Source organism: Calypte anna, chromosome Z (genome assembly GCF_003957555.1).
Source record: "Calypte anna isolate BGI_N300 chromosome Z, bCalAnn1_v1.p, whole genome shotgun sequence".
NCBI classification, from domain to species: domain Eukaryota; kingdom Metazoa; phylum Chordata; class Aves; order Apodiformes; family Trochilidae; genus Calypte; species Calypte anna.
The window spans coordinates 19,452,230-19,596,408 of NC_044274.1; the positions used below are offsets into that span (position 1 = coordinate 19,452,230).

The 144,179-nt window shown below is 40.1% G+C and overlaps 3 protein-coding genes across 4 annotated transcripts; 2 read left to right on the forward strand and 1 right to left on the reverse strand.

Annotated features, from left to right (window-relative positions):
* The first annotated feature begins 4,649 nt into the window (after positions 1-4,649).
* Positions 4,650-12,701, forward strand: SETD9 (SET domain containing 9). 2 transcript variants are annotated; one of them, XM_030467989.1, is made up of 6 exons: positions 4,650-4,744; positions 5,761-6,125; positions 7,742-7,865; positions 9,027-9,142; positions 10,306-10,411; positions 12,324-12,701. In XM_030467989.1, the coding sequence occupies exons 1-6, from the start codon at positions 4,659-4,661 to the stop codon at positions 12,409-12,411; spliced, it is 885 nt and encodes a 294-aa protein (XP_030323849.1). In that variant the 5' UTR covers positions 4,650-4,658; the 3' UTR covers positions 12,412-12,701. The 2 variants fall into 2 exon arrangements, with proteins under 2 accessions (XP_030323849.1, XP_030323850.1); XM_030467990.1 differs by having other exon boundaries at positions 4,656-4,702.
* Positions 12,702-16,085: 3,384 nt separating this feature from the next.
* MIER3 (MIER family member 3) lies at positions 16,086-36,266 on the reverse strand. Its single transcript, XM_030467813.1, has 13 exons — positions 36,033-36,266; positions 35,214-35,238; positions 33,177-33,322; positions 31,156-31,290; positions 29,652-29,772; positions 28,129-28,214; positions 27,869-27,941; positions 27,290-27,441; positions 26,732-26,813; positions 22,355-22,449; positions 20,408-20,535; positions 20,081-20,226; positions 16,086-19,997 (listed from the first exon to the last, which is right to left on the reverse strand). The coding sequence occupies exons 1-13, from the start codon at positions 36,039-36,041 to the stop codon at positions 19,540-19,542; spliced, it is 1,656 nt and encodes a 551-aa protein (XP_030323673.1). The 5' UTR covers positions 36,042-36,266; the 3' UTR covers positions 16,086-19,539.
* Positions 36,267-48,032: 11,766 nt separating this feature from the next.
* On the forward strand, positions 48,033-84,805 carry GPBP1 (GC-rich promoter binding protein 1). Its single transcript, XM_008500152.2, has 12 exons — positions 48,033-48,422; positions 49,164-49,231; positions 57,376-57,495; positions 64,816-64,939; positions 65,931-66,151; positions 66,332-66,398; positions 68,782-68,966; positions 69,676-69,816; positions 70,043-70,201; positions 73,584-73,768; positions 83,306-83,408; positions 84,352-84,805. The coding sequence occupies exons 3-12, from the start codon at positions 57,433-57,435 to the stop codon at positions 84,508-84,510; spliced, it is 1,407 nt and encodes a 468-aa protein (XP_008498374.1). The 5' UTR covers positions 48,033-48,422; positions 49,164-49,231; positions 57,376-57,432; the 3' UTR covers positions 84,511-84,805.
* The last annotated feature ends 59,374 nt before the right edge of the window (positions 84,806-144,179 follow it).

Sequence of the window (144,179 nt, forward strand, 5' to 3'; positions counted from 1 at the left end):
GTAGTGTTGAAGGCTCTGATAGTATAGATTATTTTAAAAACAAAACAAGATTGTTCTGCATAAAACAGCTTAGTCTGAATCATGCTAAATGTTGTTGAGCCTTTTTTCATATAGCTGTTTCCTCTGGTAAGTCAGGTAGAGAAGTTTCTTGTCAAAGGCCCAAACTTGGCCCCTATCAAAGTTTATGGGAGACTTTGTCCTGTATTTCAGAGGGAGCAGGTGCCAACTTTGAGCAAATCTCATTCTTTGTGTAACAAAAGTGAGGTTACATTCTCTACTGATAAGTTTTATCTGCTGTTTTCCTTCTGCAGTACATCATCTATTTACTGTAGCCATTAGTGATAATTTAATTTGCAAATGTTAAAAGTATTACCATATGAAAGGTATTTATTTTAACAAGGAAAAAAGTTGGTCTTGAAGAGCAAGACAAAGTAAAATGTGAAGTAAAGCTTCACCTGTAGTGCAAAACTTATGCTTTTAGCAGGTGCGTTTTTTTTTTAAACAAGTTTTTGAAATTATTTTAAAGGCAGGTTTTTAGATTCTGATGCATGTAATTCTGAAGGAAAATGGCAGCTTTTCTTTTGCTTTTTTTAAGATATGGGGATCTTTTTTTAATCAAATATTGATTGTGTTTAATGCATTTGGAAAAAATACTGTTCATGTTTTAACTCTTCAGAAGCCAGTCGTATTGTTGGACTGAAATAGAATTGGTTATTTTCAAAGACTCAGGACAAACTGAATAAGCTATAGTACATTCAAAATGTACAATACAAATTGGAAGTAAAACATCGTAGATAAGTTTACAGGAATGATAGTGCCTATATGAATTAAAAGAAAAAGCAGTGTCATTAGTTGTGAATATACTTCTTTTGGAAATTTTACATTCCTTTGTTTTGGAAGATTGGCAGACTTTGAAGAGTTAAAATGATAATACTGAAATGTGAAGTTTGGTAGCTCTTAACTGTTTTGTACTTGACTTTTTTTTTTTGACCACTTTATATAGAGTTTCTCATTCTAATAAGATTGTTTCTAAGTCTTTCTCATGTGCAAGCTTTAAAGGATGCACTCTTGCCAATTCATGTACTGGGAGATGGGTTGTCAGATTGTAATACTGTTTCTGGCAGAAATGTAAACTGTATAAACTGATGAACCTCAGCTAATCAGTATTACTTTGTAGATCACCATGCCTACCACATTTCAAACTCAAACTGCCTCTAGGTGTCCAAATGCATTTGAGTTTGTTTGCGTTTCCCTCAGCTTGCTGGTAATTGTGGTGTTTTTAAAATGCAGATGTGATGTAATATTCTTATTTTCTTTGGATCAAAGCTGGACTGAAAATTGTATTGTGTAATTATTTTTTGTGTTCTTAATGTTATTTGGTACTTAAGTTGTAAATAACGTCTACTGCTGTTTATTCCAATTTCTACTACCTCAGGTGTCCTATAGAGTTTCTTCTACCAAAGTTCACTTCACAATGAAATTATATTTGCTGTGTGACTGATTCCTAAGACTTCCAGGGCTTAAGGGCTAACTTCTATTAGCACCTTACTGTGCAAGCAAATTTTACAGAAATCTCTGGGTTAATAAATTTGGCTTCATTGTATCCTTTATTATTTTAAATATATCAAGATATTTTAATTAAAAGTTTTTACCCCATCAAACCGATTTTATATAGTATAATTTGTACCTATTTTGGTGGTTTTTGTCTTTATAGTAAATAAAAGTTTTTGAAAAAAATGCTGTCCTTTGCTTATTGTAATGTAAACACAATAAATTACTGATGTGAAAAAAAAATATTCCTTGCACTCTTCACATAAAATTTCATAAAGTTTAATTTGATATATCAAGACCTATTTTGTAGTACTAAATGACACAAAACCATCTTATTAGCCAATACTGATTTATACCATAGATGGATCAGAAAAAAATAAAGGGCAGCAACAGACAGTATTTTTTCTGATCAGTAATAAAGGTAGGAACTTCTTATAGCAATACTTTGTCTATGAACCTTCACTCTTAGATGAAACATTGTGCAAATTTCACAATACTGCATATGTAACTATTAATTACCAAATCAGGTTGGCAGATTTGGTTAGGTCAGCTCTGGAGATGCTCATGTACATTGGAAGTTAATCTGTGATTTTATTTTTTTCAGATAAATTATTCTGTTGCTTGTGATTTAAGATACAAACATAAGCTTTTCTTTCTGTGCTCAATCTGAATACATATTCCAAAGCCGGGGCTTGTTTCAGTTGCTTGTCTTTTTCCTGTTTATTAATACTTTTAAAATCAGGATTTTTTTTTATGGTTATGTTGAAGTGTTCTATAGCCTTTTGTGACTACTAGATTCTAAATTTTGAAAGGTCACTCTCTGTGTAGTTTCCTTTAGTTCTGTGACTTTCTGAAAACAGATGAGCATACCAAGTTATAAGCAAAAACTTGCAGCAGTAATCTTCAGGTAAATTATATGGGGTATAAAATCAGAAAAATGTACTAAATGTCAAGAAGGAAAATATATGACAAGGATTAAATAAAAGGTAACTTGAGTGTAATCTGTATTCCATTATTTGACTTACTGTAAAACTCTCCTTTTTAGGACCAAGGTATGGCAGATATCACCTGTACCCAGCAGTTGGCAGTAAATATCAGACCGAATGTGTTAATCAACAAAGGGCACATTCAGTTTTCTACAAGCAATAAAAGCTATGTATAGTAAAAGCTATGCCCATGGTGATTTCTCTGGTGGGAATAACATTACATTCTGTGTTTTATGTGGTGTTGAGTCTTTGCAAGTCCTCACTGAAAGGTATCAGTTGCTTCCAGAATATGTGGGAGTGTCCCCGAAGATCACATATTTGCTTTTCATCATCTGAGTGGGCAACTTGTATGTGTGGCTGTTCTGTCCTCCCAAGACACCGAATTTCCCTCATAGCTGGGTCATCCTTGCTAAGCTGCATCAGGAATGTGTCAATCCTGCTTTGCGAACACTGGATGCAGCATACAACGTAGTTTCTCAGTACGTCGCACAGCTGCTGAAATCCAGAACTTCCAAGTTGGTAATTAGAGCCTTTCTTCCTTGACATTTCTGAGGAACCCCAGCAGATGGCAGGGAAGCATTTTGAGACTGCCACTGCATTTGTTCCTTTTACTTCCCTCCATTATTACATCTTGCAGTGCGAGTTCCTGTTCGGGGAAAAGATATGCAAGGCCAACATTGGTTGAATTAAAGTGAATATGGAGTAAATTGACTGGCGATTTATAAATATTTGTAGGGTTTTGAGAGGGGAAGTTAGTTCTGCTTGTTTCATTGCTCTGGTGGGCCTGCTGCCCAAACTCGTCAATTTCCACATCAGACACAGGAGTATAAGCCTTGACAGGGATTGGAGGTTTGTTTTCTCTGATCGCTCCAAACCCAATTCTTACACAATAGCTTCATGCAATATTTTATGAACTATTCTTCTTAGAAAATAAGATATGTGCTGTCCTGTTTCATTTGCCCAATAACTTTTCACGGGGGCAGGTTTTAACTAGTGCTGGAGATAACAAACAGCATCTAAAGCAGAAGTTTTGTGAAAGTGGGTACCTCAGCAAAGAAAAGAGAACAACAACCAAGAGATGGTAACATTACTCTTGAGAAGAGACCTCAACTTTTAGAATCCCAATTGCTGATCAGTTGTTTTCTCCACAACACTTGTTTCTTTTACAGATAACATTAGAATGTGCTACCAAACGAGTTTATGCCCCCACCCCACATCCACTCAGGTGGTAAATGCTCATGATCTGTAATATATCCCTTCTGTCTGACTTCATTACACCAATAAGTAGGCTGCAGTTTTTAAGCTGCAGTTGCGTATGGTGCTGCAAAGCAGAACACCCATCTCCTTGTCACCAGGGACAAATACTAGACAAAAAGTGTGACTTGGTCTCAGAGGTCTTCTCCAACCTTAATGATTCTGCGACAGAAATGCCACCAGGTTTAGCTCTGCGCTGTTGATCCAACACCACTTACGATGTGGATCATCTAGGAGCCTAACCAGACTAACCATTACACCACCACTGGAGGCAGGCCTAGGGCAGATGTGAAAAGGCAGTCTCATGGTGCAGGAACTGCTCCTGAGTGCAGGACCGTCAAGGGGTGACGTTCAGCTGCTGCTTCAAGCTGCTGTCAAATTCTGGGTTTTTGGGTTGTTTAATAAACATGGGAGGGCACTGTTAATATACATCATCATGCAACACTATTGAGATGCAGAGGGGGGGTGTGCAACTACATGTAGCAGCATGGGATGTGAGTTTTCTTTTACCAGCGTCTGCAGCTGTCCCTTATTTTGCCTTCACAGCCATGCCTTGGTACTACCTGCGCTTAACCAGCTTTGCACCTGGTGCCACATGTGGAAAAACAGGGCATCTGCTACCTCAAAATGTGCATTATTTATGCTCCTAAGCGACACCCGAGCCCTCTGTCCCGCAGTTACGGGACCGCTACCGCACCCCCGGCGCCGCCGATAGCCCCGTGACAGCTCACCGTGCGCCAGCCAATGGCAGCTCCGTATTCAAATAAGGTCTTTTCCGAAGTGAGGATTGGCTGAGCCCGCTGCGCGGGCGCGTTTGGCGTCGAGAGGGGGCGTTGGTGCTGGGGGGCGGTTAGAGCGGGGGCCGCCATGTTGCGAAGGCTGAGGAGGCGTTGGGACGCCTACAAGTACCGGTTCGTGCCTTGGTTGGCCCTTAACCTCCGCCGCAAGCGTAGGTGAGGCGGAGACTCAGGCCCTGGGCGCCAGCGGCGAGGTTGCTGAGGGGAATGATCCTGATCCGCCCCGCCGCCCTTTCTGCCCTCCGGCGGGGTGAGGCGGCGGCGGCTGGCGGTGCAGGAAACCTGCTGGGTTTTCCGGCCTGGAGCAGCTGCTGAAGCTGAGGGAGAGCTTCGCTCCCCTCAGGGGGCGAGGAGCTGCCGTGACCGGGACTGTTCATCCCTTTGCTCGGGGATGACCCGGGGCGCGGCCGTAGCTACTCGCGATCTGTCCGTGGGGGGGCCTTGCCTCAGTGGGTCTGCCGCTTGTGTCCCTTCGCTGCCATGAAACTGATGCTTGGATAGGCTGAAGCGCTATTTAGCGTTAAAAGTAGATAGGTTGTTTGTGGTTTTTTCGGCAAGACGTGTTTGCTCTTCTCAAGCTGTAAGTCGTGACTGAATTTAAATGACTACGGCAGTGTTAAAAGTAGCATAAAGTAAAATCTTCCTAGTCAGTATAATGCTCGTCTTCGCTGGTTTCAAGTTTAATGAACTACTGACGTGGTTTTAACCCGGCAGGCAGCTAAGGACCACGCAGTCGCTCCCTCAGTTTCTCCCCTCCTCCTCTGGGGTCGGGGGGAGAGAGTAGGAAAGCTAAAGAGAATGAAGGGTTGAGAGAAAAAAAAATTTATGTTTGAAATAAAAGAAAATAATAGAATATAGAAGCAAGTGATGCACAGGAAATAAAATGCTGTTCTAGCTACTAAGAATAAAATCAGGTCTATCCTAAACAAAACAAATATCAAAAAGATATTTGATCTTTCGCATGCTTTTCACTAAGAGCTCAGTGGGTTTAACCTACTTGTCCTCCTGTAAATAAACCAGGTGATGGTTTTATAACATCACAGGTTTGAAAAAATATCTTCAGAGTTCAGATTTGTTTGAAACAATGGTGTGTATACGTTGCTGCTGTAAAATGGCACTTCTGTATTTTATTTAGGAAAAACGTAACCTTAAAATACTTCTATTCTTTACAGGACCCTCCGTTATGTTCCTGAGGGCTCCGAAGACAAAATTATCTCTGACAAAGATGTCTTTGAAACACTACTGAAAATATTTAAAGCTCTGTTCATAAACGACTACAGCAGACAAGCACATATTTTGGCCTTACTTCCAGCAATCAAGTGTAAATATTTAGAATTACAAGCTGTTGAGAAGAAACAATCAAAATTTAATTCACGTAACCATCAGAATCAACATGTGTTTAGTCCAGAAGAAGTTCTCTTTAATACATTGGGGTTCACTGTTACCCGAGACAGAAGTTCCCTGGTATCTGCTGGAACTGGAGTCTTTATTTCCAAAGGTTTTGTACCAAAAGGGACGCTTGTATCTATGTATCCTGGTAATGAAGTCTTCCTTTTTCTGATTAACTTACAGAATGCCAAAATTTGACACTAATTTTTACTTCATGGGTTTTATTTCTGTCATTCCTTAATACCACAAGTTAAAGTGGATGAGAATGTTTCTGTATGAACTGACTAAAGTTATTTTGGGGGAAAAAACTAAACAAACACTATTTTGGGGGTAATTTGTACGATCAAATCTTTCAGTACTGAAGGTCCTGATTTTTCAGTTTCTAGAAAAATTGTTCCACAGTCTTTAAACACAAATGGATGGGAACAAATTCAAGTAGATGATGAACAGTTGGAGTTTCTCCTCTAGATAAGGATTCGGAAAAGAGGCTTTGGGATCTCCACACAGATTAGCTGACAAGACTATGAACTTTTCCAGAGCATGAAAAAAAATAAATTGGAAAATGAAAAGAAAACCCTTGCTTAGCAGAACTCTTCCATAAAGTGTGTTTGGAAAATCAGCACTTCTCTGTTGCTCAGTTCTTGGAACTTTATTTGTCCACCTTTCTTAAAAACGTTTGTAATACTTTCAGTATGGCCAAGCTAGAACAGCTCTGCTGAAATGCTTTGGATTTTTTCTGTATCATCTCTCAATAGAACTGTTTCCTGCCTGAAGTCTCTAGCTTCTTCCAGCATTGTAGGACTGGGACCAGGCCAAGCACTGGGCAGCAGAGCGTATTTTGCCATGCCAGAGCAGACATCTCACTGTCAGGGTACAATCAGAGAATGAGCCTGCAATCTTGCAGCTTGCTTCACATTCCAGACACATGCTAAGTGGGAGTGTAGACTCAATGAGAGTCTCCCTAGCTAGCAAAACAAAATGATGAGCCACTGAAATAATTCCTTTTTCAGGGGTATAAAGGAAACTGCAGGGCTGCCAGCTGCGGCAGGGACCCTGTGGAGAGAACAGGTCAGTTCTCTCCTGCCTGTTGTTTGGCAGTGAGTGCAGCCTGTTGGGGGAGCGTTTGTGTAGCTCCTGAGATGCCAACAAAAGATTTCTTCAGAGGGTTGCTGAAGAAGTAGTGAGTGTGAAGGATGTGGGACTGAAAAATTGGAATCTAGTCTGCTACCACTTTTCTGTGCTTGGAACTCAGAGCAGTTTGAGTCCTGTCCACAGATCTAGGAAATGGTCTGCTGAAAAGATTCGTCTGTTTTGGTTTCGCATTTTGCCTCTCCTGTACCAAACAAAATCCGATCAAGGTGGTGGTGGTGGGGAACATGACATTTCAGGTTCTTTGCAGTCTGTACTTGTGCTTTTCAGATGGTAACAAAACAGGTGGCGATCTTCAGATGCACTTCACTGAGCAAACATAACCTTTTCTTCTCTGAAGCAGGCCAATTGACAGTAATGCCTCATCTTCCTGTCACATAATAGTTTCCTTCAGTGGTTTCTCACTTTGCAATATCTCAGCTCATGTCCATGTTTCTTCCATCCCACAAAAATGAATCTGAGAGCTTCTATATTTACAAGTGTTAATGTTATTAACTGAGTGAGGAGTTCTACCCACCCTGTCCTTTAAAGTTTATGTGAAGAGGACTGAATGATACTTTAAGCACATTCTGACACTTCCTTTCATCTGAAATAATCATGTCTGTCTTGCAACAGGTACAGTATACAGAAAGCATGAGCCCATCTTTTTCCAGTCCCTTGGCAATCCCTTTATTTTTAGGTGCATAGATGGCATCCTTATTGATGGGAATGATAAAGGACTATCAAGATCAGTGTACAGGTAAGCAGTCAAAAAGAAACAGGGATTTTTCACTCAGCTTACTTAAAGCTGTGCTACTCATCATCTCAGTCCCTTCTTTTACCCTAAGCTGTATATTTGAATGTCATCCACCTATGTGTACTTCATAATGCAAGCAACACAAGGGTGAGAACTGCTGGATGTGACAGTCTGTTACGTACTGGTGTCATCTGTAAGACCAATGAGATGCGTTTTGATGTGCAGTAACTGTTTCCTATAAAGAAAATAGTTTTAATAGGAGCAGGATGTAGCACAATATTTTTTAAATTCTGAGCTGTTACTCAAATCTGCTTAGTGGATGTTGTTAAAAAAAAAATAAATCTTCCAATTGACTTTATCCTATGAAAAGGGTGAATTTGGTGACTTTTGCTGGGGTGACCAGCACTTAAGAAGGGAGCAGTAACCATTATTAGTATTGATACCTTACACTGGAAAGGACCCATAAGGATCAAGTTCAACTCTGTGCTCCTCACAGGACTACCTAAAAAAAACATATGACTAAGAGCATTGTTCAGATGCTCCGTGAACTCTTGACAGGCTTGGTGCAAGTCCTTGAGGGAGGCTGTTTCAATGACCAGCCACCCTCTGTGAAGAACCTTATCCTAATGATCAGGCTGAGCTTCCTCTGACACAGCTAGCTTTAACAGGTTTCGCTTACCTTAAAATATGCAGTAATTCGTATTTAAGTATGAGGTGAAAGTAACAGGCAAACTGACCTAAAATACCACCTAATTTGAATACTAATACCTACCAGTAGCAGATTTTTATTCTGAGAGTGAGTCTGAAGTTGATACTGTGATGAGCCTTCATGTCTTCAGAGGTGAAAAGATACGTTGACACTTCTGTTACGTTAACATTTGATGCCAATTTGTGGAGTTGTAAGTGGTGGTTTTATGTGGGTTCTTCCAGCAGAGTCTGAAAGACACCACATTCAAGTGGGAGGCTTAAATGTACCGTCTGAAGTACCATCAAGGTGCTGGTCTGTGTGCACACATCCCCTACCCCAGTGTTGTCCTGTCTCCTGTGTGGGTTGGACAGCTGTTACTTTTACCCAGTAACAGTGGCCATATCTACAAGAGGAAGTGTTGGTAACCTGTTGAGTGAGGGAGCAGTGATTGATGTTAATGCTGTTGGGCATTTCAGGTCCTGCAGCAGGAGAGATCAACTTGGCCCATTTCAAATGAGTGATGAGAGCTGGCTTACAGCTGCCCTGCAAAACCCACTGGCAGTGGGGCAGTATGTCAACAATTGCTCACATGGTAAGTTGCCAGGTAACTATTCCACGCTTGAGTTTGTCTTTATGGATATGAATTACCTTGGAGGACACAAAGAATTAGATACTGATCTCGGGGAACAATAGTGCTGTTTAAAACAAGAAGTTATGCCATGAAGAGTTTATGAGGCCTTTCGTAGCAGGTGGGTGTTAGAATCCTTCAGAGCAGCAATTAATTAAATATCCTTGTGCTTTTCCCTCACTCTCCTTCCTCATATGTAGAATGAAAGGCAGAAATCCCAAAATGTGAGGTGGGAAAGGATATCTGGCAAAGGTCTGCTGACTGAACCAGTGCAGAGTTGCAGATTAAGTTCCCCAGTGTGGTTCCAGCAAACTTCTTGAGAGAAAACCACGCACACTGTGACACAGTAAGAGTCCATCAGTGCTCAGTTTGGACTATAACACATTTTTAGACTCGTTTACATCCATGCACAAAATCTAGGAAACTGTTGTTATGGTATAGCTGTTGGACATGGAGACGGGAACTATTAATTCTGTTTCACATGGTATGTGTTGGTCTTAATATCCTAGGGCAGTAACTCCTGGGAAGAGTGACATACAGAAAGTCAGTTGCTACCATACCTAGCTTCTGAGTGGCTTTCAGAACCTGGATTACACTAGAGATACCCTGCCTCCAACTAGCATCCAGAAAGGTTGCTGGAGTAGTGAACTAGGTATTGATTGGTATGCAGACAAGGTCTGTCCCATAAAAACCCATGTAAAGAAAATTGCTTTCTGTCTGCTGGACAAATGGTAATTCTCTCCCTGGCTCTATTTTGCCAACAGAAAAATTTTTACGAGTTTTATTTTTTTAACTAAAAGCAACTTGTATATTAACAACATCAGCAATGCTGTAGGCTACCCCTGGTGTCATGCAAGTTGTGCCCTTTCATGCACATGCTGATGATCTGGTCATTCTGTTTAATGCAGTAAGTATGAATTAAGGCTCCTAGAGTGGGCTGTGTATCTCTTGCGTAAATAAATTAAAAGTTCAGCTTTAGAGAAGTGTAATAGCTGCCAACAGAGGCATGGTTTTAATACTTGCTGTAACATTTGGTACTTTCGCAGCAGTACATTTGATATTTTTACATGTGTCTAACCCTATCTAAGATTTTCTCAGAATAACAGAATTTTTTTTTTTTCTTCTAGAAAAAGCAGCTAATGTGTGTTACCAGGAGTTTGATGTGCCAGGATGTTTTCCAGTAGAATTGAAACAGTATCTTCCAAACATCCTCTACAGCCATGACATAGAAAGGTTAGCAGCAAATCAAAGAATTGATAGATTTGATGATACAAAGCATACTGTTTGTGTAAAAAAGGCAAACATGGTTTAAGAATAATATTCCATATGAAGATGAGTTACACAAAACTGTGTACCTGTATGGCAGAGTTAGCTTTTTAATAGACTAAGTTTAGGTGATTTTTTTGTTCTTTTCCCCACATCTTCGCAAATGAGATCAGCATTGCTGTGAAGACATGGTTTTACAAGTAGCAGTGACATTATAGTGTGTCTCCATAAATCACAAGTGATATTTTCCTTGTATTGCAGTACTGAGTATTTTCCGTGTGTATTTCAAATATAGGTAGTAATCCATGGCCCTTCTAAGGTAGATGAGATATAAACTTCTTCAAAGCAGATGAATTTGCAAGGAGAAATGTAAAATGAGTTTGTATTGACACAAGTGAAATACCATGCAGTATAAAGACATGTTACATTTTGTAAACTGCACAATTGCAACATTCTCACTATGAGCTGAAAATCCACCTCTTTTAGAAATCCAAACATGTGGGATCCTTTCTCAAATTTTTGATTGGAAATCTGAGAAAATGGACTGATGAGTATGTCCAAGGAAAAATGGGGACAGCAAGGACAGACAGTTTGACAGGGCATGAGCGTGCTGTACTGGGATGTAGTCAAGAACAACTCTGAAGCTGTGAGAAAGTAAGTTGCAATGTTGATTCTGAATTTAACACATTTAAAAAATCGTAAATAATCATCTAGAGGATCTATAAGGATTTTAGAATGGATCATCTAGACTTGAAATGTGATTCTGGAGCTATTTTAAAACTCCGCGATTTGGTGGAGAAAGTTATCATGCCCATTGGAGAAATGGCTTTTCTGATTAAACTAAAAATTGTTTAGGCTCGGTTTAAAATACACTTGTAATCTGCAGAAAAACAAATGTGAATAAAAGAAGAGGTAAGACTAAATTTCAAGGCAGCCTAGATGCTCTGCTGGAAGTGTGAAGGTGCAGTGAGCAGAGCTGAACTATGCAACTGTTTCAGGAAGGGGAAACTTGGCTCTCTTCCTTCCTTGGAGATTTGTCCAAGAAAATGCAGTCTTTCAGTCATGAGTTCTCCCAGTGTACAGCCACTAGGCAGAATATCCCATCTGCTTCTAACTGTTTTTGTTGATACTGATATTTGCAGTCCTGACAGCATAGGTTTATACATCTTTTTCTGTCTTGTAAAACAGTTCGCAGCACTTTTTATCTTGTTGTTTGATTTATTTCAAAATGGCCTCTTACTAATATGTTTCTCGGTAGTGGGTTTAGGTTTAGGTTAATGCTGTTCTTTCGTGTACACCAGTATCAGAAGAAAGTGTTCTCCTTCCTAGAACAGCTTTAAGGGATGGTCATTTACTTAAAGGCAGTTTTGGGGAGTGGGTTCCTAAATCTGTCTGTAAGAAAACTGTTTGCCAGCCACTGATTTCAGCATGGCGTTTATGGAGAATTTGCAGCAGGTCTCTGGTGCAGTTCAGATCTGTCTTTCTGTACACTGTTTGGCTGTGAGTGAGTTTAGCCAAGTAGCACCTGTGGGTATGTGTCTCTGGAGGAATGATTCTGCTTTATGAACTTTGCTGTAGCTTCTCTTCCTGTGTGTATAAGTGTCATTTTTTCTGACTTGACTAATTCTTCTCCTTTAAGAAGAACTGTATGAGTGGAAACATTATTTGCATACCCACGCAGCTATTATATTTGGTTTCATTATTTTTGCTATCTGTATTCCAGTGCTGTTTTTCCAGCCTCCCTGGCCTGCATTATGCATATTACTCCCAAAAGTAATCTAGACAAAGCCATTGTTTTAGCTCTTTGCGATGAAGATTTAAAACAAAAGGGAAATATAGTTGATCACTTCCACATGTTTTGCTTTTCCTTTTCTTACAGCCACCTGAGATGTGTCGTGCTTGTCACTCTCAGAGACATCAAACAAGGAGAAGAACTTTTTTCTAATTACTACACTGTCGTCAACTGAATTAACAGATTGCAGACTGAAGAAATCTATGTCATTAAAATACTTACTGTATGTGTACATCAAGCTTCCTGAATATTATTACATAATGGAAGGCTGTAGCTTTACCATTTAGAAAGCTGCAGTATTTCCATGAAGATACTTCACACTGGATGCCGAGATGAAGTTTTTAAAAAACAGCTATTTACATAATTAGGTTCTGTCTTGGCTCTCCTGTTACTATTATTGCTTACTGCTGTTTAGCTCTCCATACAGTAGGTCATAAAATAAAACTCTAAGCTCTGGACGTGTCATTTAATCTTCTGGTTTGTTGCACACTTGTCTGTAGCTGTGGCTCAGTTTTAACAATTTGCCATTTCATTTCTTGTGCTTACAATGGATGCAGATTGCAAATACTACTTTCCTCTTGTGAACTATTCCTCTAAAAATCCGCACAGTTCACAGTAATTCCTAGTTCCCATTCTGGTTTTCTTGGAGTTGGTTTCTTTGATATCTGCTTCCTTTTATAAATTATTTCAGTGGAGCAAGTTGTATGAATCTTTCTGTGAAACACTTAGGACCAGTGCCAATACGTGCTTCAGATGTGCACATAGAGTATGCTGTCATCAAGAGGCCAACCTCAGCCACTGTCTGTAATTATGCCTGTCTTGGGGTACCAGAAGAAGAAGTACCTTGAAGCCCTGTCCAATCCTAATTTCAGTGGTTCTGTTAAAGTGTCCTGACACATGGCAACTTTTATAGCTTTTATTCTAAAAAAGGGAGAACTTCATGTTGCAGCATGTCTGGAGGAAATAATGCCAACCAAGGGTTCTTTGTATTTTTTTTAATGAGTTACCGGCAGAAACAAAGCTAGCCATTCCCCAATGTATCCATGCTGCTGTCTGGCCCTGCAAACTGCCTTCTGAAAGTAAACACAAGACAGCTTGTCAGCGTTTGGTCTGGCTAAACCGCTTGTGAAAGAAAAATCATCCCATGATTTACTCTAAAGGTCCAAGCAAGCCTTTCAATGCATTTGTGGTTGGCATAAGCTCATGAGAATGGAGGAGCTGGGAAAGGTGTGCTCTAACGATTCTGTTAGTGGCTGGGCAGCCAAGGTGCCTTGCTTAGCTGCAGAAGCATCTAGTCTGCTTTTCAGAATGCAAAGCTTTTCAGTGTCTGTGTTACTTGGTCTCCTTCCAAGCCTGAACCTTGTCCTTCACTTTTTTCATACTCATCTGGAAGTCCTTCCCAGACAAAGAAGGATAGCTTTTTCAGGAAGATTTACACAGCAGAGCTATTGGGATCATGGCCTGTGGCTCAGCATGGATTGTACAAATTCTATGAAGGTGATGGGAACAACTTCTACCAACAGTCTTTGTGTCTTCACTGCATCGTAACAGATCAGAGCAGGCAGAGATCTCCAGCCTGCTGAAGAGAACTCCCGTCCTCCATCACAGAGGATCCTTTCTCTCCTAGGCTGAGCCCCAGTTTTCTCTAGGGTGAGGTTATTGGGCATCTCTCCATCTCTGAGGAGGCAGCTAGCTGCCAGCACCCTTGCAGCAGTGCTTCGCTCAGGAGGTCAGGGTGCATGGGTGGGGGGGGGTCTACCAGTCTCAGCGTGCTAGAAAAGGCAAGTGCTGCCCATGTTCTCTGTCTGAACACTCTCATGCAAAGGCACAGATTACTTTGGTTGCCTCATTACACACTTGTTAAAACCATATAAATTACTGGATTTGAAATTACATTCCTGATGTAATTTCCACTGTCTGTGGAACTCAAGATGCACAACTCGGTATTTCCTGAGAATGATTTGCTTTACTGCCCTTGAAATACTGAAACCAGACAGCTTGGTTCAGGGACTGTTAGTATAAGAGGGAAAGGAAGACCTGGCCAGCAGCTAGCAGCAGCAATTGATTTCTGTCTGCTGGTGGCTATAGAAAGCCAAAAAATGCAGCAGGAGGTGCAGTCGGGTGGTACTTCTGAGCAAGAGGCAACACAACATAGGGACTGAGCAGGAAAAAGGAAAATGGAAGAGTATAATATACATCTACACATTCATACATATATACAGGTGTTTCTGTACAGGCATACATACATCTAAGCAGGATTGGCATAGGGGCTACAAGAGGAAAGGTGTGAGTGTGCACAAATGCTGCTGCTCACCTGTCCCTCTCCTCCCCTGCTCTCAAAGCCACCATCCCTTTCTAGCCACTGCTCATCAGATCCTACCATGAGCTGATCTGACTTGCTTAAACATGGTAACACCACCACCACAAACACCCGGCTGTCTTGCTCTTTGTTTTCTGCCATTGCAGTGAGCTGAAGCAGCTCACTGAGGAGGAGCCAGGGAGCAAGACAGCAGCTGATCTATGGGTGGTGGCTCTGAGTAATTAAACTCTGGTTCTTAAACTCTTTGATTCTTATGAACCCTGCTTTACTTTGCATATAAAGGTGGTGCTGTACTTACCTGACATCTCCCTGATGCCTGACAGACTGCTCTACTCCCTGGCTGGGTGTTCCTCCCAGTGTTCTAGACACAGAAATCCAAGTTAGAACTGCAGCAAAAGGGAGCAGTGTTATTCTGCTAAGTTCATGAAATTCAGATCTGTGTGTGCAACAGGCAGGAGCAGGTGGGGACAAGCACCCACGCTGCAGGGCAGGAAGAGGCTCATAGGTTCAGCACAGCACTAAGGATCCAGGAGTGTGTTTCTGCTGAGGCATCCTGGCCTGCTCTATAAGAGGGACAAGATTTTCTGGGAGCCCATAAATTACTTCCCCTGACAGAAAGGGAAGGGAAACCCAAGACCTAGTAAAGTGTTTTAGCAGACTGACTGCTGGGGTTTATGCTTCTAGTCTTTGCTGCCTTGCATTTTATGGACAAAAGACATAAGCACCAAATAACCATGTACTCTTAAGACCTTTAGGGACTGCTTTTTAGTGGCACAAGTCAGTATGTCCCAAAATTCACTACTTCTATTTCTCTTCATCAGAAGAAAAGCTTATTACATTACTTGGTAAAATACAACTTCTACTGTTCAGGATTTTATCAGCTTCCACTTCTAATGAAAAAATAATTTACTTACCTGAAGCTTTATTGTGCCAGCCATTATGAAAACGAACACATGGGCCTAGGAAAGCACAACACTAACCCTGCCCTTTGACAGAATTGGTATGTAAGTTCTTAATACAGTGTTTTTCGTGACCCAAGATTAGCATTAATCCCATTGAAAGAAAGGAAAATCAAGACAAAAAAGTATTTAGAGTATTTGAGCTTCAGCAATAAGGCCTAAGCTGAGGAAAATTTTTTGTATTCACACCTGTAATGTAGCTTGACACGGACTTATGGATTTGGGCAATTTTTCTTAGACGAGAGAAGAGCAATGTGTTCCCCCCAGTCTACAATGCAGTCAGAATACCGGGTTATACTGCTGCGATGTGTTACCCTAAATATATGTTTAAACCCCACCTAAGATTTTGCTATACTTAAGCTGTGCCATTTTAATTTCCGAGGGAGATCACTACTTACTCTTTCACCTGCATCACCGCATGCTCCATTTTTCACTCATCACAATGTAACTGTAGGTAGCAGTAGTGCACGTTACTGGTAACGGGAGTTCATAAAATGTGTTCGGAGTTACTGGTAAGTAGTCCTGAAAATGAAGTAGTGCAGATGCATAAAAAGCTTTACAAGGGAAGAAAGGTTTCCAGACATTTATTTCTGGAACTGTACACCAGGTATTAAAGTACAACAAATACAAAATAATGCTCAAAAAAAATCAGTGTTTATGTACAAATATTAAAACCAATATAACAATATAACCAATAGCGACTTCCTCTTGAACATCTGATATTAAAACATGTTCCGATTGTCACTAAATCTGTTGTTACGCACAGGATACTTACTTTGGACTGAGAATAACTGGAATCTCTGTTCTATTATGAGCACTATAACCATTCCTAATGTAATTTACAACTGATAGTATCTTCCTTATTCTTTTGGTGAAAAATAGGAATAATAAAAATAGTAACCTTGTTGTTATTTTATAAATTACTGTATTTAGTTTCCCTATCTGAAGACAATGTGCTTGTAATGCTGGGCAAATAGTGTCCCTGTTGGTCAGTTTATCCATTAATTTACATTCAAAGTTGAAATATTCACTAGAGACTTTGGTTAAATTAAGTAATATCACTATGTTCTACTTTATCTGAAGTTTTCCTACATGCTTGACCCTTGGTTTTAAAAATTAGAAAAAGAAACAATTGCACAATTCATTGACCTAATTGTACACAATTTAGTATTCTTCAAACAGTATTGTACATCCTTCAAGTAAATTCAGCCTTTTGACCATGACAAGAGGAAAACTAAACATTAAAAACCTAGCATGAGAAGATGATGCATGACTAACCAACGTAAAAGTATTGCTATAATCACAGCACCAGTTACAATTCTAAATGCATCAGCTACCCTCTTCAGATCCCCTGTACATAAAAAGAATACATTTACCAACAATGCAATTGCCCATTACGGATTTTTTGGTTTGTTTGTATAAAGAAGGGTGGTAAAAGACAAAGAATTCATCACAGTTTGTTATAAGAATTGTGCTTCACCATCTAAAAACCAAGGAAATGTGGTTTCTTCACATGGCTGCAACTTAGTTATCTTCATAATGACTTTCAAAACGCAATTCTTTTAATAAACAGTAACAACTTCTCCATTTAAATGTTTAAACTGAGAGAAAAATAAGTCAGTCCTGCTCTTAAAAGAAAAGTTCAATAAATAACTATTTTACATGGATAAAGTCATAGTGGTACAAATTTATGAATGTCACATCAAGCATGCACAAAAATGTTACTATACACAGAAGCAGTCAGAAAATATTGAAATAGATATCTAGAAAGATATGAAGAATTTACATATTTACAAAATCTTGCAAATTATTGCCTCATTTTAACAAGGAATTAAAAGTAAACGATACCAGCTAGCTAGCCAACAGGCTAAATAAGATCAGCATCTAAAAATCTATCAGACTAGCCGGAATTCATTTTTCTCTCATATAATTTTCTGTATTTTGGTCAAAAGTCTTCATTAAATAACTAAAGTGTCCATTCAACTTGCTGACAACCCAAACCTTAGACAACTCTCCGTCTACATTAAGAGCCCAGCAATGCATAGATAAACCGAATATATTACTGCATCAGCTAATGAGAATGGGCATGTTCATTTAAGTGCAACTGGGATATGAACTGTCACCTTTGTATAATGATTTTTATATGGACCAGACGCTTACTGTAAACCCATAGAGTGTATAACAATTGAGAATTATGGCCAGTATTCTACCAAATTACATAAAATATGTTGATTCATAAAAGAAACAAGGTACAAATTTCAGCACAAAACATAGCTACAAGCAGCTGACAGCTTGGCTAAAAATGTCAAGAGTATAACACAGGGCCAAGGCTACCTGCTTTTACTGTGTACTTACTAGATTTATGTATTGCAGATGTGTAAGTTAAGAAAGGATTACAAAATTACCTCTACTTTTTTCCACTGTGCTAAACTGATTTGTTTTTAATATGGTACATGTGCTACTGCGGAAACACTTCAAAGCAATCTTCATTACAATGCTGTAAAGAAAACTCTATATGCTGCATCCAGAACTCAGGATGTCAATGCAGTTCACAGTATGCATAATAAATACCCTTTTCCCTTTCAAATATTAAAGTAACTACTTTCTAATTACTCAGCATAACCTTGAAGCAACTATTACAAACATCAACAATGCAAACTTAATCACTTGAATAATGAAAAAAAAAATTAGTGGCAATTAAATTTGTAGAACAGTGCAAAGAAAAAGTACAGAGGGAAAGGGGTAATCCTACTTAAGTAAGGTTCGGACTCTCGTTAGAAAACCCTGCGAGCTGTTTACTACAACATGATACAAGCCAACACTATGTTAGGTTGGACTCTCCTGCAAAAGTTAGAATAAATGTCTGCAAGACAAACTCCCTGGATGGTTAAATTGCACTCAATGTTCAAAATAAAAATAATAATTAAAAAAAATACTGACTTTAAATAGTTGCTTTTATGGGAAACATTTTTACCCATCTTTTCCTATTTCACCAATGTAGTGAAGTGCCGTTTTTGAGCCATGACTTCCCAAAACAAATAAATGCGAGCGCACTAAAGTAAAAACTTTCAAATATGTAGTTCAAGGTTCTACTAGTCCTATATAAACTAGGTAGTCCCTCAAAATTGTAACACTTTGAACTGCAGTGCTCCAAGCAATTTAAGGTGTCTTGCAAATGTAGACTGCTTAGTGGTAAATCCTAAGTGTGCAGACTGTGGCTTTATATAACACCAACTATGTTAGGAAAGTTAATGTACACGATTATATTGCTCTTCAAAGTTGTGGACAAAGCCCATCCAACTACAGCATAGCCTAATTAAGTAAGTTTAAAGTACACAGACACCAACTGCAGCATAATAACTTCTTCATAAGGTAGCCAGGGCCTACAATTTTTCAACAGCATTGAAGTGTAGGTGTTCCCACTTTACTCATGGTAAGTCCCTTGTGCTAACCTCCACCAGGATGAACTCGCTGTTTTGTAAACTGAAGTGCTCTACTTTAGCATCACATGAAAGAAGATTCAATTAAAAACTCCTTGTAGGTTTGTGCAGTTTAAATTAAAGAAACCCATCCCTGCCTTTGTATGAAAAGAAACAAAAAATAAAATGCTACATTGAGCAGGGATCAGGATCAGTACCTGTAAACATTGTTATTCCACTGCATCTGTTACAGCAAAAGTAACTTAGCCTAAAAAGCCACTCCAATACCTTCAAAACTTCCTTGCTGGTTTGGAAATGGTGGCCTCTGTCTACAGGCTTTACAAAAATTTGAAGCAGAGCTTAAAGCTGCACCACAGAGTTCTCTTAGTCCCAAACTCCATCAATCATCCTATGACATTTCCACATTTACGGACTTAAAAAAAAAAAAATACTCTTGATAAATCAAGATATAGTTCTATACATATGAAGACATCACTGATGTCATAAAGTTCAAACTTCCAGTGAAAGACTAAGCAAACCTGATAGCTCTCATCAAGTTTACTACTACTGCATAAAGTACCCACTGTTTGTTCAGTTTTCCACAGTCATTCTGAGTGAAGGGCAGCATGTTGGTGAAGAGTGTGGGCACTGATAAAACCATTTGTCTCATTTGCAGACAGACTACTGAAGTCAGCCACGGAAACAGCCATTTTGGCACTGGTAATATGGTGTGTGTGGTTCTCAAAGTCCACACCAAGGTTGTTCACAGAAACATCATTCATAAAAGATTCTGGGACAGCAATTCCCATTTTCAATCTCTTTGCAGGTCTTTCTGTGTCCTCACTGCATATGTTCATTTGATTTAGCTCTGAATGATAAAAGCCAGTCTCAAATAAGTTAAAACAATCACTTTCACCATTGCTAGGCAAGTTAAGCAATTCTTCTGTTCCAACAGGCACATGATTCACTGGTGCTCGGGGTAAGCTGTCCATAGGAGGAAAGGCATCATCCAGGCAGTTCACATCTGGAGTGTGACAGACCGTAGCTACACTATTTGTCAGTGCTGGAAAAAAGATGAACACAAATGCAAATGATATAGGTATTTGCATAGATACAAGAAAAAGATTTTTTTTTTTCTTGATTTACCTGTCAACTCATTGGCAGTGATAGAGTTCAGAATGCTGAGCTGTTGATCAGGAATGGTTTCTGTTCGACTATTAGATGTTAAGGCTGAAGAATGCATTGCTCCACCAAGGGCTTCTGCTTCATCTACCAAACGATCCATGTAGTCCCTAAATGAATATTGTATCCATAATTACTTACTTAACAGGAAACCAAGGCCTAAAAACTAAGATGAATTTAATTTTAATTGCCATTGTTGTATTACACTGCAATGGCAGAAGGTAAAAAACAAAAAAGCTTCTACATTTATGATTTGCAACATAAAACATATTCTAAGAATATTTTACTTACGTAACTCCTGGATGATGGTTATATCTCTTTTTTCCAAATCTTGTCTGCTGAGCAAAGTAATCATAACGTTCTGACTTCTTCCACATGTAATAGAAAGCCACACATTCAGCAACTGTTCTGGTTCCTACCTAAAAGCCAAGAACAATTGACAAGATTAATGCAAAGACTTGTATTTGTTATCTCACTAATTCCTGCTCATGCAGTGCTCTTGGTTTCATTACTTCAGTATCTGGAAAAAATTAGTAAAATTAGGAGAGCTCAAACAAATCTACAGTTTCAAGTAATTATTACATTTGTTCTACTCTATGTACTACTGGCATTTTTAAAATTATAACTGTACCTACATCTGAAGCATTCATATCTAAATATAATATTTTTTTAAATGTAAGATACACTCTCTCTTCAGATGGAAAAAGCTGAGCAAGTCAGTGACCTAAGAGAAGTGAATTAGAAAAGATTTTGGATACTTACTCGTTTCCGGAAAGTCCAGAGCTGTAGAGGTTTTAAACAGCAAAAGAAAACTACAGAGTATTCAAAAGACTTATTTTTATCTATGTTAACTGTTTGTTTCTTTCCCTGAAATTGAGGCTGCTTTGTGAAATTAGACTCCTGGAGAATAAGTCATTACTTTTACCTCTGTTCTTATAAATGATGCAGAAACATTTCACATAATCATCAACACACGGTTCTGGTTTAAGTTTTACAACTAGAATATACAATTCCAGCAGTAAACAACACTTGAGCTCACAGAAACAACAGTCAAATAGAAAAATGCCTTGGCTGTAGTAATAAGCCTTGCTAGTTTAGAGTCACGTACACCAAGCAGTCACGTACACTAGCATATGACCATCTCTTCATACACAAAATTTCAGCACTTAGCAGAAAAGTGATAAAGAAACACCTTGTTGAATTTCTCCCCAGCTGCCTAGCTGTTAAGTTCCCAATACATGTGACACCAGCTATGCTGTGCCCTATAAGTTCCACTTAACTTTCTGGCAATTTACCTAGCTGGAAAAAACCCCAACAGTTTAGAGTTGTTTTTTTTTAAAAAAAAAAAACATCTTAGGACAAAGTCTGGTCCACAGTGACAGAAATGCTAACTTACTTACTTTGTTGCATGCTGTAAAAATATTTCTTTGCATTTCTGATGAATTACTGCTTGTTGGTAAGGCCCATTTAGAATCTGAACCACCCGAACATTATTTAGGACAAATTAAACCAGGTATTAAGCAGGACTGTGTTGTTGAACAGCAAACACAACCCTATAAAGTTTACCTGAATTAAAACAAAACAGATGCCTAAAGAAAAAAAAAAACCAACAAACTTCAGGGTGTTATCAAAGCATAAACAAGACACACTGAAAAATCTGAAAAAAACAGGAACTGTCAACTGTTGCTTTTTTATATTAAAAAAACAAGATGAAAATTCCTGTTCTTTAGGCACACAGGAGTAAAACAGAAGCACTGGTACAGTGCTTCATACAAACAGATGAAGATTAGAACTCTACTACTGGCCAGAAAACATACTATAAGATGACTACACTTTCTGAAAACACAAAGAGCTTAGCCTGTTTCTGTAACATTACACCTTTCTGGTGTAACAAAAGCAAGATCCATTTTCCCTTCCTGTATAGAAATGATGTACTTTTAGGAGACACACATTGAAACTAAATTATGATGTAAATGCATAGATGGAAGTAATATGAACATAAGTTGGAAGTAATATGAACATACGTTGATTTCAGAGATTGACTCATCTTCCAGAGCCAAGCTTTTTCAATAACCTCTATGAATAAATTAACACAAAAAGATGCCAAGCTGGTGGTCTTAATACTCTGGTTCTTATTTCACCCTTTTGAGTGGCCTATGACAAATGCATTGCTTTCAGAGGTTTTCAGCATTGTATCTATCATCTACCAGTTCTTCCATATAACTGTAAAATACTAACCTTGTTTTTCTGTATGAGATGGAAGTCTTTTCCATAAAGCAGAAGTGCATGTTCAAAGCTTCTGCATTCTTCTTCTGTCCATGCTGTCATCTCTTCTAGACAGTCACAGAAGTAGCATGATTAACTTGATTTCACTCACTAACCTTTTACAAGTAAAGTGTTTGTTGCCAATGGATTAATATAAAATTAATTCTAAAACAACCAACAGTTCAGTTATTTAGATCCCTATTCTTACCTCAACTATACAGATAACCCACATGCATCACACATCCTTCTTTATAAAGACTCATAAAGGATTCTGACTTAGGAAATCTTTTTGTAAGTGTGTCATCAAAAAACAAGGTTCGATAACATAACCAAAGTATAAGTGAGATTGCTTCTTTACTGTTTTGCAACAATCACTGTTCTTTGTATCCTGTATGAGAAGGCATTCAGAAAAAAAATCTGTTGTGATAGATGCCACTACTCTCAGCAAAAAGAAAGCTTGACTGAGATCAGCCCTGCTGTGCAAATTGTGAGAACTTTGCTAGGCTGTACCTTCTCAGGAGCCAAGGAGCCTAGGCTGTGTCTTATCAGGAGCCAGCAGTATCAGTCTGAGTTGGAACTAGACAAAACTAAAACTGCTGCAGCTGCATGCCTGCATAAACAAAGAGGGAGGCTGACTATGTGTCAGTCACTTCGCACTATAAGTACCTGGCAGGCCCTCCAGAACCCACTCTACTCTGCAGCAGCAGCACACTGCTCAGGGGTGGTCTCCCCTTCAGAAGAGAAAGCACACCTCTCAAGGTTACCCTTTGGGGTTGAAACGCTCCCTACCAAGCACCTGATTCCTGCAAAAATGTAAGTGGTATTTTACATTAAACCTAAAAGTATACTGTATACTAGTGACATGTATGTATATATCAAAGCATAGCTTAATTTTCAGAGATGCAGTTAAGTACTAGTGTTTTGACCATTGCCTAGATATTATTTATTATTAAATCATTATTAAATCACTGTTTAATTACTTTTCAAATGCTGCTCAATTACAATTTGGTCACCAATCATCAATTATCATTTGATCATTTAATCACTAACAAAACTGTCTAGTTAACCCCATAACAATGACTTTTCTTAATAATTCACCTGTCATAATAAGTTAGGTTTCACCACTGACTACTTAAGGAGTTAACCTTTCACTGAAATTTTCAGATGATATGGTGTGTGAAAAACAGGGTAAATGGAGTAAGACAAAAGAAGAGTTGAACCTTTTAAGAGGGGAATGTGAAAGATTGTAAAGAGAAGAAAATAATTATATACAAGAGACTGAGCAAGTTTTTAAGAGTTGCATTATCCCTACAAGGAATGTGAAGATAATGAGACTGTTACAAGGCTGAAAGCAGAAAGCAACAAAAAAAAGCTGTTGTCTCTCTGAATTGAGGAATTGCTTAAACAAGTGGGGGAGAAAAATGAACAATGCAGAAAGTAAGGGGATAAACTACAATTCATGAAAAATTGGGCTCCGAATTTCCCCAAATCCTATGAAAATTTGTAAGATAATAATTCCTCCGGGAGACTGGGACAGAAGTATTTTGGAGAAGCCCAGTGAAGTACTTAGCAGTAACAGCGAATTAGATCAATCAGAATTTAAGGTAGCCCCTATCCTTAAAACTGAGGTACATGCCAGACCTTAAGGGCATAGCCAGAGAATTACTATATTTTAGCATTATATATATATTATTTAAATACCTCCTTCAACTGGCCAATATCCACAAAAAATATGCGGAATTGAGGCTTCATGAAAGAAGACTGAGTATCTCTGGCTTGTCTCCTTAACTGAAGAAGACTGTATTGTGCAACACCAGAATGGCTTTTGGGGATCAGAAGCACTCTTGAACAAGTGTCCTGTTTTTGGCTGAATCGTGCATCAGTTTTTTGCTTAATCTGTTGTTATTACTACCAGTATTTTGTTTTCTTTTATTTAAATTATTATATTGTTTTTATCTCACCTCATGAGTCTTTTCATACTTCTGATTCTCTCCCCCCATTCCTCTGAGGGTGAGGAGAGAGAGAGCAAGCAGCTGCATGGTACTTCACTGCCTGATGTGTTTAAAACTGCAGCAAGTAGGGACTGTCCCCTATCACTGAACCCCATGACCAGCACATTCAGCAGTTGGCATAGATGCTTGGGACAGAGGGAAACCCTTTGCTACAGCAGGAAGATCATTAAGTCAGCTTTCTACAGCTGTTACAAAAGCAGCCTATCTTCAGGATAGGAATGACAGAGATGCATGTGGTGATGACTATCTCTGCCCCTGCAGACCCCAAAGCCATAAAAAGACTAGTAAGAAGACCCTGATGTTTTAAAAGGGTACCTCATTGAAGAAAAGGTACAAATATAAGAGAAAACATGTAACAGCCAGGAGGGTCAGGATGGCCAGTCCCACCTTGGGCCCATCCCAACCTAGGCAGATGGATGCATGGTGTGGTAAATCAGTCAAGATATGGGAGTGGGAAAAACTGACACCAGCTGGGGGAGCCCAAGCTCACGCAGACAATTCCAGCAGGAATCCCCAGTACCCTCAAAAACATCCTGAGGTCCTCCTGAGTGGAGCCTGAAGAAGGCATAATAAACCATAGGAAAAAGCCTTAGTGGTAGGCATACATCAGGAAGCCTTAAAGGGCCACCCGACCTCTCCAGGCTTTTGATAAGCAAGGGCAATCTGGAACAAAACAAGTGTCTGCTTTAAATAACCCATGAACAACCCTTTCAGGCTTAAGGAGGAACTGCAAATATAATTTATTTATATATGTAAGATTAAAACTGGATTTTACTCTTACAAACAACAGAATCACTAAAAAGAAGACTTTTCAAACAAAGTAGCTCAAACTACTTTGAATATGTCAGTTCTGTCTCAAGTATTTTGCTTTCCTATCTTTGGGTCTATATATAATTAAGAAGGGATATTTCCAGGCATTTTACATTCATAATGATGGCCCAAAAATTTTACATTAAGATGGCATTTTAAACAAAAAAAACAAACCACATTTCAAAACATTTCTGGAAGCAATGCTGGCACCAAGACCTTTCTGCTCCCAGATGAAGGTGATAATCCCACTGCAATGCCACTTTTACTCCCATCCCATTGACTTTGCACTCCTTACTACAGAGTTCTCAAAGCTTCAAAGAGAAGATCCCCATATGTAAAATTTGTTAATAATTATTATAATTAATTTGTTAATAAATTATCTTGGGAATGGTGCATTTTAATTCTCTTCTTGAGGAGAGCAGTCAACTTCAGTGGGTAGAGTAAATCATAGCATAATGTTTACTTTAAGAGACAGGCACTGACAGTACTAACATCCTTTACCCTTTTTTACTAGGTTAGAGTATGTCCCATCTGGCTTGGGTAGAGGAAGGGGAAAGGAGTGCTAGTACTAGCCCTGAAGACAGAATTTTGGGCACTAAATCACAAGAGGGCATGTATTATACAATCCTGAAGCAGAAATCTAAATCCTACAGAGGTGTGGGATTTAGGGTGCAGCCCTGCAACTGATACTTCATTATTGTTAATGTCTACACCATCTCTTCCTGAAGAAGAGCCTTCTGAAGCACTGATCTGATAGTCCTTATTGTCCCCTTCAGCTTTACCTCACTTAGCTTTCAGAGCAACTTACTTGTGAACATTCAAGTTCTCTTTGGATAGTTCTGAGTAGGGAATACCTGCCAGGAAATACTTATACCAGGATTTGTACTGTTTCTGCTTTATGTAACACGTATGTTAGGAAGGATGCTAGAATGTTAGTGAGGAACTGTCTTTGATAAATTATAAAGTCTGATTCTCATTTAAGGGAGTAATAATTAGGTACAAACAAGATGGAAGCTTGTCTTTCACTATAAACTCAAACAAAATTCTCCATCTTCTGCCAAAGACCCATGGAACTATATGGTAGAGTAATGCCATATGTTAGAGCACAATGTTAGCATTTATATAGACAGCTATGTTCTCCTAATTTTGGTACAAATGTCATCAGATTATAATCGGCCATAATCTCAAAAAAATATCGTAATGTGGGTGAAAACTGCCTTATGGGAATAAAATAACCACTCCCTCTGCTTCCCATTCCATGCCACTGTTAAAAGAGCAATGGAGGAAAGAAGGAAAGGAGAAAGGCCAATTCTCAACTTTTTACAACTTCCAAACATCCCTAGTTAGAATTTCCAGATGGCCAGCAGTCAGATTACAAATACTCTGAGCTAAAGCCAGTGAGGAAAGGGATGTACTCAATGATTCTTACTCAAGGTTTTTCTACATAACTTTTTAAATTCTTTTTCTTTTCCAAATACATTTTCTGAAAAAAAATTAAAACAAAACCAAAACAGGTACTCTCTCTTACCCTGAGATGTCTTTCCATTTGAGCAGTATCTCTCAATTGCTTCTTTAATATTATGGTTGCTTTTAAGAAGTTCATACAGTGCCTATGAAATGGAAAAAATGATTTAAAAAGAACCAAAGTTTGCAAATATCCAATCTGGACCTCTAAAACTAGCGTTCCAGCAAGCACATCTAATGTAAGAAGAGGATTTATCTTTATAAATGATGAAAATTTTAAAACAGCAAACAAAAGCAAAATTCTCCAGAAGCTGGGGCAGGGTTTGATTAAAAGGTAAAACTTTTCTTAAAAGGAAAAAAGAAAAAGCAATTATTTTAAAAGCTGTATTTCTCAACAGTATGGCAGTCAGCACCATCACAGATCACAACACTGCCAACATTCAAATACTTGTTACTTTAAGCATATGCATAAAACTACAAAAAAAAGACCCTGCCCAAAATGATATCTAATTAGAAAAAATAAAGAAATTAAGTACTGCTCCCTTTATAATACAAGGTAGAGAAAGAGAGCACATTAATTACAAAGCAACGTGTCACAAATAAAACAGGACATAAAATGTACCTGTTCATTGTCCCGTGTATGCAGACTGTCAGGAATCCTGCCAATAATTTTTTCATTTCCTGTTCTTAAGGAGGTTTCAAAAAGGTATTCTTTAACTTTAGTTTCTGAGATCACACCAGGTTTCCAAAGTAAATGGTCTTCGTTTTCATAGGCTGTCAAAACAGAAATACATTATTGTCAGGTGTGAAATTTTTTAAGTCTGTAAAAGCTACTTCCCAAAGACAAAACCAGGAACACAGAAGTAACCAAATCAAACACCATCATGCCACTTTTAAATTGCAGCTCACTATTCCCCTGAAAGACAGATTCCGTAGGGGACGCTGTGAAGAGATTCAGGTTCCATAAGGTTGAAACAAGGAACTGAACTCTTTAGAAGAGAGGAGTCTGTTGACAGCGTGATGATTTGAGTCTAATTACAAATAAGTATTCAACACTTCAAAAACAGCTAGCAAAACTTTTTTTTCTTTTAAGGTCTCTGAGACTTTAACTAAGCCATTGAAATTATATGATAAATTTAAATAACCTTTTTCCATTAACTGCTATGTATAATAAACACAAAACAAAGTCAAAAGAACTCACCCTTTTCATCACTACTGTATCTGCCAAGGTAAGGTGGAATTTCAGCCTGGTACTGTGAACCAACCATTATTTCCTTGAGATGTTAGGAAAAATGAAAAAAGTTATTAACTTAGTATTTTGCATATGGAAGTGTTAAAAATGCCACTAACCTGGCAGTTGGTAGAGAACTCCAGAATTTATGTACTATTTTAGATATGTATTACAAAACTTAATGAATTTTTCTTAATGGCAAAGGTTTTCAATCTTTTTAAAATAATTACCTTTCTCAAATCTTCAGATGAATTACCATTCTCTGCTTCTACATCTTCACCATCTGATTCCTTATCTTCATCACACATAGTGTTTGCTTCAGACAAAAAGAAATTTGGTTTTAGTAAGGAAGAATTATCAGTTCAAACAGAAAGTATTCTTTACTTTTGAAATAAGTATTTGTTTTTAGTCTGAGAGACACTTCTCTTGAGTCTATACTTCTGTCAGAAATCTTTTAATCTACATTTCTATCAAACAATCATTAAGTTTGATACTTAGTACCAGGCACTCCTGGTATATTGCAGAACAGAAACATCATCACAACTGAGACATCTGAGACAATCTACTATATTTCTAAGAAAATGAGATAGATTTGCTTTAATATTCTGTATTCTCAGACTTTTGAAACATGCTCATTCATAGGTTTGGAATCCTAGCTTCTCATCACAAAGGGATGAATCAAAATCAAAAATTAAAGAAATTATCATCAAAAAACCCCCAAAACAGATGGAACTGCCTACAACATAGACCTCAGATCTCCTTGCCTGAAATGGTGGATATTTGCTTTTAGTAAGTCCAGACAAAACTTTTTATAGAGAAAGTAACATTCTGACAGAAAAATAGTTGGAAAAAAAAATACTGTTTATCTTAATCTCAATTAAATGAAGGGTTAATAATCTTTTCTACAAACCTGCCACACCTGAAGTGTCATATTCATTAATGGCTCACAAGCAACGTTTAAGCGCCAGCAAGTCAGGGGTTTGCTTAACTGAGAAAAGGGATGATGGCTGAGGCAGCACATTACCGTTATCATCCCCTTCTCCAGAGTGATGGAATTTCCAAGGGGTAATTTAAGATACTTGCAGAATTTAATCCGTGATAAAAATTCTACACATTGCTCTAACTCTATTGCACCAGTGAACAAGTTAGCTGCAAGAGACAATGAGGTCTGACTCATCCAGGCTGGGTGACTGAAGAACTGGTTCTCAGGTGTATCCCATAATAAGTCTATGGGTAGTGAAATTCAAAGGTTTAGAGGTCCCATCGCATGGACAACCACTTTGGCTCACTTCATCAAGTCTATGGAAAAGTGCTGAATGTGCGACAGGAAACAATCACATAGAAACTCTGTCCTAGTTCGCATCCACAGGCCACACACAGGAGTCACTAGCTTAAAAGCAGCAGCAAAAATTTTAGTAGAGAAACACTGATTTAACAGCATGAGTTACATATTCATGTTATTCCCTAACGTACTGAAAATCATGAAGCATGTTCCTCAGTACCACATAAACTATCAGTTGTGAAGTTTTTGTATTTGTAAAGAAATGAATTTTACCTTTGCGTTGTGCAGAGAACCAAATTCAAGTCTTTTAAGTCATTAGTAATATCAACCAAAGAGAATACTTAGGTTCAGCATCCTGCAAATCACTGCTGCTCAATTCCTGGTAATGTCTGCAATTTTGGTATTTTAAGACAGGAAGCTATTCATAATGCTATGAATTTTTGAGTACTATTATAAAATCAGGTTTCCTACATCTTAATGGCCGAGGAAAGAAGTCAGTAGCCTCATGTGAAGTAACTGATGGTGTCAAGTCATCAGCAGAGGACTGTGTTTCTTCATCATCACCTGACAAGAGGTCTTTAGCAATTTCCTCCTGTATCATTAAAATAAAAAAGTTAAACCTCAGACTGACTATTAAGTATAGAGTGGTGAGCATTTAGATAGAGCAAATTGTAAGCCACATCGATTAAAATTAATTACTTTACCGTAAATCAATTTAGCAGACCATACTCCCTTAACTAAAAAAACTTGTATGCTCCTGCTAAATCTAAGAACAAACGTAACTCATCATTTCAGTAAAAAAATGTAGGTTCATTTCCCTTTTGTCTTCTATTAAAATAAATGCACAAGAAGTAAATTCTGTACGCATCAATCTCAGATGTTCCTCCAACTGCTTCCAATAAAAAATACCAGAAATTGCCTCAAATCTTTTTTGCACCACAAATACACCGAAGCTTTAAAAAGCTGTTACCCCTTTAAGTCTGGGTAAAAATAAATAAATTCAAGAGCCAGGCACTTTTGTAGGCTTTTCTTGAGAGGACTATTACAGATAGTAAACAACCTATATTCTTCCCAAAACATAAAGAATTGCCATTTCTGCAGGTTAAAAAAAAATTAATAAAGAGAAAGCACATTACCTCCAGTATCAGAGAGGTTTAAACGCCTCTGTACAGCAGTAATGAAGGGAAAGAACTGTACTAGACAACAAGCCGACTACATTTTTGTAGCCTCAACACAATTGTGAATCCTAATGAGAATCAGATGTGCAGAGCCATCATTATACCCTACTTTTTGTGGAGTTTACCATTACATCATACTTATAGAAAGTAAAAAAAAAAAACAAAAAACAAACAACTTATAGCCTACCTACATACTTTATGATCTAAACTACTAGCTGCATATGCCTTACAGTCAAAAATCAAATCAAAATTTCAGAATTCAGAGTTTGTTTGCAAATCACAAAAAATGAATGTTCAGGTTTTTGCTCTAGCAATCCATATGTATGATCACTGCACAAAAAAATCTCTCTCATTCCTCAAAGCTAAGACCTTTTAAAATTACATGCTTTTGGAAACAACATTCTAAAGCATTCAGGTGTGTATTTTCAAACTTTCACATACTTGACAGGTGTGCTGGAAGCCAGAATTATTATTTCTGGACATTACATACATTATTAAAAAAAAATTACAATCCCATTTATATTATAAAGGCTCATCTACTTAAAGTTCTGCAGATGTGTTTTAAAAGAACTGCTATGTTTGAAGTAACAGTGCAACTGAAGTTGCTACAGATTTGCATTGGTGATAATCATAATTAGAATCAGATCCTCAATATGCCTGAAAAATAATTAATGTAGAGTAATATTTTATATTTAAATTAACAAAGATTTGTACTTCGTAACTTCAGGAGATAATGAAATATACTTTAGGGTCATCTAGATTTCTGCATTTAAACCATAATATTGGGGAAAACTTACCTTATCTAGAGTCATATCTGGAAGCTCATCTGCAAGTTCACTTGGAGAGCTATCTGCACTGGAACCTGCCATAACTGGAATCGTGGGTTCATAGCCATAGAAAGCCAGCAAATCTTCCAATGGCATGTTTCCTTCCTAATACAAAAGGATTTATAAACATTTCAACATATTGCCAAATACAGTCCAGATTTAAAAGACTAAGACATATTTTGAAAAAACAATAGTTAAAACAAAGAAAAGCTTAACTGGAAGTAGGGATCTTGATTAAAGATTTTAAATATTTTCAGGCATGAGACTGAAATAATTCCTAAGAATTTATTTTGGCATATAGTGAAGCTATTGAAGAAAACTGTTCGCTGGATGAAACTAAAAAGCAATTATGAAAAATTTGCTCTTCATCTGACTCATACAGTAGAGCAAGATTTTTGCCTGCATTAGTTTGAGACAAGGTATCCTGGAAACACTAACAACTATCCTACAGGACACACATGCAGAGAAACTTGAAGGCTCTTCCATAGTCAGATGCAAGTGTACAAAAAAACCCACAAAAATAAACCAATACAGCAACTTTTATGCCCTCCTTTCCATCTCTTGCAGAATATATTTTACAGTGCCTGTTGAGAAGGTTACAGAAGGAAACTACTGATATAGAAGGCAAAAACCAAGAGCAAGACTAGATTTTTAACTTGTTTTTTCCAATAGCTTTTTATTAAGTGATTTTAGTAAACATCATCATACTTACATTCCAATAGAACCAATGAAACAGTGGATCTTTTTTAGTTACCTGATTCAAACCCTCAAAATATTAATAATATTTCCCAATATTTATGCCTTTACAAGTTATATTACTGTTAAAGATTTCTTGCTGAACTCATAGTCTGATTAAATTAATTGTTTTCTTTAGTCAGCTCAGGTCTTACTCCTGTAAAGACTTTTCAAAATGAGTAAATGTAAACCTATGTCAAATCTTTCCATACTTTATTTCCAAAGTAATAAAGTGTTTAAGATGAGTGGCTCTCAGCTTGGCCTTCTGCTACAGAAGAAACAAAGTCATTTTATGGAGTAACAACTCCATTTTAACCACCATACTTGGTTAGCTTATTTTCTATTACAATTGCCAAGTTCAAAATCAGCAAAAATGTAATTGTGCGGGTAGCAAAAAAAATTTTAAAAGCCCTAAAACCAACCAACCAAAAAAACCACGGTAATATAAATACTGTCAGCACCACATTTAGAAAATTTCTTTTTACATGGACAACAAAAACAGTCTCATATTTGTTGCTAAAAATTACACTTTTCTGAGACTCCTTTGACCAATATCTGCACTTACGCTGAGTGGTGTAAGTGGGTCACTGAACAGTAATACAAGCAGCCATCAGTTTGTTCGTGTTCAGCATTCAGCAGGCATTTAAAATGGGTGATGTACTGTCACATATGAACCAAAGGTATAAAGAGGAAAAACATGTAATTAAAGAGTATAAAATGCAATAGGAAAAGCCAAAGACCATGCTGGTCATTTTTTGCACCTACTGAATGCCAAACTGATGAAAATAAGACATTTACCTAGCAAATGAATACAATCCATCACACCTAAAACAGGACTGTGTCCATACTGGAAAAGCAAAGCCTGACCAACAGAATGAAATATAGCTACCTGTCACTTAATTGTATGCAAAACATGCAGTTTCAACTTCTGTCCAACTTGTAAAACTTAAAAGTGACAAATGATACTAGATGACAGGATTCTAAAACCTGCTTCAGTTAATTTCTCTACTAAAGTGAAAGGACTACTGAATGAAAAAGAATATTAACATATCACAAGTACCTTTGAAAAGCTAAGTTCAGCCTTTTTGTGAGGATGCACTGTTGTATCCTAGCCAAACATTATCTTCTACTTTTAAACAAACAGCACAAGCATGTTTCAGGAAACTGCACTATACAATACAAGCACAATGAGTGTTCCTCTCACTAGAAGAGTAACTACATGTGTGAATTTCTAAGAGAGAGTAAGTTAGTCCTACCTTTTCTAAATCCTCAATTTCAGAGCTGAAATTTTTGCTTTCTTCCATCATTTCCTCCTCTTCAAGAGTTCTTTCATCATCATAATCATGTACCAACATTTCAGCAGATGGGTCGAAGTCATGATCCTCAGATGATAAAGAGCCAACTATCAAAAAAATCTGATTTGAGTAATTCTTCCATACCAACACATCACAAAAAAACCCCAAAAACAGTTCCATAAATTCTTTCACATGCAGGGTCAGAATTCTCTATGAAGTAAGCAGAACAAATTTGTAACTACTTTACAAACTCATCTGTTTTAGCCCACCTTCTCTTTTCATATTTGTACGTAATAGATTTAGCTTTCCCTCTTGCAGTAGAGTATTTGGGAGAAACACCTAAACTACTGAAAAAAGTTTCAGAAAGTTTAATCTGTATTTTCCTGAATAAAAGACACTTCAAAACATCCTTTGAATCATCATTAAGATTCAAAGGACACGTCACAAGATTTCAGATGCTTGCAAGACACTCACACTGTATGTATGCGCTTTGGTAACTTGCATAATTTTTCAGTAGTGAACAGCTAACTTACACGATGCATCAGCTTCCTACAAGCAGCAAAATAAACAGTGAGACTTGCTTCAGATTACTTTAGCCTCACAGAGAGATCTTATATTAAAACAAATTTAATTCTTAGCACTTGATCTAGAAAGACAGAATAAACACAGCAGAGCTTCAAGAAATATTGAAGAAAATACGCTGGAAATAACAAAATGCTACTAATGGATTTGATGGAGAAAAGGAACAGAGTAGAATATTTCTCTTTCACTTCTGATTTACTATTCTGATTCATATATATTAGTACTCTGTTCCAATCCTTGGCTTAGAAGCAGCAAAGAAAAGGTTTATTAAAAACTACATCAATGATTTCCAGTTCTTTCCATGCAAGAACTTTGCTACAAACTATCAATCCTCTTCAAATCCAGCTTCCAGCTTTGAAAAACAGTTGTATATACTAACACTTCTGAGCTTTGAAAGACAGTTGTATATACTAACACTTCAGAGTCTTAAAACATTTAATTAAGTTTTCAGCAGTTTTGCTGTGTTCATTCCTCATATGCAGGTAATTGAACTATGTAAATTAAAGTCTGTTTAGCTCTTTTAGGACAATGAGCTCATAATATCACACTGTAGAGAAGCATTCAGGAAAAAAAACGTTTTTTATTCACATGGCAGTCATATTATGGTCTGGTGGTACTTTCAGTATAGCTGATAACACTACTCCAATAACAATAATGACATTATGTGTTGAATTTTCTTGCTGCTAGCCATTACAGCCTCATTCAGTTTTAAAGAAATGTAAACTGTCTTAACCTAACATATATTTATATATTTGTGTGCTCTAGATTATTGCTTACAATTGTTGTTCTACCCCACTTCGGAGTAACTCAAATATACAAGTTCTCTTCCACTCACAGGCTTCAGATAGAAGTCCCAATTCTTCAGTAGGTTTGAATGCTCAACATCACATTTCAAATATTTAAAACCATACTAAAAAAATATAAGCTCAACAAATTTCCGAAAAGCAGTTTAAAAAAAATGACAGCCACTGCAGAAATCACTTATAGAGAAGCAAATCCATTCCCCACTTATTTGAAAGTAGCCCTGCTGATGTTAACTATACTTCCAAAGAACCCTGACAAAAGCTACATCCCTAAAAATCACTTATCATTATAGTTTTAAACATCTTCTGGGATTAACAAGAAGTCAAAAATTTACATGAGCCTGTAGTTATCAGCAACAAGAGATGTAGTCCCTCTCCAGGCTATATGGCTTTAGTCAGATGAAAACTTTGGTTCCAAGTAGCCAATTACTATTTGCAACCAGAGTTAAGATAAAGACTCCAGAGCGCACACCTCCTTTGCTTAAAATCTAGCAGGTGGTTAATAACGTGCACAAGAAGCGTTAGAAAAGCAACGAGGGGATAAATTTGGGAACAAGCAGGGAAGAGAAAGCGGAGGGCGGGTGCCGGAGCAGGAGGTGGGGCGAGGACGAACCTGGGCTCGAACTCCCAAATGAAGCCTGTGGGGAGAAGAGAAAGGGACGTGAGGGAGGGCTCACTCGGGCCCGGAAGCAGGCAGGGGTCTTCATTTCGTGCTCCCTCCCCTCACACACCATGACCCCCCGTCGCTGCTCCCTTGCCCCGCCGCCTCCCTCCCTTTCTGCCGCTCCCTGCCGGCCTCGGCCCCTGTGTCCCTCCCTGCTGGCCCTTCCATCCCCTTCACCCGCTCTCATCGCTCCTTCCGTCGCTCACTCGCCGCCTACCACTCTCCGTCCTTCCTCCGCTGGCAGAAGCCCACCAGCAGCTGCGCTCGGCCCGGCCAAAGCTCCCGCTCCCTCCGGCCCCGGCCGGGACGGACATAACAGGGAGAGGCATCAGCGGAGGCAGGCGGACCGACCACCGCCTCGTCCCCGCTACTAGCCCGGGACTCGCTCCTCCTCCCTCCCGCCGGGCGTTTCTCTATCGCCTCCGCCGCAGTAGTTGTGCCGCCAGCCTGTCCTGCGTCCCCCGGGCCTGGCGCGGCAGCCGCGCCCCCCTCGGTGCCTGGCCATGGCCTGTCGGCCGCCCGCGGGTTGCGAACCCGGCACCCGCGCTGCGCGTCGCCCGCCGTGCGGCCTAGTCGCGCAGGCTCCCGCTGCCCCAGCGCCGGCGGCTCCGCCGGTGGACCCCCCGCCTCGCCGGTCCCCTCGCTTCGCCGGGCCGTCCCGGAGGCGCTTTACGGGGATGACAAGGTGTGCCCGGCGGGCCTGCCAGCGGTGAGGCCCCGTGGGAAGCCGGCCGAACCCCAGCGCCCCAGCCCGCTTTCCCCGCTCACCTCCGCCATATTGGAACGGTCGGGCTGAGGAACAGCGCTGCGCCGAGTGCCCGGATGGGGCCGCTAAGCCAATGGCAGCCGCGGAGTCCCAGCCGGAGCCGGCCGGGGAGGGAGCCGAGGGGCCGGCGGGACCGGGCTGGGCCGGAGAAGGCGGCGCCGGGGCAGGGGCAGCGGCGGGACCCCACCTCCGGCGGTACCGCGGCCTCCTCCCCAGCCAGCGAGGGCGTTCTGACTGTTCGGACCCACAGCCCCCCGACCTCGCCTCGCCCGGAGAGGGCGCTCGGCGCCCGCCGCCGAGCGCAGACCAGGGACTCGCGGAGCCGGCCGCCGACATCCACCCGCCCCGCCCGTGGGTGCTCGGGGAGGTAGAGGCTGCTCGTCCCGGGATGAGGCGAGTGGGCGCTTGCCAAGATGGCTCGAGGATCCCGGGGCAGGCTGGAGCCTCGAGGACTGGGACACCTCCCGCCTGGCTCGGCAGCGTGTTTGTGGCTGCCGGGACTTGCAGTGCGGGACCGAGGATGCCGTGCGGGAACGGTACCCGGCTGTCACCTGCGCTTGCCCCGGTGTGCTGGCATGGAAGAGGACTGGCAGTACCCTGACGCCCGGCATCCTACCTCTCTGGAGCAGGAAACAAAATATCAAAGCCTTCAAACCCTCCTGCTGGTCTTGTTCTGAGACTTAAACACAGAAAGTTACATTTACTTTGCAGTCGTTTTTGCTATGTAAAAGCTGACGTATTTTACATGCAAGTAACATCTATTCCTTCTTTAATTTTTTTTTTTTTGGTTGGTTGGGTTTTTTTGTCCCCGTAAACATGACGTGTGAATAGGACTGTTTTCGGTTTTATTCTTTCATCCATGGCTATAAAGACTCGTGCTTTTAATTTTGGAGTTATATGGTTTGATTTCTGGCCAAAGTAGCATCTGCCATACTCACTGTACCTAGCTGTGCTCTGCAGGAGGGGTGGTGTGCGTCTCTCAGCGGCACTGCGCTTCCATGGTACCCAGGCTGTGCCCCGCCAGGCAAATATGGGGGGCTGAAGGCTGTATTCCAAAGTGAGCTGCTTCTTTGGATACATCTTGTGTTTGCAGACAGTGTAGAGATCCCAAGCTAGTTTAGCTCCTTACACAGTACTGTTTAATTTATTCTGCTGGGACCTGTTGCTGTGAGAAAAAGTACATTGGCTTAAGTGACATGCTGCACAGATGAGGACAATTCCAGTACATAAACTGTTCGTGTACCTCCAAACCACACAGCAGCATAAGATGTAGACACACTGCTCTTAATGTATCTCGGGTAAGACATTGACACCATAAAAACCCCAATATTATGGAGAAATGCATTTTTTAGAAGAGCTGTTAAGAGTGGTAAGCAGCTCTAGCAGTACCTCACTCTCTGATCCCTGATTAGTCTCTGCCTTTTTACAAAGTTGTATACACATTTTAGGGAGTTATCTGGTAAAAATTATCAGTGATAGAGAGGTATGCTATGTCAGAGACACTGCATGTACTCAAAAATTAAGAAGGAAGATGTCATCTTTTCCACCTCTGTCTAGTCTGGAATGCCATTACAATCCACTAATGCTCCTTAGCCTTTTTTCAGCTTCTTTCCCTCTGGATACACCAAACCCAGTTTCCTTGAAACTTTAACTCAGTAAGGCAAAATAGCTTCTCAAGAATACAGAATGTGTAAGAAGTATACACAGATGTTCAACTTATGAACAAAAGAGCACAGAATGTGCTGCAGGAAAAATTCCCAGTTCAAGGAACTACACATCTGTTCCTATCTGATTTTAAAAAAGGAACTCTCTCAGTTTGGGTACAAGGAGCGATTTCCTAGCTTCTAATGCAGTTTACTTCGCAGTCTTTCAATGTTTAACATGATTAAGTTTTTCACTTGTGTGCAGCAGAAAAATCTTCTGTTGTTAATTTGACACTTAAACTTTTATTAGATTTAGATTTGTTTTTTTCTTTTTAATTAAAATTTAGATCACTTTGATAAAATAGGAGGAACTCATAACTCTACCACAGTGGTGTCATGATGTTCCAGAGCTGTCCTATAGGTTGCAGAAAGGATTCTGGAAAAAGCAGTGCTCGGAGTTGTAGACAGCAGGCTGCAAGACAAGAACTTACTGGATTGTAATGTATAATAGTGAAAAAACCTAAGCATTTTCTTTTCCTGTCTTTTCCAGAGATTTGGTTTTGCATTTTGAAATTGTACCTGTGCAGAAAAATTTATAAATAATTGCAGATTGCAATGCCTAAAAAACATAACAGCGAAAATTTGGATACCAAAGATTTGGAAAGGGCTGCTTTGATCCTGTATCTGAGTGGTGGCTGGATTTTTTATAGCAATACCCATAGTGCAGTTATGTTCTATGGTGCTACAACATGTTTCACCTCCCAATGGTTTTAAATGAACACAAATCAAGATAAAGAGTGAGGATAGTGAAATTACTGGGCTAAGCTCACTTGAAGGGCATTAAAAGGAACAAGGATGCGATTGATGTGATTCTCAATTACCACTTTTTCTCTAGAACCAGAAGTGAAAGTGTGTTATGCTCTTTAAGTGTAAGCTTGGAAACCAAACTACCTTATGATTATGTGAAGCCTGGTATGGTGGTGGTGTGGAGCTTCCATCCGAGGCCAATCCTTTTGTGGGTGTGCTGGTGCTCTCTGCCTTGCCTCCCTAAGCAGAAAGGAAGGATGAGATTGCTCTTTCTGGGAATCAGGACATAAAAACAGGGACTCAGAATTCAACATGGCAGGACAAAAGATGTGTATGCCTATATGTGGTGAGTCAAATAGTTACATCAATACAAAGGAAATTTTTCATTCCTCCTGGGCATAGAAGACTCTATGGAGTCCTGTATTTCAAGGTGGTTTTCTCTTGAATTGGAATCAAGAGATGAAACAAAAATCTGCCTATGCTGTTCATTCTGAAGTAATGGAGGAAGATGTATTTTGTGTTTGTATTTTGACTATATTTTATCACCCAGGTTAATCTCAGGGGGGAAAAAAAGGGAAAAAATGCTTTTTTTCCCCCCTTTTTTTTCTTTTTTTTTCTTTGTTTTTCTTGTGTGTGTGTGTTCATTGACTGAAACAGTAAAAAAAGTGGAGATAACTCAAATGAACTAGTAGAGAAGAATCCAGCCTTTAAAACAAAACAAAACAAAAAACCCCCACCAAATGGATAATTCAGTGAATCTGAACAACATAAATGAGGAGTTGTAAGATAAAGAGTTCTCTTTCTTCTAAGAAAATCTCTAAATCTATAGTATTTTTTTCTTCTTTACCCTTGAAGAATGACAAAATTAAGTATTAAGTCCTTTACTTTCTGCACTCATAAGTGTATGCTATCGTGTATACACCCCATAGATCTATTGTGAACAGAGAATACCATAACCACATTTGACTGATCTGTATTTCTGTGACACAAATACTGTGATACTTTTTCACTTCAGTCCACACTCTTTCACCAAGTCACCCGAATAATGGCCTCAAATAGTCCTGTGTGTAGGCATAATACCAAAAAGTAATGCCTGCTTGTTCAGGAAATTTTCCTGAAGGTTCTCTTAGACCCTTTGGCTTTATCTCTACTAGTTAAATGTACCTCTACTAAAGAAATATGCTCAGGGATGTTTCCTAGACACTAAAACCACCAAAAAGGACAGAACAGCCTGCACCTCTGCTAGAAAAACCTGTAATTCCTTCAAAGAGCAGCTGTTGCAAGATGGACCAGTGAACACAGTAACCCCTGCAGGGTGCTGAGGAGGGTGGAAGCTGCTGGAAAGCAGGGCAAAAAGCATACAAGGACCATCCAAACAGTTTTATGTTATAGATAACCATGTGCCAGTGCTGTTTAACTTACTGGAAAAGATAAAATTATAAAGATAACACTGTAAAAATACAGGTCACCAGCTCCCACACACCAATATCCTTTGAGCTTTGAGATGGGAGGAAAGAAGGGACCCCAACTGTGTACTAGAACCATAATTTACTACTCTTAATCACATTGTGCATTGTCAAGATACCATGCCTTTCAGGATTGTATTTGCAATAGAGAATGAACATGCAAAATATGTTTTTTATTTCTCTAGTTGCATCTGTCTCCCAGTGCTTTGATTTTAATGAGTGCAAGTAACGCAGTTTTCTGGAGCACAGACTGGGGTCTCCTGTATAAGGTTTGGCTTTTTACAGTAGTGCTGCTCACTTACCTTTCGTGCCATATTTTCGAAGGGAATAGCTTCTTTTACTTCCTTCCCAAGCTTTTAGTATTTTGCTGTTTTTATAATGTCTCATTTCTCCCAAAAGAACATGGAAAAAAAACTATTTACTTTCATGGTAGTAATGATAACAATAATAATTAATTTATTTTAGTAAAAGGCAAAGCCAGCTTATTTTTGATGATGCTGAGCAGCAGCCATCAGCTTTACAGCAAGGACATAGTTTACCCAGCCTTACAGACAGGTACAATGAATGCATGTAATGACATCACTGGTAATTACATAAGAAATGGTGTAATGAGAGCATTAAAAGTAACATAGGGGATTTCTTATGACTTATTTTGTGAATGTAAACAATTTAATTTGTGTATACTAATAAACAGTTGTAAACATAAGGTTAGTTATTGTAGAAGGAACTTAGGTAGCCTGACTGTTCTGGCCAAGTTGCTCTCTCAGTTCCTCTCTATCAAGAGAAGCAGCTTTTTACCAAGTGCTTTATTCCAAATCATTCTTCATTGGAATCATAATTTTTGTTTGGTTTTATTTGTCATACTTAGAGAGTTTAGAGAGACACATTGACAATGGGCAAAACTTGCAGAAGATCTATACAAAAATTAGTTTTCTTCACTTTAGTTGGATATGAAAAATTTCTAAATTAATCTAGTCATTACAAATAAGGAAATAAAATGCTAAGTTGTCAATACATATTTTTAAAAAGAAAACAGGATAAAGCAAATCAATTTGTCTATGAAATTAATGTACATTAAAATGAGATTCGCTTAGATTTAAGCATGTGAAAGATTCTACCATCAAGCTGACTATCTGGTCTTCTTATTTCAAAACTAGCACGCTCTAAGTTAACAAGGTAGCCATGGTCATTTTAGGGAAAATACAGGATTCTCATTTTTCTTGGAAAAATGGTAGGGTAAAGACAAGCATATTATGAAAAATTAGAAATTGTTACTCTCTATTCAGTTCATAATTCTTTTTGCTTGTTCCTTTTCACCTGAATTGTTTGTTGTAATTTATAGTTATTCCTTTGAAGAGTGGGTATTCAATTGCTGTTATTCCTGGGTGGAACAGGGTAGAAGTTTGAGTACACTTAGGATTTTCCTGCTTATTATTTTAGAGAAGGTGTACAGTATGATGTCCTTCAACAGGATAAATAGTATATAGACATTATTCACCCAGAATATATTTGAAGAAAGGTTGCACCCTTTTAACTGTCAATTAATTAGATTTAACTGTCAATTAACTTAGATAAAAGAATACCACTTAATGGAGATAAACCATTAAAGTAGTTTTACATAACCCCTGGTTTAACACTGCTCAATGCTTCTGAAATGCATACTGGGAGCTAAATGCTTTTACTGTTGACAAGAAAAAAGCTACTAGCCAGGTTATTTTCAGTTTCTATACAGGTGAAAAACTTGAAATTGAGATGCTGCCTTTTAAAAAGCTTGATTATTAATTATCTTTTTAGCTACAATTAGTATAACAGAAGGTTGGTCTCTGAGTTACTATATTGGCTTTTCAGTTGTGTCAATAAGATTTTGATTTTTCAGGTAGAAAGAGTCAGTATCTTGAGAGACATAAAATGATCCATTAATTTCAATAGTATAGGTCAAATTTAGATTTATGTGCTATTCAAAATTAATACCTAGTTTTTTTCCTCAAAATATGTACCTTTACCTGCAGCTCTATTCAAGACTTGGGTCATAATACTGCTCCTGTCAAAGTCAGTGGAAATTTCATAATAAAGTTCTTCAGGAAATAATGATTCAACAAGTACTTAGGTTTCAATTTTCAGACCTGTTTCGCAGTTACATTAAAGTGCACTGGTCATGGAGATGCTCAAACTCTTGAAAAGTCTAATAACTAGAGGTTACACATACTACAATGTAAATAATAATTGTCTATTCTTTCGCACAGTCAAATTTCATTGTCTTGTCTAGGCAGACCCACTGAAATCATGAAACAATTGGAAAAGTCATCATATGTTCCTTTCCTGGAAGGGATAATAGAAATAGGCAAGCACAGATACTTTATAGGAGTGTTCATCATGTTACTGCAAATGGTAATGACTAGATGTTGCTACACACTCGTTTAATTTTGTTACTTAGTGTTTCATATTGTGAACATTCAGCTGAAACATAACTGAAACTTTGCAACAAAGACTGCTTATTAGAAATGTGTTGGTACTAATTATTATTGTTTGGGATTTTATGTTAAAAATACTCCTTCTGTTGAGAAGAATTAACATTAGAATTTAGTTTTTCTTACTAATAGTAGGTGGCCATTTTCTTTCTAGTTTTTAAATGCATCCTTTCTGGCTCAAAGTGAATTAATAAAAATTTTAAACCTGTTATATTAAATTTTTTATTTTGCTTTCTGTCTCATTGTTTGGCTCCAATTAATTGTATATTTGTCACACTGGATTTCTATTTTAATAGTGTTCAAGTGTTTTCTACGTCTTCATAAAGTGGCACAAAAATATAAGTAAAGGCCTGAAATCATTAAAAATAGTAAGGAATTAAGTACATTCCCATATTTTACTCCCAGAAGTATTTTGTATTCCATTCCTAGAACAAATGAAAGCTAGCACATTTCAAGTGTGTGCCAAAACACTTTTAAGTTTTGGTCTTGTATTTAATCCAATCATTCAAGTTTTTGCAGTAAATAATTTAATCTTAACTTCATTATACATTTTTCATATTAAAATGAGTCCTAAGACTTGTGTCTAAACGTAGATGATTAATATTTGGTGGGAGTTAAAATGTTTCTGGTTTAATTCCTTATGCCTCAGCATTTCCCATACATTTTTTTTTCATTGTATTCATTCAATGGTTTCATACACTGTTGTAGATAGTTCTGAATATGCAATAAGCCATCCCATTTCAATATTTTCAGTATGTAAGCTGATCTACACCAAAAAGAACCTCAAATTACATATGATATTCAGCCTAGTCAATTTGCTGAAAGTGCTAAGTGTGGCTTTCTTCTGTCTTCATCAAACTATTAGAGGTATCTCAGTCATTTAAATGGAGTCATTCTTAGCCTTTGTTCTTAAATCTCAGATGTAGTCTAAGTTCTGCATGAGCTACCTTTTCTTATACTATGATTTGTTGAAAGGACTTTTGAGAACATGGAAGTATCTATCTAAAAAAATCTTGTACTTCTTCAAGTTAGCTTAACAATGGAGAACTGTTCACATGTCTTCCCCATAGGAAATTCCAGTGTAAATGTCATCATAACCTCTATGGCAGTTTCCCAAAACAGACATGTTCTGCTTAGCCTACCTTGTTTCTGTTAAATTTTTATCATTTATCATAAATTTTATGCCCTCTTCTCTGCACTGTATGCTTCTGAAGATTCAAGTACAGGTTGGGTTCAGAAGACCAAATAACATGTTCTACAGCCAAAAAAGTGCTAGAAATATTGCTTCAAAAGTTCCCCTTTCTGGCAGTTTTCTGTCTTTTCTCTAGTTCTTCATGACAGACAACGATTATGCTAGGATTTCTTCATCAGTAATGGAGTCCATATTGTTGTATCAGTGTAGTTTAATTATTTCCCACAGAACTGAAGAAACCTGTATTAGTAGAAGCATCCTCTTGCTGGCATACACACTATATGCCAGGAGAACCAGCTGGTATAGCTAGGCTGTGCATCACAGGAACATCTCCAAAGTCCAAATTCACGTGCCAGCAGACTTGCATACTGTTAACTCTCTGGGAACTGCTTGAGTGCTTGTGACACGTTAACTGAAGTATGCTGTAGAAGGGGAGCTCTTGATATGAGTTGTGTGAAGTTTGCCACTGGTTTTGATAAGGTAAGGACATCACCTTAGCCATCTGCCAGGTCAAAGCCTTGTTCTTCAAGAACTGTAAAAGGCATTACACCTTCTTGTAAGAAACAATTGGAGAGATATAAATCAAACACATTTTCCATATACTGCTTTAAAATATTTTCCTTAATGACTACCACAGCTTTTCCTGGGGTTACTAAAACTGGTGTGGTTATTGCCACTGGAAATAGAAGGTTTCTATATGGAGCAACATAAACAGAAACCTATCAGAAGGATTGATATGGATGAATTGATAATCTCCTATTTCCAGTAAATTTCTTGTGTACTGTAGTTGCTCTTTTGATACCCACAGTATATGATGTATTGCAAAGTCAGAACATTCTCAGAACAGCTGTGCAGCATGGATGCTTTAGTCATAACTCAAATGAATTGAAAGGTCATTTCAGATCATTAATTTTAGCCTTATGTGAGTGTTGTCAAGGCATAGAGATGTGTTACTGACTCTATCGAGTTTTATTTTCACATTGGTTTGGGTTCACCATTTACCTTGTCTTCCTAGATGCCACTACCCATCATAATTTAGGATTGTGTATGTTGCTTTGGGACTTGAACATGCTTCCTTTGGTCAGGGCTTTCTTGGTAATACTTGTGTCTGAAGCAGGCAGCATACTGGATCACGGAGACCTGAGATGTTTGTGGTGACCTTTCGTAATGGAACAAACCTATGAGCTTGTAGCTACTGCTGCAGCATTTGTCTGATACAGGTTACACTGATCAGTGTGTAACTCCTAAATTACTATTTTCAGTAAGGCCTTTAATAATGAAGCTGGAGAGTATGGACAGTTTTGCTGCTGTGGTCCTAGTGGCTGCACAGAGATGCATCAGACTAGATTCAGACTTGGCTCCTTGGCTGTTGTCGTGGTTCACAGTGGGACCAGGTGGCAGCCCAGTCTATCCCGACTTTCCCATCTGCAGTTTCAGGCTTGGCAACAGCCTGAAAAGCAAGCGAGGGGCACGGCCTGGAGAGTCTCCCTGCTGCAGCACGGGTCAATGTAAGTAAAAGGACAAGCGATTTCACGGGTGAGAGAGGTGAGGGAGATTGCAATACAGTCAGGATTCTGATGAGAACTGGCTGCTCAGAGTGGAGCTGAAGGTAAATGTGACCAAAGCAGTTTTGGAGGCTCTGCCAGTTTTTTAAAGATTAAACTCTCATGGATTTTTCTACTTTCTAAATTTCTCAGTTGTAAATTTTTAGTATATTTTTTAGTAATCATTGCTTTCTAGTAATTTTATCAGATTCTGAAAAGGGCCTTTATGTACCACATACATATGGCTACATAATACATTTAAAAATCCTACTCTTTGTCAGGACTTCGAGACATTTTTGTAAAAAAGCGCACAGTTTCATTTCCTGCAGTAATTGAAATCTCGATGAGGAAACTGCCACTGAAAGAAAACACAGAATCAAATACAGGCACTAATAACAGTTGCTCATGCCTGTTCTGATAACATTTAAACACAATTACGTGCATTTATTTTTTTTCACCTAATTGCGAAATAATTTGACTTTTGCTGGAAAAGGGATTTTGTAATTGCAAAACATGAATTGAGACACGTCGTTCCCGGGCTGAAAAACGCCATGACGTTGCTTTCAAAAAGCCGGCGGCCGCGGAGATGAGCTCATTCCCGGTCGCCTGCTGGCGTATGGAAGCTACCGGTGCTGTCGGTGCGATGAAGATGCTAACTCTGGACCGTGCATGTAAATGGCGGCGCGATGCTCTCGCACCCGCCACAGGCCCCGCCGGGGCCGCAATTTAACCCCCCCCGCCCCGACGAGTGGTGTTCCGCTCGCAGGGGTGCGGCGGGACCCAGGGCTCCTCCGCGGCCGCAGCGGCGACGACCTGCGCTTCCAGCGGTTATCCCGACACCGACCAGGCTGTCGGCGGGGCCGGGGCCCCCCTGGCCGACCGTTCACCACCAAAGTACGCGGCGCAAGAACTTCCAGCGGCCAGCCGGGGCTCCGCGGCGCCCGCCCGGGCTGCTTGCCCCGGCCTGAGTCCTGCGTCTGGGTTTCGGTGACCGGTCTCGGGCCCTCCGCGCTGCACCACCAGTGCCGGCAAGGATGGCGCCCCGCTGATTGCGCCGCTGCACGGTAAATTACGGCGGCACCGGGGACACCCCCGGGCAGGCGGGGCGGGGGCGGGGCGCGCGCTGGGGGTTCCCCGGCGGAACGTTCGGGACTGCTCCGTAACGTCACGGCAGTGGCGGCGAGGGGGCGGGGCGGGGTCGCCTCTTCGGCGGCGGGCGGAAAACCCCGCCCCGGGCTCCCGCGGGGCCGTGGTGCGGTTCTCGCGAGAATGCTCTCGCGACTTTTGTGCCGGCGGCAGCGGCGCGCTGCGCGGCTGCGCCATTTTGAGAGCGAGGCGAGTGGGGGCGGGGTGCGCGCGCGCGGTGGCGGTGCCGGAGCGTGAGGGGAGGGGGTGCGGCTGGGGGGGGGGGGGGAGCGGGGGTGGAAGGTGGGGGCGGCCTCGGCCTCCGGGCTCCACCCGCTGCTCCCCCAATCCTCCTCCCCCAATCCTCCCCCCACCCATCCCTTCGGAGGCGGCTGCCAGCGGCGGGACGGGGGCGCCGAGCAGAGCGGAGCAGAGGCAGCAGCAGCGGCAGCAGCGGCGGGTGTTGCGAGTTCGGGTTATGCCCGTGTCCAACGGGGAGCCGGGCCGCCCCCTGCCCTGCCCTGCCCTGCCCCTGCCCCTGCCCCGCCCCTGCCCCGCCCCTGCCCCTCCCCTGCCCCTCCCCTGCCCCTCCTTTCCCTTGCCGTGCGGCCGGGCCCGCCCCCAGGGAGGGCAGGGAGAGCCGAACCCGGTACGCTCGGCGGGACGGCCGTCGGCGGCGCGGCACCCCGGCGCGGGCTGCGGGGCGGAACGGCGTTTCTCTGGGCCGCCGTGGCGCCGCAGCGGCAGGCCGGCGATGGCCAGGGAGCGGAGGCTCTGCCCGAGGCGGCGAGGCTTCCCGAGGCAGCTGCCGCCGCTACCTGGCTCCTTCGGTGGTCCCGCTCCCTGGCCCCTCCTGCCGGCTGCGTTCTGCAGACCTGCTCACCTTTCCCAATAAAATGAGAAATGTCCCCCCGCCCCCTTCTTTTTTATTTAATTTTATTTTTATTTTACTTCATTTTTGTTTTATTTTTATTTTCTTCCTCGGGGCAGTGAGGGGCAGGCGAATGTTTTCGCCTTCGGGCTGCGTTATCCGAGAAGCAACCCTGCAGCGGAGATGGAGGTTTCAAAAGACGAAACTGATTTTTTGATTGTTTTTACCGTAGGCAGTTTGGATTACAGCGAGAGTCCTGGGTGGTTGCAGCCTTTTTGCTTCAGCTAGTAGGGAGGAAAAAAGGTGGAAATCGGCCTGCAGCGGTTGCTTCTTGTGAAAGGCGAGAGATAGCTGACACTCTTCTGGCATTATTTGACTTAACTGCTTCGTCCTGAAAAGTCTTCTGAAACAACCAGTAGGCATTTGACAACTGAACTAAAAGTTTGAAGTCCAGACCTTTTTCTTTCAAGCTATCTTGAGCACTGTACCCTTCAACACTTTTGTTCTCATGGCATGGATTCAAGGCTAAATTTATCGAGTTTCCAATTCTTCACCAGCCAAAATAAAGTGCTTTCTTGCCTTTAAATATTTTTTTTTCTGCTAGGCAACACTCTCGAGTCATTGGCATAACCAGTTTTTTAACTGGCTTCAGGTTAAAGTGCAGCCTGAGTCACTGTGTATACACTGTTGAACAGTTTCACATCTGATAGTTTTCATCTTATGTTACTCTTTTAGATTTTTTGACATACGCTTTTGTTATTTTGAAGTGTTTTCCAAATGCAAAATTTCATAGATGTTTGTTTATAATTTTTTCTTTTATATTTTATGTAATGCTTTTGTTCAAAAATGTTGTTGTCAGTAAGCAGTATGGTGGTATCCAGATAGCTGTTTACAAATGCTTCTGTTATCCAAAGCTAGGAAATGTGCCACAGTTCAGATGAAAAATTTGGATTCCCAGTTTCCCAGTTTGTGATGTAAAAAGTGTATTTATTTCTCCTGGAGCCGATGCTTATTATACTGGTAGATACATGGAATAGACAAGAGAAGCTGTCAGAAAGAAAGAACATTTCTTAAGACGGAGCTGGCACATTTTGGACATAACCTTGTGGAATCTATAAGCAAGAGGGATGGGTAGCTGATTTCTGTGAGGTCAAATCTATGTCAAACAACTATAAATGTAGTTTCAGCAAGAACTTGAGATATTATCTCAAGGAAAGCAACCTGGAAAAATACAAATTCTGGAGTACTAACACCCTGTGTGATCCTCTTGGAGTAGGTAAGTATTGTAGTGTTCATAAATCAATTTACAGTTGAGTGTTTTATCACAATGGTTGAATCTGTAATGCTGACTACATAGAGATTATTCGGTTTTTTTTAGAATGTTTAAGTGAGCTTGTGGAGTCTAATATTCACCTCCTGGTATAAGAATGCTTCAATTCTTAAAGAAATTGTAGAATACAAGAAGTGTGTAGCTAGAAGCATGGTTATTTCTGGGAGATTAAAAAGTAGGTGCATGTAGACTGAACCTCTAGCTAATTTAGCTTTGGTGTTAATGCTGCAGTCTCGGCAATGAACTGTTTTACTTACTGAATAAGTTAGCAGTTAATTTACACATTTCAGCCTTTGTATTATATGCATTTGTAGCATGAAGGAAGTAATAATGTAAATATGGTTATTTTATTTCTTTCTACAGTTATTTGTCACTAATGGAAGGCAGATATTTTAAAATAAAAATTATTTTACTTCCTATGCAAACTAGCTTTTTAATGTGTTTATATTTTAAGATTGGGTTCAAAGTAATTTCCTACTCGGTAATGGGAATGAATGACTTTATCAGTATGCAAGTTTTTGTACAAAAAACCTTCACCTGTTTGGAAGGACTCAAAATCTAGTGGTGAACTAGCTAATTTAGATGTTGGGTATATTGCTTTTCACTCCCTCCCATAGTGGCTGCATGTTTATGAAAATAGATGAAGTTTAAATGTTGAAATTAATATGTTTACAATAATATTTTTAGATTTTCGTTCAACTGAATAGCTACTGCCTGAAAGAAAATGAAGATGGACAGAACAACTTAGTTCAAAAGTCAGTGGTAATTTTACTTATGTTCTCCCCTCTATATCCCATCTTGATTTTTTTATAAAGCTTCAAATAATTAAAGTATTATTGAGTAGATTGTGAACTGAGTGTCTGGTAAAGGTGACACATTTACCTTAGTTGCCAACTTTTGAATTTTTTTTTTCAGAGCTTCTGCAATACTGATCTGTTAGCAGTGCTGAGCTAATGAAAAAAAAAATGTTTTCTTTAAGGGCAATGTAAAGATGTTTGGGAAGATGGCTTTTGTTAAAGCCTTATAGAAAAAGTAAAGTTTAAGTATGTGAAGCTGTATTTAAAGATTACTACAGTGTTTTTTTCCTCTCTAACTTGCAATTTTTGACCACAAATTAAAGACTTACATCCAAATAAATTTTTTTTAATTCTCAGACTCACTGAAGTAGCTCTATTCTGTGTTTTGTTTTGTCAGTATCTAGAAGCTGATCCAGCTTCTGTATTTTGCTTTCTTTGGATGGCCTTGGTGTTTTGTTATTTTAATTTCTGTTTCAATTTTGCTGTTTTGAAAACATGGAAATTGGTACATGAGTATGAGGCTTTTCCTGTAACCTCTTGTGCCTGTGGCTTTTCCATGTGGAGCCTCAGTGTGACTGGGAATCGATTGAATGAACTGAGACACATGTGAAGATCGGTTTTCCTCATTCCTTTAGTTGGATTAATCTGTGTTATGTTTGAAAGTATTTGGTAAATGGAATTTCAGGTGTGAGTTTGAATGTTGTCCATTATATGGTCATAATTAATAGTATTACAGGTACTTGCTTCTCAACTCAAGAAAAACTGATAGGCCTCTTTTTCAAGCTATTAACTTAAGGTGCTGTGAGATACTTGTGCCTGTTCACAAGAGGCAGGCTTGAAATCCTTGAAATCAAGGACAGGTATAATTTTTATCCTGACTCCTGGATGATTTGAAGAATTTGCTTTTTCGTTAAATTGACCGTGCCTTTACATCTCTCTGTTTGCTGGCAGAATTCTTTTTTTCCTTTTCACCATGTTTGCATCTGGGAAGTGCAGTTGTTCTTACTTGTATGTGTATATATTTGACAAAGATTCATGTGTGGTTTACGGATGTACCCTTGTACTCTAAGGAAAATTCATACATGGGTGAGGCTCACTGAGAAGAAAATACGTAGCATGCTATTGCACTTTAATTCTTTCTTTAGGTTTAAATTTGTATAGTGCTGACAGCCTGTTAAGTGGTTTGGAGACAACTTTAAAGATAAGATCCTTGCCCCCCAGAACTTACACTTTAAGCCTTGATGTAAACATAGCTTTTGTACTGGAATAGGTGTCAGCAGCTTGGCTCTCTTGCTGATGGGTTTATTCTGGCAGAATAAAAAAATGGATATATTTGTATTGAGAATTGCCTTGAATTGGCTGCTCTGGTGTGTGAAAAAACTGTTGCTCTTTTTTGTTGAGAGTGTGAGTCTTTGTCAAGGAATTTTAGAGTATGAAAGAACTTGAGAGAGTTACCATAACCAAACTTAAACCTGTTTGTAAATCTTTTGTCCATGAGCTGTCTTCTACCTTGGAATGTAGTATGTGTGTGTGACATGCACGCACACTTTCCATTCATAGTCTTAAAAGTTTGGTTGTAAAGATTTAAGCTTATTCTGTTGTTGTGGCTGTGCATTCACAAGGAGAGAAAAAAAGAAGGTAATCTAGTTCAAGTAAACAAACTTTAGTTTAAGTAGTTGTCTTGCTTTTGCAGCAGTTTGTGATAAGTAAAAATGCTTCAGTTTTTTAGTACTCTGTAAAGCTTGCGTGAAGGTTTGAATATCATTTTCTGTTTTTCTAGCATAGATTTTGGAGAACGAAACAGCTTGAAATAAGTTTGCTTTTTTGAAACTGCGTGAATCGCAGGGCAAGGAAGATTTCTAAGAACCTGTATTTTTAAAAGGGGAATAAAATCAAGATGCATAGGGTTTAACAAAAGTGTTGTTTAAAGTTTACACTAAGCAACTTCAAATTAATGCTTAACTCGACGCAATATAACAGTGAATGATTTGTTATCACAGGATATATTTTTTATAGCAACTGTGTTTTGTAGCAGAAACAAAAACTTTAGTAGGAGTGGGTTATTTTAAAGGCCTGATTACTTTGCGAAAAAAATGATAACTTTTCTATGTTTAAAGAAAAGAGACTGTGCAGTCTGATGGCTAAGACTTGTGCATGTAGTTTCTGTGACTAATTTGGAGAAAAAGAAGTGTTTTTCTATGGCTGATGCAAAGTGGGTGAACACTGGAAGCTGACCCAAAATAGGAGATTTGAAGGGTCAGTTATTGTGTTGCTTGTTTTTTCCATAGTTTCTTTGTTTTAGTGAGAACTTTGCCAGTGGCTTATGGTGTTTAAGAAAAAAAATTAAATTTACCTTGGCAAATGTCTTTCTCTTTTTGTTGTCATGAAATGCTGTGCGGTTGGTGTTTGGCATATTTCTGATAGTAAACATTCAGTTTTAATTCATTCACAGAAAATTGTGTGCCTCCTTTCCCTTGTTCTGTGCATCTATGTTCTTCTTGTCTTCCTGATGGAAGGATTTGATTGCGGGAGCTCATTACCAAGGAGGCAAAGCAGCAGCAGCAGCAGTAACAAACTGGAGACAATGTGTAACCTTTTATTTTTTTTTTTTTACTGTCATAACACTATGGCACACTTTAATTCTGATTGCTTAACCTTTTTTTTACCCCATTTATACTGTACTAAAAATAATGGTGACAAGGTGAGAATGGGTTGAGGGGTGTAGTTGTTGGTGTGCTGTACTCATAAATCTATGTACCTATAATAAACTGTGAGATATTAGGTAAAAGACCATAGGTATGTGCCACTTAGATAAATGTACATGCTAATTTTAGACTCCTGAAAATGTGTGTATAGCCACATGCTTTTAACATTTATTCTGTTCGTGGGTTTTGCTATGCAATTCAGTAGACTGAATTTCTAAGCTAGCTTTCAGAGAACATCGAGAGTTTTCAAATCGTATCTCCTGTCTAACTTTGTGCATTTATGGTTTGAAGCTTCCTTATTTTTTCCCCTGTTTATAAATTTGCTATTCCACTCACAAGCTTTCAGTATTCTTAGCTATTTGCTTTTATATTGTCTTTTATTTTAATGGTATTGTGACAATCTCTGAAATACTCAGTGTCACTGATACCGCCTACTGTAAAATATTTAGGGCTATTCCAAGCATGAGAAGTATAGAAGCTAAAATTGTAGAAATGATTTTTCTTGTATCTAGCTGCTTTTACTCTGACAATCCTTTTCCTTTTAAAGTGGTGTTACCATTTTTATGTGTTTCTTCGTGCTAGGACATTATGAAAAAGCATGGGTGTTTTTATTTATTCATACAAGTAGTATTTCCAAATGTATCTCACCAACAGTAATTAAACCTGCTTTAAATATTGAGGACAGCTTTCTGGGTTAGTGAAAAATGTTTTTTTTTGTATGCTTGAAGAAACCTTGCTGGAGTTGAATCTGTTCTTTACCCTTGGCACTGTCTTTCCTCTGCCTGTTAAATACTGGTTAGACAAGTTTAACATTATGCCCTTAAAATCGGGTGAGAATGATCGCTGATTTCATGTCCTTGCCATCTTAAAGTTCTGCTCAGCTTTTTTCTCCACTCTCAATGAAAAAAAGATCACGTTAGGGAACTCTTAAAGAGGTCTATATAAATCCATGGGGCTTGTCAGTGTGTTCCCATGAGTGCAGGGGGAGTTGGCTGATGTCATTGCAAGGCCATTCCTTAATATCTTTGAGAGGTCACATGGTCATTGGGACAGACTCTTGAGTACTAGAAGAAAGGAAATGTCAATACTGTTATCAAGAAGGGTGAGAACAAGGGTCCAGAGAGCTGCACACACCTGGTCAGCCTCACTTTAGTCCATGCAAAGGTGATACAGCAACTAATCCTGGAAACAGTATTTATGGTTAAATATGTAAAAAATGTGATCCTCAGTGGTTTTCCTGTAGTTACAGCTACCTAAACCAAGTAATGAAAACCATGGCAAAAAAAATCACAGCAGTTAAATGTGAATTCATATTACCTTACATGCTTTAGTCCCTTCAGGATTCTGTATTTTAATAGTCAGTCTTATTATTTTATATGTTTATAGAAAACAACACTTGAAACTAAAATTTAGAATGCTTTGAATAAGTTGATTCTGTGATTACAGCTGGTTGCTTGAAGTGTCCCAGATCACTTCCCATCCACCTGCAGACTCTCATGTTTAGTTTTGTAGCTAGTGCAGAGATATCCTGGAGTTGAAATCTCATGAGAGTCACTTTTCCAACTCCTGAAGAGTATTGTGCCCTTCCATAGATGCCACATGTCTATTTTTAGTGTTGTAGAAGTAGATAGAGTGTTTCTGATATTGGGAAGACATGAAAGGAAGTGAAGCTAGCAGAAACTCTGGATAAAGGATCATCTTTATAAGGGAATGGGAGTGATTGCTTTAATTCTTTTTTTATGTATCCAGTTTATTTCAGACCTCAGTAGCCTTTGTTTTCTCGATGTTATGTTTGAAGACCAGCTTGAAGATATTTGTAAAGGAAATTGTTCCACTGTGTTAGCAGGAGCAGTGCAGGAGACATGATATGAATTTATGGTCTTTGAAAGAAGTCAGGTTAGATCAGGTAAGTGTTCCAGTGCTTGAATTGGTCTCTTCATGTTTGGTGCATGGATCTACCAAGGGGAAATCATTCTTGAGTAATCTCATAGCTACTATGATGTGACTGAATGGGTAGATACAGGGAGACCAATGGATGTAGTCTGTCTTCACCTTAGCAAGACTTTTGACACAGTCTCCCAAAACAACCTCATGAGCAAGCTCAGGAAATGTGGAATAGAAAAATCTGCAGTGAGATGGATTAAGAACTAAACAATAGAGCGCAAAAAATGGTGATCAATGGCACTGAGTCCAGCTGAAGATCTGAGATTAGTAGAGCCCCCCAGGGATTAGTGCTGGGTCCAGTCCTGTTCAATATCTCAATCAATGACATTGATGATGGGATAGAGTGTCTTCTCATGAAGTTTGCTAATGAGACGAAGCTGTGAGGACTGCCTGACACCCCCGAAGGCTGTGCTGCCATTCAGAGGGACATAGGCTGAAGAGTTGGACTGGGAAAAATTTAATTAATTACAACAAGAGCAAGTGTGATGTCTTTCATCTTGGTAGGAACAACTCCAAGAACCAGTACAGCTTGGGGACTCAGTTCTTGGAGAGCAGTGAAGGGGAAAGGGACTGGTGGTGGTAGATGGAAGGATGACCATGACCCAACAATGCACCCTTGTGGCCAAGAAGGCCAATGGCATTCTGGGGTGCATTAGAAGAGGAGTGGCTGGTAGGCTGAGAGAGGTTCTCCTCCCCCTCTACTCTTCCCTTGTGAGACCACATCTGGAATATTGTGTCCAGTTCTGGGCTCCTCTGTCCAAAAAGGACAGGGAACTGCTTGAAAGAGTCCAGAGCAGAGCCTCCGAGATGGTCAAGGGAGTGGAACATCTCCCTTATGAGGAAAGGCTGAGGGAGCTGGGGCTCTTCATCTTGGAGGAGAATGAGGGGTGATCTCATCAATGTTTATAAAGGGAGAGAGCCAGGAGGATGGTACCAGGGTTTTCTCAGTTATGCCCAATGATAAGAGGCAGTGGATATGAACATGAGCATAGAAGGCTCTATATAAACAGGAGAAATCTTTTACTGTGAGGCTAACAGAGACTGTGGAATTTCCTTCTCTGGAGACGTTCAGAACCCACCTGGATGTGTTCCTTTGTGACCTTCTTAGGTGACCCTGCTCTTGCAAGGGGGATTGGAGTTGATTTTTCGAGACCCCTTCCAGCCCCTAACTTTCTGTGATTCTGTGGTTGTCTTATGTGCTAACTGCATGGATGTTTTTAGATTACAAACAAGCTCTGCAAACAAGTGTTAATCATTTTGGCTGTTCCATATTTTGACCCCATAACAGTCAAAGGTTGCAGATAAGTGAAAGTTGTAATAGAGGATAAAGCTTGAAGAAGCACTTCACTGAAGTAATCAGTAAATCCAAAAGTTAATGAATATAGGGTCTTTTGTTTTGGACCATATTGAGCTCTATCTGTATTATGGCAGGGAAAAATTGATTTATTCTTTGGCTGTAGTGGGTGGTCTTCAAGTTTAAAAAGTTTTCTTTTAAGCACCATGTTGATTTCAAGTAGCAAAGGGGAGAAGGGCCAAACTTGCCAGGGAAACAGTATTCTCATATGGTTGCTCACGTAAGATGGGAAAAAGTGAATTAATTTTTACAATGTTATCTTTATACACATGCATTGTGCCACACATTAAACTCTTTAGTTACAAATACTAGCTTCTGACCTAGAATTGTCAGGTTCAAGTATTTTTTTTAAGTCTTAAAGTTGTGTGAGAATCTTGTTCCTTCTGATCTTCAGGACTATATGTGCAGCATAAATCTACTAAATAAGTATCTTCTTTGGATTAGGGCATCTCTTTCTTTAGTGGAATTTATTCCTTCAGATGTTTGTTTTCACTCTTTAAATGCATCTTAGGTCCTCATTTTGTGTGGCAAAGTAAGTGCTTGCTCTTTTTACTGAGAGGGTTTCTGAAAGCAGCGGAATTCTGTTTGATGTAAATACCACAGATACAATAACATTACTTCTAGTAGCTGTGTTAATATTGGGAGTGTAACAGCTGTTTTATTGGTGTTAGTGAGCAGTAGTTGATCTGATCTGTGGTGTGTACATAAGACAAGGCTTGCTAGAAAAAAATGAGTCCTTCATGTGTCATGGTAATTAAAGCAGCTTCTTGTAAATGCTTGTATGGGTGCTTACTACTGACTTTCATTTTATTCAAATAATTTAAGTAGTGGTGGTGATTGTAAGTTTTTATTTTTTTTTTTTAATTTTATTTTGTTTCAGAGTAGTCGTAGGTTTCTGAAAAGCAGAAATTCCCTTCTAAAGTAAATTGCTGATCAGTGTTACCTATTTGTTTTAATGATGCTTTAGTCACGATGGAAGGATGAATCAAATAAATTTCTGGAGAAGTCTGTTCACTATTTTTATTAATTATCTTCAATAATGAAGTAGAGTGTACGGTTATTAAATTTGTAGATATTATGAATCTGAATAGAGCTTGTTGGGTGCATTTGGGAGACAGAGAATGCAGAAACGTCTTGGAGTGCTGGGGGTAGCTTAGGTAACAGACCCAAATATGAGGAAAAGAAGACTGAGTTGGACCTGGTAAAAGGAGCATTTCTAGTGATGGAACATATTGCAGACTAACGTGGTAGTCTAAGTTATGGGTTTATCTTCAGCTGGAAAGCAAGCAAGGAACAACCTACTATTTGACAAGATGATCACAAAGGGTTTAAACATCATATATCCTGCCTGTGGCAGTGGATTGGTCTTGCCAATGTCCCATTTTCACTTTTTCTGTTTTCAATTTACAAAAACTTCTTCTCGAGAATGAAGAGTATCCTAGAGCTATTGAATATTTACCAGATCATCAATACAGAGCTCATGCTTATAATGAAAATATTTTTATATTAAAATACATTCCAGGACAAACTTACTGGCAACATAAGTAAATGAGCATCTTTAAGAGTGTTTATGGAACCTGTAAAACATGGAATTGCCAACTTAAAGCTGGGTAGGCTACATACTCTAAAATACAGTTTTAAAAAAAGATGTTAATATTTGTTCTTTTAAGATCTGCTGCTTATTTCCCAATTTAATTATGGCTCAGGTGTTTCTGCCTGTTAGAAGTTAACATACTAAATTTTCCTTTAATTGCCAGAGCAATCATATGTATAATTAGATGAGGTAAAGTGCTCTGTTGGTTTTTATGTGTGGAGGTCAGTATGCAGTAGCCTGGTTCAGTCCATAATATAGCAATTAATTGTGAGATAATCAAGTCTAGATTCCACAGCTCTTGCTAATGCTCATATTACTGCATCTGTAAAGTGAGCTTCATCTATGCTCACTGACAGATCTGCACTCTGTAGTGCAGAGATGTGGAATACATGGTTATTTGGGTCTCCCTTTGAAACACTCTCTCTCCTAAGGAACCTTTATATTGTTTCTGAGACTTAGCTTCCAGGGTTGTCTAGCTACCCATTTCTTGTTTTTCTGATTACAGAGACTTGCCATGAGGTGCTGAAGCCTTGTTTCATCCATTCAGAGGGACCGGACCTAAATGGCGCATCATGACTTTGCTCCAGCCTGGCTTTATTTTCCTGCTCTACCATCATCAACGAAAGTATGTTCTGTGTTTTTATTTTGAACAGGCACTGTCATTACTGTAGAAATCTAAATGTCATAACCTCAGTTGTCATAAAAATGCAATTTTTTATTAATAGGGTGATAGATGATATCTAGTAAGTGTTGTCATTACTTTTAACTAGTTGTACTGTTATCAAGCTCATTCGTCTTCAAAAGCTTTTTTGTTTCAGCAGCTTGAGCTCATGGCAAGAAGCCTGTGCTTGGCCATTTTATTTAGCTCTTGTTGGATCAAGATAGCTTTCACGTATTTAAATCAGGAGTTTAAAATCAATTACTGGATTTTGTGCTAGATGCACTTTCTTCTGATTTTACCCTGTATCCTAAAAATTTCTCAGAAATGTTATTCTATTATCCAAGTGATTAAAAAAATGCATTTGAAATACACCACCTGAAGTGGCACTTCAGTTGCTGATGGGATGCTTGTTACTAGAGATAAAGTGTGGTGCTTGCAAGTAGCGCATCTTTGCTTTGGAGTACTGTTACTCAATAAAATGAGAGAGCTTGGAAACAGGAAATAGTCTCTGAATTACTAGGATTTGTAAATTTTCTATGAAATATGAGTATGTCTGTCTCATAAATATTACGTTTTTCTAGCTTATCCTTCTTTCTTAGTTTGTGCAAATTGCAGAAGGATATTCAAATCCTGTCATCTATTTCCCTATTTGTAGAGCTGCTTTCTTCATTATAGTCTTTTGAATGTTATATACATATCTTCAACTATGAGAGTGTCATTGCCTTACTTTAATGTATTTATTTTCTTCTGTTTCATGTCCATGGAAAACGTTTATTCTTTATAAATAAATAGGTTTGTGCTGTTTTTAAATGCAGCTAGCTGTCAGAATGAGTTGTGTTCCATTACTTTGCTTTGTCTACAAATACATACATTCATGCTTTTTTTTGAAATGAGGTCATTGAATGTCCTTAGTCATACTGTCCTGTGTAGCTTTCTTCTATACTAACCTAGCTCGTTGCTTTCTTTAATATAGTATATTATCGACTCTCAGTTGCTGTTCTGGGAATATCAGGACAATCTGTTCCAGGATGGTTCCTGCCATCTGTTTGTTTTCATTCTACTCAATTTCTGATATATTCAACTCTATTAAAATACTTTTTCCAATTAAATAAATTTTCAGTTGGAAAAGCAATGAGAGCTTAGGTTAATGTGGTGTCAAAATTGCAAAACAATCTTCACATACTTCAAGAATCTTCTGGAAGAGCTTTACCTACAAGCTGAAATTGTCAGTATAGCAGGATAATAGGAAGTTTCAGAACAGTTCCAGTACCAGTCGAATGTGTATGAGGTACAGGTTGTATTTGTCATTCCTCATTCCTAAACTGTAGGGAATTACATTGCAAGTGTACATTGTTGTCCTGTTTTCATCTGAGATAAAGCTGTTTTTCTTCTTAGTAACTGGAATAGCATTGTGGTTTGGATTTACTGTGGCATTTGTTATGAGACAAATGTTGATGGCATATTGATGGTTTTAATTTTTGAGAAGAAACCAAGGACTTTTCAACTCCCTATGCTTTGCTAGTGTGCAGATGCACAAGAAACTGTAAGGGAGCATGATCAGAGCAATGAATGCAGTCTGGCTAATGTGATATTCCCTATCATACAACATCATGCTTAGGATGTAGATGAGGATGGGCTGGGAAGCTGGCTCTCTCTTCGAGGATTGCAATTTCAGGATTTCTCTTCTGCAGGACTGTTAGCCAGGGCTGGTCTGGACATTGGTGGTGTAGTTTAAAGAGCAAGGCTTGTCCTGTCATTCCTCTGCAAGATCTCAAGTGTTGTGGTTCCCTGTTCATTCTGTTTACTTAAAAAGATTTTTATTTTCACTTCCCATATGTCAGCAAAGTAGCTGAAGAGAAGAGCAGGAGACAAACAGGAAGGATGAATGAGGAAGGCAAAGTGTTTTTTTTATCAAGTATGGAGCTGGTGTAAGGCTATGGTATCAACAGTTATACTTGAGGAGGAGAAACTGAACTCTTTTCAGTCATTTTTTTATTTCTCTGCGAAGGCACTTCTAAGAATTGCATCTTTGGGAGCTGGTTTCCTCTGCCTTAGTGTTAGAAAGTGTTAGAAGTGTTAGAAAAACTTGGTGCCAGGAAGCTGAGATTGTGAATGATTATTCTTAATATGACTGGTAAAGACTACAGGTTGACTGAAATCCTGATGATGTACTGCTAAGTATGACATAGTAAGTTTTTATGTCATCTCTCTGTCACCCACAGGATAGTCCACCTGCATAGCTGGGTATCCATTGTTCAGGTGTGGAACTACAATTTTCACATCAGTGCAATATAGCAGTTGGGCAGGTGAAAAAAGGAAGGTGTTGATTGAAGCTATTTTGGAATGGGGATGAAACTTTCCAGGAAGGTTTGCTGTAAAACATGTGGAGAGATTGCAAACAGAGCAGTAAATTCAGGTTTTGCAGGTTTACTTGTACTTCATGTAAATTAATAACTTATTATACTTCAGAAATCTGTGTCACTTTCTTGGCTAACTAGTGAGATAATTTATCAACTTCAAGACATTGCCAATAGATTTCCCATTGATTACTGTGTCATCTCTACAGCCATAAATGCTGTAGTAGACTGATACCTCCATCATGTGGAGAAAACGCAAACTGCATGATCTTTGCACGCAATTTGGAGACATAATGAACAATTCAAGCATTATACATAAAAAGCTGTTAGTTACACTTTGAAGAATAATCACAATCAAACTAAGTGCATACAGAAAGTTAAACTCCAAAGGCAGTATTAGAAAATAGTTGTATGTAGATGCATGCGTGAAACTACCTTCTAAAATTTTATCTATGATCAACAGACCTGGAACTTTCTGAAATTTTTAGCAGCTTATTCAAAATTTGTTTAGAATGATTTATTTTTTACTTAAGTATTTACATTCGTTATGATATTTTTTAAGTACTAAAATCATAGGATATTTTCTTGTGGTTTTCTGGTTTTTATCTCTCTCCAAGTTTGTCAAGGACATAAGTCACTCCCCAGATGTTATGATCTGAGCTATTATTTTACATTTTGATTGCGAGGAAAAATCAGCCACTACTGATAGACATCACAAGAATTTACAAAAATAACAGGCTTTTTGATTTAAGTAAGTTTCAAAGATTTATTTCAGGGGAAGGAGAGAATAACACCACCTTTAAAAGAAAAAACAAGTTTACAAAAGGAGTTTTTTTTAAGAAAAGGAAAGAAAAACAAGAGAGCAATTTAGTTTTATCGCAGTCCCCCTGCCCTGGTCTCTGGCTCTGGGGGCGGTGGCGTAGGAGATGCGGTTCCTGCTTGGCTGCTGTTCTCCCCCCTTTTTTTTTTTTTTTTCTGCTGTTGCTGTCCCGTAGCTGAAGCCAAAGTGGTGAGAGGGGTGGGGGAAGAGAGAGCCAGCGTCTTCTCCTTTTCTCTTTTTGTTTTTATACAGCAAAAAAGGGTTCTGTCTTTTCATAAATCACTGACACAAACTCGCAGAGATCTGCCATCCGAAGAACTTTCCTTTTAATTAGGGGAATCCTTCAGTCCTTATTATCTTGCTAATTTTATTATCTTTGTATTGACCGTGTACCAGGAGACCTTCTGATTAGTGTTCTTATATTTAGGCACCTGCCAGGCATGATACAAAACAGAAGCTAGTGAAGTTCGGGGTAAAAATTTGTTAATTGAGAATAGGTTTGATATGTTTTTAAAAGAGTAGAAGAAAATGTTGACTCTAGAGGAAGTTTCATGTTTTCAAAGTGTTTACATCATTTCATCCCGTGGCTCTTGAGTCAGCGATTTTAATATGTCTCTTTCTCTCTCTCTCTCCCTCCCTCTCTCTCTCTCTCTCTCTGTGTGTATATATATATATATATATATATATACACACATATATATATGTATATGTAATTTTGTGTGGTTATTTTGTGTCCTGTAGCTCTTTTTGGAATCTGTGCTTTTTTAGCAGGCCGGTTCTGTCTCTGAGGTTTCCATTAAGGAAAAACTGTGAACCTGCCTGTGAACCTGCCTGGCAACAGTTCTTCCCACTACATGTCTTTCCTGGCTCAAAAGCCAGTATATTTTCATGTGTGTTTGTGGGGGGGTAAACAGTCCCATGTACCACACATTTGCCACATTGTATTTACCTCCACCACATCACATCACCTCACCCCATGGGTTTTGTAGCCAGGGGAGTGTGTTTTTGGGATAAACATATGTATATATATTTTGTTCAGTATTGGGGTGGGTTTTTTCCCTCTTGAACCAGCATTTGGAAGTTTTCGCAACAATGTATCATTACATATGTTACAGATATGCAAAGTCTAAAAGGTAGCAGAAAGCTACCAAAAAAGTCACAAAGTATCAACATGAATAATGTTTGCATGTACAAAGCAATTGTCTCAGCTAGTGACATTTACAACATTTATAGAAAGTTAAAATATTGACATTTACAGATTCTGAGCAATTACTTTAGGAGAAAATGTTTGTTGATTATACTTGAGAACTAATAATAACAATAGCAATAATAAAAATATATTAAGAATGGTAACAATGCTTATAAAATAAGTTAAAATAAAAATAATCACAAACATATAGGTCCATTTCATACACATGCAAATTAAAGAAAAGTAAAACACTGAAATTTTACAGGATTAGTTTTCCTCAAATCTGAGTCATGACCCCGGAGAATTGCTTATCTACTGTATCTGAGTTGACCTGGTCAGGAGAGAATCTTTGCTGAATTTGTCTCACCTGGATTCCATTCAGCCAGGAAGAACAAATGGTAATTACACTCGGTGAGAAAAGAAGGAATAAACCAAACATGACCAGGAAAATAAATCCATTCTCCTATATTATTTAGACAGGAAGAGAAAGAAGTCCACCTGGGAGATTCCCATGTTTGGTGGAGGTTTTACTAGTATGGCTAATTCTTTAGCAATGTTTTACACCACTTTACCATAATTTATTTTGAGACAGGAATTGGTTAGGTTTAATTTAGCACACACTCCTCCCTTGGAAGCTAAAAGATAATGCAGGGCCAGATAGAGCATCTCATAACTGGGATACTCTGTCCACTAACAAGGACAGAGCTGTTTTTGTTAGCTACCAATTCCACTCCACTTTCAGTCTAATAATTTGATTTAGATTATAAATTGGGTCACGTGCTCCATTAATAATTCCGTAGGGATTCCAGGTTGCAAAGTCATAATACTTAATTATTCATTCAGGGGGCCATTCATCTCCTTTCCAGTTTTGTGAACCAGATTTTGCCACATCCTTGCTCTGGTCAGTTTTAGGTGTGGTGTAATTTTATTAAAATAAGGCCTGGTTTACCCCCATGTGGCACGTACTTGCCCAAGTCCACGGAAGCTTCCGGCTTTAAGTCCGCAACTGAAATAGTGACCTTTAGTTGTGAATTGTTCTCCGTGAAGGAAATTATTATCATAATAATGTCTCATTCTGGTGAGTGGGGGGTGTTACTCCATGGATCACATTTAAAGTCAGATCATTTACAAAGCCATACTCCATCTGTGGCCTTACATTTGAGTTGTGCATTCTGTGATATATTAGAATCATCAGTTGAGGACTAATATTGCTTGAAAATAGCCAGACCTCTTAAGTGGTCCTGCCAGACCATACCATAATACATTCATTGATGCTTTGGACTGTCACTTGTTCCACAAATCTGTTTCATATATGTAGTCAAACCTGGCTTTTTGAGCACCAGGTCTCTGATTGAGGGGGCTGTCCCTTTTCATTTTACTTATTTATGGTTTGGAAATGCACGGTTTGTATTTTAAACATACCTGTTGCATACTTGAGTTTGAATTTTAAGAAGCAAATTTTGAAAGGCACTTTGTGCTCTGTTGGGGCATTGTCAGTAGAACTTGGTAATAATTTTTTGTGTGTCATTGTCTCTTGCAGCTGAGAAGAAGGAAATAATTTTCTTCAAAGTATTTTCTTAAGTTAAGCATATTACTGGGATTTTATTATTTTTTCTGGCGCACTTTGAGCAGTGGAGTACTTTGAATACTAATTCCTTAGACATTAGTGGATAGTAACAGTTGAAATAAACTTGAGGGTTTCATTTCCACACACACTGTTACTGCTTCACTTTTTTCCTAAATGTTACTGACTCTGGAGAGGGAGGCAGTACAGCTGATACTTGCATGCAGTAAAGTTGATAATCCTTAGAATCATTAAGTTTAGTGTACTGACACAGTACATTTCCACACAGCTATTCGTTTAGGCATTTGTAGCTTTTATAGCCCCAGGAGATGTTGGATCTCTTGTACATGTGCAATGCAATGGACATAATAGTGCACAGTAAGTCTTCTGGGAGGGAAGGGGGCTTTGCCTCATCTGCATCAATGACTGCTTGTGTGGCAGAAAGATAGGTGCTGGCTAACACAGCCATCTGCTGGGAGAAGTGTGGTGTGTACCAGCATTAAGGCTAAGCACTACTTCTGCAGTTTTAACATTTTTTCTTGAATTTTTAAGATGAATCAGCGAAAGAAATGCTGCAGTGTTAAAACAGTAAAGCTACAGAAAAATAATAGGACTGTAAGACATGATCTTTTTTGCTTAATCATCCCCTTAAGTATGAGTGCTAGTCAGGATGTATTTTGATTTCTGAGTGTTATTAGTAATATAAGATTTTAGTTAATAAAGTACTTCCTACTATTAAAGATTTATTTCTTAAAAATTTTTCACAATGTCTAATTATAAGATGATAATTCGAAGTATATTTGTGAATCCACACACTTTAAACTCCAGGTTTTATTTGTGTATCATATATAATTGCATTTGCTTTATTAACTTATAATGACAAGACTAATAAATTGAGCCTTAGTGTACAGCTGTCCTGGTGGAAGCAACTGCTTCTTTTTTTGTGGAATACACGTGTAGTCTCTGACCACTCAAATTAAGATCCCAGGCTTCTTTTCTTCCAGACTGTGAGCTCCCATCTTTTCTGACCTGTTTAATTTTTTCTCTGCTGCAACACATGCCACTGTTCTGCTGCCTAAACAGAAGTGACACCTGTGTTTTTTACACTGTGTCACAACACGATGCAGTGCGGTTCCCGTGTCCTGGAGCTGGAGATACAGCTTCCACTTTGCTGTCATGAGAAATGGGGCTGTATCTCTGAACCTATGCATTTTTGAAGACTGCAGCACTGTCTGTTACTAAAAGTCCTTTTAAAAATATATTGTATGTACCATGAGCAATGTGCATGCTAAAGTTCTGATAATTCAGTTTTATTGTCAGATGTCTCAGATCTACCACTTGTGCTCCTTTACAGTTATCACTGAACTTTAAGAAACATTCTGAAAGTCCTTTGCTGACAGAGAATTGTTACGAAGCAAATCGCAGAAGATACAACTATACAGATGGGTTTGATGCTGGTATTGGACGGCCTAATGGAGGTATATTTTAGCTTTCATGGAACATTTTGAATAAATTTTCATAATTACTTAGTAGAAAAACAGCCTTATGATAATAGTTCTATGCTAAATTCTTATTCTGTAGTAAAACAGACTTAATCACAGAGTGGCTAGGGTTGGAAGGGACCTTACAGATCATCTAGTTCCAGCCCCCAGCATAGGCAGGAACTCTTACTAGATCAAGTCGCTCAAGGCCCCATCCAGCCTAGCCTTGAACACTTACAGGGAAGAGGCATCCATGGCTTCTCTGGGCAACCAGTACCAGTCTCTCGCCACCCTCAGAGGAAAGAATTTTTTTCCTAATGTCTAACCTAAGTCTCCCCTCTTCAAGTTTTAAACCATTTCCCCTTGTTCTCTCACTACACACCCATGTACAAAGCCCCACCCTAGCTTTCTTGTAGGCCCTTTCAGATGTTGAGAGGTTGCTATAAGGTCATTTCAAAGCCTCCTCTTCTCCAGGCTGAACAACCCCAACCTCCTCAGCCTGTCTTCAGAGGAAAGATACTCCAGCCTTCTGATCACTTTAGTGTCTCTCCTCTGGACACATTCAAGGAGCTCTATGTCCTTCTCATGTTGAGGACTCCAGAACTGGACACAGTATTCCAGGTGGGAGTACTGGAAAGAGATCTTTTGGAAGAGAATGCAATAGTAGGAGCTTGTTAAAGCAGTGTGACTCCAGTTGTATTTCTCTCCTAAGAAGAGTAAGAGTGTTGAGTTAATGTTCTAGCCAAAAATATATAAATGAGCAGCCAGAAAAGGAGGTTGACTTGTCTTAATGTTGGACTACTGTCCTCTTTCCCTGGCACTCTGTTGTAAGCTTCTTCCCTGCTGGTCATGTGAAATAGAACTTAAGTTTGCTATGCTGTCCCATCTCAGAATGTAGAGGTGCTGACTTCTCTTCACAATTTTGCAGAAGTAGGATATTTTTTTAAACTGTTCATAACTGAATTTCTTTAAAATTTAAAAATCCAAGGGCATTTTGCTAGAAAAGAAAAGCATGGTTGGCGTTCACAAGGCAGAAGTGGTACAGAGAACATAAACCATCGAGGAGGATGCCATGGAGGAGCTTTCCGCAATCGTACCAGCACTTTCCAATGGGGAAGAGGCCGAGGACTTCCTGAGAACATCATACTTGATAATGGAACTGGGAAGAAGGAAGATGAAGTACCCAAACATTTCAAGGCTGAGGACTTTGTAAGTTAATTGTAATTATTGTAAAAAAGGTTTCATGGTTTCTGCAAGTGCCATTTTGTCCATTACAAGCTGCTTCATGAGTTTTCACCAGTTTCAGATCATCATATAAGGGAACACCCTTGCCATAGATTAGAGGGTGTTGGTCATTTGTCCACTAACTTGTGTCTGCTTTTCTTCCAGCCATCTTTGAACCCTAAATATGAGAGGGAACCAAATCGGATTGAATCTTCAGCTGCAAGTGTGTGGGGTGAGTATTTTTGATGTTTTAAAATGTAATGGAGATCTGAAATAGTTTTATTTGAAATATGAGCTTTTTTTTAGAATTTCAGAGTTACAGATTTAAGTTATGAAGGTACAGGTTGAAGCTGAGAAAACAATAATATTATTGCAGTGTAAGGATTCACTTCTATGTGAATTTCAATCTGTTGGTCTGTAGATGCAGCTACAATTAGGATACTTACCAGAAGAGCATCTTTTGTAAAGATGTCAATAATTTATCTTCACCTTTATTCTCAAGAGGAAATGAAGGCAAGTCATCTTAACTAGTGAGATGATTACTATCTGAAGACTTTATAAAATAATGTTTCTGATTGACTAGGGCTGTTGGAAGAGTTTGGAGAGTCTAGGAGGGCTGGAAAGAGCAGGTTAGCTTGCAGAGGTCTCTTGATGGAACCAATTGTCTTAAGCAGTTGGTTGTATTTACGATTTACTTGCAGCAAATCTGGTCCTATGAGTGGACCTTGAACTGAGCTATATAGTCTGTTTCTCTTCTCTACGTGATGAAATCTGGTTATCACTTAACAATTCTTTCAGCTTTATGTAGTCAGTTGTTCACCTTTAACAAGCTGGCAGTTTTAGACTGCCTGGATTATAAATTAATAAACCTACTCAAAATAAGAACCTTTCTCTTTATGAAGAAATAACTTTTAAACTGTTGATAATACTGAGACCTGAAACTTGTTTCTCATTTTATATGTTACTTTAATTCAATGATTGTGTTTCTCATACTTTCCCAGTATGTTTTGCACTCTTGGGTAACACTAGATACAGGTCATCCCCTCAATATAAATACCTAATTGCTAAGAACCCTTGCAGGAGCCAAAAAATTCAACTGATTGCCCATTTTGTGTGTTTCATAGAATGGTTTAGGTTGTAGTGGACCTTAAAGGTCATCTAATTCCAAATCCCCTCTATGGGCAAGGGATAGCTCCACTAGACCAGGCTGCTGAAAACCCCATCCAACCTGGCCTTGCAGGGGGGAGAGGGGCAGCTGCAGTTCTGGAAAACCTGTGACAGTGTCTCACTACCCTCACAGTGAAGAATTTCTTCCTAATGTCTAACCAAAGTCTACTCTTGTCCAGTTTAAAGAAATTCCCTCTTATTTTGTCGCTATCTGCCCTTACAAAAAGTCCATCTTATAGGTCCCCTTCAGGTACTGGAATGCTGCAGTAAGGTCACTCTAAGGTCTCCCTGGTACCTTCACTTCTCCAGACTGATTAGCAGCTTTCATGTGAAAGTCAAGAAATAGCTTTATTTCAATGGAAGAGCATCAATAACCAATTATTTCCTAACTGAGCTACGAAAAATTAAAAACAATTTGAGTGGTTTACAAAACCTTTGCAGGATGCTTGCTGTGGCTGCTACATAATGTGACTACATGAAATGACTCACTTTGATCTGAAGGGGGGCAAGCTTTACAGGTTTGGTTTTCATTCTTCACGGGGAAAAGAAGGAACAGTTAGCTATATAAAACCATAGAATGTGGTGGGATCATCCAAAAATTATGAAAAGTCTTCATAAAATTTAATGAAATCTAAGTATACAGTTACTGTGAATGTTTTGGAACATCTACCTCCTAAACAAAGCTAAAGTCACTCATGCTTTTAAATAAGTTGTTTCAAAATGTAGGATATGGTGACGGCCTGTGAGGTAGAACTTGTTAGGGGGAGAGGAGAGAATCTTGGAAAAGGCTGTTAATGCAGCATTGGAACATATGTGCAAAAATAAAGAATTGTTTTATGTATTGAAAATTTTAGGACTTTTTAATAGCTGTTCTTTAAAACTGTTAAATGTCAGTTACTTAATATGACAGATGAGTGTATGTCTCTTAATTAGTGCTCTCCTGGAAACACTGTAAGCATTACATGTTGTTATGCACATCTGAGGTATGGAGATAGAGAAACTGGTCATTGCCTCGATGTGGAGCATTTGGCTGTAAACTGAGCTGTTAATAAATATATTAGTAATATTACTTTAATAGCCTTATAGGGAAATATGAAAACCATAACATCTTTTGAAGATTTCATAGCTCTCAGCAGCTTATTTGGATTTTAGATTTACAACAAAGGACTGTGTAGCAGGCTTATTTGAAGAATATCTTTTTTCCAAAAGTGAAATTCCTTCTTTGTCAAGTGAAGTACTTAACAAATGGTGGTTGTAGAAAACTAAACAGAACCTGTATTTATCCAGCTTTGCACAGTCTGTTATTTGTGGAAATAAAACTGTACTGTAAGTTCCTGATTTATGCCTGTTTGCTCTGGGCCTTATGGCTAGTACCTTATGAACTATAAACTTGAGAGTGTATACATATGCACACATACATATATGTATGCATACTTTTTTTTTTCCAGCATATCCTTTGAATCCTAAATCTAGATCTCTGAGAATGCTTGTCCTTAGAAAGGGCAGTACAAAGGAACTGCAGATGTCTAGATGTCCAGTAGTAGGAGGTCTTCATTCACAGACAGTAAGGAAGGGAACTGGCACAAATGTTCATAAAGGATCAGTCCCTAAACCTGTCATTCTACCTGCAAAGGTGAGTCTTAGATACCTATGGAATTTTACTTTTGAAAAAAAAAAAAAAAAAAGATGTTTTAATTCTGAATGTGCTTATTTGCTGAGAGTACTATCACTGGAGTCTTATATCTATACTGTGGTTGGATCTGTCTTTGTTACTAATTCACCTTTTTTGAGAAGTTCAAGAACTGTCCAATTGAGGGCGTGAAAAGGATGTTTTTAACTTCTGGTATAGCACTGCCTTTTGTAGATATGATTGTAACAGAAAAATAGATACCAAATGGAGAGGTATAGTTGGCATAAAAATACCTTCAAAATTTAACTCAATTATTGGCAGATATGATGTTGCAACCTATTACTGCCATTTTGGTCCCTTTCCAAATGCACCTCTCCATGTTCATTTCTTGATATTTGTTTCAGGAATTTTTCTATGCTTATGAGATCATAAGTAGTTCTTAACTCTCTAATATTCTTCTGAAAAAATGATACTTTGAGCTGTTGAAGGCTTATATTTTGATATCTCAAATCTGAGGGTCTTAATTGTTGTGAAATGTTAGTCTTTATCTAAAAAGTGTGAACAGTATCTGTGAGCAGATCACTTGCTCATAAACAGTGTGTTCAACAAAGAAACAGGTGTTTGCACAAAGTTATGATTTTAGTTGTGATTCCTGAAAATTGTCCTGTTGTAGTAAATAATTCTTAAAATTTCTGTTTCTTTTTTTCTTTAGCCTACACAGTGGAAAAGTGAAGCAAAAGAAAACAAACGTAGGAATCTGTTTCCTCGTGAATCTGCATATGGTGTTGGCAATTTCAGTCCTTTCAAATCAACTGCCAAGGCACATGGTCAATCACAAAATTCAAAGAAAGAGGTAAAGCTATGTCTGTGGTATTATCAAATTTGTAAACTGTTTAATTTGGTTAGATAAAGGAATCAGTAAGTTTTATGCAGAGTTGTGTTAAGTAATTTTTTTGGAAGCTAATGTGGATAGATTTGAAGCCTGAAACTACAGGTGCCTGGGAGTCTTTTTGACTTTCATTCAAAGTTTTCTAAATGAACAGACTAATACTCTTGCTTTTTCTGACTCTATACATTAGTGTAGTCAGTCACATTCTTCATCCCCTGTTGGCAAAGCTGGCCAGCCTCGTATATTGACAAGAATACAGACCAATAAGAAGAGTGAATTTTTGAAAACACTGAAACAGGATAGAATGGAAGAGAAACATGAAGACAAGAATCGTGCCGGGAAAGAGAAGGTAGTTTTGTTCATATCTATTGCAAATCCACCAGTAGTAGTTTCTGGAGAGACCATACAAACTTATTTTTGTTTTGCTGTAAACAGGTGTTAAGTCATGGTATTGGATCTCCAAATGAAGGAAAGGAGTTACATTTTTATGAATGAAAAAAAAGTTGTTCCAAGGGTTACTCTTCTCCAGTTTTTCTTTTTTTCATTCTGCAGCTATGTGTTCATAGGTGTTATTAGCTTGGGTACATTGTGTCTTTGATAACACTAAAAAGAGTAAATGAAGCTTTGTATTCATGTATACATAGTAATAGATTCATAGTTTTGATTGGGTTGGAAAAAACCCTTAAGATCCTAAAGGCCAACTGTAATCTAAAACTGCCAAGTCCACCACTAAACAATGTCCCTAAGCACCACATATACATATCTTAAATACATCCAGGGATTGGTGACTCCACCACTTCCCTGAGCAGTCTGTTTCCAGTGCCTGAGAACCCTTTCAGTAAAGACATTTTTCATAATATCCAGTCTAAAGCTCAGCTGGTTCAATTTCCTTTGAGTCCATTTTCCTTAAAGTCCAGTCGCTTCTTGGGACAAGGAACAAACACTCACCTTGCTACAACCTCATTTCAGGTAGTTGTAGAGTGATAGGGTTTTACCTCAGCCCCTTTTCTGCAGGCTAAACAACCTCAGTTCCCTCAGCCTCTCCTCATCTATAGACACTTCCCTAGCTTCTCTGCTGTTCTTTGGATGTTCTCCAGTAGCTCAGTGTCCTTTTAATGAGAGGCCCAAAACTGAACACAGTTCCTCAGGTGTGCTCTCAACAGTGCTGCGTACACAGTGATGATCACTTCTCATCTCCTGCTGGCCAGAGTATTCCTGATAAAAGCCAGGATGCTGTTGGCCTTCTTGGCCTCCTGGGAACACTGCTGGCTCATATTAAACCAGCTGTTGACCAGCACCCTCAGACCCTTTTCCCAGGGCAGCTTTCCTGCCACTCTTCCCAAAGACAGTAGATTTGCATGGGATTCTTGCAACCCATGTGCAGGACCTCACACCTAGCCTTGGAGAACCTCATACAGTTGCACATTGATCCAGCCTGTCCACATCCCTCTGCATAACCTTCCTACCTTCAAGCAGATGAACACTCCCCCACAACTTAGTGTCATCTGCACACTTGCTGAGGGTGCACTTGATCCCTTTTGTTCAGTAAATAAATTAAGAGGAATAATCCAAATACTGAGCCCTGGGAAACACCACTTGTGACCAGCTGTCAACTGGATTTAACTGCATTCACCACAATTCTTTAGGCCTGGCCATCCAACCAGTTTTTTTACCCAGTGAAGAATGTGCCCATCCAAGCTCTGAGCATCCCTTTTCTCCAAGAGAATGGTGTCAAAGGCCTTACTAAAGCCGAAGTTGACACCATCCATAGTCTTTCCCTCATCCACTAAGCAGGTCACCTTGTCATAGAAGTTGGTTGAGTAGCACCTGCATTTAATAAATGCAATGCTGACTGGCCCTGATCACCTAGTTGTCCTGATGGCAGTCACCTGTATGTGTTGTGTGATTGTAGTCAAGATGATCTGCTCTGTAACCTTGCCCTGACCACTGAGGTCAGACTGACAGGCCTGTAGTTCCCCAGATCCTCCTCCCAGGTCTTCTAGATGCGTGTCACATTTGCTACCCTCCAGTCATGTGAGGCCTCCCCAGCTAGCCAGGACTGCTGATAAATGATGGAAATTGGCTTGGTGAACACTTCCATCAGCTTGCTCAGTACTCTTGGGTGGATCCCATCTGGTCCCCTAGGCTTGTGGAGGGCAGTGTTTTGTGCCTTGGCTGTTGGTTAATCTACAGAACAATTAATAAATTAACTAATTCATGAATTAATTAACTTGGTTCTGCATCTCAGATAATTTCCTTTGTAATAGAAACTAGTGTTTAGATAACCAGAAGTTCTCTATTCTTGGTCTAACCATAGGAGTGATATTTGATTTATGCATATATAAAGAACCTGTTTTTACTTCTAATGGAGAATTTGAAGGCCTATGCTGTCTGTATATAATGGTTCATGTTTCTTTCAGTCTGGATTGGTTTGTGCAGTGCTTGGCAGCAGAGAATATTTGTGTCAGTGCTACCAGCCACCAACAAGCCATAACCATAGTTATCATACATTGCCCAAGTGAAGATAAGTATTGTATTGCTCAGAATGAGGTGATTATAAGCCTTGTCTCTGTAAATAACTGGTTAAAATACTTTAATGAAAAAAAAATCCAAAACCAACCAACATTATAAATTATAAGTAAGCCAGATAGATGAGTAGTTTAGTAGTGGAAGTTATAATGTTCTTAGGAGTATATAATATTTATGTGTGTATATATATATATACACACACACACACACACACATATATATTATATAATACAGATATTATATATAGCTTGGAGCAGTTGTCGATAAGTGCATGCTTCTTCTTCCCTGCCTTTGCTGGTTCAATAACAGGTCTGAAAAGATGTTAAATCATGTAATTAATAGTTGTCTTACTTCTAACATTAATTTTAGTGATCATCAGTGCAAGTCATGGTAGTTGAGTGGATGATGTTATTATATGCCCAGCTTAGGGATTTTGTTCTCAAAAAGGATGCTTCCTCTTTCTACAGCTGGTAAGACTTCTGAGGCAATTTGGCTCATACTAAATAAGAATTATGGGTTGCTGAATGATTAGAATAAAAAAAGCACCTCAGATATACAGAACTAGACAGCTTTTAATACTTGAGTGAACCTGAACAGTGACCTTTCTAAGTAAACATCCTCCTAATTTTACTTTCATGGCATTTAAGCTCCAGTTGCTGTTAACTGCAGCCTGAAAAGTTGTCCTACACACATATACACATGACAAGTTATTGTCTGAATTTAAAGAGCATTATCAAATCTTTCTGAACTTGTGGCATATGAATTTGCTGGCTGAGGCATGGTGTCTGTCCTTTACACAAAGTAAACTTGATAACTATGTGTTTTCCTGACATGGGGCTCTGATAATTAATTCAGAACATTGTAAGTTCAACAGATAATGTTACTTCTATATGAAAGAAGTATGAAAGTCAATTTATGTAAGTTTGAATTTTAAAATATGTTTGAATCTTTGTAGAAAAAGGTTTTCAGGCAGAGCATGGGAGTTGCTTTTTGCATTATTTATCAGTGGTATAACTTAGTATTTCTGCAGTATCCAAGTGTTTCAAACTCTAGAGTTATGAACAGAATTATCTCCAAAGTAATACAGAGTGTACCCATTTAAAAGTAAATATAAGAGAATAATTGAATTGCAGAACGTGGAGACATGTTCTTATGAATGGAGTTTACTTTTAAACTCAATAATGTAAATTTTTTTTTAACAGAATGATGCGTCCTTTAACTTGAATAAAAACAACAGTCCTCATCGTGAGAGAGATATAAACCATAACACTGAAAGTGAAATTCCACAGGAGAATGGCAACACTTCAATTACATCTCAACAGATCATTCAATCTTCAGCTTTACCTCAGGCAGATGTTCTTTCAAGCTCACTTGAGGCAGAGCATAGGTATGTATTTTATATAATGTGAAGAGTATGGTAAGTGAGCGTGTAGTGAAATGAGGCAATGAGGCAACCAGGTGTGCCACTAATTACCAGGTAGTGGGCATGAGTTTGTGTTAAGCCCACCTGTGCCTGATTAGGGTGGGCCCCACTGCACATGAGCAGGATTAGGGGGCCAATAAAAGGTGAGGTCTAAGACACAAGCTCAGCTCACTCCTGAGCAAGCCAGCAGAGAGTTTAGTTGAATCTGGAGCAGTAGCACCGAGCCAGGCTAACCAGTCCTGAGGGCAACCAACTCAGGGCACTGTCTGTGCACTTTTGCTGGGAGAGCTGTTGAACCTTGGAGCGCTGTGCCCTAAGAGAGGTTCGTCTTGCAACATCTGGTGGAGAATGTGGGCATAGACCTCGGTCTAGGCTCTGCTCAGATGAATCAGAAGAAAGGGAGCCAGTTCGGCGCAAACTAACATTAGCAGAAAACCCAAGGAGTCGGGTAAGAAGATCCACTACCTTCCTTCTCTATCACCGATTCACCAAGAAAAAGGAGAAAGATGGGACTGTCATCAAGTACCCCTGTTAATGAGAAGCCGATGGCATGGGTGAAGGAGCAAGAACTCTCCTTGTCCCTGTCCGCTGCGGCCACGTGGGAACTTTGGCAGGAGGTCAGTGACCTGTTGGGAAGCCTCCATACCCAAGAAATGAACAAGAACATAACTGGATTAGAAGGTACATGGGGGGTGGTAATCAATGCCCTAAAAGAAATAAAAGCCAAGGCGGAAGCTGCTGCTGCCACCATTGCAGCACTTCTGCCAAAAGCTAGCATTGATACTACAGCACCACCACTAGAAGCAGGATCCGGTGTTGTCCCCACAGCGCCTCCGCTACACTCTCCTCCTCCTGAGGGTGGAAAAACCCTGAAGGCATTCTTAGGATTGAGGGACAACGGCCTTGCCATCAAGGGCAAGACAGGAAAATCACATCGTTCTATAGCTGAGTTTCTATCAGACATCGGGCCGGAGGAAAAAGAAGACACACCCGCTCCGAGCACCAAAAGAAACGTTCAAAATAATATGAAGATGCCAACAGCCCATGCCCTGAGATGGATGTCCCCAGTTGCTACTACAAACCGCCCCTACTGCCACCTTCCAGCTCAGAAAAAGAGCATGGGAAAGAAGTGGCCACCCCACCTGCTGCACCCATCGGCCTAGAGGACAAAATAAAAGCCCTCCTTGAACAAACAAATCAGGCCATGAAATCTTTAGAGAAAAGGATGACAGACATGGAACAATGCTCGTCTTTCCATAAATATCGAAACACACCCACCCTCCCTGATGGTGACGATGAGGACGTTCCAACCCTGCGGCAATCACAACAGAAGAACCAAGGCATCAAAGGTGCTGATAAACCCTGATCTAGAAGATGGTCTGGTTACACCCGCGATGCCGTTCCTGAAGGGGATTGGGAGGCCAGCACCATCGTTTGACCTGTTCTGCATGATAACAACAGGCCGCCACAATTTGAACAGCACAGTTGGAAAACCTTATAGCAGGCCAAGAAGACCTTGAAAGAGGGAGGATTAAGATTGGAAAGTGTCCAGGCCGTCGGCTTTTCACCGCCAACACTAATTGCCCCCACAACTGTTGCAATCTGGCCAGGTACCTGCTCACCCCCTCCCAGCAGATTGTCTGGGTCAAAGAATGGGAGCGCCTGGCCCAAGTGGAAGCAAATCGCCCTCAAGTACCCGGGGATCCACTATTAGGGATAACCGCTGAGATGCTCATGGGCTCAGGATGCTATGCAGATGTCCAAGTCCAGCTGCAGTTCCCGACTGTGCTCCACCACGTCGCTGTGCACCTAGCCCACCAAGCCGCCTATGTGGTCCCAGAGCCTACTCCATCCCCTTCATTTACCGCCACCAAGCAAGGGATGAATGAGCCTTTTCAACACTTTGTTGACCAACTTTGGCAATCTGTCATGGCTCAATCCGATCTAGGAGTAGAGCAAAAAGAATCTATGTTCAAGCTACTGGCATTTGAAAACGCAAATCCGAGAATGAAGTCACTGTTCTCCACTTTACCAAAAACGGCTGACGTCTCAGAGATGTTAGAAGTAGCTGCCAGGGCCACCCAACACAACAAAACCAAGGCATGGCCAGTGCCTTTGCTGCTGCCCTGGAACCCACTCAAAAGCTCCTCATGGCAGTTGCACAGAAACTGGACAGAAGGGGAAATTGATACAGAAGGGGAAATCGATCAAGGAAATCCACCCCTGTCTGTCTTCGATGTGGAGCCACAGGCCACTCGAGGAACTTGTTCAGTCACAGTGTGGTGTGACCAATGCCAGAAAGACAACCACAACAAGCTGGCATGCAGGTCTACACAAAACGGAAGGCGCAGCGTGCCGGGCTGCGCAAGGACACAAGTAGCCAGGCCAGCGCTTTACACCATCTCCCCACCCCAGCCACAAGGGGAAGCCTGGGCATCGATGTGCCCTCAGCAATAGACGTCACCCTCACGACAACGCAAGTACACCGGATACCGACGGGAATATGTGGACCAGTATACCAAGAAGAAAGCATGGTTGGAGCCTTACTAATGGGCTGTTCTTCCACTGGAATTGCAGGACTTGTTGTGCTCCCAGGAGTTATAGATGCAGATTATACAGGGGAGATCATGATTACTTGTTTTACGTTAACGCCCCCCCTGATAATCAAAGCAGGAACTCGGTTAGCACAATTGGTCCCCCTTCCAAATATGAATCTGGGGAAGAATGCCCCCGTGGCACAAGGCAGTCAAGCCTTTGGATCTTCTGGAAGAACTCTGGTAACCTTAGTGCAACAGATGAAGACAAGGCCCAATGTAATTGTAAAGTTGACCGCTGGTAAAGAGGTCAAGACCCTTTCCATGATGATGGACGCTGGGGCTGATGTTACCATAATCAACCTTAATGTGTGGCCTTGACATTGGAAACTTATCACTGCCCACGATGCCGTCCAGGGAATAGGTGGTGGTTCCACCCCCTTCAGGCCCTTAAACCTGTGCAACTAAAGTTCCCCGGAGGACAAGCGGTGACCGTACGACCTTATGTGTTGCCGCTACTGGGACAACTTGGAGGATTGGTTGGCAGGGAAGTTATGAGCCAACCAGGGGCTCTTCTTTCCATCCATGAACCCACCCAACCCCCTACACATTTTCAGTGAGGGCCACCGCAGAGGTGCCGCCAACTCCCAGACTGTTATGGAAGACAGACACCCCTGTCTGGGTGGAGCAGTGGCCCCTATCCAAAGAGCGCCTAGAAATCGCCAACCTTCTGGTAAAAGAGCAGCTGGACGCAGGACACATGCAGCCGTCTGTCAGTCCTTGGAACACGCCCATGTTCGTAGTTCCAAAGAAGACAGGAAAATGGCGATTTTTACACGACTTACGCGAGGTCAACAACCAGATGTGGCCGATGGGCGCCCTCCAACCTGGGCTGCCCCTACTCACAATGTTACCCAGAGGCTGGCACCTTCTGGTAATTGACCTTAAGGACTGTTTCTTCAGTGTTCCCCTACATCCCGAAGACGCAGCTTGCTTTGCCTTTACCATCCCATTGATCAACAAAAGCGAACCTGCGAAGTGATACGGATGGGTAGTATTGCCACACGGGATGAGAAACTTGCCAACAATATGCCAGTTGTATGTGGCATGGGTACCCTCGCCGATCCGAAAAGAAATACTGGACACACTAATCTATCACTACATGGACGGCATACTGCTTTGCCTGGAAGCCCCATTCCCCAACAACTTTAGTCAGACATTGACCGATTGACTGAAGGCAAAAGGATTAATAGTAGCTCCTGAGAAAGTGCAGTCACAATCGCCCTGGAGCTACTTAGGATGGCAAGTCACTCACGCCATGGTGAGACCGCAAAACCTAGAAGTGATCAGCTCGATTAAAACACTGAATGATGCCCAAAATCTAATGGGCGAGCTTCAATGGGTTTGACCCATTATAGGTCTCACCAAAGCGGATATCCACCCCTTTTTGTCACTATTGCGGGGAACGCAACCAGATGCATTAGTGGACTGGACTGATAACCATACCAATGCATTAAAATGGGTCGTCCACAAACTGGCAACTGGCTTTGCAGACCACCGAGATGCCACTCAAGCCATTGGAATATGGGTATGCAACCACCCTTCATTCGCATTCGCACTGCTGTTGCAGGATTTCAATTGGCAAAGGGAAAATGGGGAACACCACCATGACAACCGTGACTGAAACCACAATTAGAGCTCTCAAAAATCAGACTCGATAGCCATCTTGGAGTGGTTATTTCCACCCCACACGGCCCAGAAAGGTATCTGGCAACGAACCAAAGTAACAGCATTCCTGATACAAAAGGGATGACAGTGTTGCCTTGAAGTAGATGGTCGAGAGCCAGGATGGATCAGCATCCCTATCAAAACAATTGATTTTGGTTGGTTGCTGCAACGTTCTACACCACTACAACTCACCTTGTTCGAATATTCTGGAGATATCCATCATGGAGGCCCAAAACACAAGCACCTACAGGCCATCAGCCAGTTTCATTGGATAGAATGACCAATTGTTTCAGAGTGTCCAGTGCCTGGTATCACCATGTTCACTGATGCCAGAAAAAGGTTGAAAACGGCCGCCTGCTTATGGCAGGGTAAGGGACATGGAAGCAACATTTGATTCTGGGCACCAACAAAGACAACCTGCAGACTCTGGAACTACTGGCTATTGTTGGGAAACGACAAGGAAAACTTGTGCAACCAATATGGTTGATAAACAAGCTTCAACTTTATTGCGCAGTACTTCTACTTATATAGTGTTTCTGTGACCACACCCCTGTCACCAAACATCAACATAGCGTTTTATTAGACACCCGGTGTGTTTACCTGTAGCACAGCGAATCCCTGGTGCAGGTAGCACAGGATTGTGGGCCGATCTAATTGGCCACTCAAACATGGGGTTGGGCACGGCAAAGGGGTCACACCCCCTACTTTTTGGGAATATTCGAGAGCATTCTACGACAGGCTATCATTTGGGCCTTAACACAATGGCGACATGTCCCACTTAACATCATCTCCTACTCGCAATATGCAGTAGGAGTGGTGAACCATATCAAGGATGCTCTCATCAAGCCAGTACAAAACCAACGGCTGTTAGAGCTCTTTCTTACATTACAGCGTGTACTGAAAAATTACACACAACTGTGCTGCATCTTGCACATCCGTAGCCATAAAACATCTTTAGGCCTAGGAGAGGAAATGCAAGGGCTGACTCCCTGGTCAGCCTAGGAATGCAGGGTCCTGCAAGCCAGTTTGGGAAGGCTCAAAACAGTCATTCCCTATTTCACCAAAATGCCAGGGCGCTGAAGCGCATGTTTGCAATTCCATGGGAAGATGCCAAAGGGACTGTCAAAGCATGCCCTCAGTGCGCACAATTTGGCCCTGCCCTAGGAGTGGGAGTCAACCCATGCGGGCTGCAAGCAGGAGAGATCTGGCAGATGGATGTCACCCACATTCCAGAATTTGGATGACTCAAATATGTCCATGTGACAATAGACACCTTTTCAGGCATGCTTTGGGCGACAGCTCAGACAGGGGAGAGGGGTTTACATGTGGTCCATCACCTCACCAATTGCTTTGCTGTTATGGGGGTCCCCCAAGTAGTAAAAACCGACAATGCGCCTGCTTATATAGGTGGAAAGGTCAGGCAGTTTCTTGCTACTTGGGGAGTAAAACACATTACAGGGATCCCTCCTTCGTCTACAGGCCAGGCGATAGTGGAAAGAGCTAATCGCACCCTGAAGACATATTTACAAAAGCAAAAAGACAGCAAAGACATGGACCCACAGATGCGGCTTGGCAAAGTGCTTTTTACATTAAATTTTTTTAGTCTAAGCCGCAATTCCCAACAACCTCCCATGTTACTGCATTACTCATCCCAGAAAATCAAATGCATGCCGGAAGTCCAGATTAATTACAAGGATCCATCCACAGGTCAGTGGGTAGGGCCCAAGCCACTACTGTTTACTGGAAGAGGTTATAGCTGTGTCTACACAGACTCCAGACCTCTTTGGGTACCTCTTTTGGACACGCCCTGCTGTGACCAGATCTCTAATGGACAATGATGCATCATCCAGCAGCTCAAACTGAATAACCTTGCTGAATTCACGCGTTTGGACATCGTATACTTTTGAACTTCACATATTTTTTGTGTTCCTTTTAAAAAAAAAAACAAAAAACCCCAACAAAACAAAACAACAAACAACAAAAAAAGAGGAATTGTCTTTTTTGTTGTATTTGTGTTTATTAGAACATATGTACTTATTACAATTGTCATTGTAACAGTAATTCTTCACAAAAAAAAAAAAAAAAAGTAGTGAAATGAGGCAACCAGGTGCCACTAATTACCTACAGGTAGTAGGCATGAGTTTGTGTTAAGCTCACCTGTGCCTGATTAGGGTGGGCCCCCACTGCGCATGAGCAGGGGCCAATAAAAGGTGAGGCCTGAGACACAAGCTCAGCTCACTCCTGAGCAAGCCAGCAGAGAGGTTAGTTGAATCTGGAGCAGTAGCACCGAGCCAGGCTAACCAATCCTGAGGGCAACCAACTCAGGGCACTGTCTGTGCACTTTTGCTGGGAGAGCTGTTGGACCTTGGAGCGCCGTGCCCTAAGAGAGGTTCGTCTTGCAACATGAGCATGTCATAAACAATTACTAATTCAGAATACAATTTTTACTTAGTACTGTCACAAATTTAACTTTTAGAGGTGCTAATTTACATTAATTTACTTTGGTTTTACTAGACTTGTCTACTGACTTAAACTTGCTTTACTAAAAATTCAGTGTATTTCCTTATAAAGAAATAAAGCAAACTTCATAGTGACTGCATGGCTCTAACCTTGGTCTGCATGTCTGGGAGGAACAATGCATATAGTTGCTATATGTATTAATAATGCTTTAAATTATGCATCTTTCCTAAAACTCCCGTGAATTTTTCCTCATTGTAAAGTAACTAATGTAAAAAAAGGAATTGAAACAATTGGAGAATCTCATAAAAGTAACTGCATCAGAAGCTGATAGAGATGAGAATGATGCTGTGGGAAATCACAACTCAGATTATGAGCTCTGTCAGGCTGTTACAGTTTCTCGCATCTACAGAATTGCTATGATGGTTTTTTTTTTAAATTTATTGATCGACTATACATACACATTGGACTGAAGAACTTTCCCTTTTGTAGTACCTGCAGAGGAAACTTGCATGACCTCCTGTTCCTCATGAGTATGAAAATGAAATGCACCCTGCTGTGTTCCTCTTTTTCCACCATTGGCTAGGGGAACAGAAATCTTTGACCACTAGAGTCTGGTGATGAGATTTTTTCACTAGGAGGTAGTCAAATCTATCTTTCATCTTCCAATTGATACGGCTTTGAGTGGCTTTCATAAGGGCTTCTGGGCCCTGTGAAATGTCTTTCTTTTGTGGTATCCTGGAAAGGCTCTCTCTTCGTATTGTCTCAGTATTTTGGCTGTGTCTTCTGTGAGAATGCAGACAAATGGTATGGTAAGACTTTTCTGATAAATTTGATGTGAAGTGACCAGCTTAATGCACAGGATACTTGTTCATACCTGCTGATGGTGTTGGCATAGTGTTGGGTCTCCCTTTTGCTGAGGACCTGTTCAACATGGAGCCATCTTGCTGGTGTCAAGTCTGCTAATCTCAAGTTGTGTTTTTTATATAGTTCACTCTTAGCCATTCTGGAAGGCTAATGTTGATTTTAAATGACAGTGGTCCTGCTAACTTTGGACACTGTTGCTTAAAAGTTGATTAGCTATTGCCCTAAATTGTATTTACATTAATAGGAACTCGGTAACTATTCACTTTATTTATGTAATACTGTTAAAATCTAGCTTGCTTGCAGTAAAAGTTTCTAATAAAAATTGCCAGAAATATATCTATCATTAAGATGCATTTTGCATTGTGTGTCTTCTTTTGTATGTCTATACAAATGCACATATTTTCACATATCCATATCAGAGAGAGTTTTGGATGACTTGCATGTTATTTGTGCTGCTTCCAGAGGATTTCATTGTTCCTTGCTGTCACGTTATCCAGTTCTGTTCAAATACTACAGAGGATATAATTTCCATTTCTGTTACTGTCCTGTTTCTCCTTCTACAATTCCAGGCTTTTAGGATGGCTTAAGCTACATTGGTCACCTGCAAGCTTGTACTGGGATTTAGAGCTCATTGTGGGGAGGGTTACTTTGAAAGACATTTTAAACTGACATCTGACTAAATTAACTACCTGTCACATAACATCAACTCTGACTTTGTTTTCGCTGTTGTAATATATTCACTGTTCTTCAGCTCTGTCAGTTTCTTGTGTAAGTTCTGGCACATGCTTGAGAAACATTAATTTTTGTGGACTAGCTTTAACCTTCTTTAACACTTAAGATCAACAGGCTCATGGTTTGGCTGAAGAAAGTGCTAGTCCTTTTGGCAAAAACTTTGCCACAAGGCAGATTACTATCTTAATTTTTAAATACCACAGTGTGTCATTGTTTGAGTACAAGGAACTAAAGAAGGAGGGCTTTCAGATTGTGAGAGGGGCTGAACACAGAAGGGTCTATTCCCTCCCATTTCCTGCCCATTCTCTATGCAGGTCACTCAGACCTCAGCCCCTACTCTCTGTTCACCTGCTTCTTGCTTCGCTGCTGTTCCCTGCGCTCCTTTACCTGCAGCCCACCACTACTCTTCAGAACCCACACCCATTGGGTGCTGGGAACACCTATGGAGCCCTCTTCTGAGTCAGCCCAGCTGCAAGGGGCCCCCTATCCCTGCCAGCATGGAGCTGGGGTTGTACATATGTTTCTATACATTTGTATTTTTATTCTTTAAATAGAATAAGACTACCGCCTTTCCCCTCTTCTAGTAAATCAAAACTCAGATTCTGTTAAAAATCAGCATCTGCTGTTGGGTGATACTCTGTTGCAAAGAAGCCTGTCCTGGTTCTTTGATTTTTTGTAGCCTGTGCTTTGTGAAACCATTTCATCCTGAATTGATTCCCACGGAGGGCGACAGCACGAGTATTTCTTGATGGATGCCTTGTTGTCCAGGAAATCCCATTGATTCCCGAAGTGTGAGTCTTTTCATACTGGGGTATGCTGCTACTCTATGAGAGCAGTTATGCCTAGGAAATACATGTTTAGTTTTCCACCTGTCACAGATATCTTGCCTTAAAACGAGGGTATAGTTTTTACCACAGGTAGGGGTAAAACAGGATCATCTGTGAAATACGTGTGAACTGTGCAACTCCTGTGCTTTATATATCTTTTGTAAGTCTTTTAACCTATTTTTTTCATAATTTTTTTTTGGAAAAAAAAAAAAAAAAAGGACCAACCAACTGATGAATCCATTTGTTACAAGGTTTTTTATTTTGTTAGTTACAGTTGTTTCCACATCTATGTAGGCAGACCCTGAAATGTCTGAGTGTGTAGCAAATTGCTTCATGTTGTCCTTTTTAATTTAAAGGTTATTAAAGGCGATGGGATGGCTGGAATACAGTGAAAATGATGAGATGTGTGCTCCACTAACAGAGGAAGAGATGAGGGAGTTCAGAGTCATTAGGGATCAGGTAACACTATGATAATGTAAGGGTGGGCTTCTAAGTAGTTTCAGCATTGCTGGTAGTAGAATTGCTGAGGCTTTCCATCTCTTCAGCTTAGCTTGAGAAAAGAGCATTTTTTTTTTTTCATGATTTTTATGCAGTTTCCTTGGTTCTCCAAAATCTGAATTTTCTCTGGAAACTGACAGTAGTTCTGTAGTAATTCACTAACAACAAAGTCTGCAGAGGCAAGAATTTTTGCTTTCTCTCTCTCTCTCTTTTTTTTTTTTTTTTTTTTTAATCAGAAGTGTTGTTTATACCTGATGGGATCAGTGAGGAGAAGCTGTAACAGAGCATCTTGTGAAGTGTTAAATATGGGCATTTGCTATTTCTATAAGTCTAGCCCCACAAATGTATGAGTTAGGGCATTTTGAATATTAAACTCTAAATGCATAGCTTATTGCCCAGCTTCTACACTATGTGTAGAGAAGCAGTAATTCCTTTCTTGTTGTAGAATAAGTTGTTCTCTTTTTCTAAAGTGTCTTTGACTGTCCAACTGCTTGAGGTAAACATATTGGGATACTCATTCCTTGCTGCTGCTTCTCCTTTTCTGTGCCCCTTATTGCAGACCCTTCCCTTCCTAGCACAGATTTTTGCAGCTCTGTGGAAAAAAGGGACTTAATCACAGGGAAGAGACTGTGTGGGAAGAGGGATCACTAGGGCAAGATGTCTGGGGAAGTGGGTGAGAAGAGGGTAAGCTGTGATTGATTGCAGGAGCTTATCACAACTGGAGGAACTTGTATACAGCTGCCTAGCTCAGAAGTGAAGACTCTCTGGGGTGTTCTTTGTGTGTATATATGACTAGGCAGTACTGTGGATCTAATGGAGTTCAGAGATGAAAATGCAGAGAATATTGAAATGCAACAGATTGTTGTGTTTACCTTTTACCTAATTTCATCTTTTCTCATTTCAGTTACAAAAAAATGGCCTTCGGAAAACTGGCATTTTGAAAAAGGGCTTCATTTCTGGTTTTAGATTTAGTCCCTGGAAAAACAGCACTTTCAAACCTACTCAGGAGGAGGAGGATTCTGAGACAAGCAGTAGTGATACATCTGATGATGAGGATATTTGAAGACTTCTAAAACACCTATAGAAGACCATTTTTTGTTTTCCAAAAATTTGGGGATGTGTTGTCCAAAAAATATTTTTGATTTATGTAGTAATACACCCACTAAAGGGGACATGGGGGGATTTTCCATTGAAGAAAGGAAGGGATGTTGTGTTGAACATTACTGTAATTTCTTTGTAAATGAATATTGTAGAGTTGACACAGCATTGACTTTCTTCATCACTGAATCGTTTCTGAGTAGCAATGTGACTGTAATAAATCAGATTTTGCCATACTAAAAGTAAAGAATTATGTACTATCTTGCAAAGCTTCTGTCTTATTATGTCCAACTGTATAAGGACAAAAAGGGCAGATTAACAAAGTGTTTTGCTTGCCAAGGCAACTCTTCCTTACAATGGAAACCCTGGAGTCCACATTGTACGCTGTTTGTGTTTAGCCTGTATCTAGGTCTGGACTGAAGCAGTTTGATCTTGCACCTGATGACCCCCTTTCCAGCCAGGGAGGGTACCCAGGAAGAAGAGAGGAGTTCTGTGGGTTGAAATACAAATGGATTATAATGAAATAACAAGATCAGTGCAAGCATTAAAATTAAGCATTTAAGCTTATCATAGAATGGTTTGGGTGGGAAGTGATCATTGAGTTCCAACACCCTTGCCATGGGCAGGGACACCTCCCTCTAGACGAGGTTGCTGCAGGTGCCATGCAACCTGGTCTTGAACACTTCCAGGGAGAAGGGAGCCACAACTTCCCTGGTAAGCCTGTGTGTCTCACCACACTCAACACTATCATACTCAGGATGGTCCTCAGGAGTAGCAGAGGGAGCAGCAGCACACCAAGAGGGAGGAGCCCCAGGAAGCAAAGCTGCAGTCCTAAGCCCAGCTCCCACTTTTTACTGAGCATGTGAATGGTGTGGGACACCATGAGATGGGGTCAATAGGGGCAGCTTCCCTGGATGGAGCTGCTGGGCCACGTACAGCTACTAATCACAGGATTACTAAGGCTGGAAAAGACCTTTGAGGTCAAGTCCAGCCAATGACCTAACACTGCCACATCAGCTAGACCACAAAGTGCTGCATTCAGCCTTGCCTTAAACACCTCCAGGGACAGTGGCTCCACCACTTCCCTGGACAGTCCATTCCAATGACTGATCACCCTCTCTCTAAGTGCTTTATGATGTCCAAACTAAACCTCCCCTGGCACAGCTTCAGGCCATGCCATCTTGCCCTGTCACTAGTTGCCTTGGAGAAGAGCCAGACCCCGATCTGACTACAGCCTCCCTTCAGGTAGTTGTAGAGAGTGATAAGGTTACTCCCTGAGTCTTCTCCAGGGACCCCAGCTCCCTCAGCCTCTCCTCTTAAGACTATCCCCTTAGTCCTTGCATCATCCTCATTGCTCTAATGAACAGCCTGTGAGTCTGTCTGTCCCTCTGAAGCCAGGACATACACAAAAAGGGCAGAGTTGCATGTTGGCTAAAACAAACAAACTGCGCTAAAACTCTTCTCCTTAACTGAGCTATTATATTGTTACACTTCTTCCACACATAACTGATCGGTAGCCATTTGTAGAGTAGTCGTTGATATTAACAGCAAAACCCCCTGGTGATACAGAGCCAAATACCTAGAACTAATCTTTAAACTGACAACTTCAATTGGGGTATTGCAAGACCCAGTATGCTCACAGTGAGCATGGTTCTTGTGAGAAAATAAGCACTTCGATTGTATTATTCACATGCAGAAAAATAATTAGCCTGTCTGGATTTGTCCACTACAGGGAAAATAAACTGATTAACAGACTGTTGTCCCAGCACATAACCTTGAAGGGCATTTGTGGTATACATGTGGAACCGAAAATATAAAATATGTCTCTTGAATCAGTTTTTTTTCCTTTTTCGTTTATCTGGCTTGTAATTACCGTATGTTTACCTCAATGTATGCCTGACAGACACCTAGAGATAAGGTTATTTATCAGGTCGCCCAAACCTAGCAGGACTCCAGGAAACAAAGATAAGAAATGACTCATCCCAGGAAGCCTGGAGATTTGTATGTATCAGGGCCATCTTCAATGAAAGGACCCCTCTTTCTTTTTGGGGTATAAAAAACCCTAGGAAAAGAAGGAAAAGCGGGCTTCTTCATCCAGATGCTCCCCTAGCTCGGCACCTCGGCTTCCAGCTACGTAAAGACAGAGCAGCGGCTCGAACCAGGAGCAGCCCCCAGCCTGAGGCCTGGCCCCGCGCGGATGGTGACAATTTCTCTCTTTTGCTTCTCCCTTTGCTGCTCTTAACGACTCTCGAGTTTCCAGTAAACCGGCTTTCCCTGTTTTTAGAAATAAACCCTTGTAACTAATTTTAAATCCAACAGTCTGGTTACTTTGTAATTCAAGCGTCGTCTCTGGGTAGTGGCTGATTTATCCTCATAATCAATATATAAAATAATAAGCGGATCACGACAGCATTGTTTTTAAATGCGGTAAGTTTTGTTTGCATTTATATTAAATGTACTCTGGCAGCATCAATGAATGCATTTCAGAATGAGGTAAAATGTTTTCAGCACTGTTCTACTTTTTTGTCAAATTTTTCTTTTTGATCAGACTTAAAACCCCCTATTGTATTATTTATAGTTTTATTTAGTTTATTTCTTTAAATATTTTCTACAGAGTTGTACAAACTATGTAGCATTAATTTTTAAGCACAACAGCATTCAGTGATGTCACATTTAAAACATAGGTTACATATACATATATATTCCTCCCTCAATATATTTTTCAATTATACTACTTTCTGGAGTAAATAATTTAAAATTTAGAATTCGAAAGCAAAAATACTTATAAAGGTGGGATTTTGTACATAGTTATTTAGGAAAAGACATTTTCTATGCAGTAGCATCTATCAATTTTGGACTGAAAGCGTTTAAACAGAGACTTCAAGTCTGTCTTGGAACAGGAGTGCAAATGCTGATCTAGTTAATTTTGGCACAGTGTATTAAGACATGCCATTTTCTCATCAAAATTCAAAGGCATTAAGATGTGTCTTTATTGAAGAAAAAGCTGCTATATTGCTAATGTATTCTTTCCTACCTATATGCCTTACACACTTTCTCCATCCTCTCTCTGGCATTTTTTTTACTAACTTAACTATTTGTAGTGTATTCCCTTTTGGTTTTCACATTCTGTCAACAGAATCTTCTGTTTATGCTATTCCTATTAATAAATGAAAAGTTTTTTGTCTTGGTATTTTTTGAAGTGAGAGGTAGACTTTTTTTCTCTTCTTTATTCAGTATTATTCAATATTTATTAGTAATAAGTGTCATCTCTGTAACTAACTCCTTGGGAAGATATCATTTAGTGTAAAACAATTTCTTCTACAATTGTAGAATTACTTATGGCAAAGCTGAGTACTGCCTTGGTCCTCTTTTTTTTTGACACCATAAGAAACTTTTTAGTCACCTACTAAGGGACTTGGTTTTCAGTTTTGTTGTTGATTTTTTAATTTCCTGGGAAGTGGCACTTTCAAAAAAGTTTGGTTTTCATATTTTACTTCCATAAAAAGCAGTCCATTATGCTGTTCCCCCTACTTTTTTTCAGTGCTTGAGGGTGTGAAGAAGAATGAAATGTTGCACCCAGTCAAGGTTCTGAAGTAGATGTTTTGCTGCTTGCCATCCCAGTCTTTGAGAAATGTTATCAAGCATGAAGCAAACTGATTTTTTTTATCCTGTACAATGCCTATGAGGTAAAAAAATAGCTTTATTTGTGATGGGGACATCTTTAAAGAATACCTGTTCTTCAATAAATATGTTTAAATTGCTGGCTGCTAGAAACTGGAAGGAGAGTTTAGCAAGAATATCTTTGTTTTTCTCTGTTTTCTGTTCTCTGCTAAGCAGTGGCTGAGGCAGTTTACCTAGCTGCAGGGAGCTTCTGGTCTGATTAAGGATTACTGCTCATAAGGTTGATAAATGTGCTGACTAGCTGGTCAGCTTTCCTTATGCTGTTATTCATAGTTGCCAGGGAGTTGTATTGCAAACAGAATGAAGTTTGTTTCATTGCCTGGGTCTCTCTTCAGCCTTCCCTACAGGTAGCTGGCAATGTATTTGCTAAATCAGCTCTGACAGCGATTTGTGAGGCAGTTTGGCTCTGTGTGAGGCATAGGTGTGCACCTGAAACTTTGTTCTGTCTCTGGAGGTTTGCATTTTCTCAGATGTGTAAGCAACTTCTGAGGTCTATCCCTTGGTGTGTTGCCATCTAGAAAGGAACTTTAGACAGACTAAAGAAAAATTCTTATCTTCAACAATCTGGTCAATACAATACTCCTCTGCTACTGAATTCACTGCTTGCTTCCATTGCAGTCTCTTGTGCAGATCTGATAATATGAGGAAGATGTGAAATCTTGAAAGGTCTATAGTGGCAGGCGTTTCTCCAATCCCTCCGAAGTTATCTGAGAGTATGTTGCTATCTGGGCTTCATTCTGCATGCATCTTCCTTGGACATCCTCTTAGTATGCACCTATTTCTTCCCTGGTAATTGGATAATTGCTACAGAGAAATGATGTTCCATACTTGGGGAAAACTACTCATTTACTTTCCCATCCTACACAGGTCAAAAATTGAGCCTTGAAGTGGGAAGGCATATTTTTGATAACTGGTGTGATTGCTGATGTCCAGAGTCATCTACACATCAGGCTGAAGGAACTTGGATCAGTGTGAGAGAACTTGTGTTCCCCTTAGGAGGTGCGGGGAGATAACCGGTTCCTGTCATACCAAGCAAGGCATTACAGATTTTCAGCTTGGGAAGCTAAGGAAAGTAAACTCCTTCCACTCTGCCAGGAAGCAGTCAGCAAGAAATTTCAAATGCTTGAAAGATGAACTTGGAGCAGCCTGGTGTCCCAGGCTATTGGTTACTGGACTGGTGCTGTGCAGTCCTGAGTTACAATCTTCTAAGACTGAAGATTCTGGAACAAGACTCTTTGCATCAGGTAGCAAGAGACAGCTCCTGAACTGCTTTAAAGACAGATGGTATCCACTCTTGCCTTAGTGTTCTTATGGAAGAGATGTAGTGTTTCCTCCTTTCCTAACTATGTGTTAGTCATAGCCAATAGCAGGATGTGATGTGCAGCTCTGATCCAGCTTATTCTAATATGACAGATTTGAGACAGTAGCTCCTTTTGATTCATATTCCTTCTTCTGTGTGACAGCTTCAATTCAGGAAGCTTCTGCTATTTCAGTCTTCACATCTTCCATCTCCCATAGCTTCCAGTTGCAAGATTGATGTTGTGGAACCATCTTTAGCAACTTACGGAGCATCCAGTCTGAGCTCCAGTGATTGCACCATGGACAGGTGAAAAGTGAGGGAGATTTGTGTCATCTGACATATATGTGCATGCACACAATTTGAATGTAATACAACAGGACATTGCAGAATTGTTAGAAATAACTTACTTGCTATGATTGCCCTTTGTTGGTATTGTTGGTGTGTCTTGTAATTATTATTATGTTGTTTCATACGCAGGATATACAGAACTTAAAATAATACCAGCCAGATTAAAGGGTTGGATTTTTGCCTGCAACATTACGTTAGGTATCAAGGTATACTGTTTGAAAGGATGTTAGAAATGAGATGGTCTGTCAGGAGTTGTGATGTATTGTTAGCAGCCTGCTGAATCAAACCACTGTTCATACTAACTTGTAAACACTTTGTTAACAAAATCTGAGAAATACTCTGTCTGCATTGGAAGGCAGTCTCTAAAAACAGCTTGAGTATGAGCATAAAGTACACAGATACTTTATGAAGTACCAGAAGCATTTGTCTCTACTCTGATTTTTTTTCATTGTCCACCTCCGTGCACAAATAATCTTCTACGGAATAAAAGGATTTTCTGAGTTGAGGTCAGTGAAATAGTTATTATGAAAATATAATGTGGAAATTTCTTAACATTCCAGTGTAACTATGAAGTAGTATAATTTAATTTTTAGTCTTCTTTGTCATGAAACTGGAAAACAAATACATTTTTGCCAGTAGAACTGGTGATACTGTCTGTAGTGCTGGTTACCTTATGCTTCCTCTGCAAGGATCTGTTCTTAGTCACTTAACTGCCAAATATTTAATTTTGTTGGACCAGATTTCCCTGGCTTGACCAGGTTGCTGTGGATGAAGCTCTACACTGGCAGAGCCCAGCAAGTAGGCTGAAGACAGCTAAAACTGGTGAAAACTCAGTGGTAAATGAAGGGAAAGAATTTCCAGTGGGAAGAATAAATGAGAGCAAATGATCTCCCAGGAGTGGGAATCAAGGTCATAATTTTGAAAAGAAAGGTTTCAGTGTGTTCCCATTTGTATCATGTAGCTGAAAGAATGAGATTTGTCTCCTGATGCCAGTGAAATGTTCCTCCCTGTACCTTAGTGGCTTGTCTTGTGTTGGAAAATTACAGCCAATATTTTCTGCATGTGCTGATCTCAAATTATGAGGCTGCTTTGTGAAAAAGTAAAAATCTTGGATGTTTCATGAAGATGTTTGATGCTGTTCTCTTATCTCTATTTTTCTCTTTTTTTTGCTTTATGTTGAGAGAACATATAGGTGGTCAGGACATGCCAGGTTTAACCATAAGCAGGCAAAATGTTGATTTTCCTTGATGTTTCTGAAAATTTTTATCTAAACCCTGGTAATATATTTGCTTGGAGAAAATGGACCATAGTGTGGGCTACCAAAAGGATTTGACAGTAAATTAATGCTGGTGGAGAACTCGGAACAAGAGGGCCAGAGGCACAACTATGAGGAAAGGAGGAGTTCTGAATTTTGGGCAAAGGTAAAAACAAAATACTAAATAAGGCAGGTGTCCTGACAGGGGAGTGGTATGTGCTCATGCAATCGAAGACTAATGAGTTAATGCATGTCTTCAAGGGCTTGTAGATTGAATAGGCTTGTCCTTTCTGGCCAGACTCTGTATTTCTCATCTTGAAAGTGCTTGACCTTAATTTCCTTTACATACGTTTCTCTTGCTGCATAACAAAGGTAGTCCTGAGATTAGAATAGTTTCCTGATGCATGAATGGGAAAATTAAGATTTAAAAAGGCATTAGAAAATATGGCTCCTGTAAAATTCTTCAGGTACTGTAGGAGCAGGCACAGCCCTATGGGTGAAGATGAGGATATCCTTTAAGTTACCTCATGTGTAGAAAAGGTACCTAAAATGTACCTAAATGTACCTAGAAGGTGCATTTCTGTTAGAGGAGGTCAGGACTGGGGAAAGTACCAAGTTCTCCAGGGAGATGAGGCTGGTACTATGCAGAGGCACTGCTGGTGGGGCAGATGTAAAATGAGGTATGTATAGGCAGCTTGGCTCTGCTTCAATAGCTTCAGCAGCACTACATCCATGGATCAGGAAAAGCTTGTTACCTCCCAGGTGGGCCTGAGCTTGCTGGCAGGGCTTGGAGGGCAGCCTGGCCTCTGGGGGAGAGCTGAAAGGTGGTCAGTGAAGTCTTGGAGGCTCTTGCACTGCCTGCAGGAGCAATGGCTGTCATGTGGGTGGGGGTTTCAGCAGGATTTGGAGGTTTCAGAAACACATCTTGGGAAGGAGGAGCTGCAAGGAGGAAGAGGATTTATGGAAAGCCATGGCTTACATCTCCAGCTTGAGCTAGAGGGCTTTGCAGTGCAGCCAGTACCTCGTGCCAGTAACAAAGACTTGCAGTCTGGTAAGTTGGGGCCTCAGTGCTTTAGTAGTGTTAATTAGTTAGTTAGTTTAGTAGTGTTTAAGCCCTGTCAAAGTGTAAAATAGGAAGCAAGTGGTAGAAATGTGGGTGAAATAGCTCTGGTTGAGCTGTGAGTTGCTGAGCAGTGTCTGAAGGAGAGGTGTGGATGGAGGATGCATGGGCACTTCGCAGAGAAGCCCCGTTCTTTATCTGCTTCAGTGTTAATTTTTTTAAGAAAAAATGATGAAAATCTATCTCTGCTATGTGCAATGGCAGTGTTAGGATTTGCCGAGTCAGGAGGGGAAGACTTCATTAGCTAATATGTGGAAAGGCTCAGCAAAGAAGAAACCTTTTTATTACCTTTAAAATAGTGGCAGGCTTGACAGAGCTGCAGGATGACAGGGGACAAGCAGTGTACTTGGCTTTACTGGGAGGTGAAGGTGAGAGTCTGGTGTGGATGGACGTGGATGGTGAGTGGGGCCTTTCTCTGCTAGGCATGTGGTGAGTGCTGTGGGGAGAGTGTGTGGACTGAGAAAGGGTATTCCATAGTGTTTGCTCATGTTAGGGGTGCCCATTATCATCAGTATTCTGGCTCCTGTCATTGTTGTGTATCAATGTATGTGGAGTTAATAGTTATGCTTATGGCTGGTTTCCCAATTTTGTGGGTTTAGGAACTTGTCTCAAATCACAGGGTGGAGTTTCTGGGCATTGCTGCCTGAGCATCTGACTGTCTTCTTTGCTCTTCAGGAAGTTCTTGTTCCCAGGAACTTCTTCAGCATGAGCTTGGTCCTCATGCAAAGCTCTTCTGTGACTGGCACCTGGATAGTGTTATCCCCATTTTATGCAAGAAAGCTTGGCCTCACAGGGAGGGAGTTTTACCTTTGGCTTCCTTTGGCAAGATCCTAGGGTAATGTAAGTCCTTTGCCTAGCCAGATGACCTTCCTCTCCTGCTGTCTGAATAGGGCCTTTGCATGTTCATCCCTCCAGTGTGGTTTCTGTGCCTTCGCCCTGTACAAAGTGATGCAGGTCTGGACTTCAGGGCAGCTCTAGTGGCTCCATGATGTAAAGACCATGGAGTGGCCAGAGAGAACAGAACTGAGCTGGTGTTATTTCTCAAGTATCTGATCCCCAAAACAAAGAAACTGCTAAATGTTGTGTGGCCCTGACCTCAGAGCTATTGCCAGCGATGACCTCAAATACCAACATGTCAGGAAGAGAAGTGAATGGGCGGTGCTCAGGGCAGAAGTGCTGTTGCTTAGCCAAGACAACAAGCTTCCCAGTCAGTTTTTATATTCCAGTCTGGTTTATATTTTCTTACTTTTAAACAGTAACTTCTGACCATTTTGCTCTTCACTTCCTTTCCTATTTATAAGCTTATCTTGTGTTTTGATCTACTTTTCACAAACTGGGTTCTCCTAATTGCCTGTAGCTGTATAATATCTCTAAGAAATAGCCTATTCTGCCCATGTATCACAAGATTCTGCACTGGGGCTTTTCTCACCTACCCAGTAATGATAGTAATTGAGTGAGCAATGCCATCTGTGGCTTCAGCACCATGCTACCTCCCCTATCTCAGGGTGATACTACACCAGTTCTTCTCCCATCTTTGATCCTCTCTGGCTTCTTCAATATGTCTTTTGCCTTTGACAACATGAAATATTTTTTTGAGCTCCCTGTGATGTAGATACTTCCACTCAAAGTGTCACTTTTCACTTGACTTCAAGAGGATAGCATCTACCTTTGGCCAGTGATGCAGGATTGTGTTATTCATGCAGTCAGGTTTGTGAAGGGTGCCCTTGTACTATTTTCATGCTGTCTCTGGAGGTCAGTGAAAATTCATTGCCATCTTCCTTACTAGAGGGCGTGTCTCACACTTCCACTCCCTCCCCACAACCTTCCAAAGTAAAATGAAGCAAATTGAGGAACACTGGCAACTCAGATTACTCTCATATCTGCCTAGCTCTTGGGCCATATTGTATGTGAATTATCTCTATTCTTCCATCCATCACTTGGAAGGAGTTTTTCCGATTGTCTGTACATTGTCTGGTATGATAAAATTCTGGCTTTGGATCTATGGCTCCTAATGACTACAGCAGTGCAAATAAGGGATTTGCCCATAGGAACAATAATCAGAACATTTGAAATTTCTTCCTGAAATTTTCAAAACAATAGGATACCCTACATTGCTCTCTGTAGTGCTGCTGAGGACACTGGCATCCTGCTATCTCACATCTAGGTGTGCATTAACTCGGTCTGTCAGTGCCACTAGAACAGAATTGAGTTTCCAGATGAGGTCATGCCTGTGAGCTTTAGCAACCAGTAGAGGGTACTGGAGATCTTTGGCTGTCTGCTCTCTGAGGCTGCTCCAGTCACAGACTTTGTGCAATTTTTGTTATCTAATCTGGTTTTGTTTCTCTAAACTAGTGTAACTAAGTATTCTAGGCTTTTTTTTACACTTTACCAGCCCCTATATGCAGAGACAAGTGTATTGTTCACAAAACACCTTGGTGTAATTTATGACTGTATTCATGAAACAATTGAAATTACTGCCTTTTTTAGGCTAGAGTTTAGTTAGACATGGTCTCAAGGAAAGAAGGCTGCATGCATAGGTATACTGCAAATCAAAGAGGGAAAGTTGGTTCTGTTATAGTTTTAACTACACAAACTTGTGCATACACATTCTATAAAGAACATTTATTTGAAGAAGGACTGGGAACAAACCAAGCTGTATTCTCTGTTCTGCAGCAGTTCACCCCTGAACTAAATCTATTTGAAGATTACTGTTAGCATTTCTGGGCTGCAGTGACACTGTCTGAAACTTTGTAGTTGGGTTTGGGGAAGGCATCTCTTCAGAGGTGTCTCCACTAGAGACAACAGGAGACTGTTCACAACAGAAAAGGTATTTCTTTGCTTAAAAAAATACAACAGGTAAAATGTACAAGGAAAACGCTTATACTCGTTATGCCCATCACAAGAAGCTGACACCAGAGGGCAGAAAAACATCTTGGTTGAGACGTGCTCTTGTGTAAGTATTGACAGCTACACTGCTTCTTGATATAGTTGGGGTGAGATGGCTTTTTACAGCTGCAACTTGCAGCTCATTTGAGGGAGTTTACTTAAAGAAGTTTTTATCTCTCTCTTGCACTGCAGTACTGATGCTGATGCATGATTCTTGGAAATTGCCTCATCTTTTCAAAGATGGAGAGCAATCCCATTCCTTTTCATCAGTGGGAGTAACAGATACTGTGGTTGGAAAGTAGACTTCATGACGGGGTTCTAGACTTAAGAACAATTTTGTTATAACTGTTCAGACCCAAAGGGATTAGGAAATAAAATATATTAATGTCCCAACCTGTCCCTAGAATATGATACGCCGCTTCTCTTGCTTAGGCAGGAAGACAGTACTTGGTTCTTCTATTGCCACACAAACTGGGTAAGAGAAACTGCAGGTGTTTTTGACCTGGCTTAAATGTCTCCTAGTTCTCTAGTTGCATAATTGCCCTTTTGGGCACATCCTCCTGCTCTAGGGAACAGAGATGAATGGATCTAGTAATCTGCTTCAGGATTTTTATATGTAAAAATCAAAGGCTATATTTGTAATGTAGGTCATGAGGTTGTACAGTACAAAGCTCTTTTATAGTAAGACTTGGGGAGTTCATGGAATATGCAACTGAAAGAGGGGAGGCTGGCTTTCATCCTGGCATTTGTCCAACTGAAAAAACCTGCCTGCTGCTCTCTCCAGGTCCTTGGAAAATGCAGGGATCCATACAAGAGGGGAAAAATAAATCCGTAAGTCTTATTCGATTTACTTCTGTGGTGGAGGAATTACTTCTCCATCTGCCTTGACTTGAGTTAAAGTGGTAGATTCTCAAAGAGTTTTTGCTATACCTCCCTTCAAATTTATTTTTTTCACCATTAAAATCAGAGTTTAGACTGTTACTTCTTACAAATGAAACAAAACAACACACCAAACAAAACAGCCCACAAAATGCACCTTCAAAAAGTTATTTAAAAGAAGCTCTGTCCTCATCCTTCATCCCCTCTTCAATCACTTTTTTTGCCCTCAAGAAAGAGCTTGATATTTTCCATTCTTCCTTTGCTCTGCTGAAATATCATTCAGTGTTTCAAATCCAAGGATTTCTTCTGATTAAGCCAGAGACAAAGCAGGTTCCACTTTTCACACACTGATGATCACGGTGATGCTGCCACTCACGGTGCATCATGCTTCTGTAAGCAGCATCCCTGTGGCCAAGTGCTCTCATCAGAGTTTTGCAGTAGGAGGAAGTCTGATAGCTCCAGACCCATAAAATTATTTCCACAGTCTCTCAAACAGGCCCAAACATTTACATTTTCTAGGAAAAAATATTTTGTAGCCTAGTGCATGTTTGAGTGAAGACACTGGGTGCACTCACCTCTGTCTTTCTGTGGAGGAAATGGACAATAAAACAAAGTGAAATGCAGGAGAACTTATCAACCATCTCATAAATGTCACATCATGATGTTACATAGGATACTGTAAGTTCTGCAGATGAGAGTTTCAAGTAGGAAATGCACTTTTCTTCAGCTGAAGTCCTGAGGTTTTTACTTTCTTAGCATTCTGATGGAGTTGGAAATCTATTAAAAGATCAAAATAATACATTGCAAGTTTGCTGATTTTTAATTCTTACCCCATAGAAATATTTTTAAAGTCAATGCATATGCATGTATTTGTATATACCTATAATTTTTAAGATGTCTGAGTACTCCAAGAACAGATCCTGCCTCTGCCCATAGTTTCTTTTCGAACTATCTCATTTTGTGTGGGATGTTTGACTGTTTCTGCCTTCTCTGTTAAAGGACACACTGCTCAGAATTTTACAGCTGTTCTTGTAGGTGCTAAAGTCCAGATATCCAAAGATCTATAGGTCAGTGCTGTGGTCAGAGACACATCTTTTGCTGAAGGTTCCTGGTTTGAAAAAGCACAAGGAAGAAGGTTCAGAGGAGCACCTGACTGCAACATGTGGTGCCTTGCATAAGCCCTTGTCCTCTGTCAATGCTGGGCATACCTCCCAAGAATCATAACAAGGTAGTTTCTAAGTTTGTTTCCAAGTTAAACCTTGCCTTGGTGAAGCAAAATATAAACTCTCTGCCAAGGCGTGAGTGATCACAGGTTATTTTTAAGTGTGGTAAGTGATGACAAATGATAATGATAAATCTGAGCTTAGGACCCGGGCGAGCAAATCAGGAGCAACCATGCTGTCTCCTTCCTGCACTGCCTGTTTAACAGCCCACAGGTGGCACCTGTGCTAGCTCAATACCTTCAGATCTTTCTAGAAACCCCTCTTCAGTGGATATGTTTTGTGCTGACCACTATAATTTTTTCAGTATATACTGAAACACATTGTAACTTTGAACATGTCAAGTGGTTCCCTGCAGAGTGAGGAGGCTGGCCTGTCCCTCTGCTACTCTCTCCATGAGGAGCATTGCAGGGCCTGAGGGTGTTGCTGAGAGCTGCTTCTGGGGTCAAATAATCACAAAATTGCCCTCGTTGGAAAAGACTTTTAAGATAGTTCAGTCATTCACCTAACTCTACTGAGGCCAGTGCTAAACTGTATTCCTAAGCACCACATCTTTTAAACACCATCAGGGACGTGATTCAACCACCACTCTGGACAGCCTATTCCTGTGCCTAATAACCCTTTCATTGAAGAAGTTTCTTCTCATTTCCTATCTAGACCTCCCCTGCAACTTCAGACTATTTTCCTCTTCCTGTAGCTTCTTACTAGGGAGGAGAGACCAAACCCCATCTCTCTACCCCAGTCACTGCTGCTGATTCCACCCAGCAAATGCAGGACAAATGGCTGCAATTTCTTTTTTTTCTTTTCTTTTTTTTTTTTTTTTTCTTTTTCCTGAAATATATGATTAATATTCATGTTTAAGTAGTAATTGGCTTACTAACCAGAGAAATCAGAGGCAGTTTTTCCAAAGGTTATTTACCATATGTCTAAAACCCACAGGGTGCAATTGAGAAACAGAGAGCTTTTCTCACACAGTGTTTGTACACACAGATAAATATATTCTGGGGCTAAAGTGGACACTTAGTTCAATGAACTCACCATGTTTGTTGGTTTTATAGACCTTGCAATGTGCATTTAGGAAACAAAAGCAGCAGTGAACAGCTCTTGGTTTTTATGTATCAGATCGTTCCTAAATGGAATGCAAAAAAACTTGTAATATTTAGGTCTGTGCTGACATTACTTATTACCTTCTTTCAGAACCATCAGTGCCAGTCACATCAATAAAATAAAAAGGTAGAAGCAAAGTAAATTTATTTCTTTTTTTAAATCATTATTGCTGTAACTCATCACCTGAAGGTGTTGAAACTTAATTTTCTTTGGTTTGCAGTCATGCACAGAGAGCTTGAGTAAATCACTTTTCTACTCCCCAAGAAAATATTTCCCTTCCTACTGGGATCTTACTAAAACTACATTTGTATAGAAAGTTAAGATTTTCTTGGGCCTAATACCAGCTGGCAGTATTAATCTAAGTAATCTGATTTGCATTTTATGAGTTTTAAATTCTCTTATTGTATTCTGGTTCTACAATCCTCAACAAGAGCAATGGGTACAATTAGTCATGTTGTAATTTTCATAAATTTTATATGGAGTTGAATCAGAACTACAGAATAGTCTGCAGTAACTGGCAGAATGGTGGAGGGTAGAAGGGACCTCATTCAACCTCCCAGCTCAAGCAGGACCAGCTAAAAAAGTTTCCCAGGACCATGTCCAGATGGCTTTTGCATGCCTGCAAGCATGAACAGTGGCTTTAAATTAATCAAGATCACTACTGCCTGCTGAGGTGAACCCAGGTTCACTTTAGCTCAGTAGTTAGCTCACAAGCCACGTGGGGCAGTGTGTTGTCATGGCAGGGGTGTAGAGAATTTAAGTGGCTGCAACAGAGCTGTGTGTGGCCCTAGGGGCTCTGCAGCCCTTCACTGTGTTGTTGTACACCCAGTGTGACCTGTGCTACAGGATGCTGAGTTGCATTGCACCCTGGCACTGAGCTCTGCTCTGTCCCAGCTGTGTCCCATGGAAGAGAGGTTATGTTCAGAGCTGCCAACCCGTCATGCTACTTGAAGGTTTTCCCTCTTTTTGCTGCAGCAGGGACAGTGTGAAAGGACATATGTGCCCCAATTATTATTGCATACAGATGCCTACAAAGCCACCCCAGACATTGCAGTGTATTGGCTCTGGCTGTTGCTCTCTCAGAACCACTGACTGATGCTGAGGAAGGGTTTGTCCCTAATACTGAGCTGTACAAATGTGGCTACCCTGCTGAGTGCTTTGTGGGTGATAAATAAGCACTGACAGCAGAGAGCTGCCGGTGTTCACTGCTGTCCATCCCCTGTGTTTATCACCAGTGTAAAAGCACACAGAACAAAGCAAGGGAACTAAACTGGAAGTGAAATGGATAGGAACACAGAGGAACCAGCTTTTTCTTTGTCTTTGTGCAAGGTTTATAGGAAAAGTTTTAAAAGGCCTGAGTGCCTGACATTTGTCCACTTCAGAGCTGGTCCTTCTGCAGTTGAATCTGCCCTCTAGGGCCTAGATATCCTGTAATATCCTTGCTGTTAGAAGTGTGAAAATTAATCTTTAGGGAGAGGAAGAATGGGGGAGAAATGGTTCTTGGAAAGAACTTTCCTGTCCAGGAGAGTGCTACCAGCTGCTGATGATTTGAGATTATGGAGAAAAAGGTGGATTTGTCTTGGTTTCCTTCAGATTCTCAAAAGTTTAACTGCAAATACAGGATTTTTTTTTTCCAAGAAAAACAAGCAAATGAATATTTCAGAAAGCAAAACAAAACAAAACTTCCTGGAGCTTGGGAAAAAAAGCTTATCAATAGTTAGAATCAGCAGCAACTTTTAAGCTGGTGTTATAGCGGTAGTGCCTAAAGACCTGGTAGTGGCAAACACTCTTCAAAGAGGCAAGAGCTGTTTCCCTACAACAGCTTGCAACCATTTATTCAGAGCATTGCTTCCTGGGATTAAGAATGTGAAGGATTTTGTGTGCAAGATGTGTCATTTTCTCAAAATCAGTACCAGTGTCTGACCTGAAATATTGAGGACTATATAAATAGAAGTGCAAAAGTAACTGAGAGGACGAGCATGTTAGTTCTGCATTTCTGATGTGTCATGGCATGAATAAAATCAGACTTCCTGACATCCTTGCACAACTTTTCCCCATTTTTCATATAGTGCTCCATCAAAACAATTAGCACCAGGGTATCCATCACCTTCAAAGAAGATGGAATTGAAGGTTCTTCTTACCATCTGAATGCAGCCATGGAAAAGTGGAGCTGCTGTGACTGCTCACACGTGCTCTGCAGTCAGTGGTGGAACTAGAGAGGAATTTTCTCCTGGCATCTGAGCCTCTCTGCAGAGGGCCCCATCCTTGTTTTGTGGTACTGTGAGCTGGGGAAACTTGCCAGGTAAATTGGCCTGTGTACTCCTGTGCATTTGCTACTCCTGCTGTTCCTGTTTCAATTTTATCTTAGGCTTTATCTTGCCTAAGCAGCACAGCAGTTCTAGCATCCTTCCTTCTGGTTTCTAGTGTAACTCTGGCAAACTGCCCTGTGATAACTCAGTTGCATACCCTTGCCTAATAAACCTCCTTTTTCACTGCACAGGTAAATTTTGATGAGCTCTTTCTACATGTTAAAATATGCTCATAAAATTGATTTATTTTCACATTTTTCTAAGCTCTCCTTAATATAATGTCAGCAGTGTTACATTGTTTTTAGTATCTCTGTAAGATGGCTCTAATTTATATAGCAATAGAATGGAGTGGAAAACAGGCAGCAAGTTATTTCCCCAGCCATGCTGGCTTCCTTCTCTCCTGTCGTGCACTCCTTGGAAATGGTCTTGAATGGCTTTATTTTTATGAACCTCTTTTCAATCTGGATAGACTTGCACAGAAGTGTTAGTATTTATTAGGCCAGCAAGAAAAGGAGAGACATGAGATTTTAGGGGTTAAGGTGTTGAAGAGATGGAAAACAAACATATGGCAATTCCTTTAATAGTCATGTATTTGATGGTCTGAGCACAATGCAGAGGAACCAGTGTTCTACATAGCCCTCTGCTGTCTGTCTTCTATCACAGTCAATCAGATGTGCATGCAAAGTAATGAGCCCTTTTTCAAACAGCTTTATCAGGAGCTGGTGCTGTAATAATTACATCCCAGTTCCTTGAGGATTTGTTGAAGTAGTTACTGATTTAAGGACATCTTTGGCTTAGAAGTGTGTTTGTGAGGGAGTAAGTAGCTCTAATCTTCTCAGAGGTCATGTTTATTTGATTGCAGTATAAATCATGTAGTGCTGTAAGGTTAGACTCTTCCAACATCTGGGAAAGGTTGTTCCTCGTGTATTCTGGTACAGGCAAGCTAAGTTTAGTGTTTGAAGAGGGCTACACCTTTGGAGGGCTTTTTATATTTAAGAGTTGGTGTCAACATCTAAATCAATATCTTATCTGTGAGCATGTGCACTGATTTAATGAGCGAGTGTGCTCCTGTGGAGACCAGGGCAAGCACTGCCCACATATGCAGTGTTAGCTGGGACTTTGGCTCTCAGTGAAGCCATGAGAAGATATGAGTAATTCATGTGAAAGGTAAAGCTTGGTATTTGGAGTGGAAGATGAGATTTCAGGCAAACACTATGCATAAAGAAATCTAGCTCATCAGAAACTGATTAGTTCCTACTGTGCCGGATGTCATGTTATTTTAATGTTGAAGTTAAATGGCTAATCATGCAGGCCATCTGCTTTACAATAGAAGGGCAAGTGCTTTACATTATTTGCTCATCTGTAATTGTCTATGTAATCAACGACAGAGCTTGCCCAGCCTCATTTTATAGAGGACATTAATCAAGGTGATGTCTTGTTCCTTCACCTCTCAAGTCTGATAATACTGATTTTGGGGATCTGTGAGAGACTGTGTACTGCCAGAGTCCGACTGAAGGTATGGTTTGCAGGAGGATTACATTTGTTGTACTCAAAACCAATCAGTTTTTGAAACAAGGGAAGTTTCCAGACCATAAAGAAGTTCCATCTACGTCAAACTCTTCATTTCCAGGAAAGACGAAGATTCCCCACAGGATTATATCAACAGTGGATTTTTTTTTAACCTAAACACTATCTGACTAAATGCAACAGCCCTAGCAAGAACTGCTGACCTTTTGCATGATTACAGCCTCTGCCCTGCTAAAGAACTTTAAATGAATCATGCTGCAGTGAAATATAAACAGGATGCTTCCCTTCCATTGCTGATTTGTTTACCAACATGTGCTCATCTAAACTGCAATGATATTAAAATAGGTGACAATATCAAGTTTGGAGCAACACAGGGATCCAGGGTAAGAGCAGTGGGAATGGGTAATGATCCCCTTCTCCTCCCCTTTCTTCCAAACACATTCTGAAGCAGAGGAGTTCTTCCCTTCTACCAGGTCTGAGTAATCTTTTTTTTTGAGAGTGATCAGGATAAAAGTTAGTAGCGATGTCTGAAGTAGTATATGGACTGCATGATCTGGGGCTCTCTTCCATTTGTTCAGGTTTCACCTGAAACCACAAAACCCATCCAAGCCTCACAGCAAAATGAGAGCTGTCTTTCTCTTCTCCTGCCAGGTTGCTAACCCACATGAAAGTGAAGAAGCAACGTGCCAAAGTAAGTCTTAAATGTTCAAAGACTATGAAGCAGGGCAGCTAATACAACTACGCTGGTTTGATTCACATCATGCAAGTTGGCTGTGTCACCACTGTGCTTCCCTGTGCTTCTTTATTTCTCCTCAGTGTGGGTGAAGCCACGGAAATACAGGTTTATCCTCCATCTTCTGTGACAGCAATAGGAAAGCAACCAGAAAATCTGATGTTGGACTGAAGCAAAATAAGTAACATTGGGTCCAAATGGTTTGAGAAGGCCTTGGGCAAATTAAGAGGAATAGAATGAATACAATAACTCTGATGGAAAAAAGCCTGTAGGTACAAAATTTTGGAAGCTGAAGAGTAAAATCTTCAAGGTTGGAAAGGAACTTTCAGGTCATCTAGTCCAACCATCAAAGTAATGTGTCAAGGTATTATTGCTATAGCACTATTCTTCTTGCACCCATACTTCTGTTCCTCACTGCTAGGACAGGCAGGATACTCAGATGTACCTAGTCCAAGTGTGAAACTTTTTATTTGTTGAGGTATGGATTTATAAAAACAACTTTAGTTTTCTGTAATGAGTTGACTATGGTTTTTTTAGACTCTATCATGGTTGTTGGCATTACAGGACTTTGGAAGAGGGAGACTGAATTTTATGCTCTGGGCATCCTGCCACTATTTTAGGGTCTGAGATTTTTAAAATAGTTTGCTTGGTATGAAAGCCATCATAAGTACACAACAAAATAGTGGTATGGTGTGAAGCCAAATAAAGATGAGAGAGAGAATCAAAGTCAATGGATGAAAATTATTTGGAGATGCTTTAGGGAATGAAGAATAAAAAGGTGCAAGTATATGTTGGTACTTACAGAAACTTAATTCTTAAATCCAGTTCTAGTAACTCCTGCTATGCTACATCTGTGTTTATAAAGGGCGGTGACTGAAAGGAGATTGAGATTGGGCTGCATGTCTCAACCTACAGGAGAGACAAAGACTTCAAACATATTAATGATCTTCCTGAATCAAATTAGCTCATGTATGGGTTTGTTATTGGTGTATTTTTTGTTTTATTTTGTTTGTTTTGGGTTTTTAACTATATAAATTTAAAAATTAATTAATGGATTATCCTAGAGATACTGTTTTAGCATACTTGAATTTGTTTCTGTAAGGGAGGAATCCCCTTCATTGGACCCTCTTGGGCAGCTCCACAGGGAGTGAGCTTCAAGTTACCTTTGCAAACTTCCCCTATCCAAATCCTCCTTAGCATTTCCAAAGGGATTGCTAAAGAGGAAGGAAACAGATAGGCTCTACATAAGGCCTAGGGTCTGATAGAGACAAGGGTTGGAGAGTGAGGGTGGAGGTGTGCTCTGGTTGTTCAAACTGATTTGTCTCAACCATGCTTGCTAAGCAAAACAGGCCTATAGCAGCCCGAAGCCTGCATTGGTAGGCTTGGGAGCCTAATCAACAGCAACCCTCCCCCACTGGCTGGTTTAAAGCTTGGATCCAGGACTGGTGATTTGTATCTCTCTCTTGCCCCCTTTCCCGGTCTCTCTCAGAATTGAATGGAACACTTCTGGTCTCCTGTTGATAACGGGCAGCTGAATAACTCACTCTACTCTCTCCTTGGGCCAACAAAGGAGCAGTGAATCTTTTGCCTGGAATAGCAGAAATCTGGGGGCATATAAGCAACACTGAGGTTCCCATTTTATTGTTGTCCTTCACCCACCCACTGTCCTACATCGGGCCCTGTTTGGAATCAGAACACCATCTTGCTGGACACCTCTGGACCCATCATGGTGACTTTCTCAAACTCCTTCATTCTTTTCTTTATTGCTTTCTCGCTCTTTTATCTCCCATCTCTCTCTCTCTCTCTCTCTCTTTCTCTTTTCCTTGTGTTTTTTCCTTTTCTCTCTGTCTCTCTCTCTCTCTCTCTCTGTCTCCTTTGCCTTGCAATGTATTTGTCATACCTTCATGGGGTTATATCACTTTGCTTGTGTTAATTGTCAAATAAAACTTTATGCTTGCAACTGACCATTGGTGGTTGGACTTTTTTCTCATGGAACCACAGATTTTAATTTACTTTGAAACTTAAAAGGTTCTCATCCTGCTGATTTCCTTCTTGAAAAAAAATTGACTTCTAAAGAAAGTGGTTCTAATTTCCAGCCCAAGCATAGAGTTGAAAGGGATGGCAAGAACTGGACATAGGAGTCTGATGTTAGTCTGGTTTGAAGAACAACATTAAGCCAGCTCATGCAAGCCAGCAACATGTGCTGATGAGTCCTCCTCTAGTTCTGCCTGGTTACGTGTGTATTTGTTTAGCTACGGACTTCAGTTTGGTTCTTACAACAGATGCACTGAAAGTTATCTGGTCTTTAAAACTATCATGGGGTGGATATAAACAACCAGAAATCTTGGCTGCAGAGCTGTCACTTACTCAGGAGATGGAAACCATGGGAGCAGGAACAGGAGCAGGGAAATGGCTCTTTTGTCCACTAGGTTTATACTAATGAGCAAACACCTATGGAAAAATACACTTTATGTTTTTTCTCCTCTCATCCTTCTTGGGATGGGAATGGGGTAGCTCTGTTTATTTTTTTTTTTTCTTTTTTTTAATGTAGGTGGGTTTAGGGACTGCATTGTGTTTTTTGTAAAATATAATCTATTCTGAGGCTTGTACACCACTTGTAGGATGAGAGGAATGGATCAGATGAATTTTCACTCTTGAAAATGTTCATGTTCAGGTTAACAAGGGTATCCTGTAGACTCCTGCTGGCAAGTGATGCTCTTACCATTCAAGAAGAGGAAAATAATATTCCAAAAAGGCTTTTTCTATGACTTACAGTAGCCAGTTTAAAAGCACACTTCTATCATGAAGAGCTAAGGTCAAACCTCATATGCCAGTAAAAGTATAAATTTCAGGTTATGGATTTGAAATTTTTAATGTCAAGTCATGTGGTCCTTCCCAAAGGCTGATAACTGAAAACAGTTAATTTCTGAAACACTTGGAGCTGGGGAGCTGGGGAAGGAGAATCCCCCCTTAAGTAACTAAGAAGATAAATTAAATTGCAGTTACAAATTGTTCGTTTGTCTTTTATGTTAATTTGAAAATTTGGACTGTTATTTTTCCCCAGGTAGGTCCTGTAGTGCATATTCAGTGCTAGATTGTGGCACTGTGACTTATTTTTGGTTTTCCTCCAGGCCTTTCATACTAGAAAAGAGGAAAATGTCCCTCATTCAAACAGTGTTTTATGAAGGGCATTAAAGATTTGTAGGCTGACACTTGTGATCATGCACATCACAGACATCTTCAAATACTTATCATCTGTTTAGTTTTGCCCCTTCATCATTATGTCTCAGAAATGATATTTTTCTGAGAGGCAGCAAGAATATTACCTATTGCTGCATGCCTCTACTTCGTAGCAGTGATTGTTGTAAAGTCATCCTGACTAAAATACTGGCCAGGACAGTCCTAACTTTGTGCTGATCCTTTGCATGGGAACTTCTGGTCCTGCATGATTAAGCATCTCCCTGGATCAGCCAGACAAGACTGTTAGGAAGAAAGTCCCTTATCTTTCATTCACTCAGTGGCTGTCTTTATCTCTGCAAAACTGAAGTATAGATACAAATTGGGGTGAAGTCTGATGGCAGAGCCAATGCCATCAGACAATTGTTGGGAATGGGAAAGGGTTTTACTTATGGGGCAATCGCATATGGGACCTCTGTGCTTCAGTCCCCTTGGAAATGGCTCATATGTTCTATACCCCTCAGTGAGCTAAGTCACCTTGTTACACTGAGGAAAAAAACCCAAACTTTTTTTTTTTTTTTTTTCTGAGAAGAGAGTGGAGCTTTGTCTTCTGGTGACTGGTGACTTACAGGATGAGCTCCAAGTGCATACAAATAGTGTGTTGTTTGGAAATTGTATGGCTGATGGAAATAAAATGGTCATTTGTGTGCATCTTATCCTTCCAAAGCTCATTGCTTGTTTGTTTTCTGCTGTTTTGAGCTAGTGGGCTCAAACTCAGATGTTTTATTATTATTCAATGAAATAGTTAAAAAACATTAACAAAACAAAGACAGTTTAACTATTTTGGCATGTTCTGGTTTTCTCTAAATCATTCAAAGCCCCATGCAATTTGTGTAAACAGGGTATTTAGGAAAAGTCCTTGGTGGGAACACAGGAGGACAGTATAGAGCAATTTCTTAAATGTAGCAATTGCATTTGTGAAGAGAGATTTTTGAGAGAAAATAAGGTGAGAACTTGTTGTCAGCCAGTGGAATGGATCAAGACACTTGCTAGATTTTATTCAGCCTTTGATTTTCCATAGCTTCTCATGAGTTGCCAGTAGTTCAGTCCATTGTTGAGGGGTGCCAGGGAATGGTTTGACCCCCTTTGGTCCTGGCCAAGCTTCCCAGAATCCATCAGTGACCCTAGTGCTGTTCTCAGCAGGATGGGGAGTAGGTTGGTGGAGGGTGTGCAGGAGTTGGTGTGAGCAACAGACTCTTTTCTAGATGCAGGATCTGAGTCCTATTTTCTTGCAAACTCATCTGCCAAAAAGGTAAACTGTCTTGCAAGTCCTCAGGCTTAGTAATGAAAATGAAGAAGGTTGTCTTCTAACCGGCTGTCTTGTTTTGTAAACAACACTTTGTCTCTTATTTTGCCTGGGTTCTCTTGCATGATATGGCTTAGTATGGCATATTGGTCTTGCTTTAAAGCATCTATCCTGCTGAGTCTCTACCCTCATGATTTTTTTGTCTTGTAACACACTCCTTTAGCTGTCTGAGATGTATTTTCATCTCAGTGTACCATATCTGAGTGCTTAAATTCACAACAATAGCTTATGTCACTACTATGGCTCTTACTGCACAACTTTATACTGAAAATTATTTTCAAGCCTAACTCCAGGTAAGCAGACTTTTCTTGTGTTTAGGCTTTTGACTGATGATATATCAGGGCCTTAGAATTCCTTGGCACACTTATTTTGCAATTGTTGACCTAGTACATGAAGCAAAGTAGGTCTTTTGCATTTTAGAAATGGCAAATTGTTAGGCTGAAATGTGCTTCTAATACTGTTTTAAGGTAGAAAGAAAGATGTGGGAATAAGCAACTTCTGTGGATGCTTAGCATTCTCTACATATTTATCAACACACAACTATGCAGCTCTCTAATTAAATCAGATAATAAGCGCTAGCCAGAGGAGTTAGTTTTATTATCTTTTGCCCCAAGGACACCTTTTAATGAACAAAACAACTGCAACTTTTGGTGCTTCTGGAGTAGTTTTGTCTCCTCGCTAGCACCAGGTCACCAGCCATGCTGATATGCAAATGCCTCTGGATTACCAGAAAAGAGTGGCTGATACCAGTTTAAACTTTGCTGGAACTTCCTCCTTTTCCCTATGCACTGCCATCACATTTTGGCAGACTTGTAAGCTGCTTCTTGAGCAACCTGGGATATGTCAGTGTGTGGTCTGCCAATGTCCCACTGTGCCAGGCATTGCCCTACTTCTCTGAGCTTCTGTTTTTCTATTCTAGACCCCATCTTCATGGACAGCCAGAGATGTGCTCTGGCTCTGGGATCTTTTGCTGCTCGGTAAAAAGGATCCCAGGAGCTACTTCAGGCATTGCTGTAGCTTCAGTGGTTTCCCCCAGTGAAAACCGAGTTACCGCATGCTTCTTCTGGGAGGCTTCTGACAATAACTGTTATACCAAACTGTCACCAAACCCCTGTGACTGGATGCTAGGTCTTGTCTTGTAGCAAACATACACATTTCTTTATGTGTTACTCCCCCTCACCCCTTCTGCTTGTCATTTGAAAGAAATGTATCCATGTGGTCTCTCACCTGTGCCATGCACAAAAAGAGGTTGACCTGTTTCCCTTGGTCAAAGCCAGTGAATGCAGAATATACCTGTGCTGCTGGACAGCAGTGCAAGAGGCCTCTATGGACCAGTCTTGCTCATGTCCCTTCCCTGCCATAATTCCCTTGCCACAAAGAGCAGTGTGATTTCCAGATGTTGAACCTGTAGGCAGGATTTGAAATATAGAGTCTTTGACCTACCTGAGGCCATTGCTTTAAATAATGCATCTCTGAAGTCTTAACTACCAATCTCTGCCTATGATCCTTATTTGCTTTATAGACTCACTTTAAATGAAAAGGAAAACTTTACCTTTTGGGGTATAAGATGTTAGCTTATATTCCTTAAATCCATGAAAATATAATAATTGGAAGTGCTGACATGCTATGCCATGAATTCTTGGATACCTGAGCTTGCCTTTGCAATGGCTCAATGAGTTCCTTCTCCATTGAGGAAAACAGTCAGGCCTTGACCTGTTTTGATGGGATCTGGTATTTGCCTAAAATGTGGTAAGGAACAACAGAGACTAAATGAGTGGGAAGAGGCACAGTGGGAAGATGTAGGGAGAGATGTAAAAGACAGAAAAATGCCCTCTACAAAGGAGAGACATGTTCATGTAGAAATCCTGTCTCCTTCAGCACCAAAAAAATTGTATTACTTATTAAGGCTGGTTAATGCTTTCCATTAGAAGACTTTTTAGTTTCTTATTACTTTGTCAGACTTTAACTGCATAGGCTAAAAGGACTGTCAGGTGTCTGAAGCTGACTTCTGCAAGCAGAGGAGATTTTGCCCATGAGAGCCTGTGAGATACAGACAGGAGAAGTCAGATAGAAAGAGATATGAGTGGCTGGAGACAGCAAACCCAGCAAGCGATGATTACTCAAGGATAGGAAATAATAATGCTCTCATGATGAGCAGAGATGTGAAGCAGTGGCTGTAAATGGTGCTAAAAGAAAAGGTGCAAATGAGGCAAGAATATATTGTGTGGTGTAGAAGAGGGAGTCACACTGGATAAGATCAGGCAGAAAGGTCTAAGCTACTCCTGGGAAGCCTGGCAAGGGACAGTGTGGATGAGGAATGTTCAGCAGGAGAGTAAGTATTATATTGTCTGAATGCAGTTTGAAGAGTGGTCAGTAAGTAAAACATTAGATATGTCTTCTGTGAGAAGAAACAGAAGTAGTGATTGAGAGAAAAAAGTAGTAGGAAAAAGACTGGTTTACCAACAGCATCTGATCAGATATTTCTGAGTCAAAATTGTCCAGAATTGTGTGATTTTTTTTTTAAGTATAAAGTGAATTTTCACCCTGAATATTGAGTTTTCATGAAAGAATTAATGACATTCCAAGGGCGAGATCAGAAAAAAATGTGGTAACGTATGAATACATTAAAATAACATGATTACTAGGATATTATATGTTTCAAAATGTCAGCTTTATACCCCAAATCAATCTGCAAAACAGTTCCAAAATATCACACTTTTTTCAAGTAGGAAAAAAACATTTGTATCCCACTTACATTGTAAATGGAAAGGTAATCCTGGTATTCTCTACCTTGGGTATAATGACTTCTCAGCCTTCATAACAGTTCTGTTCTGCAGTCATAGAATCATAGACTGGCCTAGGTTGGAAGGAACCTTAGAGATCATTTACTCCAGCCTCCCTACTGTAGGCAGGGATGGCTCTCAATTAGACAAGGTTGTTCAAGGCCTAATTCAGCCTAGCCTTGAACACTTCCAGGAAGGGGACATTCACAACATCTGTGGGCAATCTCTTGTCTCACCATGTTCATGCTAAAGAACTTTTTCCTAATACCTAGTCTCTTTCAGTTTAAATCCACTTCCTCTTGCCATATTGCTGGACACTTGTGAAAAGTCTCTCTCCAGCCTTCCTGTAGGCTCCCTTCAGGTATTGGAAGGCATCTATAAGGTCCTCCCAGAGTCTTGTCCAGGCTGAACAATCCTACCTCCTTCAGCCTCTCCTCATAGTAGAGGTGCTCCATCCCCTGTATCATTTTTGTGGCCCTTCTCTGGACTAGTTCCAACAGATCTATGACCTTCCTGTGGTCAGAGCATGAGCTGGAAGTGCACTGCTAAGGGGGTGGTCTGGGCACTCTAATTCTGGCTGTGCTGAAATTACAACCCCCCCTCAAGTTTTGCTTTATTTTCTACTGCACTTTGCCCTGCTTGGCTGCCTTGAGCTTTTCACAGCAAAAGACTGCTTACCTCTTTTGCCTGTGGAAAAGAGGAAACATGGAGTGGAGATGGAACACACTGTGAAGCAGCCTCTGGTCCAGGGCAGGTGGTAGATAAAAGCTACATGGCCCTGATGCTGGGCTCATGAGTTGTTCCTGTAAGGAGCAGGGGGACCTGTGGGACTCCCATGCTGTGCTCACAGCCTAACTGAATTGTCAGGTGACTGTGATCAGGGGTATCTGAGGACTTTTGTGTCTCTACTATTGCTCTGTTGTCATAACTGATAGCAAAAGCAGTTTCGACTGTGCAGAGGCCAGTTACTCCATGCAGCCCAACATTCAGCTTGCACTGCGCATTATCATGAAGTACCTTCCCAGGCTGCCACATGATACCCCTTCTTTAATAAAGTCTAAAGCAATAGGCCTGTGGCTTCTTTTATAAAGCCTGTGTTTGTATTTGTTATCCTGAAAGACCTAGTCTTGACATACTTATTTAGTGATAGGAACCCAGAATAAAGGGTTGAAGGTCTGAAGGAATCTACATCAGCTCTTCAGATGCAACTAGTAAATATTTGCTCTCAGGAACTTACTGTGGTTGATTCTGGTTTAAATAATACTTTGGTGTATATGCTTCCATCTGCTGGGCTGCAGTGCCAGGAAACCCTGACTGGGCATGCATTTTCCAAAACCCTTTGCATAATGATTGTTTTTTTCTTAACTGCAATGTGCTCTTGCTTGAAGTTTCACATGTCTTGGGCCAGTGCTGTATAGCTGTCTCTATATAATATGCATACAAATCACTGCACCTTGCAGATATGTAGTCATTCCTGTGATTGGATGCAGCAGCATGCTCGTAGAGTGGCATGCTTAACCTTGTAGAGTAATGGTAAATTTCTAATTCTCATATGAAAGGGAGGAAAGGAATAAAACTTTGTGAATAGTTTTAAGGAGGATATGATAAATTTCTGTCTTGTGTCATCCCAGTGCCTCCTGGGAAGTAATTTTTAGTTAACAAAGGGATTTTCATTTACTTTGTGGTCTTTCTGTTAAACACAGCACATCTAGGCTGAAGGTGCTGAAATGCAATAAACCCAAATCATAAACAATCATCTTTTATGGAGTTGCTGCAACTACATTTCTGAGAAAATCTGTTGACATTCATATTTACCCAATCCATCTGACAGTGCTGGCACGTCTTGTGGTAACTTTCAGTGGAGATGGTTGTGAAATGTTTACTTCATTATTTTTCTCCTTCTTTCCTCACATTCCTCCCTAGCTTCCTCTTTCTCACCCTGACTTCAGAACAAAGAGATTAAGTACTTTCCACTCCAAATGCTCTTGGACAAAAAGAAAGGATATCTTTTTGTTTGTGAGAAGGTTGGTGATGATCCTTGGTTCTGATTTTCCAAGTGCAGATGAATGTAGTATTGTTTTTTCTGGGCTTTTTGTACGCATGAAGTTAAAAGTGCTGCTCATATGTGTAAAATTAAATGCACACTTTGCAGAATTAAGCATATGCTGTCCGAAGTTTGGATGTTTGTTTGCTTTCAACAATTAATTAAGACTGATGGAAAACTGCTTTTAATATACCATTAGACAAAAAGCTATAAGAATTTGTAAGAAGGCATTCAGGTCATGGATATTTTCCAGACTGAAACTGATTCTGCAGCATTTTAATGACTGTCTTCCTAGTGTGTGTTCTGGCAATTTGACTAATTTTATCAAGGTGTACTTGTTTCCTTGGCTTGCTGCTGCTGTTTTTCAAAAAGACTTTCAGGGTGATCACAGATGATGCCAATGTAGGCAGAGCTCTACTGAATTGCTCTGTAGGTCATTGAGGTAACATGGCAATGTATTTGGTTTCCAATAGTGGAATAACAAACAGGAGACAAAATACTTCCTACTTGATAAACTTGAGTTTAACAAAAACTCTACCATTCTGTTATATTGGAGATTTCTCTTATCAGAGGGCCAGGGAAAACACAGTAAGATAGAAAGCTCTCATTCCACTGAACTTCAACAGGGGAAAGAAAACACAGAGTGCTTTCAGACTGTGTGTAATGAGAATTGAATATGCTACATCAGACTGGGCTGTAAATCAGAGAAGACATCATCATATCATGTGGCTCAGATAAGAGCTCAGCTACAGCTCTTTCTTACAGATTGCTGAGTTGTTCCCTTATCAGCTTGTAGCACAGTGACATGAACAGATGCACAGGCATAGCTGAATGTTACCTACGTTTATGTCTTTCATTGAAGATAAAAAAGAACATAGAGCTCCCTTTCTACCTTAACTCTATTAAGAATTCCTGTCACAGAGGGAAACACTCTTCCTGTTTGGTTTTACTTTTCTTTTATTAAAAAAATCTCTAAGTGATGAACTGAGACTCAAGGACAAGTAACTAGGGTTTTCAGGTCTTTCTGCACTGGCCAGTGTTCATGCTAATGTAGGTACTGCAGAGGAATAAAATGTTGAGCCACAGGCTACAGTTCTTTTACAATCAGCTGGAGAAGGGTGTGCAGGAGGATAATTTCTATGTCTATGCTGTGCCCTAGGGAAAAATAACAGTATGCAGTTAAAAGTGAAATGAGTCTCAATTTGAAGGACCAGTATGTTTGCAGATTGCAATTATCTGGTGCTCTATTTTTGGATGAGATTCCAGAGCTCATGGGAGTGGGTAGATCTTGTGTTTGCATGAGGTGTGTAAAAGTGTTTCATTAGAGGGCTTTCACACTTTTTTCAGAGCAGACAAAAGGATAAACTGTCCCCAAAGGTGCATTTATGTGTTTGGTTTTGCCTGTTAGTAAGTGCAGTGATTTTCTTTCTGTGATTCCATGTGTTGAGGTGTATGGAATGACATCCCAACATAGTGACAAAACAGAAATCATTGCAGGGATGGCATAGGAAGCTAATCCATGTTCCATGGACAGAGGAATCTTCCCTAGTGCTCCCCATTCTCACCTCAGCTAAATTGGGCTTCAGCCAGGACATGGACACATAGAGGATGGTACAACTGAAATGTGCTGTGCTCTGTGAACAAAAATGCAATCAAGTTATTAGGGAAATGGAAAGGTTTAAGACACTTCAACACTGGCCTTGAAAAGAGACATTTTCTTGCCAGATAACATAGTCTGGTAGATGCCAAGTAACCTGTAGCAAGGTGGGCATGTCCAGAAATTTGCCATCTCTTCGCCAGATATAGTGTTTGGTTTAATGAGACAGTGCCTCTCCCTGCAGACCTTGGATGGCCAAATTACTCCTTCCATGATTCATGCGACAATGCCCTTCCTGAACAGACTGCTGAAGTGCCTGAAATGCCTTTTGTGCTTGCCTGCCAGATGCTGTGCCTCTGTCCCTGTGGGGTGTCGCAGTTGGTGGACCTCTAATTTCTTCCTCAGTTCCAGACTGAGGGGTCTGAAACAATAACCAATGCAGTTTTTCTTTTTCAGTGGGAGAAAAAACAAACTTTTGAGCATCTTCATTGTCCCTTCTCTGAACCCTTCTCGATTCTTTTATATCTTTCTGAAGATGACAGTAGTGGAACTGCATATGATATTCAGTTTGTGGATGAACCCTGGCTTTATACAGGGATGTAATGATGTTCTTGATTTTATTCTCTGTTCGTTTTCCAATAATTCTTAATACTCGGTTTTCTCTTTTGAATGTTACCAAGCACTGAGCCAATGTATTTATGAAACTGTTTATCATAAGCTCATAATTTTGCTCTTGAAGGGTAATGGTAATCTCTGAAACCATCATATGATATCTGAAATTAGGATACATGTTTTTCCTTTGTGGCTGACTTTATATTATACTGCCCTGAATTTCACTTGTGTGTTATTATCCGGTCATTCAGTCTCATGAGGTCTACCTGAAATTGTTGAGGAACTACTCTGAATAAATAAGCATCAGCAAATTTGTCCCCACATTGTTGTTTCCAGATCACTCTGAATTTGTTGAGCACCACAAGTCCCAGTACAGACCCTTGAAGAACACAGCCTGCCACCTTCCTCCATGTCAAAACCCAATGAATGTCCTTAAAAGTCCTTGGATTACCATGATGAAAGTGTTAGAAATGTAGTGGGATTATGTGTCAACCATACATCTTTGCCCAAATGCTTGCTGATCCATCCAGAAAACTCAAAGATGTTTGCAGAGGAGGACCTGCCTTTGCAAAAGTATGTTGACATTTTCAAGTCTACCCTTCTCTTCCAGTGATCACTTAATGTATTCTCATCCTCCTTGATTCCAGCTGTTTGCCAGGGATGTCTTGTTGGGACATTTTCCTGCTTCACAAAAGAGGAAGGTGTGAGGTTGCTGTGAGGTCAAGGAAAAGTTGAGCTGGAGGTGTCAATTTTGCTATGGAAGGCTCAGTGCTTTGGTTAATCATGTTCTGAGACCTCCTATATTGAAATGTATTCCCCTGCTTTCTCTTTCAACACCTCAAGTTTGTGTTGATCGATCTAACCAATGGACTCCTGTATTCTGTACCCCAGGGCCATTAGAATATAAAGTAACATGAGGAGACTGTGCCTCCGGTCACAATTCTTACAGGATCACAGAATGTTAGGGATTAGAAGTGACCTTGTGATCATCTAGTCCAACCCCCATGTCAGAGAAGGTTCACCTACAGTAGGTTGCACAGGATGGTGTCCAGCTGGGTTTTGAATGTCTCCAGAGAAAGAGACTCCATAACTTCTCTGGGTAGATTGTTCCATTGCTCTACTACCCCTACAGTAAGGAAAACTTTGCTTGTGGTTAGGTTGAACATCTTGAGTTCCAATTTGTGACCATTGCTCTTTGTGCAATCACTGGACACCACAGAAAATAGTATTAAGAAAGAGTTGTCACTGAAAAGAGTTGTTCAATCACTAGACACTGCTGGTCCCACCCTTCTGACACCCATCCTTTAGATATTTGTAGGCACTGATGAGGTCCCCTCTCAGTCGTCTCTTCTGGCTGAACAGACCCAGATCCCTCAGCCTTTCCTTATATGGTGGATGCTCCAGTCCCCTAGTCATCTTGGTGACTCTATGCTGGACTATCTCCAGTAGTTTCTTGTCTTTCACCTTCTGGGGAGCCCACAGTTGGAGGCAGTATTCCAGATGAGGCTTCATCAGGGCAGAGTAGAGGAGGAGGATAACCTCCTTTGACTAATTTGCCACAGTCTTCTTGATGCACCCCAGAATGCCATAGGTCTTCCTGTACACAAGGGCACATTGTTGGCTCATGGTCATCCTGTCATCCACCAGGACTCCCAGGTCTTTTGCCACAGACCTGTTTTCTGTCACATGGGGTTGCAAATCTCTTTGTGGAGTTACCTTAAACTTGCACTTGTTGAACCTCATGCAGGTTCCCTCTGCTCAATTCTCCAGCTTCTTCAGGTCCCGCTGGATGGCAGCCCAGCCCTCTCGTGTGTCAGGCCCTCCTGGCCGATTCTATCATCAGCAAACTTGCTGAGGGTACACTCTGTCCACTTGTTCAGGTCACTGATGAATATATTGGACAGGGCTGGACTCAGTACTGCCCTCTGGGGAACACCACTTGTTACTGACCTCCAACTAGACTACACCACTCTTCTACCTACAGCACAGGTTAGTACCAACTATCTTGTAGGTGCTTGCGTGCCTTCTTAACTGTTCTTTCAATAAACTCATTCCCAGGTTGAGTGAGTGATCTTCCACAAGATGCTAGTGTTTATGGAAGTTTCATTTAATTTGCTTATTTTTTAAGAAGGTTGCTTTTATTCCTAAGGAAAAATAGTAACGAAGGCCTGGGTTGGCCTTTGATATGCCTATGTTCTTCAGTTTGTTTAACTCTGTCTTTCATTAGGCTGTCTTTCATAATTTGCTTGAAATTCTTAAATGTCATTGAGGTTTGGCTAACGTGTGTAATTTTGCCTAGAAAGCCTTAGAAGTTTTGAGATAGCTTGTCTGGTTGCTTTAACCAAGAATGCAAAAATTCTTTCCGTTCTGCTTCCACTTTATTTGAGGTAATTTTCATTTTCATATCCTTACTCCCTTCCCTTTGCCCCTGTATTAACATTTTTCTTAATAAGTATTCTACTTCTGACTTTAGTTAGTTTTAGGTCCTATTTATCCATCCCAGTGGTGGTAGAGCTGTTCTGATTTATGTAGATGAACATAGTCAGTTGTTAATTTTCTGTTCCAAAATCACACTCACCTTAATTCTCCAACCTTTTCATGCCATCACTGTGCTTCTTCACTCCTAAAACATTGCTTCCTCTTCAGTCTTTTCTTCTCTCACCAGCCTCTTTGACTAACTCAACTAATTGAAACACAACTCATTATTTTGTACATGCAAGTTCGTGTTGGGTGTATGCTGAGTACTGTGCAGTAAACTACTTGACTATGCATTAACTTGCCCCAGTAATAGTTTTGCAGAGTTCAGAATTTGGTCATGCCTCAAGCCAGCTTGTAGGAGTTCAGCCTTGGATGATACACTTAGCCTTTGGAGTATGTAAATATTTTCCTTCAGTGTAACTCTATGAGTTGCTCTGGTGTATAGTGAAATTACACAGAAAATGTAGGGGTTTTGCACTTCCCTCTAAAAGGACTTAGACTTTACATAGATTTTACAGGATGTGACCTAAAATATCCTCTTTTTTTTTCATCTGGGTATGATCAAACTTGCAAGAAAGTCTGCGTGCTCTTGACAGAAAGTTACCCAGTGCTGGAGTAGCAGAAAACTCATCACAGAAGCTGCGTGAGACAAGTGGGAAGAAAATAAATTTACTATGGGAGTGATCCTTCTGCTACTTGGATAAAACATAGGCAGGCCTGGGAACTCTGCATGATGCCCACTGTGAACATGGGGGCTGAGGCAAAGCTTCCATCTAATTTCTGTGGTAACAAGGTCCAGGGAAGGTAGCAACACTTTCTTGAAGCAGTGCAGAGGGAAGGCAGTGCTGCTGGTTCCAGCAAGACAAGAGGGCACGGTCTTAAGTTGTGCCGGGGGAGGTTTAGGTTGGACATTAGAAAGAATTTCTTTATGGAGAGGGTGATCAGGCATTGGAATGGGCTGCCCCAGGAAGTAGTGGATTCTCCATCCCTGGAGATATTTAAAAAGAGACTGGATGTGGCACTCCGTGCCACAATCTAGTAACTGAAGTGGTAGTGGATCAAGGGTTGGACTTGATGATCTCTGAGGTCCCTTCCAACCCAGTCCATTCTATGATTCTATGATTCCTGCTGAGGAAAGCCCTTGTGACAGCACGAGGCAGGTGTCATAACATTGCGTGGTGGTCTCTGAGATAAGGGCTGCCAGAGGCACAGATAAGATTACTATATTTCCTCTTATTCAAGGCTAGAGAAAAATTATTGTTGGTTTTATCCACAGAATATAAGATCTACTAAGGTATGTGTGGTGCTTTGTTCAGTAAAAAAGTAAATTGAGATGTATGCCACGTAGCAGCATGGGAAGGGGGAAGTGTGTCACATACCTCCCTGGCATGCGTGATGTCCACCCACCTGGAATTGTAGCTGGGTCCTTTACCTTCAAGGATAAAGGTCCTATTGATACTGGCAGCATCGAGACTTCACCTTCAAGGGACACATTTGTGAAGGTTTTTGGGGACTGAGTTTCCTTTCCACCTACCTTTGTCATACTTTATTTTTTTCGTTGTTGTTTTTTGCTTATTTTAATTTTCTTCTAAATCATGGCTGACTATAGAATTGCTAGAAATCAAAAAATGGTAGTGTAATATCTGTTTGCTCTGTGTGTGTGTCTATGTGTGCACATCTATGTGTGTGTGTATAAATAAATTTCCTGTCATGACACCCTAGGAGGTGTTACTACAGCATACAGGTGCAGAGGGGATAATTTTACCACTGGAAAATACATTTCCCTTTAAATGTAGTGTATTTGTTGCATTTATTACTATTACAATAGTCATTAAGACAGTCCAAGAATTTGGGTTAATTGCCCTCCACCATTACCTTGAAAAAAAACGATTTTCATTTTCCCCATCAGAATATACAAATTGACCTCTTGATGTCAAACAAGATATTGATTTGACATCTTTTACCTTAGACTAATTTCAGTTACTAGGCAAAAATATTTGGTGTGGAACAATATTTAGATTTCAACATAGAAGAGCAAGTAAGTAGAGAGCAGAACACACTGCTGGTTCTGACAGCTGGTATTAATTTAATAAATTCAGAGAATTATACTAACTTAAGCCAGCTCAGGAGTGATCTGATGGAGTGACATGCCATTGATTTTCAAGCTAGAAGGTCTAATCCCTTCTGCTGCTTTTGCTTAGTAGTGAAGGCTATCACCAAGCTTAGGAGCAGGATCCACACTGCTGTGTCCATGCCATACAGATTACAACCAAACCCTCAAAATTAAAGGTCACTGTAATCTCTGCTAAAGGAATGGCAATCTCATCCCATCATATGTTTCATGTAATGAATGCTTTGTTAATAGTCCCCAGCTTCTCCCTGGGCCACAGACTCTTACCACATCATGCATTCTTCAGGGAATTCCATTGACCTCAGTCATTTCTGCTTAAATATTCATGGTTTGATCAGTTTTCTGGTTGATATATACACATACATATGATAGTGTACTCATAGTAAAATAAGCAAAACGAAGATGCTAAGAGATATTAGGGTTGCATAGTTAAGTATTTGTAATATTAAGAATGACAAAATAGTGTTTTGAGCAACCACATTTTGCATATGCATTACAGAATCATCTCTAATTACAAGATGGTGAATTCTGCTTCTGGCCCAGGTCCTTTGCTTTCTCTGGTACAGAGACCTGAGCTGCTCTGAAGCCTTGTTGAAGCTGATGAGCAGATGAGGGTGCTTTTACTGGGAACAGCCTTTTTCATGTTACCTTTGGAGGTGCCTAATGAGCAAGCCAGGGAAGAGCCCTGGCAAAGCAGAGCAGAGTCTCCTCCCAGGTCAAAACTCCTGCCTCTTGAGTGGTGGGACTCTTACCTTTCCTATTGCTGGCACAAATCCTGTGTCTTCTAGACAAAGTGAGGACCAGCAAGGTGGTCCATTGGTGACTCTGTGTGTTGTGCCTGTATGCTGGAGAGCCCAACTCACCAGACAGCCCAAGCAATGGAGAACCTGGGGAAGGAGATGGAGCTCTGAGTAGCTGCAATATATGCAGCAAGCCCCTGGTGCCTAAACTGTCCTAATCTGGCCTTATTTTTGTGGGAGCTGCAAAGGCATTTTAAGTTACTAAGGTTGATTCTCCCTCCCTCATTCCTGTCTCCTTTTTGGCGCTGATTTAAGACAAATTCTAAGAAGGATTCATAGATTCAAAAAACTTTATTTATTTTTTAATTCCTCCTCCAATAGGTTGAACTGTCTTTGCTGAAAAGTTGCAGAAAGAATGAAGTACACATCCAGAATGGAGGACTTCAGGCAGAGCAGTCTGTCTGGTAAAGCTGAAATGGGCAGTAAGGATTTAGCTGCTTAAGCATGTACGGTTTTCTAGAGGACAGGTAGTAAGGTGATTATGCACACAGTGTGCTTGTAGTCATCTATGATGTCTTCTGACATGATGGCAGCTGATGGAATATCAGGAATACTGTATGAACAGGGGTGATGCATTCCTTCCATTCACATAACAATTTTTGTATCACTTCATTCATTTATTAAATCCAGATAGCAAATCTTGAACAAAATAATGGCAATGATCCCAGCATGATTAAGCACAAATGGCAAAAGGTGTTTAGTTTAAAAACACACTCAAAACAGGGTACCATTTACTGTGACTGTTGCTGTCATCTCTGAATGTGCATGTAGGCTTATGCTCATTATGACTTTGGGGCACAGCGAATGGTTTTATCTTTCTGCTGTAATTAGTATCTGCTTTCAGCAGCTGTTGAAAGTTTTTGTTTTTTGATACAGAATGAATTATTTTGAGACAGGAAACATTAACTGTGAACCATCTGTTTTGGGATCCATTAAAGTTCTCATTTAGAAATGATGTCTGAATAATCAGTTTCTCATTTTGAACTTCGGAAAGCAGAACATAGTTTTCAGACAAGTGATGCCTTAGGTTAATGCTTTGTTTTTCCCCCTTATAGAATCAGTAGTGTTTCTCTGCAAAAGAAAATGATTCTGTCTCTTCAGTGTCTTTCAAACTTTCAGCCTTCCCTAAACCACCTAAACCACCTAAACCACCTAAACCCTAAACCACCCTAAACCACCAATCCCTGCAATGTGAGATAAGACACTTAGAAGGATTGTGATGGGCAGGTGCATAAGTATTTCAAATATCCCTATAATGCTATTCATTTGAAGTAAATTTGATGTACTTATAAAAGTGGAATGCATACTGTTCCCTTTATTAGGGGGTAAGATAACTCTCAGGCTTTGAGCCAGTAAGGTAACTCTTGCTGCAGGAGGAGCACAGGCTCCAAAGCCTCTGTAAGCCATTCTGTGCCAATATTAGATCTTTATATAGCACACATGGCCTGTGCATAGTGTGCCTCACCATGGTTTGGCTTCGTCAATGAAGGCTGATGTACTGACAAAGGGTAAACAAATGCTGGGCAGACTTTAATTACTCCAGAAAGGCCTGTGTGTGTCCTGCAGTTCCGAGGAATCAAAAGGCAAGAGAATTGCAGAGATAAAGGCACAACAAGCAGGAATAAACTGGAAGTTAGGGTTTTAGCCTATGCAGATCATCTTAGGATCCTTTTATTGCCAGTACAAAAAACAAGACTGTACAAAAAAGCTTCTGTAAGTTAATTAGTTCCTCTTAAGATACATAGAGTGAATTGGCCTTTGAAGGTCCAGAGATATTCTTTTTCACCAGCTGTGGTGAAAACCTAGGTAACCCTCTTAGACTGGACATCTACATTTTAGGTGACTGTAGACAAAATTAATGTCACCGAAGACAGAGTTACTACACAACCCTTACCTGTGAAGCCTGATTACCATGCATTTCTTGGTTCAGCTTGGAGGGTCAGTGATTCTAATGTTTTTTCATGCCTTTGAAAAACAGGCACTGACTTAAGCAGATGCAGTATCTGTTATCTTGCTCTTTCTATAGAGATGAGTACTTTCCATGTACAGTTACCTCTTTATACTAGATTTCTATATTGCATCCTATTCTGTCTCTCACAACATACCGAATGTAATAACTGAAATGAATTTTTTTTATTTACATACTATTTATAGATATGATAGTGTATAGAGTGCTCCATGGCTATAGTTACCCATATCTTTAGTAGACTACAGCATATAGCAAAAATTATCTCAATTTTATTGATGATTATTAGGTCTGTACAAAATCTTTTTTATGCTTTTGCATATTTTTTGATTTCACAATAAAAAATTGAACCAGGGAGCTTTCATCTGTTTTTATTTCAAGAATTAAGAATTCTGGCTGATGTATTTCAACTGACTAACAGGAAATATTATTCATAATCTACCCTAAAGAGTTTAGGAACCAAATGGGATAGAAATCTCTCATGACTCCCAAAGTCATATTGTATCTTTCCAAAGTAGATTAGCCGTATGTGTTTGCTTATGTCCCACAATACTTCCTCATCTGTGGGAAAAAGAGGGTCAAAAGTTTTGAGATAGATTTTGAGATAATTTAAACTGCAAAAAACAGAAGCAGTCTGTTTTGAACAAAAGCTTTTATTTCATAAGTACCAATATTTTTTGACAGTTGCTCCCTCTCTGGCTTTACCTACATGATAGCTTTGATTTAAGTCTCCATGTATAGACTGTGAATAAAGAAAATATGTAGATCAGTAATGTACATCTCTGGCTGTGCTGAGAGTTTAATATGTCTGCTGTCCTGGGTGAATGAGAATAATGCCACTGGCTCTATTCTCTGACATTCATCCTCTACATCCCCTCCAGGGAAACGACTGGCTTTCTTGCAACCATCTAAAAGAAAATCTGAGACTTTGCCTAACTCAATCAAAGTTATGCCTAGTGGGGTGTCCTGCAACACACAGGTGACTCCAGAACAGAAGACACAGTCTTTCCAACTTGGTGTATGGGATACTTCCAGTACCTCGATGCCAGCTGCTCATGATAACTAGGCAGTGTAAACCTATTCTTACTAATGTTTTATGTTAAAACTACCATTGAATGTGGTTAGAGATGGCTAAGAAATGGTAAGCATTGAGATAAACCTGGGTAGTTCTCTGAAATAACAGGCTCTACTTCTAAGTAGTGAATGGGACAACAGATTATGGCCCAGCAGATCAATTTGTGCAAAATATCAGTAGGTTCGTGTGGACTATCATCAGAGAGCTAAAGCATAGAACATTTTCAGACTGAAAAGATGAAGGGAATTCTTGCTGCATTATTTTTTATCGCAAAGTACTATTAAATCACAGTAATACATTGTGGATAAACACATTGCTATCAAATTTTTGTGAATAAATGTTAGGGAAAAAAGTTGTTTATACTTTTCCCCTAACCTCCTATAAAAAATGTAGTTTTGGAATTTAAAAACATATTTTTCTGGTTAGAAGAACAGGTTGTTTTTGTGAAATGAGAGATGTAGGACTTTTATATTCTACTACATTCTAACAAATTGATGCTGGAAATTACATAGCTGTGATCTTAAAACTTAGAAAATTTACTTCACTCAAGTAAAAATGAGGATAAATTTTTGTCCACTGAATACAGCATGAAGAAACACAACACAACTTTGAAGTCACCTCACAGTTTGGGTGAGTAGAGCCTCAAAATATGCCTAAGAAACCATAAGATGACAGGAACCTACACTTAATTTTTCCCTGCTCCAGCTGACGTGGTTCTTAATCCCCAAACTAGCATATGAAGATAAATAATACACACTAGTTTCTTTTCTTCTGAAAAACGCTGTAGGCACAAATATTGCTGGTTTCTTTAAGGTCAGTTTTAAAATTTTTTGATTTTGTACATTTCATAACTAAGTCCTACTCTTCCCTTGGGATTACCACATTACTTTTATTTAGAGATTTTGAGCTGTAAAGATAGTTTTTTTATCAAACCAATTAAAGATGAATTTGGATTTGTTCTTTTCGGGATACATAGGGGCATTAGGGAATTAAATATTCCTCTTTTATACATTAGGGACCCTCTAACAAATAAAGAGGCACTAGAAACAATTTGTGTATTTCCAGGATTCAAGTTATAATAATTTGTGTGGAAGTTGTGACTGGTACATACTGCTTTACAAGAGCTTTTTTGTGGGAGTAAGAAGGTCATCTAACACACTTCATAGGAAGTGTTTGGAAGCTGTCCTGTTATTCTTTATAAAGTGGACCTGAAGACAGATCCAAATAATATCTTTCACCTCTACCACTGGATTATTACTATTTAAATATTCAAGTGTATGTGCTTCTTTGCCTTTTGTGGGATGATTATAAAGATTGATGAGGTTTATTTAAAAAAAATTAAAAATTTGTTCCATATTACCATCATTTGCTAAGGAAGCTTCAATGAGACATCTTTTTCACAGTCTATGTGATGCCTTGTTTTTGGCAAAAATCTTGGAGGCAATGGTAGAAAACCCTGTCTTGATTTTTTTTTTTTTTTTTTTTACCAGCAGTCATAAAGGTCTAAAAGATCTGATCTGACTTGTAGTTCACCATTTCTAAAAGATAAGAGCAAAGATAACACTACAGTACTAAAACCTGAACAAGAAATATGGGTTTTGTTAAAAATAAAAAACTATTTGGAGATGGATAAGGTTTGCTGTCATGTGAGCCACCCAAAATTAGGGCTGAGTGAAGTATGAATTTCTCATTTTGTTTCTCTATCCCTGTAATGAGAAAAACCAGTCATGGCAGATTCTAAACATCTTTGATGAATGCATTTTTCTTCAGAAAACTAAATGAAGGGTAATTGAATCTGGGTTGTTAGGACAGGTCAAGTGATCCACTTTTGAGCCAACTGTTAAAACCTGTGAATGACTCAGAAGTCCTCCTTTCCAGCCTGGAAAGATTTGACTGAAGGAGGCCCATATTGATGGAACTAAGGATTCATTTTAATGCAAAAGCACAGAGCAAGGTGGGGCTGCAGGACACTTTGTGTGTGCACAAAGGAGGAGTGGAGGGCTGGAGAAGTAGGAAGATGCTGGTGAGGATCTTGAGAGTAAGGGCAAGCAGCTGTGCAAATGAAAAGGAAAAGATGTTGAGAAGAATCAGAAACAGAAAGACCTGATGGAAGAGACAGTGGAGGGTTGGGGCCACAAGAATACCATGCTATAACATCCGTCCTGGGACTCAACAGTCTAGCTGCAATACCCATCTCTCCAGGGTTGCTTGCCTGCTGGAGAGGGGCATGTATAACTTAGAGGCTTTTGGCAGTGAAGGTTATAACTATGAAAAGCCCCGTAGAGAGAAGGGAGGTCTCCCATGCTTGCCACAAAAGGCAATTGCAGAGGGGTCTGTCGCAACACATTTATCTAGTAGCTGCATGGGACAAGCAGAGGGAAGGCACCAGCCAGCAGAAGTAATAAAGCCTACAGTCTGGCTGTGACAATGAAGCAGTGGGGAGTCTGGGACCAAGGTCTAGGTCAGAGCTGTGTGTGCTCCAGCTTGGAGTGTGAAGATAAATATTTGTAAATTGATTTCCATTAAGACAGAGAAGAGCCAGTAGGCTGACTGCTTTGCACATCAAGCTCACAAACAGCCCATTAACCTGTAGTTAGTTCTTGTAATGGGATTTTTTTCCTGGTACAATGTTTTCTTGGGAACTAATTGCATCATCCCCACTCAGCAGTAGTATAAACTTTGGAGATAACAGAAAATACAGAGGTGCTGAGTTGCTCGAAGCTCTGATCTGCTAATGAAGAGCTTATGTTATTATTTACAAACCATCTAATTCAGAGAGGCTAGTCATCTGGAATGCATCATGCATCATATGTTCAGTGATTCAGTTTCTGTCATTTCCATTGCACTGACTCAAATGTTGCATTTGGTTTATTAGAATTTTGTATTCTGTTTCCACTCCCTCAGATTTTTTTTTTGCTTGTCTACATAAATATGGAAGCAGCTATAAGGCAAATTGTTAACGGCAAGAATAAGACATGACATCTCATAAGCTGCCAACCTCAGGATTTTCAGCCAGGGTGAATGATCTGACTTCTGTGTAGTTAAAAACTTCACTGATTCAGCTGCCACTGGAGCCAGCAGAAGGTTTTTCCAAAGAGGTTGCAGAGGGCCCTCCACGCTTGTCATGTATTGGCCTTCAAAATGCATTATTTTGCCCCTCAAACTGGAAATGAGCAGGACACTTAGATTCTGATTGAGCAAAACCATTATGTCAGCAGCTCTTGTTTTGTTGATGCTGCTTTGTTTGATCCAGCTTTTGTCTGGAAATACCAGTCTGGAAAGAAGCCTTCATTTAAAATGACTTCTCTTCATATCAGGAGCCTGGCTGTTATACCTGTGTGGCTTTGCAAGGGCTGTGTTGTACTGGGACAAGACTGATCGTGCATGCCAGGTCTCTGGATCCAGGAGAAAACATTTGTCGGTCCCCTACCTTTGTATTCATCTTGAGGTATTCATCCCAAGATGAGCAAAGGACTAGGTTTCTGATAAAATAGACCATCTACTTGGTATTTGGGGCAATGAATATGTTTAAAAAAAAGATAGCTATTAAAGTAAGGTTTTCAATCACTAGCTACTAATTGCAGTACATTTTTAAAAGGGACATAGCGCATTCTCACACTTTGCAGCATTTTGTACAAGGATGGTGTGTTTTATCTTCTTTCTATCCAGGAGATATAAAGCATAAAATGTTGCTTTCTGATTAAATGTACCACTGGCAAATTTACAAACAATATCTTTCTGCCCTTTAAAATTAGTCATGTATAACTTTGAGGATGATATTTTAATGTCAGTACTGTTTTTTTTTTTAATGGAAAACTCTTGCCTGTTCATCTTCTCTGGTTGAACTCACAGGTGGAAACACATAGCTAGCATATTTTTTCCCCAGTTGCCCAAGGCAACCTCAGGAGAAGATAATGTCCCAGCAGCACTAACTTTTATGTTGTGACATTCTGATGCCAGTTGATGTGGTAGAGTGTATTATGGCAAACAAATGGATGTACAAGGAATTAAAAATGCCAGTTTGAATCCAGGCAGCAAATGGGTCTGGAAAAGAATTTTTACATGGAATTTGCAATTGTACATCCTGTACACTCTTGCTCCATCAAAAGCAAACCCTTGAGTGGGTTCAGAAAATGCTCTGTGGACCACATGCAGCCAGCTGCTGTTGAAGAGGCTTAAGACTGCAGTGTTCTCAGCTGTCTTCTATTCCCCACTGCAACATAGCTATTGCAGGGTCTGTGGGGTGGGACATGCACACTGTGCTCCAGCAAGGACTTGGGGCATAAGTTCAAACTATCACCCAGCAGCAGCCTGGGGTGGAAATAGTCTGGATGTATTTGACAACATCTTCCTCCCTGTCCCTACTGCAAGAGTGGTAAACTCAGGAGGAAAGCTCCAGACAACATATGGGTGGCTGTTATATAAAAAGATATGTGAGGAAATATGGCACATTTCATGCCCTGAAGGACATGAGATGTAAGCACTAAGTTAGGAACTAGCCTGTGTGATAGCTATTTTGTGCCAGTGGCCATGAACCAGCAAACCCAAGAGCAGAGGTTGGCCTATGCCACCTATGTAGCTCTCTGGGAAAATCTGACCCAATAGACCACACAGTGACTAAGGAAAACATTTGTTAAAATATTGTTTTCTTAAGTGTGGTTATGCAGAATGCTGTATTTTCAAAACTGCTTTGTTTAATAGAGGTTTTGAACACATCAATTTAGCATATGGCTTTGAAGCTAGGAACAATGTAATATGAAACATTATTTCATTTCAGCAGCCCTGGCTCTGCTGCCCACTACACTCAGGACTCTGAATCTGCTTCATTATAATTCCTTCATACATCAACTACATTTAGCTGTTTGAAGTCTGAGACCAAATTCTGCTATATAAAATTTTTAGCCTAAGGGCAGGCTTTTCTTTCTTCAAAAGGAAGAATAAGGGCAGTAGCATTTTAATGGACCATGTTTGTTCCTGGTGCAATTGGAGTCTGTACTAAGCTTGTAAAGTCTGTACTAAAGATGCAAGAAAAGTGGCACATTAGAAACAGCTTCCAAATTATGATTTCTTAAAAAGAAAAAAAAAAAAGGAACCTATAGTTGGACTGATCCTAGGAGGTATTATTTACCACTTAAATAAAAGTTTAACAGCCAAGAAGTTGGGGTAGTTATTGGCTGAAATTGTGTAGAAGTGAAAGATTCTATCAACATAATTATTGTGAGTGACAGTGGAAGCTGACTAAATAAATACGTGTATAGGTGCATGTAGTCCATGTAGGAGGTAGTGTTGATCCTCAGAGATCACAGAAGAGAAGATGACAGTGGAAGTTCTAATTTCCCTTTATCTCTCTGTGCAGGACACAACTCATTAGCAATTTGCTTATGTAACAGAGTATTTTCAGTATATTGCTAGGTTTTTTTGGAGAAGAGTGGTGGTGGTTTCCTGTCCTTCCTTTCTCCCATAAAAAGAGTTGTAAGCAACAGGTCTGTGGGCCTTGCTCTTTTTCTCCCCATATTTGCCCTGGGTTATCCTTGGCAGGAAGTAAAGATGGCTTGTTGTTTTATGGGATTGCTGCACAGGTTGGTCCCAAGTTGGTTAAAGGGACCAGTGGCCTCTTTTGGTTTGGTCCTATAGCTCATGCCTGTGTCTCTGGAGAGGAAAGCATATGAGTCCCTCTCTAGGACTTGTGTATATCACAGGCAGCAACTTCAGGTTTGCTGCTAATACTTGCCTCCAAACCTGCTTCTGATGCACTCAACACCTCTGTTGACAGGCAAAATAAATACCTGGTACCACCATGAGCTCATGTTGCACCCATATTATACCTTAAGAATCTTAGCTTCCTGCAAGACCAGAGATTCTGTCTTCAATGGAGCTGAAATGAAAGCACACGGTATTGACTGCTTTGGCTCTGCTTTAATTTTATTGAGCACTCTTCTGCCTCTCAAACATTTGGCCCATCTCTGTGAAAACAAATATGAAAAACACAAACAAAAAATGTAATTTCTTAGAACAGCTTGACAAATTCTTAGAATATTTTTATGTTTGTTTTTTTTTTTCTATAAGCTAAGCCAAAATTATCATCCTAAAATTAAAAAGAAGAAACACCCTAAGGGAATAAAAGATTCCTAGAATATATGGGGAACCCATCTCCTTTACTAAGACTTAATTATTGGGCTTTCACAAGCAATATTATTCAGAATCTCCAGATTTCAGGCACCTGAGTGCAAGGTCATTTGGGAGACAGCCTGTGCCCATAGCCTTGTCCCCCAGGGCGCTGTGCTATTCTGCACAGCCCTCCTTATATTTTATTTTCTTTCACTTACTCAAACTCATGTTTAGTCAGAAGATAAAGGTTTAATTATTTTATGATTATTCATCCATATTCATATGTATGATAATCATACATAAATATTAGATCTAAGGAGCTAAAACTGGAAGGAGAGGAAAAAGGTCACTTGGTTGCTTGCTTCCTTTTGAAGTTACTAGGAATTTTGACACTGTGTCACAGTGGGAATAGGAAACATTTCTTTCAATGTTTCTTTCTTATGGTCAAATAAGACTGGCTTTCATATAATTGATCTCTGAGATCTGAAAATATTGTACAAACAATGAGTATGGGTATTTGCCAAAACTGTGTAAGTGCGCACAATACTACTTAGAAGGAAACCCTACTATACCTCTTGTAAGGAAAGCATATGCCACACTTATTATTTCCCTTTTTTGTCTTATGGCTGTAGCTGTAGTTAAGATTATCTTTTTGACACACATCCGTTGCAGGCTGCAATGGGTGTCTTCTTGAGGAAAGACCTTTTTCTTTCTTTAATGAAAACTACTGAAAAGTGGGCTTCACATCTCCCCTGGTATTTGCTGGTTCAGCATTGTCTGCACAGCAGTGCAGACAGATGCAGATTGCATCATCAAGAGATGCAATATTTTTTCTTTAACTGTCAGTATAAATAAGGGTTATTGATGTGTCATCCCACCTGGAGGGTTCCAAGTGAACACCTGGTTTTGCAAGATATGCCAAAACTCCCCCAGCAAGGTGGGGTGAGGAGGCATAAAGGAGGCACACTCGAAATGCAGGGTGTGTGCCCGCCATCCAAGGACCTGAACTTCCTTACTGAGATCATCACTGGATCAAAGGGTGGTGATATCTTCTCTATCTCTTCTTTATCTTGATTATCTTTATTTTTATCTTTATTGTTATTGTTATCTTATCTTTATCTTACCTTTATCTTGCTCTCTGTGTCTTGGTTTCTAACCTTATCTTGTCACATAAGAGTAATATAGTTTCTAATTTTGTTAAGTTTTACTACCCATGGCTTTTTTTTTGTTAGCTGTAACCTGTTCTTTTAATGACTTCTTTAAGTTTAGCTAAATTGTAATCCATTGCTTTAAAAGTACCATAATTTATAATTCTGCTAGTTGTAATCTCATATACTTTATAATCTTACTTTTATGTAGTTGTGTTTTTTATACAAACCTCCTGGGTAATAATCCTGCTCCTGAGTACCACACAGAGAATTCCCAAACTTAATCTCACCAAATGGGTTGTTAAAAGACATTAATTAGAGGAGGAGAAGGATTGAGCCCAGCCACACCCAGGCTTCTCTCTGAAAGAGTTTAGAAAGCAAAGGGGTCCAGTAGTAATCTCCCTGGGTCGACTCCCCAGTCTGGAGAACCCTACCTGTGCTCACTCTGTGGGATGCAGAGATGTGACCACTCCTTGGGATGTGGTATTTTGTTTGGCCCCCACATCTGGGGAGCTATGCTCAATTGGTGAGATGTGACAGTGCCACACACACCTTGTGGGGCGTGACAGACATTTTCCACAATAATGGTTGTGAAACATTGGAAAGAGGTTGCTCAGAGAGGTGGTGGATGTCTCATCCCTAGAAATTTTCAGGGTCAGGTTGGATGGGGCTCTGAGCAAGCTTATCTAGTTGAAGATGTCCCTGCTTACTGGAGGAGGGATTGGACTAGGTGACCTTTAAAGGTCCTTTCCAACCCAATCCATTCTACAATTCTGTGGCAAATCTATAATGCAGACCTGAGCTCTAAAACTTGAATAAAATGTGTCATTGTAAAGGAATTTTCAACCCATTTAATCCTGAAGCAGCTTCTGCAGCTGCAGCTCCCTGACAGCAGGAAGCAGTCAGGCTGGCTCCTGGTTCTAAGTGGTACAATGGTATCCACATGGAGGCTTTTGTACCTGTAACTGTGTGAGTAAAACTTCATGCTTACAGTGACATTATTAGACTACTTCTACTTTTCTCTGTTGATCACTTAAGGTACCTATGACATTGAGTACGTTAAAGGCCAGTACCTCTGCTGGTGTGAATCTGGGTAACTACATTCAAAGGGTGATTCTGTGAAGGCGGTAACTAGTTTCTCATAAGAAAAATATAAGAGAAAAAGTAAATATGTGGAGATAAATGTGCTCAAAATTACTTACAACTAAAAGCCCTAAGCACCTGGATATTTAAATTTTTTTTTTTTACCTCTCTTAGAGTAGCTAATCCATATGTACTAAACAATACAAAAGGTGCTAGCTGAGGCGTGTAAGTTTCTCTATGTTAAGAAAGGAACAGACCTATATTCTATCAGTAGCTGTGCAGAAAATACCTGCAGTTTTCTCTTTTGTTGGTTAAGAATCAGCCTATTTATCTCTCAAACAAAAGTGAAAGGAAATGTAATACTACAATCAGCTTCAACACAAGGTGGCAAATACAGACCACCCCCAAGGATTCAACACCCCCAGACATTGGGAAAGATGGCAGTCAGGCTCAGACATCACAGCTTAGACCCATTTTTACTTAATACTGTTCTTAACTGCCACATCATAGAATTCTCCATATTAATTTCCTGTATTTCTGTTTTCAGTTCTTCCTATTATCAAGCATTTTAAAATTTAAATTTTATTGTAATATGTCATAAGAAGTACCATTCATGTGCTGACAGATTTTTTAAGATTACTTAATCTTTTTTTTTTTCTGATCAAAGAGATACCACAGGAAACCTGATAAACTATCAGAGACTCTTTCCCCTGGAGTCAGTAGCACATTCATATTTTTCATATTTGTCTTTGCTATTGTCAGCCACAATTCTGTTTCAGATCAAGAGAAAAGGACCTCAGTGGTTTTTTTTGTTGGTTTTTTCGTTTGTTCGTTTTTTTTGCTTGTTTTTTTTGTTTTGTTTTGGTTTTGGTTTTGTTTTTGTGGGAGGATAGGATTGAACCCAGCAGACTTAAAATGGGTATGATTTGTCTTGCTTTAAATCATCCTGGTTTTAAAAATCCTTTAAAGCTTTTCATTTTTTGTATGACCAGAAAACATGTAGTTCATTTCTACATTCAAAGTGATGAACTTTGGAAGAAGCAAATTATCAAGTGCTAATTCTCTACAATCACATTTCCAGCAGTCAGCTGGCTTGAATTAAAGCACGCTGAATCTTTCATGTCTAGAAAATATTATATGCCCGACTACGAAACTGTAGAATAAACCAAGTAGATTTTAATTTTTCTTGAATATAAACGCCTTTCCTGTATACCTATATGTGATTATTTTGTTCAGATACAAAGAGATAAAAATGTGGGAAAGTTTGTGGAAATCTGCTTAGTCCTACTGGTCTTTACTTACATTTCATTACACTGCCAGGCACCCCAAGCAGCCTCTGAGGCAGTTATTTGCACCCCTGGGTGTGTGTATTAGCACAGCACCATCAGCTTGAAGCCTTCTGCATGACAATTACTGTGCTGGGAGTTACAGGCTCCCAGCTCTGGCTTCAAAGAAGCATTGTTATACTAGGAATAAATTCTCATAGCCGTGATACTTGTATCTGGTGACTGCTTTGGGTATGGATTTTTTTGAAGATTTAGAACAGAAGCTGAACCAAAGTCCTGACTATTTTTCTTTAGCTCAGTAGAAGCTAAAAATGCCCTGAGAAGCACACACTGCCCTCTAATGCCAAACATTGAAATACTGCCAAAATATGAATGTTCAAGAGTGGCATCTTTACAGTTTGTTAGGTGTACATTTTTTACAGAAATGTGGATGCACAAGGAGTTGTTATTACACTGAAATATTTGAGGGACTGATCTCATTCTTCACTGCTGCCCTGGAGTAAGCAGTGTGGGGTTAGCTGGGTCAAAATAAGAAGTGTAGGTAGAGATTAAAAAAAATTTGAGCTATATTTGGTGTATTGGCACAGACCACAAAACATTGTCAATGTGTAAGACTGGTCTTCTGGGTTAATGTTGTCACAGAGCAAAGGCTATAGCTATGTCAGGTACCCCTGCTGTTGCCCGTAACCAAAAACACAAACCAACAGAGTCAGTTTATGCGGTGCTTTATTCAGGGCCCGGGAAGCCTGAGGACTAGCGTCCAAAGTCAGGGTTCCGAAGACTCTCATTTTTGGTTCAGCTTTTATACTTTTTTCATTACAGGCCACGTACAGAGTTACATAAATTTTAGTCACAAACTGTCACATAGATCATGCAGATAACAATAGACAAACAGTCACATAGATCTTACAAATAACAATAGATAGTCATTTCTTAAACTGTAAATCCACGGTTTACCGTTTCAGCTGTCATTACCACCTGGCCCACCACCTGGATATAATATTTTATCTTGCTCTTTGGTACATGGCATCAGTTTGCTTAACTATTCTCCTTTTGATTAATGTTTTTGCTGATGGGGTCAACACACTCCTTATTCTCCTTTGATCATTGCTCTTGTAAGGGTTAGCTCATTCTTAACTAGTTACTTATTTCCAGAGTTTTAGTCTACCCGAGCCCCTTCTAACTCTTAATTTGTCCATTTTAAAATTTTACAACCAATATTATTTTATTTCTACTATAAACTGTAACAACTCCCCCCTTTTGAGCATCCTTCGATTATTCCTTCGCAAGGATGCTCAACCTTTAAACCTCTTGATAAGCAGGTGGAGGCATCCCTTCTTCTGGAGATATTACCTCCTTCTGGGTTATAGCCTTCAGTGGTTCCACTGACCAGTTCCTGATGTAGACTTGGTCTCCTGGAAGGATGTCGTGGACCGGATTTTCCAGGGGTAACGGTCGGTTCCACTGCAACGCTCCTCTAAGTGCTGTAAGGGTCTTATTCAGAGACAATACATAATTTAATATCACCTGGTCCCCTACCAGATGAGGGTCCCCTTGGTAAGTAGCAGCATGGTAGGGTTTGCTGTACAAAATTTCATATGGACTTACCCCTATCTTTTCCCTTGGTTTAATCCTAACTCTTAACAGAGCTAAAGGCAATGCCTGCGGCCACTGGATTTTTGCTTCTTGACAAATTTTCTTAATTTGATTTTTCAATGTTTGATTCATCCGCTCTACCTTACCACTTGATTGGGGTCTCCAGGGTGTGTGCAGATTCCAAGTTATCCCTAGTATTACAGAAATCTCCTGCACGATCCCTGCAGTGAAATGAGGACCCCTATCAGATGATAGCCCTAACGGCACCCCAAATCTAGGGATGATTTCTTTCAAGAGTGTTTTTACCACTTCCTTTGCCTGATTAGTCCTGCAAGGGAAAGCTTCTGGCCATCCCAAAAATATGCACACATACACCAACAGATATTTGTATGCTTGGGCTTTTGGTAACTCAGAGAAGTCTATTTGCCAATAATCTCCTGGTTGGGGACCTACCTGTAACTTACCCATTTGTACCTGCCTTCTTACCACTGGGTTGTTTTTGATACACAGCGGACACATTGCATTTACTCTTTTTGCCAATGTTAACATCTGGTTTGAGAATATTTCATTTTTCAAAAATTTTACCATTGCCTCCGCACCCCAGTGACACTTATTGTGTTCTGTTTCCAGTACTGTCCTCATGATTCTCACCGGCAGGATCACCTGTCCTGTTGGGGTCACACACCAACCCTTGATGTTCTTCCGTGCCTGCAACATCCGAGCCAGCTTCTCGTTCCACAAAGCTGGACCCGTCCGTAAACAGTTCCCAATCAGGGTCCGGCAGTGGCTCATCCTTCAGGTCCTTCCGGCTGGCGTACACTTGTTCGATTACCTCCATACAGTCATGTTCCAGCTCTCCTTCTTCCTGGGTGGACCTGAGGAATTCTGCTGGGTTAAGGTGATTTGTTATTTTCAGCTCCACATCATCCTGTTCCCTCAATTGGGTCTGGTATTGGAGCATCCTGCTCGACGAGAGCCAATGGCCCCCCTTTTGTTCCAATACTGTGATGACCATATGAGGCACATAAACTGTCATGTGCTTGCCCAATGTTAGCTTACGTGCTTCTTGGATCAGGATTACTGTGGCTGCCACTGCTCTTAGGCATCCTGGCCATCCCCCACTTACTGAGTCCAATTGTTTAGAAAAGTACCCAACCGGTCTTTTCCAAGACCCCAGTTTCTGAGTAAGCACCCCCAAGGCCAACTTTTGCCTTTCATGTACATACAATTGAAAGTCCTTGGTTAGATCCGGTAGACCCAGGGCAGGTGCTTCCTTGAGGGCCTGTTTTAACTCCCGAAATGCTTTATCTTCCGTGAGTCCCCACTTAAATCTCGGTTCCTTCACAACCTCATACAGTGGTTTGGCTGTCAGCCCAAAGTCGGGGATCCACAGTCGACACCAGCCGATCATTCCTAGAAAAGATCTTAGTTCCTGATTATTACGGGGTACTGGAATTGCACATATGGCTTGTATGCGATTTACTCCCAAACGACGAACCCCCTGCGAAATTTCACATCCTAAATAGATGACCTTTTGTTTAACCAGTTGTGCCTTTTCTCTGGATACCCGGTATCCAGCCTGTCCCAGCATATTTAATAGTCCAATGGTTAATTTGAGGCAGAGACCCTGTTCTGTGGTACCCAGGAAAATATCATCCACATATTGCAATACCACATACGAAAAAGGCAAAAATTATTTTTTTTTTTTTTTTTTTTTTTTTTTACCTGGGTAATCTTCCATTCCTCAAGTTCCTTGGCCAGCTGGTTACCGAATATGGTGGGCGAGGATTTAAATCCTTGGGGAAGCCTGGTCCATGTGAGTTGGTGCTTCCGTCCTGTGTCGGGGTTCTCCCATTTGAATGTAAAGATATTTCTGCTTTCAGGTGCCAGGGGTATGCAGAAGAAGGCATCTTTTAAATCAATTACTGTAAACCATTGAAATTTCTCAGAAACAGATGTTAACAATGTGTACGGATTTGCCACTACAGGATGTATATCTTTGGTGATTAAATTAATTGCCCTTAAGTCCTGCACTAACCTGTAATTACCATTAAGCTTTTTAACTGGGAAGATGGGAGTGTTGAATTCAGATTCATACTCCTGCAAAATTCCTAAACTTAAGAATTGAGTTATCATGGGGGGCTATTCCTTTCCTAGCTTCCAGACTAATGGGGTATTGCCGTACCCTCACCGGTTGGGCCCCTTGTTTTAATTCCACTACTACTGGTACTGCCGCCTTTGATTTACCTGGGGTCCCTGTTTCCCAAACCCCCGAAGCCTTTCCCCAATCCAGCGCCACCTCTCCTTCAGCGACCTCCCTGGCCGCCGCGCCGGGCCCCACCGGCCCCGACGTCAATCCTGGCGACCCGAGCGGGACGAGCTCCGCCCGACGCAGACAGCCGCCCGCCCGTGCGGGGTGGCCGGGGGAGAGGCCCGCGCCTCCCCCCCCCCCCCCCCCCCGACGCCGCCGGCGCCCTTTCTCCTTTTCTATAGTGTCCAGCAACATTTGCAAATCATTCCAATCAGGATTCTGAGTTTTTATTACCATTTTCACAACCCGAGCCACTTTCTCAGGATTTTCCCTGTACGCCCCCGCCGATTGTTTCGATATTATTAAATCATTCGGTGAAAAAGGAACCTTTATCATTGCCTTCCCTCCATCCGCTCCCACTGCCCCTCGCAGCGGAGCCATCAACTGAGGCTGCGAAAAACCGCCTCCTTTCTCCAGCCTCCCTCTCCGAGTCCGCTCCGCAAGCGGCGTTCTCGGCTGATTAACCCAATCCTTCCTGCTCTATCCCCTCCTCGGATGAGGAAGGAAGAGGGACCCTAGCCGTATTTACCGGGGGAGCCTCAGGAGGTGGGAGCGGCGGCGCGCTCGGGGAGACCAACAAAGACACGTCCTCCTCTTCCTCCGAAAATCGTCTTACGCTCTTTACAACCAGGACATTTATCACATTCTACTTCCATGGTTTTTAATACCAACAATCCACATGCTTTTTTCTTTCTCTTTTTTCCTTGTTTTTTTGTTTGTTTGTTTGTTTTTTTTCTTTTTCTTTTTTCTTTTTTTTTTTCTTTTTTTTTTTTTTTCCTTTTTTTTCTTTTTTTTTTTTTTTCCCCTCTTTTTTTTCAGTCAGGTTTTTCTTTTAGATATTAAAACAAATCCAAATACTGAATTTCATCCCATTTCTCAGTTTCCCGCAAGAAACTCATCATAGGGCTTAATATTTCAGGAGTTATTGTACCATTCTGTGGCCACTGCATTCCCCCTGTTTCATATTCAGGCCACACATGATTACAGTAATCAATCAAGGTTTTCTTCCATAACTCCTGTCCAAAATTGCCTTCTTTCCAATGTTTCAACAGACAACCCAGAGGTGAATCCTCAGGGATATCCTTGCTATTACAAGACAGAGCTCTAAAGGTCTTAAAAGGCAGCATGCTGACACTTATATTTGCGCGCTCTTACACACACACACACACGCACACACAAAACCAATATTCGGCCGATTACCAGAACCAGATACCGAACTTGCTTATACTCGTCGCCGCGAGTGGCAAGTGCTGGATCCGCACAGCTTTCTACTTGCCGTGTCTTACGACCAGCGCCCAGAACCAGATACTGAACTTGCCTATACTCGTCGCCGCGAGTGGCAAGTGCTGGATCCGCACAGCTTTCTACTTGCTGTGTCTTACGACCAGCGCCCAGAACCAGATACCGAACTTGCTTATACTCGTCGCTGCGAGTGGCAAGTGCTGGATCCGCACAGCTTTCTACTTGCTGTGTCTTACGACCAGCGCCTAGGCTCCCAACAGACCAGATCTAATACTAACCTAATACTAACTTATTTCTATAAGGAATAAAGCACCTTCGGGCTTACCTTATGGTCGTCCGTCGGGCGCGGGGTCGGGCACGGGTTGATGTCTCCTCCAGGAATCACCTTGTGCCGGTTTGGAGTGAATCAGCACGTGAACCACCCCAGCCACCCCCGGAGTCCCATCTGGGTCGCCAGAAAACTGTTGCCCGTAACCAAAAACACAAACCAACAGAGTCAGTTTATGCGGTGCTTTATTCAGGGCCCGGGAAGCCTGAGGACTAGCGTCCAAAGTCAGGGTTCCGAAGACTCTCATTTTTGGTTCAGCTTTTATACTTTTTTCATTACAGGCCACGTACAGAGTTACATAAATTTTAGTCACAAACTGTCACATAGATCATGCAGATAACAATAGACAAACAGTCACATAGATCTTACAAATAACAATAGATAGTCATTTCTTAAACTGTAAATCCACGGTTTACCGTTTCAGCTGTCATTACCACCTGGCCCACCACCTGGATATAATATTTTATCTTGCTCTTTGGTACATGGCATCAGTTTGCTTAACTATTCTCCTTTTGATTAATGTTTTTGCTGATGGGGTCAACACACTCCTTATTCTCCTTTGATCATTGTTCTTGTAAGGGTTAGCTCATTCTTAACTAGTTACTTATTTCCAGAGTTTTAGTCTACCCGAGCCCCTTCTAACTCTTAATTTGTCCATTTTAAAATTTTACAACCAATATTATTTTATTTCTACTATAAACTGTAACACTGCTATGCCAGCATTTTCTTGTTATCAGTACAACGTGTTGTACTACTGCCTTGGGAGAAAATGCAAAAGGGAAGAGTACACTTTTACAGCAGGTATACTCTGTGTTTACTGCTCTGACTCCAAAAGGGATTGCAGTGCTTCTCTTGACACCCGTTGCTTCAGTTTTGGGCAGGAATAGCTGTGAAGCTACCCAGCCCTTTCTCGTCATTCTCCTCAACCACCTGGTCTCTGCTTGGCAGTTCATCCTGAGTTCAAAAAAGCCTTGCCTGGCTTTTCCACACATCTCTGCTCTGCCTGAGCTCCCCATCAGTGGTGCGTTGCAGGCATGTGCAGAAATGCCTGTAGATATGCCCCTTGAGGGATTCCTCCCACAAATTGCTGTGGCCTTTTGTGCATGAAGAGAAAAATAACGAACACAAACACAGTTTTCCTTTTTATACATTTTAGTTTTCTGGCTATCATAGAACTCCAGAAAGATTCTGGGAGCTTTATAATAAGTGACAGCAATTCCTATAAACAGCTCCCATAGCCTCATTTCAAGCACTAAATGGTATTTTTCCCATGGGAACCACACAGTGTTTCACAGACTTTAACCTGAAAACCCTGAATCTGGACGCAATATTTCTAAAATAAATCCTAGCTGCTCTCCTGCTGACTTCAGCTTAATCTCCATCATTATACCCTGTTATAAACTGGTAAAAAAATTAACAAGAAAGAAAGAAAAAAAAAAAGGAAAACTGGCATTTTTTTCTGAATTCAGAGTAATCTGATGTCTAAGTATTCTCAGTTGTTCAGTAATTATGCACAGGGATAAGGATGGATAATGGAAGGGAAAAAATAGAAACACAGATATACATCAGAGCCATTACATGTCTGACAAGCCATGCTGCATGCAAAGTGCTTTTGAAAGTCACAGGTGATGGGGACGTGATGCAGGCTGTCTGAATTAGAATTGCAGGGCACCATGAGAATTTGCGTGAGAAGTACTGGCCACATTTCCACTGAGACACTTGTTGCATTAAAGGATAAAGTGATGTGGCAGAAAATAATCTCCTTCCATTCTGACTTGTCCTCAGGTATGCAGAAGGACTGCAGCTGGGCTTAAATTCTGTGTAATATCCAATTTGGTGTTCGTATTCAGGTGCCACACGACTCCTCTTCATATCAGGAGCCCTGCAAAGTCTGCTTTCCTTTTCATTTTGGTGGTGAGGTTCTAAAGAATGTGCACATCTGTGCACATCTGGTGTTGGGCCTTGGTGGCACTGGGCTCAAGCTCAGTTTGGAAGAACTCAGGTGTATGAAGGGGTCTAGGCTGGGTGGCTGCGGAAGCATGATGCTGTCTCCAGATGGCACAGCAGCTGGATGGTTGGAAGCATGTCAAGGAGCTGTGTCGTGCATACAATGTTTCTACAAGGGGCTGGCAGATCATCTAAGCTCTCAAGCAGGATCTGTCTGCTTTTTCCTTGCCAGTTGACATATTTGACTAGAGTGTTTCTGACTGTTGCACTACTAATTGGATCTGGTTAGTTTCTGCATATCAGGAGGCCTGGTTTTAAAAAGGATTTATTTCAGGCTGGTGTCTTACAAAACAAAATACTTCAGAATTTCCATTAAACTAATAAAATACTACCATCTTAAATATAACAGCGTATTATTGGAAAACTGAAACGCCTATGTCATCCTTTTTTGGAGTGCTAAGCTTTAGTGGACTAAACCACTGATTTGTGGTTTTTATACCATCTACTAAGTGCTAGCATTTTGATCAAGTAAGATTTTAAAAAGCAGAAATCTTTAGTTGTGCTAGGATAGCAGTGGACATAATCTTTAAGGCACAAGAAAATAACACCCAGACAATGTCCTTAGAAGTAGACAAGAATAATGGATTTCATCTTATCAGCCATCTGTGATCTCCTAAACCTCAGGGATCTTCCTGTATTCCATGGATGTAAGTTGATCAAGAAAGGAGAAAAATTTCTGATTGCTTCTGTCATGTTTTTACATTCCTGTTTCTTAATATTTTCTTAAATTTCAAATAAGTGCATTTCTGTTGCAAAGAATAAGTGTCTCACATCTGCCAAGGCAAGAGGCAAGTTTGGGTAAAAGAATTTAATAGATATTATAACATTGTAGCCAACAGAGCTTCCTGGAAGTGCATTTATTTCTGCTTATTTCAGAGCAACTCTCTCAATTTTTCCAATAATTGTCAGATTTCTTTTTGAGACAGTATAAAAGACACAATCTGCATATTCATGTACCAAAACAAGCACATGACCTGCTTTGGACCTATAAGGTATCTACATTTACACTATATTTTTTTTCAACTAGTTTCTACTAAGCAAGTCAGTTTGCATGGTACTGTGTGTTATCTCAGCTTATAGTATCATGTTGAAATCTGGCATACAAGTTGCCAACTTGGAATCACATTAAAAAAAGGAAAAAAATAGGAAAAACTAAAAAGAGGGTAGGGCTTTGATCCCTTTGGCCGCACTTGATATATTGCCTGAGGTTGGATTAGTGCTCATGTTCAAATTTGAGATCCGCCCTTCACTTTTCCAGACTCCAAAGAGCTTTGTGGCCTTCTGATATTCTGAAAGACAGTTCTAAACTGGAATGAGAATATGATATTTGTACAGCATGTTCTCCTATGTAGTGGTAACTATTGCCTAGCAAAAGTAGAGCTTTGTTTTACCTATTATTTACCAGAAGCATTCAACATTTTGAAGTAGTCCAAATTACCTCTGAACTTCTTAGGGTTGCAAATTTAGCCTAGATAATCTTGCAAGACTAAATTGCCCTTAATGTTTCCAGTAATTTCTGGGTAGGTTTGAAGGACTCCATTAAGTGGTTTTCTCTGAGCACTACCTTGAAACTCTCAAAACAAAAGCGTATGAAACTGAGTAATAATGTATTACAAAAATAGAATTGGATGACTGCTAATATCTGGATGCAAAGTGTTGTGTATCCACAAACAATCCTCATTTCAAGAATTACCCTAGGTTGTTGGAGGACATGTCTTCTGCCTGGGAAGGAGATCACAGCAGTGCTATTACATGGCAGAAGGTGCCCAACCCATCTCAAACCTGAACAACAGCTGGTGGTTACTTAAGAGTAAAGGGGCAGTGCACTGGGTAGCAGCTTCCTCATACAGATACTAGCATTATTTTGATATGTTTGAATTTTGCATCTCTTCCTGTGTGAGGGCTTTGACAAATTGATCTATATTGTCTTCTGTGACAAGGTAGTGAATTGACACTTACCTACCAGGTTTCAGAGGAATTGCCTCTGGCAGAAAACATACACTCATGGTCTCTACAGTTCTGTGAAAGAAAACAGAAGCAGGGTCATACTTTGATCCTGCCTGCAAAATGGAAATAAAGGAATGCTAGCTGTGCGGCTGGCTTACATGGGGCCTGGTGTCTGAACCTCTATTGGCAGTTCAGTAATGAATCAAATTATCTTTGGCAGTCAGCAGATTTAATGCCATCAGTGGTACCTGGCTAAAGCTCTGAGGTGCACTTGCTTGTGTTGCAGGGAAATTGCCTGTGCCCCATCACAGACATAACCCCAGGGGCTACTGCTTGGGGTTACTAGAATAATCCTGATTTTTCTCCTGTACAAATGTGAGTAAGATTTTACCTCCTGTATATGACTTATTGAGGCTCTCTTCAAGTATCCATGGAAACATAAATTGCAAAGATTTTCCAGGGTGACTAAGAAATTCTCCTTGGAAGTCCTCTGTGATTTTTAACAGATGAAGCAAATTTTTCATCTTGATTTTGCAAAGGTTTATTCCTACTGTGTGGTCTTTCAACTTAACCTCAAAACCTGAATCTCTTCAGGCTTTTGCTGGGGTGGCAGTAGGGATCATAATGATCAAAACTCATTCTCTGGATGAGCTTTCTTATGCTTGGCGACTGCTTCCAGACTTCATTATTTAATCACTTCTTGTGGAGATCTCTGGAGTCTTTTTCAGCCAGATTTATTTTTGGATGATAGCAATTTTTTTTTTCCTTTTTAATGGAAAGGAACTGAAAACATGAATTCAGTCACAACATTTACTTATGATATAGCTTGTGGTAGCAACTTCATGGAATTAAATTTTTTCTGTTCAGTCCAGAAGCAGACATTTCTATGTCAAGCTTATAAAAATTATTTTTTATAAAATCAGCATGGGTTTTTACATATTTTTTCAAATAAAAGTAATGTAGAAAATAATTTGTTTATAAATACAGATGAGAAAATAACATACTCTTAACTCAGACACGGAATACATAGTTTTGTTATTTATATTATTTTGGTTTTTGTCAGTGGTTTTGGCAGTACATCTGAAAACACTCCATGGCAGTATTATGGAGAAAATGAAAATCAGAGATCCTTTAGAACTTTATTTATAATGGCAGAGTAAAACCAATTTTTGTGGTTGTAGAAATTAAGTTGCTATATCAGAGGTGATCTGATTACAAACATCTGACCCATCAGGACAGCAGGAAAAAAATTCTGTCCAAGTGCCATTAACCATCAGGCCTTTTTTTGGTGGCTGTGCTGCTCCACTTTACTGGGAACACTTGCAATTTCTGAATCCCTTTCTGCATCCCTACACCCAGTCCCTTTGTTTAACCAACAGCTAGTGCAGGAGCTCAGGCAAAATTAGCTTTTGCTGTCCCACTACTTTTATGCTGACCAATTTTGCCTAGGGAGAAGCTCTGACCTGGCTGTGCTGCTGTGGTCAGGGTGCTGGGCTGGGGGTGGAGGACGTGCTGCTCCTTGCCAGGACCCATGCTCCCTCTTAACTTATGCTCAAGTTACTGCCCTGGTTCTCAGCACTTTGGGGTGGAAAAAATGTTGGTTTACTTCATACCAGGTTGTAGGAGTTGTCTGCTCTGTGCACGCACTGTCAATCCTGCTATAAAGTCACATCTGGCATAATTTTTCCATTGGCATGCACCTTCTTAAAAGAAATTGGTTGCTCCTTCTGCTAACCTTAGATGACCAATAATTGGGTTTGGCTTGGAAGCCCTCAGATAAATGCTAAAAGAGTACAGTGGAAAGCACAGAGACCCACCCTCTAATAGAATAGACTGGAATAGACTGACAAGGAGATCCAGATCAGTCTTCCTTACACCAGCTTTATATTGAGTAAAGAATTACCAGAGTCCCACAAATACTGAACTCCTGAGGCAGAGTTTTGTACTGGCCAGTACTGTGGTAAACTAGAATAAAACATCAAATAGTAAAATAAGCTATGGACTAAATTTCATTTTTGCTGCTGGAATGCTGAATTTCTTCAGTTAATCCTTTGACTTGCCTTTCCTTCCCTTGTCACTAAGTTTCTGCATTTACTCTGTTGCCTCTGTGTTTTGTACCTCATTCAATAGATAATCCTGACAGTGGTGCTAACAGCCTTTTAATTTTGATGGATTATAGATTAT

What these genes read in the sequence shown, in the direction of transcription:
- SETD9 (XM_030467989.1), top strand. Translation starts at nt 4,659, where the DNA reads ATGTTGCGAAGGCTGAGGAGGCGTTGGGACGCCTACAAGTACCGGTTC. An exon ending in AACCTCCGCCGCAAGCGTAG is followed by an intron (nt 4,745 to 5,760) that starts GTGAGGCGGAGA and finishes TATTCTTTACAG; the next exon opens with GACCCTCCGTTATGTTCCTG. An exon ending in GCTTGTATCTATGTATCCTG is followed by an intron (nt 6,126 to 7,741) that starts GTAATGAAGTCT and finishes GTCTTGCAACAG; the next exon opens with GTACAGTATACAGAAAGCAT.
- GPBP1 (XM_008500152.2), top strand. Translation starts at nt 57,433, where the DNA reads ATGGCGCATCATGACTTTGCTCCAGCCTGGCTTTATTTTCCTGCTCTA. An exon ending in TTCAGCTGCAAGTGTGTGGG is followed by an intron (nt 66,399 to 68,781) that starts GTGAGTATTTTT and finishes TTTTTTTTCCAG; the next exon opens with CATATCCTTTGAATCCTAAA. An exon ending in CACAAAATTCAAAGAAAGAG is followed by an intron (nt 69,817 to 70,042) that starts GTAAAGCTATGT and finishes TCTATACATTAG; the next exon opens with TGTAGTCAGTCACATTCTTC.
- MIER3 (XM_030467813.1), bottom strand. An exon ending in ATACAGTAGTGATGAAAAGG is followed by an intron (nt 27,442 to 27,868) that starts GTGAGTTCTTTT and finishes CTGTTTTGACAG; the next exon opens with CCTATGAAAACGAAGACCAT. An exon ending in AACCATCATCCAGGAGTTAC is followed by an intron (nt 20,227 to 20,407) that starts GTAAGTAAAATA and finishes ATATTCATTTAG; the next exon opens with GGACTACATGGATCGTTTGG.